Below are 140,458 nucleotides of genomic sequence, written 5' to 3'. Positions count from 1 at the left end.
AGAGAGCAACAAGAAATGCCCAGAGAACCCTGATACCCAAGGACTGAAGGAGGAAACCGCTTAGAGACTGGTAGGAGGGGCAGAGGCGCAAAAGGGCTGGTTGGGCACCCACAGACAGCAACTGAAGTCCCAGAGAGATATCTTAACTATGGGGGGGGGGGGGGGTTGCCACTAAGAACTCTGGGGTCTAATCTCCAAGCAGGGGTCCCCAGCAGAGAGCACCAAACTGAGGAGGGTACCCACATAACATCTAGCTGTGAAAAGCAGTGGGGTGCTGTCTGCCAATAAGTGGTAGCTGAAAGTTCAGGCACCCTCTTAAAGGGCTAATGCACAAAAATTCCCTGTGGAACCACCCACCTAGTGCTCTGGCAGAAGGAGGGTGAAGTGAACTGGAGCTGTGACAGCAGAACCCAGGACTGGGGACTCGGGGGATAGAGCTCAGAAGGAAGACAGCCCAAGTTTCCTGGGCTGAGTCATTCCCTCACACAGCAGAAGACATCTTTCCCACATAGATATCTGCCTTGCCTGGGGGAAAGACAGTTGACACACCCTATTGAAAAACACCTTGCCCTGAGGCCACTTAAGAGATTAAAAGTAACAATTAGCCTCCAGGCAGAAGCAACCGCCCCACCCTGTTGAAAAAACTCTCACCATACCTGAGAACAATTGCCTAAGGGACAATTCAAGTCGGAATCCTATTAGTCTGTAGACAGAGGCAGTCTCTGGAGGCTTTGAGTCTTTGCCTGATCCAATTAGTCAGAAACAGCCTTTAACACTGTCCTAGAGACTGAGAGGTGTAGAGGATCTACCTAATACATAGCACAAACCCAAACAGACAACAAAAATGAGGAAAAAAAGGAACAACCCCCAAATGAAAGAACTAGAGAATTCTCTAGAAGAAGAGATAAATGAAGCAGAGATAAGAAATTTATCTGAAACAGAGTTCAGAGTAATGATGTTAAAAATGCTCAACAGTATGAAAAAAGATATAGTAACTATGAAAAAAGAACAGTATGAGATAAATATAGAGGTGTTCTCTCTTTTCTGTGTCCAGCATGGAAAAGGAACAGGTCCGGTTCCTGAGTGGAGGAGCTGGGGATTAAGAAATAAAAGAAAGAAAGAGACAAGAGGCAGAAATAGAAGCAAAGCTGGGAGCCGGGTGGGACGCTGCTTCCTCTGATGGAGGGGCAGGTCACCCAGAGCTGACACAGCACATTTAAAAGTCAGTACTGATAACACCCCCCACCTTCTTGGGGAGGGCATAACCGAGACACGGCTCTGCCAGTCACCTCGGGCTCAGCTGACAACAATTTAAAGAATGTCCATGTGCCTTCCCAGGGGGCCCTCTACAGATAAAGAATGACATAACACAAATAAAGAACACATTGGAAGAAATACACAACAGATTAGGGGAAGCTGAGGATTGAATCAGTGAATTAGAAGACAGAGTTGGAAATATCACTTAATTAGAGAACCAAAAGAAAAAACAATTAAAAAACAGGAGGACAGCTTAAGGGAGCTGTGGGACAATATGAAACGTAACAATATTAGAATAGTAGGTGTGCCAGAAGAGACAGAAAGAGAGAAAGGAATAGGGAAGGTGTTTGAAGAAATAATGGCAGAACACTTCCCTAACCTGGTAAAGGAAAAAGTCACACAAGTTTGTTGTGGAGCGAACGCAAGTAAAGACCACTGGAGTCCAGACCAAATTAAAATTTAGGGAGCCTTTATTGCCAGCTGGCGACTGCCCTCTCTCCTGGGGGAGGTCAGAGAGCAGCCCCGACCCTTTGTGCAAGACCACTTTTAAGCACATTAACCACATCCTGTTTTTGCAGAGTAAGTAACCCAAGACAAAACAGTTTTTCCCAAATAATGTCAGGGCCATGCTATTGAAGACCGTGTTATTTACAGGGTTATCCTGTTCTTTAGAAAGCTGACAGTGTTCTATCTTGCAAGGCTATTTTGTGAGGTGCAAGGGGAAAGGGGCCATGAGACCATATCTCAAGGCCTGGCCTGGTGTCAGCACTGACAACTCTATCTAGGGCATAGTCCATGGTCTCTCTGGAATGGGCAAAACTTCCCACTCTCCAACAAGTTCAGGAGGCACAGAGAACACCAAACAAGAAGAACTCAAACAGGCCCACACACAGACACATCATAATTAAAATGCCAAAAAATTAAAGACAAAGAAAGAATCTTAAAGGCAGCAAGAGAAAAGAAAATTGTTACCTACAAAGGAGTTCCCATAGGCGTTCCAAAGGAGTTTCTGATTTCTCATCATAAACTCTCCAGGCCAGAAGGGAGTGGTATGAAGTACTCAAGATAATGAAAAGCAAGGATCTGAGACCAAGATTACTATATCCAACAAGGCTATTATTCAAAATAGACGGTCAAATAAAGAGCTTCCCAGATTTAAAAAAAAAAAAAAAAAAGGCTAAAGGATTTCATCACCACCAAGCCAGCATTACAAGAAATGCTAAAGGGACTGCTGTAAGGGATGACTGAGAAGAAGAAACAGAGAGAGAAACCTAGCCATACAGAATTAAAATAGCTATAAATAAGTACCTCTCAGTAATAACCCTAAATGTAAATGGATTAAATGCTCCAATCAAAAGGTGTAGGGTAACTGAATGGATACAAAAACATGATCCAACTATATGCTGTCTACAAGAGACCCACCTCAAAACAAAAGACACACAGGATGAAAGTGAAGGGATGGGAAAATATTTTCCATGTAAATGGAAAAGAAAAAAAATCTGGAGTAGCAATACCCATATCCAACAAAATAGACTTTAAAAGCTTCATGCTAAGCGAAATAAGCCAGTTGGAGAAAGATAAATATCATATGATCTCACTCATTTGTAGAATATCATGAACAACATAAACTGATGAACAAAAATAGAGCCAGAGGAGGAAAATATTCTAGAATATAATATAAGTAATCCTGTTATTTGAAGATTTTTAATATTTTCGACGACTTTTGTGATATTATACTGTGTTAGTACAGTTTTGGTAATATTACTATATTTAAAATCCTTTTATTCTTGAAATATTAATGTTTATTGCATGAATATTATTATATGTAAGATCATTTTTCTTGAATAATTGGTGTTTATTGCATGTAACATTATCATATTTAAAATCGTTTTTCTTGAGATATTAACGTTTATTGCGTGTAACATTATATTTAAGACTAGAGGCCCGGTGCATAAAATTTGTGCATGGGAGAGGGTGTCCCTCAGCCCAGCCTGCACCCTCTCCAATCTGGGACCCCTCGAGGGATGTCCGACTGCCCGTTTAGGCCCTATCCTACCGGGCAATCGAACATCCCTCTCACAATCCAGTATGGCTGGCTCCCAACTGCTCGCCTGCCTGCCTTCCTGATTGCCCCTAACCATTCTGCCTGCCAGCCTGATCACCCCCTAACCACTCCCCTGCCAGCCTGATTTGATGCCTAACTACTCCCCTGCCAGCCTGATTGCCCCTAACTGCCCTCCCCTGCAGGCCTGGTCACCCCCAACTGCCCACCCCTGCAGGCCCTGTCGCCCCCAACTTCCCTCCTCTGCCAGCCTGGTCACCCCTAACTGCCCTCCCCTGCAGGCTTGATCGCCCCCAACTACCCTCCCTTGCAGGCCTGGTCCCTCCCAACTGCCCTCCCCTGCTGGCCATCTTGTGGTGGCCATCTTGTGTCCACATGGGGGCGGCCATCTTTGACCAGATGGGAGCAGCCATCTTGTGTGTTGAAGTGACGGTCAATTTGCATATTACTCTTTTATTAGATAGGATAGAGGCCTGCTGCACAGGTGGGGGCCAGCTGGTTTGCCCTGAAGGGTGTCCTGGATCAGAATGGGGGTTCCCTTGGGGCGTGGGGCGGCTTGGACAAGGGGCCTGTGGTGGTTTGCAGGCCAGCCACGCCCCCCAGTGACCCAAGTGGAGGCCCTGGTATCTGGGATTTATTTATCTTCTATAATTGAAACTTTGTAGCCTAAAGCGGAAGCCTGGGCCAGCCAGGGTGTGCAGGAAGCTTGGCTTCCTCCATTGCCAGGGAAACCCAAGCCTCCTGCTCCATGGCTGCAGCCATCTTGGTTGGGTTAATTTGCATACTCCCTCCTCATTGGCTGGTGGGCGGGGCTTGTGGACGTACGGTCAATTTGCATATTACTCTTTTATTAGATAGGATATTTTTTGAAATATTAAGGTTTATTGCATGTAAAAATAAAATAGCTGAGAATGGATAAATGATTTTTAAAGAAAGAAAAGCCCAGAATGAGCAGAAGGAAAGAGATAATAAAGATCAGAGCAAAAATAAATGACATAGAGATGAAAATAAACAATGCAAAATATCAATGAAACCAAGAGCTGGTTCTTTGAAAGGATGAACAAGATTGATGAACCTCTAGCCAAGTTCACCAAGAAGCAAAGAGAGAGGACCCAAATAAACAAAATCAGAAATGAAAGAGGCGAAATAAAAACAGACCCCACAGAAATACAAAGGATTGTTAAAAAATACTTTGGACAACTCTATTCCAACAAACTGGACAACCTGGAGTAAATGGACATATTCCTAGAATAATACAACATGCCAAAACTCAATCAAGAAGAATCTTAAAATCTCAATAGGCCAATAACTATGGAAGAAATTGAAGCAGTCATCACAAAGCTTCCGGCAAACAAAAGCCCGGGGCCAGACGGCTTCACAGGACAGGGGAGTTTTATCAAACCTTCAAAGAAGAACTAAAACCTCTCCTCCTCAGACTATTGCAAAAAATTCAAGAGGAAGGAACACTTCCAAGCTCATTCTATGAAGCCAGCATTACCCTAATACCAAAACCAGATAAAGACAACACAATGAAAGAAAATTACAGACCAATATCCCTCATGAACATAGATGCCAAAATCCTCAACAAAATTCTAGCAAATTGGATCCAGCAATACATCAGAAAGATCATACACCATGACCAAGTAGGATTTATCCCGGGGTTGCAAAGATGGTACAATATCCACAAATCAATAAATGTGATACTTCATATAAACAAACTGAGAGATAAAAATCACATAGTCATATCAATTGATGCAGAAAAAGCATTTGACCAAATCCAACACCCCTTTCTTGATAAAAACCCTCAGCAAGTGGGCCTAGAAGGATCATACCTCAACATAATAAAAGCCATATATGACAAACCTACAGCCAACATCATACTCAATGGGCAAAAACTAAAACCATTTCACCTAAGAACAGGAACAAGACAGGGATGCCCACTTTCACCACTCCTGTTCGCCATAGTACTGGAAGTGCTAGCCATAGTGATTAGACAAGAAGAAGAAATAAAAGGCATCCAAATTGGAAAAGAAGAAGTAAAACTGTCATTATTCACAGATGACATGATATTGTACATAGAAAATCCTAGACTCCATCAAAAAAAATATTAGACTTAATAAATGAATTTGGCAATGTAGCAGGATAAAAATTAATGCCCAGACATCTATGGCATTTTTATACATCAATAGTGAACTTATGGAAAGAGAGATTTAAAAAACAATCCCATTTACCATTGCACCAAAAAAATTAAGATACCTAGGAATAAACTTAATTAAGGAAGTAAAAGACCTATACTCAAAAAACTACAGGACACTGAAAAAAGAGAGAGAGGAAGATGTAAACAGATGGAAGAACATACCGTGTTCATGGATTGGTAGAATCAACATCATTAAAATGTCCATACTACCTAAAGCAATCTATAGTTTCAATGCAATACCTATTAAAATACCAATGGTATAATTCACAGACTTAGAATGAACTCTCCAAAAGTTCATCTGGAATTAAAAAAAAAAAAAATACCCCGAATAGCTGCAGCAATCCTGAGAAAAAAAGAACCAAGTAGGAGGGATCTCAATACCAGATATCAAACTGTCTTACAAAGCCACAGTTCTCAAAACTGCCTGGTACTGGCACAAGAACAGACATATAGACCAATGGAATAGAATAGAGAACACAGAAATCGACCCAAACCACTGTGCTCAATTAATATTCAACAAAGGAGGCAAGAGCCTACAATGGAGTCAAGACAGTCTCATCAATAAATGGTGTTGGGGAAATTGGACAGATACATGTCAAAAAAAAAAAAAAAAAGAAAGAAACTAGACCACCAACTTATACCATACACAAAAATAAATTCAAAATGGATAAAGGACTTAAACATAAGAAGGGAAACCATAAAAATCTTAGAGGTATCCAAAGGCAACAAAATCTCAGACATATGTCAAAGCAATATCTTCACCGCTACAGCACCTAGGGCAATGGAAATAAACCAATGGGACTACATCAGAATAAAAAGCTTCTGCACAGCAAAAGACACCATCAACAAAACAAAAAGAAAACCCACTGCATGGGAGAATATATTTGCCAATGTTATCTCTGACAAGGGTTTAATCTCCAATGCAACTGAGAACTCATCTTCTTAAATAAGACCCCAGGGAACTCATATAACAAAAGGAAGATAAACAATCCAATCAAAAAATGGGTAATGAACCTAAATAAATACTTTTCAAAAGAGGACATACAGAAGGCCAGAAGACACATAAAAACATGCTCAAAGTCATTAATCATCAGAGAGATGCAAATTAAAATGACAATACAGTACCATCTCACACCTGTCAGAATGGCTATCATCAACAAATCAACAAATGACAAGTGCTGGCGAGGATGCAGAGAAAAAGGAACCCTCCTGCACTGTTGGTGGGAATGTAGACTGGTGCAGCCACTGTGGAGAACAGTATGGAGTTTCCTCAAAAAACTAAAAATGGAACTCCCATTTGACCCAGTAATTCCATTTCCAGGAATATATCCCAAGAAACTAGAAACACCAATCAGAAAGGATATATGCACTCCTATGTTCATAGAAGCACAATTCACCATAGCTAAGATTTGGAAACAGCCTAAGTGCCCATCAGCAGATGAGTGGATTAAAAAACTGTGGTACATCTGCACAATGGAATACTATGCTGCTATAAAAAAGAAGGAACTCCTACCATTTGCAACAGCATGGACAGACCTGGAAAGCATTATGCTAAGTGAAATAAGCCAGTCAGAGAAAGATAAATATCACATGATCTCATTCATTTGTGGAATATAATGTACAACATAAACTGATGAGCAAAAACAGATCCAGAGATAGAGAAGCATCGATCAGACCATCAAACCTCAGAGGGAAGGCAAGGGCGGGTGGGGGGAAGGGGGAGAAATCAACCAAAGGACTTGTATGCATGCATATAAGCATAACCAATGGACACAGACACTAGGGGGGGGGGGGTGATGGCACAAGCATGGAGGGTGGGGGGGGGGGCAATGGGAGGATAAGTACACATATGTAATACCTTAATTAATAAAGAAAAAATTAATTAATTTAATTTAATTAAAACAATTTTTAAAAACACCTAATCAGAACAGCAACATAAAAAAGGATCCAAAAATATGAAGAGAGTGTCAGGGACAATTTCAAGCATACCAATATTCATATCATGGAGGTGTCAGAAGGAGAAGATATAGAACAAGGAATTGAAAACCTATATGAAATAACAGTGACAGAAAATTTCCTAGTTGGTAAAAGAAATAGATATACAAGTCCAGGAAGACCAGAGTCCCAAACAAGGTGAACCCAAAATGGCCCACACTAAGACACATTATAATTAACATGCAAAAGGTTAAAGACAATCAGAGAATCTTAAAAGCAGCAAGAGAATAGCAGTCACTTATCTATAAGGGAGCACCCATACATCAGCTGATTTCTCAACAGAAACTATGCAGGCCAGAAGGGAGTGGCAAGAAATAGTCAAAGTGATGAACAGCAAGGACCTACAACCAAGATTACTCTACCCAGCAAAGCTGTCATTAGAATCCAAGGTCAGACAAAGAGCTTCCCATACAAGAAAAAGCTAAAGGAGTTCATCACCATTAAACCTGTATTATTTGAAATGTTAACAGGTCTTATTTAAGAAGAAGAAGAAAAAGATTTAAAAATGAACAATGAAATGGCAATAAATACATATTTATATTCAATTGAATCTATAAATCAAAATAGACAAGCAGAACAAAAACAGACACAGATTCAAAGATATAGATAACATTTTGACACTTGCCAGATTGAGGTGGGGAGAGGTATTGGAGAGATGGGTGAAAAAAAGTGAAGAGACTTAGAAATACAAATTAGTAGTTACAAAATAGTCATGGGGGTGTAAAGTAAAGCATAGGAAATAAAGTCAATAATATCCTAATAACTATGTATGGTGACAGATGGGTATGACATTCTTTTTAGAATGATCAGTTAGTAAGTTTTATCAAGTCTAATCACTGTGCCCTACACCTGAAACTAATATATTTTATGTAAACTATAACTGAAAAAAAGTGATTTTTTAAAGAGTATCAAAGAAACCAAGAGCTGTTTCTTTGAAAAGATAAACAAGACTTAGCCAGATTGATCAGTAAAAAAAGAGGACAAAAATAAATAAAACCAGAAAAGAAAGAAGCAAAGTAACAACTGACTCCACAGAAATACAAAAGATTGTAACAGAATATTACAAACAACTATATGCCAACAAATTGGACAATCTGGATGAAATGGTAAATCCCTAGAAACATACAACCTTCCAAAACTAAATAAGGACAATTCAGAAAATATTAATACATGGACTGGCTGGTGTGGCTCGGTTGGTTGAATGTTGTCCCATGCACCAGGAGGTTGCTGGTTCGATTCCCAGGGCTTGATCCCCAGTAGGAGGCATGCGGGAGACAGCCAATTGATGTTTCTTTCCATTGATGTTTCTATCTCCCTTTCCCTCTCCCTTACTCTCTGAAAATCAATAAAAACATATCTATCTCTCCACCTACCTATCTATATATGTGTATCGATTATAACTAATGAAATCAGAGCAAACAAGAGTCCTGGGCCAATGGCTTCCCCGGTGGATATTACTAAACAGTCATGAAGAATTAACACCTATACTCCACAAACTATTCCAAAACATCCAAGAGGAAAAAGGACATCCCAGCTCGTTTCACAAGCTCAGCATCATCCCAATTCCAAAACCAGGTAAAGACACTACAAAGAATGTTAATTATAGGCCACTATCCTTGATGAATGTAGATGCTAAAATCCTCAACAAAATATTAGCAAACCAGATCCAGCAATACATTAAAAAGATCATACACCATGATCAAGTCAGCTTTATTCCAGGATGCAAGGTTGTTACATATGTCTCCTCAGGCAAGGGAAACAGAAGAAAAAATAAATAAATGGGACTACATCAAACTAAAAAGTTTTTGCACAGCAAAGGAAACCAACAACAAAATGAAGAGACAACCCACTAAATGAGAGGCCACCTTTACCAATGATACTTCTGATAGGGGTTAATATCCAAAATTTATAAAGAACATATAGAAATAAACAACAGGAAGACAAACAATCCGATTAAAAAACGGACAAAGGACCTGAATAGACACTTCTCCAAAGAGGACATACAGAAGGCCAAGAGGCATGAAAACATGCTCAAAGTCACTGATCATCAGAGAGATGCAAATTAAAACCACAATGAGGTACCATCTCACACCTGTCAGAATGGCTACCATCAACAAATCAACAAACGACAAGTGCTGGGGAGGATGTGGAGAAAGGGAACCCTTGTGCAGACTGGTGCAGCCACTGTGGAGAGCAGTATGGAGTTTCCTCAGAAAAACTAGAAGTGGAGCTGCCATTTGACCCAGTGATTCCATTTCTGAGAAACCTGAAAGAATGATTCAAATGAATACATGCACCCTATGTTCATTGCAGCATTATTTACAATAGCCAAGATCTGGAAGAGCCCAAGTGTCCGCCAGCGATGAGTGGATAAAAAGCTGTGGTCCATCTACACAATGGAATATTACTGGGCTGTAAAAAAGGAACTCATCTTTTGCAACAGCCTGGATGGACCTGGGGAGCATTATGCTAAGTGGACTATACCAGTCAGAGAACGACAAATGCCATATGATCTCACTTATAGTGGAACCTAATGAACAAAATAAACAAAATACAAAGAGACTTGTAGATACCAAAAACAGGCTGACAGCTGTTGGAGTGGGGGTTGGGAGGCTGGGTGGAAAAGGTGAAGGGATCCAGCAGAAAAAACAATCTCATAGGTGCAGACAACAGTGTGGTGATTGACGGAGGCGGGGAGGAGAAGAGGGTAAAGTGGGGGTAAGTGGTGACAGAAGGACACCACTTGGGTGGTGAGCACACAGTACAGTGTACAGATGATGTGTTATAGGATTGTACCCCTGAAACCACGTAATTTTATTAACCAATGTCATCTTAATAAATTCAATAGAAATTTCTTTTATTGATTTCAGAGAGGAAGGGAGGGAGGGAGAGAGAGAGAGAGAGAGAGAGAGAGAGAGGGAGAGAGAGAGAGAGAGAAACATCAACGATGAGAGAGAAGCGTTGATTGGCTGCCTCCTGCACGCCTCCTACTGGGGTGGGGGTGGGGGTGGGGGTGGGGGTGGGGGTGGGGATGGAGCCCGCAACCGGCCATGTACCCCGGGCAGAATCAAACCCGGGACCCTTCAGTCCACAGGCCCACGCTCTATCCACTGAGCCAAACCGGCTAGGGCTCAATAGAAATTTTTTAAAAGGAACTGAAAAAAAAAAAAAGAGAAAATAACATGATAACTAATACATAAGAATACAAGAAATTTTCAAAAGACTTTCATGACCTGGCACAAACTCCTTTCATCTCTCTGGCTTTCAACTTTTTCAGTTAGCAGGGCGGGGGAGGGGGCTGAACAAATGAGCTCTAGGTTAGGTCCAAGCGCCGCCCTCCTCGGCCCGGCCCGTTTCCCCGAGGACTTTCTGCTTGTGGCTGGCTCTCTCACAAAGAGGCGATGATGGTGAGTGTTCTCTCTCCACCGTCGCTGCCAGGTATTCTGAGCTGCATTAATCTCGGCCAAATGCAAGCAGGGTCACTTGGTTGCCATGGCAAGCACCAGTCAAAGTCGGTAGCAAGTTCTAAATTCAGAACTAGGACTTGGATCCAAAAGGAGCCCAGCAGCCAGGCTTGTTTCTCTTCCTACGCAGAGACTCCCGTGTGCGCCCAAGAAGAGAGGGAGAGTCAGGAGAGGCCGCCTCCTTCCGGAGGGATCTGGCGGGGGGCGGGGGGGGGGGTGGAGGCGGGCAGGGTCCGCCTCCCGCAGCCGAGGGACCAGGAACAAGACGCCCCTGCTCCGGGCCCAGGGCGCCCGCCCCGCCTCGCCCCCTGCGACGCGGTCCCCTCTGCGGCTGGCCCGAGCCTCCGCACCAGCATCCAGGCGGCCGGGCTGGCGGGGCGGTCAGCTCCGTCCTGTCCACGCGCCCCGGAGGCTGAGCCTCAGCAGCCCCGCGGCGCCCTGTGAAGGCGGCCCCAGCGGGAGGCGGTGGGACCCGGAGCCGGCACTCAACGGAGCGCAGCCTCCTGACCAAGGGCCTGCGGTGACACTCGGAAGGCGCGCGGGAGCCCTTCCCTTGGGATAGCACCCTTTCCTTCAGTCATTTCTTAAAGGTGCAGCACGTGTGTCATCTGATACAGCTCAAAGGGCAGTTCTAGGAGCAAGTCAGGGCTACCCCAGACCCCCTAAATCAGGAATTCTGTAGGTAAAAACCATCTCAAAGTCTGAAGCTGCCGCCTTAGAGCAAGTATTTGTCCGGATATTTGAGGACCAGGGTGTGCCCTCCGGAGTCCTGGGGAAGATGCAGTTCCCGCTCTCCGCCACACGGGGGCACGACGATCCTGAAACCCTGCCGTCTTCGCGGTGGAGAGCGCTGTTAGCTTTGCTAAAGGGAAAGGCCTCTGCCAGACGGTGCTCTCCAAAAGTCCAGAAGAATTGGAAAGACAAGGAGAACGTGTTTGTAAACAGTAGCTTTAACCCAATTCCCAAAGCCAGCCCAGGAAAGTTAGGGTGGTCCAAATAATCTAGAAAGATAAATGCTAGCTTCCACCAACTTTAAAAATAACTTTTCTTAATCTAATGAACAAAATAAACTGACCAACAAAACAGGTCCAGAGGCATGGAGGCATGCACCAGACTGACGGCTCTCGGAGGGGAGGGGTGGGGGCGACGGGGAGAGATTAACCACAGAACTTACATGCATATATGCATAGCCCAGGGACACTGACAACAGCCTGGGGAAGGCTGGGAGGAGGGGGGAGGGGAGGCAGAGGGGGAGGGGGAAGGGGGACATCTCTGGTACTGTCAACAATAAAAAGTAAAATTAAATTAAAAACCACAAGGAGACACAAAAAAACAAAAACAAAAAACAACAAAAAAAACCCTTCTTCCAGTGAAAAGGCAGATTATTCAGAGGGAAGGGCGGGAGGGGGAGGTAAAAGAGGGTACAGGGGGGATAAATGGTGATGGAAGGAGACTTGACTTGGGGTGGTGACCACACAGCATACAACATACAGATGATGTATTATAGAATCGTACAGCTAAAACCTGTATAATTTTATTAACCAACTAGAGGCCCGGTGCACGAAATTCGTGCATGGGGGGGTGTCCCTCAGCCCAGCCTGCACCCTCTCCAATCTGGGACCTCTCGAGGGATGTCTGACTGCCCGTTTAAGCCTGATCCCAGTGGCAATGGGCCTAAATGGGCAGTCGGACATCCCTCTCACAATCCAGGACTGCTGGCTTCCAACTGCTCGCCTGCCTGCCTTCCTGATTGCCCCTAACCACTTCTGCCTGCCAGCCTGATCACCCCCTAACCACTCCCCTGCCAGCCTGATTGATGCCTAACTGCTCCCCTGCCAGCCTGTTTTCCCCTAACTGCCCTCCCCTGCAGGCCTGGGTCCCCCCCCCAACTGCCCACCGCTGCAGGCCTGGTCGCCCCTAACTGCCCTCCCCTGCAGGCTTGATCTCCCCCAACTGCCCTTCCTTGCAGGCCTGGTCCCTCCCCACTGCCCTCCCCTACTGGCCTGATCGCCCACAACTGCCCTCCCATGCAGGCTTGGTCCCTCCCAACTGCCCTCCCTTGCTGGCCATCTTGTGGTGGCCATCTTGTGATGCCCATCTTGTGTCCACATGGGGGCAGGATCTTTGACCACATGGGGGCAGCCATCTTGTGTGTTGGAGTGATGGTCAATCTGCATATTACTCTTTTATTAGATAGGATAGAGGCCTGGTGCACGGGTGGGGGCCAGCTGGTTTGCCCTGAAGGGTGTCCTGGATCAGGGTGGGGGTTCCCTTGGGGTGTGGGGTGGCCTGGGCGAGGGGCCTGTGGTGGTTTGCAGGCCGGCCACGCCCCCTGGTGACCCAAGCGGAGGCTCTAGTATCTGGGGTTTATTTATCTTCTACAATTGAAACTTTGTAGCCTGGAGCGGAGCCAAGCCTTCTGCTTGCTCCGTGGTGGCAGCCATTTCTGTTGGGATTTATGTATCTTCTATAATTGAAACTTTGTAGCCTTAAGCGGAGGCCTGGGCCGGCCAGGGTGTGCAGAAAGCTTGGCTTCCTCCATCGCCAGGGGCAACCCTAGCCTTCTGCTCTTTCTAGCTCTGTGGCTGCCGCCATTTCTGTTTGGATTTATGTATCTTCTATCATTGAAACTTTGTAGCCATGAGTGGAGGCCTAGGCCGGCAAGGGCAGGCGGAAAGCTTGGCTTCCTCCATTGCCGGGGAAACCCAAGCCTCCCTCCTGCTCTCTGTGGCCGTACCCATCTTGGTTGGGTTTATTTGCATATTCGCTCCTGATTGGCTGGCAGGCGTGGCTTGTGGGTGTAGCGAAGTGATGGTTAATTTGCATATTACTCTTTTATTAGATAGGATGTCAGCCCAACAAATTCAATTAATTTTTTTAAGAAAAAGAAAAACATAAATAAAATGGTGGGAGAAAAATCAAACTATTTCAAAAATGAAGGCAGATTTGGAAATAGCATGAAGGAGAATAAACCATTGTTAAGGAAAAATAAAAAAAATATTTTTAAAAAGTCATGGAATACTTAAGAAAATTAAATCTAAAAAAGGAAAGGAAAAATAAAAAAAAGACAGCTTATTGAAGGGAATAGCTGTGCACAAGCAAACACACAGGCAGCCCTAACCTCCAGCAAGTGAGTCCACTAGAATCCAGTAACAACTTTCACCTTCAAAACTTCTGATTTTCCCACCGACAGCTGTCAGAGGGGAGGGGTTTGCAGGACAGGGTGAAAAAGGTGACAGGATAAGAAAGAAAGAAAGAAAGAAAGAAAGAAAGAAAGAAAGAAAGAAAGAAAGAAAGAAAGAAAGAAAGAAAGAAAGAAAGAAAGAAAGGAAGGAAGGAAGGAAGGAAGGAAGGAAGGAAGGAAGGAAGGAAGGAAGAAAGGAAACACTCAAAAATAGCTCTAAAATCAGTAAACTGGGCAAACCAAAGAATGATTCTTTAGGTATAATAGAAGGGAAAGAGAAAGATGAGTGACATTTGCTCACGTTCATAATCTATTTATATAAAAACCCTGGGTGCAACACCGTCAGGACAGAAGTTCGACCAACCGGAAGGAAGTCAGTCCTGCAGGGGTTGCCTTGGCAATGGCTGCGCACCCCCTGAGCTGTTTCCTGCGAGGCCTGAGAGAAGAACCCACCCTCAGAGCACCAGGAGCGCCCTGTGGCAGTCAGTCCTGGGTTAGAACTCTGGGTCTGGCCCAACAGGGGGCGTGGCTGGCCTTCAAACCAGACCCTGACAGTGGGGAGGAGGGAGCCCCATTCCTCACGGAATCAACAGGTGGCCAGCTTGCTGTCAGGGGCCGGCCAGCTAGGAATCCTATTCACCTGCATATCTGTATAAAGTTTTAATACATTATATTAGAGGTCGTGGTGGTACTGTTTTACCCACAGCGTCTACAGGAATTGCTGCAAATTTACTTCTCGGAGGGAGAACCTTTCATTCCCAATATAAATTACCAATTCCATTAAATGAAACTTCAATTTCTAGACTCAATATAAACAGTGAAGTTGCTAAAACTATTAAAAAGGCCCAACTTCTCATTATTGATGAATGCACCATGGCATCCAGTCATGCTATAAACGCCATAGGCAGATTACTAAGAGAAATTATTAATTTCAATGTTGTATTTGGTGGGAAAGTTCTCCTTCTTGGAGGGGATTTTCAACAATGTCTCAGTATTGTGCCGCATGCTATGCGATCGGCCATAGTACAAACGAGTTTAAAGTACTGTACTGTTTGGGGATGTTTCAGAAAGTTGTATCTTACAACAAATATGAGATCAGAGGATTCTGCTCATAGTGAATGGTTAGTAAAACTTGGAGATGGCAAACTTGATAGCAGTTTTCATTTAGGAATGGATATTATTGAAATCCCCTGTGAAATGATTTGTAATGGATCTATTATTGAAGCTACCTTTGGAAATAGTATATCTATAGATAATATTAAAAATATACCTAAATGTGCGATTCTTTGTCCAAAAAATGAGCATGTTCAAAAATTAAAGGAAGAAATTTTGGAGATTTTCACACATATTTGAGTGATGATTCCATTGATTCAACAGATGATGCTGAAAAGGAAAATTTTCCCATCGAATTTCTTAATAGTATTACTCCTTCGGGAATGCCGTGTCATAAATTAAAATTGAAAGTGGGTGCAATCATCATGCTATTGAGAAATCTTAATAGTAAGTGGGGTCTTTGTAATGGTACCAGATTTATTATCAAAAGATTGCAACCTAGCATCATCGAAGCTGAAGTATTAACAGACCTGCAGAGGGAGAGGCTATTCTGATTCCAAGAATGGATTTGTCCCCGTCTGACACTGGCCTCCCATTTAAATTGATTCGATGACAGTTTCCCGTGATGCCAGCATTTGCGATGACTATTAATAAATCACAAGGACAAACTCTAGACAGAGTAGGAATATTCCTACCTGAACCCGTTTTCAGACGTGGTCAGTTATATGTTGCTTTCTCTCGAGTTCGAAGAGCGTGTGACGTTAAAGTTAAAGTTCTAAATACTTCATCACAAGGGAAATTAGTCAAGCACTCTGAAAGTGTTTTCACTCTTAATGTGGTGTACAGGGAGATATTAGAATAAGTTTAATCACTTTATCAGTCATTGTTTGCATCACTGTTGTTTTTATATCATGTTTTTGTTGTTTTCATATCATGCCTCTGTTGTTGTTATATCCTTTTGTTACTGTTTATTTATTAATAAATTTATATATTATTTTCATATACATTTTACTAATTTCCTTTCATCTCTCACACTTCTATTATAGAGAAAGGGCAAATAGCAATATTAAAATATTTCCTCTAATTAGTTCCCTTTTAATGTGCACAAATTTCGTGCACCGGGCCACTAGTAGCTATCATGAAAGAAATAGGATTATAATAACTTTACTCATTGGTGAAAGAGAGATCATCACTTTTACAATTGGTTGAGTAATAAATGAACTCATATTCAAAATTTTTTCTTTCCAATATTCCGAGTGAGAATTATAATTTATTTGAAGCTTCATCCAATTCAAAATATTTACACACAAATAGTATACCATATTGCCTCCAAATTGGCATTTTCAATATTAGATTCAATTTTTATTTATGTTGCTGTTGGCACTATTTACATTAAATAGAAGTTTTAAGAAACAAAACAGGGCATATTTACTCTCCATCTTATTTAACCTTATTTATATGTATGTGAATATAGTCTAGATCCCATTTTAGCTTTCTCTTTCTGTTTAAGGCCCTGAGTTGTTACCTGTTGTTTCTAAAGTATTTTAAAATTGAGAGCAATGCATAATAATATTTACTTTGGGAAATGTCATTTATTTTTATTAATGTAAAGTTACATTGATAAATTTGTTAATTTTGATGCCAATAACTAGCACATCACCATTTGCTTCATTTTCTTTAAGAATTGTAGAACGTAATATTACTCAAGATAAATGCTCTGTGTTTTCCATATTAAAGTAAGTTCATGTAAGGGGAAAAGATCTTTTTCTGCATACAATATTCTCACTGTCTAAAATAATAAGAGCGAATTGCAACTGTCAAAAACAATTTCTGATTTTCCAGGTGGGGGCCTGCGCAAAGACGGGTGTTTCCATCCCCCTCCCCCCTCTCCCCTTCCCCTTCCCCTGAAACTCGGAGCCCCAGAGGGGACCTGCTCATCAGCACCAGCACCACTGCTTCCTGGGTGTGACCTCCGCCCTGAGTGCTGGGAGGAACAAGAGGTGTTTGCTTTATGATTTTCCGATCACCCAGACTCCCACCGAGTCAGTCCTTCCCCTCTGGAGAGCCTGGGCAGGAGGGTCCCCCGTGAGCAAAGGCAGAGTGCACATCCCATCCCTGGACCACCAAAGGCCAAAATGTCCTGGCCTCCAAACTGAAGGCGGAAGGCTGGGGCGGGACGGGGAGAGCGAGGTGACCGGCTGATGCACAGGAGGGAACCTAGCGGCGCAGCTCATGAGGCCCCTTTGGGCGGAAACGTAACAGAGGACCACCTCGGGAGGGGCCGGCTTCTCTGGCGTCTGTGGCATCGTCCGTGAGGTAGGCCCGATGCTCCACTGAGTCACTAAGGATTTGGAGTAAAAACCCTAGAGAGTAGGTTGGGGTACGTTACAGGACGAAACTCTGAACAGGGATTTTTCTTCCACCCCACCTCACCCGCCATGCTTACGCCCCGTATCCTCTACTCCCAGCGAGTTCCCTGGGGACCCATGCACCAGGGACTAGCCTACTCTGGTGTTCTCTGGGATTTTCCACAGGAACGCGGTGGGCAGGTGTGGGTTGCCAGCTGAAAGCCCTGTCTGCCTCTTCTGCAGCTCAGCCATCTACACCCACCTGCAACCCACACACAACATAGTCACACCGCCCGGCCCTCCACCTACTCACCTGAAACCTCAGGAATAGGGAGTGAAGGGGCCGGCGAGGAGGCCTCGGGGAAGTCAGTCTGTGGACAGGGCAGGTTGGACAGTGAGGAGCGGGGTAGGCAGGAACCTGTGAGCCCAAGGGCCAGGCCTGGGAATGCCCATGGGCGGGTTAGTCAGTTTAGCCTTGAGGCTATTCATTTCTGTGTGAGAATCTGCAAGAGTTCGCCCTCGGGAGTCCAAGGTTAATAGGGAGACCCTTCCCCATTAGGAAGTGCTCATGTGCTTCAGGGGAAACCCCTGCATCCTCTGCAAATAGGGGCTTGGAGGTTGGAAATGGCTCCCGGGCTTCCTCCCCGGCTGAGAAGGAGAGGAAGCATGATTTGGGGAAGACCTTCCGCATGCTCAGCAGGTACTGCGACCTCCCCTATGGTGGTGAGACGAGGCACACGATGCTTAGCTTAGCTCTCTCCCAGTCTGGCGGAAGATGCCAGGAAGACTCCCTGGCGTCTGCCATCAGGAGTCTTCCAGATTGACAAGGAAATCCTAGACTCTGCCTTGCAGCACACCCCATCCAGAAAAAGGAGCCAGGGTCTCTCACACAGGGAATCAGTTCCATCGAATGCCGCCTGGCCAGGTGACTAGTGCCCGCCACAGAGCACCTGTCCCATCAGTTTAATGAGAAACACCCATCAGTATGGTTTGTGCTGGGTGGGGTTAAGTTGGGAAACTCTTCTTCAAGGAGGTGGCTCTGGAGCAAGTTTTAAAGATAAGAAGGGACTAGACTAGTGGATAAGTAGGTGGACATGGCTTAGGTTGTGAGAAAAACATGCATGTGACCAGTAAAGTAACATGAGAGAGGGACAATAAGATAGAGGATTAAATGAAGGGTGTAAGATGGAGAAAGGGGTATGAGAATCCAAGAGAGAACCTGGTGGTGAAGGAAGCAGAAAGGAAAAAGTTCTATTAGCCAGAACCTGGGCAGAGTGTGGGTGTCAATCCGGGGATCAGCCCCTAGACCCCTTACCCAAACTGATACCGCACCGCCAGAGACACGAGCATTCTAGTCCCCAGCGAAAATATGCTTCCATGTCCACCTTCATCCCAGAAATAACAACCATTTTGATCGGGTATGGGACAGAGGGAGCAAGAGGGGCATGGTGCCAAGTTTCCTTTTATACCAAACAGCTTTGAATGAGGAGAGGAGAAGCAGTTTAATTGAATTTCTAAATTCCTTATTAATTAAATTGTGATCACGTCAGAGTAATTAATTCACTTTATAAGAAATCACTTCGTTGTTCCCTACAAGTAGAAATTCAATGTAGTTCAGCAGTCATCTAGTGATATGATAGGTAGAGCACTGGCTTACACGTAGATGGAAACACAGAAATCAGAACATGGACCCCAGCCTAGAGCTGACTGTATTGTTAGGCAGGAAAGGAAATGGGGGGTTGTCTATAAATCAGAGGGAACCAAAAAAGGATCACACTCAAGCTGGCTTTGAATGCTATCTCTCATGAGCCCTCAACATGCTATCTTCTGTTCTCAGTCACACACACAGCCCTGCCCCTTAACTGCGCTAGAATCAAAAGATCAGAGAGTTAAAAGCATTCTGCAGCCTATCCCCCACTCCAAATCCGCTCTTCCTGCTCACCCCCCGATGCAGTGGCGTGTCAAGAAGAGTGAGGTGCCCCTCCTGATGCCATAATGTGCCATGGTCTTCCCATCTTCCAGCCTCTTCCCATTGCAAGTCACAATCTGCTTCTCGGGGGACAGCGCGGTCTTGGTCTCGATCATCGCTTTCACCTGGGCCACTGAGCTGGACCTTCGCACCTGGAGGAGGTGCCTCTGCCCCTGGTCACCCGACTCCACCAGAACTAGGGGCAGCTCCTTGTCACTGGGCTTCACCACCCGCAGGGTGAGGTGGATGGTCGTCTCGTGGTCGATGCCATAAGATGACAGTGTTCTGCGCGGCTTCAGCGGCTTCGAGCCCAGCAGAAGGACCTGGTCCTGCACGGCAACGTGGGTCTTAGACCGGACGTGTTCGCTGATCTTCTTCACTCTGTCCTCCCGGTTGGCAGTGAAGGTCATTGGACCCCACTCCTCAGACTGCACATTCACCTGGACAAGGAAGGCCAAGAGACAGTTGCCAGGAATACCTGCCATGTTCCCCGCTCCTCCTCCCTCCCCAGTGTCTTCTGTCCTTCACTGCTGTCAGGTCCTCTGGCTCCTTCACAGCAAGCTGCGTCCTTCCCCGCCTCCAAACATCTCTTTTGGAATCCCCAGGTTACAACACAAAGACAAACGTCGGTGTTATTCCTTACAATCACACCTCTCCCCCATCCCCAAACTGTCATTGATAATTTCCCACCGTATATACCTGCTTCCTAGCCAGATAAAGTTTGTCAAATTTCAAGAACTAATACAGCCCTGGCCAGTGGCTCAGCTGCTTGGAGCATGGTCCCGTACACCAGCAATCCCCCCTTACCGTCAGGGTGCAGACGGGAGGCAACTGACCAATGTTTGTCTCTCACACTGGTATTTCTCTCTCTCTCTCTCTCTCTCTCTCTCTCTCTCTCTCTCTCTCTCTCTCTCTCTCTCATCAATTTTTAAAAATTATCCTCGGGTGAAGATTAAAGAAAAAACTAAATACAAGTACAAAGCACCCAAAGGTGTACACCAGACTCTAAAAACAACTTCCAAATGGAAATTCCAAGATTTGGCAGCGTCATCGGGGACCCCTGGGGCTGCCCCCCATGAGTGCTGTAGGAGGAGCCCTGGTTAGGACACATTCTCTATACTGTGGGTTTCTTTTGGATGTCTTGTTGCTTTATAGTAATAACACATGTTACAGTGACACTACATTCGATGGTATTTGTTCCTCTGTGTTTCCTGTGTTTCTCTATCTACCTATTGTAGAATATGATCTCGTCCTATAATTAACACGGGGCCTCACTCACAGAGGGCAGGGCTCTACCTGACGTGAGCCCTGTGCTGTGGCTTGAGAGCCTGGTGGCCCTCCCTCGTGCTCTGTCCAAAATGAACATCTTCCTGACTGACTGAGACTTCCAGGACATTCTCCCCTGCCCTGCTGAGCGCTGCCCTCGCTGGGCTCTCCCAGGGCCTCCCCGGAGGGAGGGCGCATTTCCACAAAAGGAAGGCAGCAGGTCGCTAACAGCTTAGAGTATGTGAGTTTGTGGACCTCTCTTTTGGGAAGAGAAGGAAACAGGTTGAGAGCCCTGGACCCCTAAACAGGATAAGGGAAAGGGGTTCCAGGCAATATTCCCATAGTTTTAAATGTTGCCAGTCCTATTGAGCACACAGCCCAATGCCACCTCTTACCATGAATCCCTAACCGTGGCCAGCCCCAGGCCTGACACAGAAGAAACTCAGGAGCCAAGTGATCAGCTTTTCTCCCCAGAACCTTCCTTCACACCCTCCTTTGAGATGCCTCCCAGCCACCCCTCTCTGAGCACTGCCCTCACCCATTCCTGAGACCCCCATCTCTTGGAGGTGCCTTCCCTCCCCCGTCCGCAGGCCCCTTTATCAAGCCCCAACTCACACAGAGGCAGGCAGCATCGGCAGCCATCGCTGCAGCCAAGGGAGCAGCAGAAACAGCCTGAGAGCAGGAGCTGCGCCCAGCGCCCATCGTCCACGCAAAGAGCTGAGCTGGAAACCCCCTGGTTGTCTGCTTTCCGTGCTCTTTGTTCTTGCCTGGTCTCCGGTTCTCTTTCACTTTTGCTGCAGTGAGTCCACACCCAAAGAGCACTTCCTGACCAAGCACTCCCCGCTCAGCCAATCCACTGGCCTCCTTCTTCCAAACCTGGGATGGGCCCTCCCTTCTGAGAATCTATCCTGATTGACAACCCACCCCCCCCAGTCCTGACTTAGGACTGTCCAGTCTGCAGCCCTGGGCCCTCAATGGCTACAGCCCTTGAACACTTCCTGGTCTGTGGGGAAGCACGGGACTTGGTTGGAAAGTCTGTAAGGAGGATACTATGAAAGGTCGGGGAGCCTCTTGGGGGACCTTGACGAAGGCAGCAGCCACTGCCTTGACTTTTCCAAACAAGTCCGAGCCCCCGGGTGTTTTACTGGAATCTGTACTCTTAGCCTTTAGACACGACCTTATAGAAGCATGTGCCTTCTCAAGGATGCTTACCCTGCTGATTGGGTCTAATAGTTAATTTTAGTTCAAGCTGTTGTTACAATAAAAGCCTGAGGAGGCAGGCGAATGGGCCTGTTTGGTGGCTATAGCCAAGCAGTCCCTTAGCCTCTCTTTCACAGAACCGTGTGTCAGAGTAATCCATTCATCCGTCGCTCAGTGTCTGCTGGTCAGTCCCGGCAGTGGTCCTCTCCTGCTGCTTTAGGAGCCCCATCAGCCAGGCCCTTTCTGAAAGCAGAGCCCCAGGAGCAGCCTGTCCCCTCTCCAGGCTGGAGGCGGGAGGCGGAGGCAGGAGGCCTGCCGGGAGAAGACATAGGAGACATGACCCTGGCTCAGTCCTGGGGTGCCGCCTGCTACATTACCGTGGGCAGATCTGTTCACTTCCTTGGATACTGGTTTTCTGGTCCATAAAATGAGGTGACTGGAGGGAATTCCTAGGTGTCTGCCAGGCTCAGAAGACATGTGTATAAAATGTCCTTTCTGCGGCTCTCCAATCCTCCCCAATCCTGTGCCAGAACCTGCAAACCAAATCCTCGACCTGAGAACAAGCCACAGCCAACAATGGAACGCTGACCCCGGCTCCCACAGTCGGAAGCAGGCCCGCACTCACTCTGAGGGCTGGTACCTCCACTCCCCCTACCCTTGCTCCCCAGTGCCCTGACCCCAGAGACACCTAAGCATGTGCTCCCTGGCTCTGCCTCCCTTCCCTTCCGAGAGCTCACCCAACCACTCCGGCCCTCCTACCTTCCCAAGGAATCACTCCCCGCCCCAGACTCTCAGGACAGGGCCACAGAGCCCACCTAGAAAGACAGCAGCATCGGGGCTCCAGATGTCTTCAAAGGAAGACGACTGTCACGTGCCGAGTTGTCCTCCGTGTTGGCTGTGCTTCCATTTACCACGACTCCCTCTCCTGGGAGCTCTCACAGGCCTCCCTGCGCTTCAGGGCTTTCTGTTGGGAGAGCTGGGGTGGGCGGAAGTGCCGCAGGCAGTGACTGGGGGCCTAAGGGCTCCTGCCAACACGCCCCAAAGCGGAACACAAACCACGCTCTTCTAGCGGAAGCTCTTGGTGCTCAGCTAATGAAACGGGGAGAACGGACCCTGATTGACATGCATTGTGTGGGGTGGGGCATATTCCTTTAAACACACAGGACCGGTGGGAGGCGGGAGAGCCGGCGACCCCCGCCTTGGTGGGCAACCCCGCTTCCCGCTCCTCCGCGTGCAGAGGCCTCTCCGGGTCCCATGGCCCCGGGTGGAGGGACCAGTGCAGTGGCCTCTGGCTCCGCGCAGCAGGCGCAGGCGAGGGCTGTTCTGCACCCCGTGTGCACCAGGCCCTGGGCTTGCTGAAGCATCGCTGCCCGCGGGCAGGGGCAGGGGCAGGGGCAGGGACAGGGCAGGGGCAGGGGCAGGGGCAGGGCAGGGGCCTGGGCAGGGGCAGGGACAGGGCAGGGGCAGGGGCAGGGGCAGGGACAGGGCAGGGGCAGGGAACCGCCGTCCTGCTCCCCACTTGGTCCGCACCCACTGCCTTCTTAGACCTTCGCCTCGCTTCTGGGAAAGGAAGACGGAGAGTGAGTGTTTAAGGCTGCTTAACATTAAACCTCCCTCTTCTCCTTCCTTTTCCTTCTTTGCCATTCTCGCCCAAGTAGCCACACCATCTTGGTGCCAATGTCTTCATTCTCAGGGGACATGAGACCCTCAGGCAGAAACGCCAGGAGGGGCCTGGGAATGACGCTCCCAGGAAGGGTGTCTGTCCGCCGAGGCCCGAGGCCCGAGGCCCCGCGCACCTCCCAGCCCAGGCTGAGCTGCAGCCCGTGTGTGAGCTGCTTGCACACGCGGTTCCCTGAACACCTGCACATGCGCGCGCCCTGCCCCAGTTACCCAGCGTGCCTTTCCCCCACACCGCCCCGACACCTGAGAGTGTCAGGGTGTGCATCGCAGGCAGGCAGCATCTCCTCCAGGGAGCCTTCCCCAACGCCCTTGTCCTGCTCCCCGTCTGTGCGCTTACACCCCCACCCCCCACCCCCTTCTCTGTGGGCTCCGTGCACATTTCTGCAGCGGCAGGACCATCCGCTGCTCCTCCTGGGCCCATGGCGCAGAGCAGGCCTTTTGAGGGTCTTGACTATGTCTCATTTAACTTGTATCTTTATTTACTGAGTGAATGAATGAATGAATGAATGAATGAATGACTAAGTTATGAATAAAAATGGAAAATGTCCACTGAGTATTTATTCTATTTCAGGAATTGCACAAGATATTTTTAAATGGTACCTCATTAACCGTTTTTCATATTCTAATGAGGGAAATATTAGTATCCTTATCAATAAACAAGGAGCTAACTCACCCACAGACCTATTATAGTAGTTGGAAGCCAGGGTTCAAATGCAAATGTCTATTTCTACAGTCCTTGTCTTCTTACTGCATTGTGCTCCAGTGGAAAGAAAAGGGGTGCCTGCACATGAACGCCTCGTTTTCACAGGAAAGGTGCACAGGAAGACAGATAGGTAAAGGAAAGCCAGGATGCAAGGGGCCTTGGAAGGAGTGAGAGCAAGGAGAGCTTGGGGGCCTGCATGATGGCAGGAGTGTCGCTGGGTGGCTCACCCTGCGGGGCCACCCTACACTTCCCTGCTCCGCAGAGGTGAGCAAAGAGGCTGTGAGGGCAGGAGGCAGGGCCTGGAGGAAGGTCGCAGCCTCAAAAGCCCTGAGAACCACTCTCCCAGGACTGAGTGTCCCAGGGCCATGTGCCACCTGAGGCAGCTCCACGGGGTGGGCGGGGGGGGGGGGGGGGGCGGGGGCGGGCGGTGCAGGGACTCCCCCTGGAGCTGGGGATTTCCTCCACAGAGTCAAGTCTGGGAACCTGAAAGCAAAAGCAAAACTAATTTGGGGGATGCCCTACCCAGAAAGCATCTGGATTCTGAGAAGCAGTGTCCTTTCAAGTAACAAAAATAACAGCCCTGGACTCTGACCTCTGCCCTTTCCCTCTGCCTGTGCTCTGTGAACTTCCTTCCCAGCCCAGAGCCAAGGTGTGGGCTGACCCAGGCCCTGGTGCCCTCTGCTCCCCACAGGCAGGCTCTCTCCTGTGGGCCTGACCTCCTCCTGGCTTCTTACCACACACTCCCCCTTGCCTGTCTGTGTCACAGTAGATCGTTCACAGGCAGAAACATGTCTTTTGCTTTGCCCCTCTAACAAATTCAGAAAACCAGCCGAGGTCGAACACCGAGCTGTGGATAGCCTGCCAGGCTGTGAGACAAAGTTCAGCTATCTGCCCACCTCTCCACGTGGCCCTGGCTGGTGGGGAGGCTTGGGACTGCTTGCTGCCCACACCCAGCCCTCCCCGGGCCAGCAGCCCTTCCCCATCTCTTTATCAACGTCCAAGAAAGACTTTGTAAAACTACTTTGAGATCTAGACTATGGCTTCAGAAAGGCACACCAATTTCAATCAAAATGCTATTGTGAATTCTCATTTATTGATGATTGCAGAGGGTGGGGGGGGGGGCACCTGTCCACTCTCAGAGGACAATTTCAAAATACCTATCAAAATCAAATTGGATATGCCAAACTAAAACAACCCAAACACCCTTTAATTATAGGGAAATACATTGCAGAATATCATTGGCCCTAAAAGACACTGGGGAGGGAGGAGGAGCGGGGAACATGGCAGGTATTCCTGGCAACTGTCTCTTGGCCTTCCTTGTCCAGGTGAATGTGCAGTCTGAGGAGTGGGGTCCAATGACCTTCACTGCCAACCGGGAGGACAGAGTGAAGAAGATCAGCGAACACGTCCGGTCTAAGACCCACGTTGCCGTGCAGGACCAGGTCCTTCTGCTGGGCTCGAAGCCGCTGAAGCCGCGCAGAACACTGTCATCTTATGGCATCGACCACGAGACGACCATCCACCTCACCCTGCGGGTGGTGAAGCCCAGTGACAAGGAGCTGCCCCTAGTTCTGGTGGAGTCGGGTGACCAGGGGCAGAGGCACCTCCTCCAGGTGCGAAGGTCCAGCTCAGTGGCCCAGGTGAAAGCGATGATCGAGACCAAGACCGCGCTGTCCCCCGAGAAGCAGATTGTGACTTGCAATGGGAAGAGGCTGGAAGATGGGAAGACCATGGCACATTATGGCATCAGGAGGGGCACCTCACTCTTCTTGACACGCCACTGCATCGGGGGGTGAGCAGGAAGAGCGGATTTGGAGTGGGGGATAGGCTGCAGAATGCTTTTAACTCTCTGATCTTTTGATTCTAGCGCAGTTAAGGGGCAGGGCTGTGTGTGTGACTGAGAACAGAAGATAGCATGTTGAGGGCTCATGAGAGATAGCATTCAAAGCCAGCTTGAGTGTGATCCTTTTTTGGTTCCCTCTGATTTATAGACAACCCCCCATTTCCTTTCCTGCCTAACAATACAGTCAGCTCTAGGCTGGGGTCCATGTTCTGATTTCTGTGTTTCCATCTACGTGTAAGCCAGTGCTCTACCTATCATATCACTAGATGACTGCTGAACTACATTGAATTTCTACTTGTAGGGAACAACGAAGTGATTTCTTATAAAGTGAATTAATTACTCTGACGTGATCACAATTTAATTAATAAGGAATTTAGAAATTCAATTAAACTGCTTCTCCTCTCCTCATTCAAAGCTGTTTGGTATAAAAGGAAACTTGGCACCATGCCCCTCTTGCTCCCTCTGTCCCATACCCGATCAAAATGGTTGTTATTTCTGGGATGAAGGTGGACATGGAAGCATATTTTCGCTGGGGACTAGAATGCTCGTGTCTCTGGCGGTGCGGTATCAGTTTGGGTAAGGGGTCTAGGGGCTGATCCCCGGATTGACACCCACACTCTGCCCAGGTTCTGGCTAATAGAACTTTTTCCTTTCTGCTTCCTTCACCACCAGGTTCTCTCTTGGATTCTCATACCCCTTTCTCCATCTTACACCCTTCATTTAATCCTCTATCTTATTGTCCCTCTCTCATGTTACTTTACTGGTCACATGCATGTTTTTCTCACAACCTAAGCCATGTCCACCTACTTATCCACTAGTCTAGTCCCTTCTTATCTTTAAAACTTGCTCCAGAGCCACCTCCTTGAAGAAGAGTTTCCCAACTTAACCCCACCCAGCACAAACCATACTGATGGGTGTTTCTCATTAAACTGATGGGACAGGTGCTCTGTGGCGGGCACTAGTCACCTGGCCAGGCGGCATTCGATGGAACTGATTCCCTGTGTGAGAGACCCTGGCTCCTTTTTCTGGATGGGGTGTGCTGCAAGGCAGAGTCTAGGATTTCCTTGTCAATCTGGAAGACTCCTGATGGCAGACGCCAGGGAGTCTTCCTGGCATCTTCCGCCAGACTGGGAGAGAGCTAAGCTAAGCATCGTGTGCCTCGTCTCACCACCATAGGGGAGGTCGCAGTACCTGCTGAGCATGCGGAAGGTCTTCCCCAAATCATGCTTCCTCTCCTTCTCAGCCGGGGAGGAAGCCCGGGAGCCATTTCCAACCTCCAAGCCCCTATTTGCAGAGGATGCAGGGGTTTCCCCTGAAGCACATGAGCACTTCCTAATGGGGAAGGGTCTCCCTATTAACCTTGGACTCCCGAGGGCGAACTCTTGCAGATTCTCACACAGAAATGAATAGCCTCAAGGCTAAACTGACTAACCCGCCCATGGGCATTCCCAGGCCTGGCCCTTGGGCTCACAGGTTCCTGCCTACCCCGCTCCTCACTGTCCAACCTGCCCTGTCCACAGACTGACTTCCCCGAGGCCTCCTCGCCGGCCCCTTCACTCCCTATTCCTGAGGTTTCAGGTGAGTAGGTGGAGGGCCGGGCGGTGTGACTATGTTGTGTGTGGGTTGCAGGTGGGTGTAGATGGCTGAGCTGCAGAAGAGGCAGACAGGGCTTTCAGCTGGCAACCCACACCTGCCCACCGCGTTCCTGTGGAAAATCCCAGAGAACACCAGAGTAGGCTAGTCCCTGGTGCATGGGTCCCCAGGGAACTCGCTGGGAGTAGAGGATACGGGGCGTAAGCATGGCGGGTGAGGTGGGGTGGAAGAAAAATCCCTGTTCAGAGTTTCGTCCTGTAACGTACCCCAACCTACTCTCTAGGGTTTTTACTCCAAATCCTTAGTGACTCAGTGGAGCATCGGGCCTACCTCACGGACGATGCCACAGACGCCAGAGAAGCCGGCCCCTCCCGAGGTGGTCCTCTGTTACGTTTCCGCCCAAAGGGGCCTCATGAGCTGCGCCGCTAGGTTCCCTCCTGTGCATCAGCCGGTCACCTCGCTCTCCCCGTCCCGCCCCAGCCTTCCGCCTTCAGTTTGGAGGCCAGGACATTTTGGCCTTTGGTGGTCCAGGGATGGGATGTGCACTCTGCCTTTGCTCACGGGGGACCCTCCTGCCCAGGCTCTCCAGAGGGGAAGGACTGACTCGGTGGGAGTCTGGGTGATCGGAAAATCATAAAGCAAACACCTCTTGTTCCTCCCAGCACTCAGGGCGGAGGTCACACCCAGGAAGCAGTGGTGCTGGTGCTGATGAGCAGGTCCCCTCTGGGGCTCCGAGTTTCAGGGGAAGGGGAAGGGGAGAGGGGGGAGGGGGATGGAAACACCCGTCTTTGCGCAGGCCCCCACCTGGAAAATCAGAAATTGTTTTTGACAGTTGCAATTCGCTCTTATTATTTTAGACAGTGAGAATATTGTATGCAGAAAAAGATCTTTTCCCCTTACATGAACTTACTTTAATATGGAAAACACAGAGCATTTATCTTGAGTAATATTACGTTCTACAATTCTTAAAGAAAATGAAGCAAATGGTGATGTGCTAGTTATTGGCATCAAAATTAACAAATTTATCAATGTAACTTTACATTAATAAAAATAAATGACATTTCCCAAAGTAAATATTATTATGCATTGCTCTCAATTTTAAAATACTTTAGAAACAACAGGTAACAACTCAGGGCCTTAAACAGAAAGAGAAAGCTAAAATGGGATCTAGACTATATTCACATACATATAAATAAGGTTAAATAAGATGGAGAGTAAATATGCCCTGTTTTGTTTCTTAAAACTTCTATTTAATGTAAATAGTGCCAACAGCAACATAAATAAAAATTGAATCTAATATTGAAAATGCCAATTTGGAGGCAATATGGTATACTATTTGTGTGTAAATATTTTGAATTGGATGAAGCTTCAAATAAATTATAATTCTCACTCGGAATATTGGAAAGAAAAAATTTTGAATATGAGTTCATTTATTACTCAACCAATTGTAAAAGTGATGATCTCTCTTTCACCAATGAGTAAAGTTATTATAATCCTATTTCTTTCATGATAGCTACTAGTGGCCCGGTGCACGAAATTTGTGCACATTAAAAGGGAACTAATTAGAGGAAATATTTTAATATTGCTATTTGCCCTTTCTCTATAATAGAAGTGTGAGAGATGAAAGGAAATTAGTAAAATGTATATGAAAATAATATATAAATTTATTAATAAATAAACAGTAACAAAAGGATATAACAACAACAGAGGCATGATATGAAAACAACAAAAACATGATATAAAAACAACAGTGATGCAAACAATGACTGATAAAGTGATTAAACTTATTCTAATATCTCCCTGTACACCACATTAAGAGTGAAAACACTTTCAGAGTGCTTGACTAATTTCCCTTGTGATGAAGTATTTAGAACTTTAACTTTAACGTCACACGCTCTTCGAACTCGAGAGAAAGCAACATATAACTGACCACGTCTGAAAACGGGTTCAGGTAGGAATATTCCTACTCTGTCTAGAGTTTGTCCTTGTGATTTATTAATAGTCATCGCAAATGCTGGCATCACGGGAAACTGTCATCGAATCAATTTAAATGGGAGGCCAGTGTCAGACGGGGACAAATCCATTCTTGGAATCAGAATAGCCTCTCCCTCTGCAGGTCTGTTAATACTTCAGCTTCGATGATGCTAGGTTGCAATCTTTTGATAATAAATCTGGTACCATTACAAAGACCCCACTTACTATTAAGATTTCTCAATAGCATGATGATTGCACCCACTTTCAATTTTAATTTATGACACGGCATTCCCGAAGGAGTAATACTATTAAGAAATTCGATGGGAAAATTTTCCTTTTCAGCATCATCTGTTGAATCAATGGAATCATCACTCAAATATGTGTGAAAATCTCCAAAATTTCTTCCTTTAATTTTTGAACATGCTCATTTTTTGGACAAAGAATCGCACATTTAGGTATATTTTTAATATTATCTATAGATATACTATTTCCAAAGGTAGCTTCAATAATAGATCCATTACAAATCATTTCACAGGGGATTTCAATAATATCCATTCCTAAATGAAAACTGCTATCAAGTTTGCCATCTCCAAGTTTTACTAACCATTCACTATGAGCAGAATCCTCTGATCTCATATTTGTTGTAAGATACAACTTTCTGAAACATCCCCAAACAGTACAGTACTTTAAACTCGTTTGTACTATGGCCGATCGCATAGCATGCGGCACAATACTGAGACATTGTTGAAAATCCCCTCCAAGAAGGAGAACTTTCCCACCAAATACAACATTGAAATTAATAATTTCTCTTAGTAATCTGCCTATGGCGTTTATAGCATGACTGGATGCCATGGTGCATTCATCAATAATGAGAAGTTGGGCCTTTTTAATAGTTTTAGCAACTTCACTGTTTATATTGAGTCTAGAAATTGAAGTTTCATTTAATGGAATTGGTAATTTATATTGGGAATGAAAGGTTCTCCCTCCGAGAAGTAAATTTGCAGCAATTCCTGTAGACGCTGTGGGTAAAACAGTACCACCACGACCTCTAATATAATGTATTAAAACTTTATACAGATATGCAGGTGAATAGGATTCCTAGCTGGCCGGCCCCTGACAGCAAGCTGGCCACCTGTTGATTCCGTGAGGAATGGGGCTCCCTCCTCCCCACTGTCAGGGTCTGGTTTGAAGGCCAGCCACGCCCCCTGTTGGGCCAGACCCAGAGTTCTAACCCAGGACTGACTGCCACAGGGCGCTCCTGGTGCTCTGAGGGTGGGTTCTTCTCTCAGGCCTCGCAGGAAACAGCTCAGGGGGTGCGCAGCCATTGCCAAGGCAACCCCTGCAGGACTGACTTCCTTCCGGTTGGTCGAACTTCTGTCCTGACGGTGTTGCACCCAGGGTTTTTATATAAATAGATTATGAACGTGAGCAAATGTCACTCATCTTTCTCTTTCCCTTCTATTATACCTAAAGAATCATTCTTTGGTTTGCCCAGTTTACTGATTTTAGAGCTATTTTTGAGTGTTTCCTTTCTTCCTTCCTTCCTTCCTTCCTTCCTTCCTTCCTTCCTTCCTTTCTTTCTTTCTTTCTTTCTTTCTTTCTTTCTTTCTTTCTTTCTTTCTTTCTTTCTTATCCTGTCACCTTTTTCACCCTGTCCTGCAAACCCCTCCCCTCTGACAGCTGTCGGTGGGAAAATCAGAAGTTTTGAAGGTGAAAGTTGTTACTGGATTCTAGTGGACTCACTTGCTGGAGGTTAGGGCTGCCTGTGTGTTTGCTTGTGCACAGCTATTCCCTTCAATAAGCTGTCTTTTTTTTATTTTTCCTTTCCTTTTTTAGATTTAATTTTCTTAAGTATTCCATGACTTTTTAAAAATATTTTTTTTATTTTTCCTTAACAATGGTTTATTCTCCTTCATGCTATTTCCAAATCTGCCTTCATTTTTGAAATAGTTTGATTTTTCTCCCACCATTTTATTTATGTTTTTCTTTTTCTTAAAAAAATTAATTGAATTTGTTGGGCTGACATCCTATCTAATAAAAGAGTAATATGCAAATTAACCATCACTTCGCTACACCCACAAGCCACGCCTGCCAGCCAATCAGGAGCGAATATGCAAATAAACCCAACCAAGATGGGTACGGCCACAGAGAGCAGGAGGGAGGCTTGGGTTTCCCCGGCAATGGAGGAAGCCAAGCTTTCCGCCTGCCCTTGCCGGCCTAGGCCTCCACTCATGGCTACAAAGTTTCAATGATAGAAGATACATAAATCCAAACAGAAATGGCGGCAGCCACAGAGCTAGAAAGAGCAGAAGGCTAGGGTTGCCCCTGGCGATGGAGGAAGCCAAGCTTTCTGCACACCCTGGCCGGCCCAGGCCTCCGCTTAAGGCTACAAAGTTTCAATTATAGAAGATACATAAATCCCAACAGAAATGGCTGCCACCACGGAGCAAGCAGAAGGCTTGGCTCCGCTCCAGGCTACAAAGTTTCAATTGTAGAAGATAAATAAACCCCAGATACTAGAGCCTCCGCTTGGGTCACCAGGGGGCGTGGCCGGCCTGCAAACCACCACAGGCCCCTCGCCCAGGCCACCCCACACCCCAAGGGAACCCCCACCCTGATCCAGGACACCCTTCAGGGCAAACCAGCTGGCCCCCACCCGTGCACCAGGCCTCTATCCTATCTAATAAAAGAGTAATATGCAGATTGACCATCACTCCAACACACAAGATGGCTGCCCCCATGTGGTCAAAGATCCTGCCCCCATGTGGACACAAGATGGGCATCACAAGATGGCCACCACAAGATGGCCAGCAAGGGAGGGCAGTTGGGAGGGACCAAGCCTGCATGGGAGGGCAGTTGTGGGCGATCAGGCCAGTAGGGGAGGGCAGTGGGGAGGGACCAGGCCTGCAAGGAAGGGCAGTTGGGGGAGATCAAGCCTGCAGGGGAGGGCAGTTAGGGGCGACCAGGCCTGCAGCGGTGGGCAGTTGGGGGGGGGACCCAGGCCTGCAGGGGAGGGCAGTTAGGGGAAAACAGGCTGGCAGGGGAGCAGTTAGGCATCAATCAGGCTGGCAGGGGAGTGGTTAGGGGGTGATCAGGCTGGCAGGCAGAAGTGGTTAGGGGCAATCAGGAAGGCAGGCAGGCGAGCAGTTGGAAGCCAGCAGTCCTGGATTGTGAGAGGGATGTCCGACTGCCCATTTAGGCCCATTGCCACTGGGATCAGGCTTAAACGGGCAGTCAGACATCCCTCGAGAGGTCCCAGATTGGAGAGGGTGCAGGCTGGGCTGAGGGACACCCCCCCATGCACGAATTTCGTGCACCGGGCCTCTAGTTGGTTAATAAAATTATACAGGTTTTAGCTGTACGATTCTATAATACATCATCTGTATGTTGTATGCTGTGTGGTCACCACCCCAAGTCAAGTCTCCTTCCATCACCATTTATCCCCCCTGTACCCTCTTTTACCTCCCCCTCCCGCCCTTCCCTCTGAATAATCTGCCTTTTCACTGGAAGAAGGGTTTTTTTTGTTGTTTTTTGTTTTTGTTTTTTTGTGTCTCCTTGTGGTTTTTAATTTAATTTTACTTTTTATTGTTGACAGTACCAGAGATGTCCCCCTTCCCCCTCCCCCTCTGCCTCCCCTCCCCCCTCCTCCCAGCCTTCCCCAGGCTGTTGTCAGTGTCCCTGGGCTATGCATATATGCATGTAAGTTCTGTGGTTAATCTCTCCCCGTCGCCCCCACCCCTCCCCTCCGAGAGCCGTCAGTCTGGTGCATGCCTCCATGCCTCTGGACCTGTTTTGTTGGTCAGTTTATTTTGTTCATTAGATTAAGAAAAGTTATTTTTAAAGTTGGTGGAAGCTAGCATTTATCTTTCTAGATTATTTGGACCACCCTAACTTTCCTGGGCTGGCTTTGGGAATTGGGTTAAAGCTACTGTTTACAAACACGTTCTCCTTGTCTTTCCAATTCTTCTGGACTTTTGGAGAGCACCGTCTGGCAGAGGCCTTTCCCTTTAGCAAAGCTAACAGCGCTCTCCACCGCGAAGACGGCAGGGTTTCAGGATCGTCGTGCCCCCGTGTGGCGGAGAGCGGGAACTGCATCTTCCCCAGGACTCCGGAGGGCACACCCTGGTCCTCAAATATCCGGACAAATACTTGCTCTAAGGCGGCAGCTTCAGACTTTGAGATGGTTTTTACCTACAGAATTCCTGATTTAGGGGGTCTGGGGTAGCCCTGACTTGCTCCTAGAACTGCCCTTTGAGCTGTATCAGATGACACACGTGCTGCACCTTTAAGAAATGACTGAAGGAAAGGGTGCTATCCCAAGGGAAGGGCTCCCGCGCGCCTTCCGAGTGTCACCGCAGGCCCTTGGTCAGGAGGCTGCGCTCCGTTGAGTGCCGGCTCCGGGTCCCACCGCCTCCCGCTGGGGCCGCCTTCACAGGGCGCCGCGGGGCTGCTGAGGCTCAGCCTCCGGGGCGCGTGGACAGGACGGAGCTGACCGCCCCGCCAGCCCGGCCGCCTGGATGCTGGTGCGGAGGCTCGGGCCAGCCGCAGAGGGGACCGCGTCGCAGGGGGCGAGGCGGGGCGGGCGCCCTGGGCCCGGAGCAGGGGCGTCTTGTTCCTGGTCCCTCGGCTGCGGGAGGCGGACCCTGCCCGCCTCCACCCCCCCCCCCGCCCCCCGCCAGATCCCTCCGGAAGGAGGCGGCCTCTCCTGACTCTCCCTCTCTTCTTGGGCGCACACGGGAGTCTCTGCGTAGGAAGAGAAACAAGCCTGGCTGCTGGGCTCCTTTTGGATCCAAGTCCTAGTTCTGAATTTAGAACTTGCTACCGACTTTGACTGGTGCTTGCCATGGCAACCAAGTGACCCTGCTTGCATTTGGCCGAGATTAATGCAGCTCAGAATACCTGGCAGCGACGGTGGAGAGAGAACACTCACCATCATCGCCTCTTTGTGAGAGAGCCAGCCACAAGCAGAAAGTCCTCGGGGAAACGGGCCGGGCCGAGGAGGGCGGCGCTTGGACCTAACCTAGAGCTCATTTGTTCAGCCCCCTCCCCCGCCCTGCTAACTGAAAAAGTTGAAAGCCAGAGAGATGAAAGGAGTTTGTGCCAGGTCATGAAAGTCTTTTGAAAATTTCTTGTATTCTTATGTATTAGTTATCATGTTATTTTCTCTTTTTTTTTTTTTCAGTTCCTTTTAAAAAATTTCTATTGAGCCCTAGCCGGTTTGGCTCAGTGGATAGAGCGTGGGCCTGTGGACTGAAGGGTCCCGGGTTTGATTCTGCCCGGGGTACATGGCCGGTTGCGGGCTCCATCCCCACCCCCACCCCCACCCCCACCCCCACCCCCACCCCAGTAGGAGGCGTGCAGGAGGCAGCCAATCAACGCTTCTCTCTCATCGTTGATGTTTCTCTCTCTCTCTCTCTCCCTCTCTCTCTCTCTCTCTCTCTCTCTCTCTCCCTCCCTCCCTTCCTCTCTGAAATCAATAAAAGAAATTTCTATTGAATTTATTAAGATGACATTGGTTAATAAAATTACGTGGTTTCAGGGGTACAATCCTATAACACATCATCTGTACACTGTACTGTGTGCTCACCACCCAAGTGGTGTCCTTCTGTCACCACTTACCCCCACTTTACCCTCTTCTCCTCCCCGCCTCCGTCAATCACCACACTGTTGTCTGCACCTATGAGATTGTTTTTTCTGCTGGATCCCTTCACCTTTTCCACCCAGCCTCCCAACCCCCACTCCAACAGCTGTCAGCCTGTTTTTGGTATCTACAAGTCTCTTTGTATTTTGTTTATTTTGTTCATTAGGTTCCACTATAAGTGAGATCATATGGCATTTGTCGTTCTCTGACTGGTATAGTCCACTTAGCATAATGCTCCCCAGGTCCATCCAGGCTGTTGCAAAAGATGAGTTCCTTTTTTACAGCCCAGTAATATTCCATTGTGTAGATGGACCACAGCTTTTTATCCACTCATCGCTGGCGGACACTTGGGCTCTTCCAGATCTTGGCTATTGTAAATAATGCTGCAATGAACATAGGGTGCATGTATTCATTTGAATCATTCTTTCAGGTTTCTCAGAAATGGAATCACTGGGTCAAATGGCAGCTCCACTTCTAGTTTTTCTGAGGAAACTCCATACTGCTCTCCACAGTGGCTGCACCAGTCTGCACAAGGGTTCCCTTTCTCCACATCCTCCCCAGCACTTGTCGTTTGTTGATTTGTTGATGGTAGCCATTCTGACAGGTGTGAGATGGTACCTCATTGTGGTTTTAATTTGCATCTCTCTGATGATCAGTGACTTTGAGCATGTTTTCATGCCTCTTGGCCTTCTGTATGTCCTCTTTGGAGAAGTGTCTATTCAGGTCCTTTGTCCGTTTTTTAATCGGATTGTTTGTCTTCCTGTTGTTTATTTCTATATGTTCTTTATAAATTTTGGATATTAACCCCTATCAGAAGTATCATTGGTAAAGGTGGCCTCTCATTTAGTGGGTTGTCTCTTCATTTTGTTGTTGGTTTCCTTTGCTGTGCAAAAACTTTTTAGTTTGATGTAGTCCCATTTATTTATTTTTTCTTCTGTTTCCCTTGCCTGAGGAGACATATGTAACAACCTTGCATCCTGGAATAAAGCTGACTTGATCATGGTGTATGATCTTTTTAATGTATTGCTGGATCTGGTTTGCTAATATTTTGTTGAGGATTTTAGCATCTACATTCATCAAGGATAGTGGCCTATAATTAACATTCTTTGTAGTGTCTTTACCTGGTTTTGGAATTGGGATGATGCTGAGCTTGTGAAACGAGCTGGGATGTCCTTTTTCCTCTTGGATGTTTTGGAATAGTTTGTGGAGTATAGGTGTTAATTCTTCATGACTGTTTAGTAATATCCACCGGGGAAGCCATTGGCCCAGGACTCTTGTTTGCTCTGATTTCATTAGTTATAATCGATACACATATATAGATAGGTAGGTGGAGAGATAGATATGTTTTTATTGATTTTCAGAGAGTAAGGGAGAGGGAAAGGGAGATAGAAACATCAATGGAAAGAAACATCAATTGGCTGTCTCCCGCATGCCTCCTACTGGGGATCAAGCCCTGGGAATCGAACCAGCAACCTCCTGGTGCATGGGACAACATTCAACCAACCGAGCCACACCAGCCAGTCCATGTATTAATATTTTCTGAATTGTCCTTATTTAGTTTTGGAAGGTTGTATGTTTCTAGGGATTTACCATTTCATCCAGATTGTCCAATTTGTTGGCATATAGTTGTTTGTAATATTCTGTTACAATCTTTTGTATTTCTGTGGAGTCAGTTGTTACTTTGCCTCTTTCTTTTCTGGTTTTATTTATTTTTGTCCTCTTTTTTTACTGATCAGTCTGGCTAAGTCTTGTTTATTTTTTCAAAAAATCAACTGTTAGTCTTATTGATCTTTTGTACTATTTTTTTCTTCTTTATGTCATTTATTTCTGCTCTAATCTTTATTTCCTTCCTCCTACTTACTCTGGGCTTTTCTTGCTGTTCTCTTTCTAATTCCTTAGGTTGTATGGTTAGATAGCTTATTAGAAGTTTTTCTCTTTTTCTGATATGGTCCTATAGTGCTATGAACTTCCCTCTCAGTACTGCTTTCACTGTGTCCCATGGATGTTAGGTTGTTGTTCTGTGTGTGTGTGTGTGTGTTCTCATTTACTTCTGGTAATTTTTTTATTTCTTCCTTGATCTCTTCAGTAACCCATTCATTGTTTAATAACATGCTACTTAGACTCCATGTGTTTGAATGTTTTTGAGTGTTTTTATTGCAGTTGATTTCTAATTTCATGCCATTGTGATCCAAGAAGATGCTTGATATGATTTCAACCTTCTTGAACTTGTACAGACTAAGTTTGTGTCCTGACATGTGGTCTCTTTGAGAATGACCCTGTGCACTTGAGAAGGATGTATATTCTGTAGCCTTGGGGTGAAATGTACTATAAATATCAATTAATTCCATCTGACCTATGTCATTTAGGATCACTATTTCCTTAATTTTTTTTGTCTAGAAGATCTACCCAGGGATGTCAGTGGGCTGTTAAAGTCCCCTACTATGATTGTATTGCTGTCCATCTCTCCCTTAAAATCCTCCAGAAGTATGTGTGTGTGTGTGTGTGTGTGTGTGTGTGTGTGTGTATATCTCCAGGGTTGTATACTCTTGTTGTATCAATCCCTTTAGTATTATGAAGTACCCTTCATTCTCTTGTTATGGCCTTCATTTTTATGAATATTGCTACCTCACCTTTTTTTCCTTTTCCATTTGCATGGAAAATTTTTTCCCATCCCTTCACTCTCATCCTTTGTGAGTCTTTTGTTCTGAGGTGGGTCTCTTATAGACAGCATATATATAAGTCATGTTTTCTTATCCATTCAGTTACCTTGCTTTTACATGGGAGCATATAATCCATTTACATTTAAAGTTATTATTGTCAGGCACTTATTTTTGGCCATTTTCTTTCTTTATGCCTGTGTTACTCTCTCTCTCTTTATTATTCTTACAACAGTCCTTTAGCAATTCTTGCAGTGCTGGTTTGGTGGTAATGTATTCTTAGTCTTTTGCTGTCTGGGAAGCTGTTTATTTCACCTTCCATTTTGAATGACAGCCTTGATGGATAGGGTAGTCTTGGATTCAGTTTCGTGCTTTTCATTATTTTGTATACTTCATGCCACTCCCTTCTGACCCAAAGTCTTTCTATTGAGAAATCAGCTCACAGTCTAAAGGAAGCTCCCAGTTAGGTAACCTTCTTTTTCAACTTTTAAGATTCTTTGTTGCCCTGGCTGGTTTGGCTCAGTGGGTAGAGTGTTGGCCGGTGGACTGAGGGTCCCGGGTTCGATTCTGGTCAAGGGCACGTCCTGGGGTTGTGGGCTCAATCCCCAGTGGGAAGTGTGCAAGAGGCAGCCTATCAATGATTCTCTCTCATCATTGAGGTTTCTTTCTCCCACTTCCTTCCTCTCTGAAATCAATTAAAAAAAAAAAAAAAGATTCTTTCTTTAAGGAGAACCAAGATGGCAGCTTAGGTAAATGCCTGTACTCACCACCTCCCACAACCACATCAAAATTACAGCTATTACAGAACAAGCATCATTCAGAACCACCTGAAACCAGGCTGAATGGAAGTACTACAACAGAGAAGTAAAGAAGAAAGCACATTGAGACTGGTAGGAGAGGTGGAGGTGTGGAACAGGCTGGTCCAACACCCATGTGTGCCATTTTTTTAATCAGGAGGAAGATCGTCCCTGCTGAGGCTGCCTGTGAGGAGCAAGGGGCCCAGCCCCACATGAGTCCCCCAGCCCAGCGAAAGAAATCCCCACAATTATGGTCTGTAAAAACCAGCAGGGATTGTGTCTGAGTGACATGGAGGCTGCCGGAGACCCAGGTGTTCCACTTAAAGGGCCTGCGCATGACCTTACTGGGACTCCCAGCACTGGGTGGCTTTGTGGGACCCTGACACATATGGGAAAGAACTGGGTTTTCTGGCACCAGGGCAGGAACTCAGCAGCAACTTTCTCCCAAATTGGGGTGCTCTCAGGGGTCATTGTTCCTGTGCTTGGACCTCCCCTGCCACAGGACTGACTGGCAGCCATAGCTGAGTCTCCATCTTCTGGAATACAGTTTGCTCCACCCTGGGGATTCCCTGAGACCCCACTCAAGCTGTTTGTAGCACCTTTTCCATATGAATGTCCTGTCCTGGCTCATGCCTCAGATTTTGCTAAAATCTCTCAAACAAGCAGCAGCTGGTGACAGTGTTCCCCCAAACTATCAATAAAAGGCCCAAGACCCAGCACTAGCACCAGCCTGCCTTGCTTCACAGCTGGGCCCCACCAAATAGCAGCCATCTGCAGATCCTTCTGTAGCTCCTGCAGGGTGGCCCCAGGCACTGGCTGACTTTGCACCTCCCTGGAGGCCCTAGAGCCAGTGCACCTGGTGGATAGCTTCAGACCATAGCAGATTACAACTCTACACAGCCACAAATGACGCACTGAAGAGGCAGACTCAATGAGCCCCACTGAAGCAAGTCCTGCTCCATAGGGGTGTTTCCTGCACAGCAGCTCTGACAGACTAACAAATCTCAGAGAGATGGGGGGAAGAGGGGTGGGAAAAGATTACCTGACGATATTACCTATGGACACACAGTAAGGTGGTGAAGACCTAGGGCTGGGTGGGAACTGAGACATCTGTAATACTCTCAACAATGAATTTTAAAAAATATATTTTGTCTTTAATGTTTGCCATTTTAATTATGTGCTTAGGTGTGGGTCTTTTGGGGTTCATCTGATTGGGACTCTGTGTTTTGTGAACCTGAGTGACAGGAAAGTTTTCTGTCATTATTTCTTCAAACAGGTTTTTTATTCCTTGTTCAGATTCTTCTCCTTCTGGATCCCCTATGATGCAAAGCTCCCCACAGGTTGAGAACCGCTAGCAGGGTCGCCTAAGACCATCAGAAAACACAGATATTTACATTACGATTCATAACAGTAGCAAAATTACAGTTATGAAGTAGCAACGAAAATAATGTTATGGTTGGGGGTCACCACAACATGAGGAATTGTATTAAAGGGTCGCGGCATTAGAAAGGTTGAGAACCACTGTTCTAGAGTAACATTACTTAAAGCTTCCAGCACAAGTGCTGTATTAGGTGGGGAGGTGAGTGCTCACCCCATGGACCTAAATCTTACAAGACTTTTAAAAAATTTGTAATCCTGGGAGTTACTTTTAAAATTTTGTCATTTTTAAACATATATCATTGATTTCAGAGAGGAAAGGGGAAGGAGAGCCCGCTGCCTCCTGCACACCCCCTACTGGGGATTGAGCTTGCAACCTGGGCATGTCCCCTGACCAGGAATCCAACCCAGGATCCTTCAGTCTGGCCGAAGCTCTATCGACTGAGCCAAACCAGCTAGGGCCGTGGTCGGCAAACTGTAGCTCTCGAGCCACATGCGGCTCTTTGGCCCCTTGAGTGTGGCCCTTCCACAAAATACCACGGCCTGGGCGAGTCTATTTTGAAGAAGTGGCGTTAGTTTAAAAAATTTGGCTCTCAAAAGAAATTTCAATCGTTGTACTGTTGATATTTGGCTCTGTTGACTAATGAGTTTGCCGACCACTGGACTAGAGCCAAGAGGTTTTCTTACAGACCCTGGGAAACTAGAGGGAGTGTTGCAAGAAAAGAAACAGGCTGTAACAAGAGGAGAGGCCTCAGGGCCCAGATGGTCCATTGCTCAGAAAAGAAAGTGCATTTTGACAACAAAGGACAGGAGATGCCTTGATTTGGTGGCTGTGCCTGGACCCTGACCCCCTCCTGGGGTTTGCCTCAGGTCCGATGACCTTTCTCCGGACTTGAGAACAGCTGTTTGTAACATCATAGAAAATTCACTACCTTGTATCAGACTTCAAGATCCTGTGGGGAGACACTGGGGCCAGGGACCTGCAGCCCTTACCTGCCCCCTCCCCGCTGCACGCAGCCTTCCTCCCTTATCCTGTACAATCAGCTGCCAGGAGGCAGGAGGGACTTCTGTGGCTGTCCTGCTGCTCTCCCGTGCTGCTGGCATTGTTGGAGTAAATGCTCATGTCATTCAACCCTGTCTCTGCTGAATGTGGTTCAAGCAATGACAGCAGCCACATTTTTTGTGCCCCTTGGGCCCCAAAGCAGGCCCCTCGGGCACAGGTGAGTGAAAGGCCATTGAGAACTGCAGGTTGAGGAAAAGCTCTAAAAACAAGGCCCAAGTCCCCCTTAGAAAGGAAAGTTGTTTGTAAAGGCGCCGCTCCCTGCAGCAGGGAGGCCTTGACTTAAATCTGTGCAGCCGTCCTTACGCAGACACTGGCTCACCGCTTCTCCTGGCCACCGGCTCACGCCAACCTGCTCCTTTGGTCAGCCTGGGCAGCCCCACTCTGACCCCTTTGAATTATTCATCAGTGGGTGCTCCCGTGTGTTGGGGGGGCACACATTAGTACACATCTCTGTTTCTCTCTTGCTGACCTGGCCTTTGCCAGACTGGTTTACAGGCTCCAGCTGGAGGACCAGGTGGAAGGGAAAACGCTCCTTTCCTCTCCCCCGCCCCCCCCACCCCATGCAGCTGGGAAGGCGCCTGCGTGCTGCACCCAGGGTGTGGCTTCAGTGTCTCTTTCCCTGGCACCTTGCGGCCCACAACGGCCACAGCGTGTCACCACGTGGGCCAGTGCTGCTGGGCTCATCTTCTAGGAGATGGTCTGTGGATGAAAAGGGGCCACATATTAACCTGACCAGCTCAGGGGAGGCCTGCATGGCAGGGAGCACAAACTCAGAGACCTACAATAACCACACAGGATGGTCTGAAACTGTAACTCCCCAAGTAAAAACAAGTCAGGTGCGCGGTCACATCCTAGGCCTGTAGCTTGCTTGGCAAAGGCCAATCTTTACCTTAACTGAGTCTATTGCCTTTTTACATCCAGCCTGCCTGTCTTCCAGGCATCCCCTGCTGCTCCATCTGTTTCTGACCCACAGAAACGGTGAGCGATGACTACTGTTTTTTCAGGCCACTTTTTGGGGAAAACAGGTTAGGCAGCCACAGGTCACAACACGTGCAGTTGGATGCTGGCTCTGGTCCTCGCTGGCTATGACCTGGACAAGAGGCATCCTCCCCTAGCCAGGCTTCTCGCCAGGTAATCGGTGAGCAGGTGCCTTCCCCACGGCTGGCCTAGCATCTGAGCCATGACCAGTCCTGGGTGCCCAGCTACCTCGTTTACCTATTTCACCTGCTCACTGACCGGCATCGCCCAGGTGAAAACATGCCCTTATGAAGCCATCTTGCTCACTGAGCTGCCCCACTGCCTACAAGAGTGCCTGTCTCAGCAACTGTCCCAACCAAAACATGTCGACTGAAAAAATAACACAGCTCACAAAAGCAAGCGCTCATGGTGTGCAAGAGTGAGGATGGGGGCAGGTGGGCCATGGAGGCCTGGCGGGCGCTGGAGTCCCTGGGCCCTCTAGTCAGAGAGGTCTGAAGCCCGAGGGGGCAGAGGCAGGGCTGGAGATGCTGGGAGACTCCTCCCAGAGCCGCTGAGCGGTGGTCTCCCCACTGGGCAACACGTCCCACCCCTGGCTTGCGTCCTGCACTCCTGTCAGCAAATGTCCGGCTCACCCCTGGCCGCAGGAGAGCTCCTGACCCTTGGTAACACACACCGCACCTCAGTGCAAAGCAAATGAAGGTGGCGATTCTGGGCGTAGGCCCTACCCAGGGCTGGGGTACAGCTCCTGTGGCTGCTTCTGCAGACAGTCCCCTCTCCACGCAGCAGCGCCTCTGCCCAGAGGCCTCTCTGCCTCCGAGAGGGTCATGGTGGGAAGAGGGGAAACGCAAGTCCAAACGGTCCAAGGCAGATAATCCCAGGTGCCTTTCCAGTCCTGGTGGAGGCAGAGCCCACGCTGGCTCTGAAACAGGATAATGAAACCACAGGGCCTATCCAACCCCCGCAGCCCTTTTGCAAAAATCGCTTAAAAAAATCAGTGCCAGAGGCAAAGAGGACGTTGAGCTTCAGAAAAGCACTTCTGTGGGGGCATGTGAGATCTTGCTCCCTGGCATATGTTGTCAGTTTGACTCAAACTTATAAAAAGTCTCAAAACCCCCCACAAAGAATTACGATGAAAGAATTATTATGGAAGTCCTAGGCAAGTTTGCTTTTTCCATTGACCATTCGATACTTCCTTTCATTTGGATAGCAAGTCCCTCTGACGCCCAGAGTCATTAAGACTTCTGTGGGAAGACTTCCGTCCCCAGCGGCCATCGTTCCTGTTGTTGCTCCTAGGGCCTAGGAATGGTCCTTGCAGGTCAGCTCCCAACCCATGTCCCTCACTGAGAGCAGCAGCCTGGCCAGCATTCACCCACATCTCCGTGGCCAGGACCATCCAATGTACAAGGGCCTTGCACCTACCGCTGGAGAAGGGTGTCATGCTGCCAGCCTTGGGCGGCGAGGGAAGGTGCTCATCATTCTCTTCACAGATGAGTGCTTAGCTGGTAGCACGGGCCGCAGTTCTGCGTGAGGTGGGGTCTACACTCAACCACTAATGTCACTGCAGGAATCTCAGCCCTAATCGTGTTGGGCTTTGCCCTGCTGAGCCCTCAGAGGCGGGACACCTCTTCCCGCTCCCCCCCCCCTCAGGCCCTCCCCGCCCAGGAAGCCCCAGGCCGTGGGCGTGCCCTTCTCTGCTCACAGTGGGGACAGGTGCTCACTGGTTTATTGAGGCTCAGGGGGACCGTCCGGAGAGACACATGTGCAGGGATACACCCGCTCCCCACGGCCCATCGAACCATGTCGGCAGCCAGCGGTGCTGCCTTGGTCACAATTCTCACCAACTACCCACTGGAAGCAGCTCCCAAACCTGCCCACGCTGCTTCTCCTTCAATCACCCCAGAACACACAGCCCCCCCGGAGCACTCTCGGGAGGTGGTGGGAAAGGGAGAGGGTGTCGTGAGGCTGAGGGGAGGGGTGAGGTGTTCCATGAGGCGTTGAATGGCGGAGGAGTGACGGCATCATATGGATGATCCAGGAGAGCAAGGCCCGACGCCCAGAGGGGCTCCATTTACAGGAGGGTGGGGAGCCTGGCCTGTCCTCCCCACACCCCTCACTTGTAAAGCAAATGCACTCGACTCCCATCACAGCTCAGCCGGTCAGGAAGCTCAGGGGGGCCCCTGGGCAGGCCCCCAGAGGAGCCCGGCGGTGTGGGAGGGGGGCGCCGTGCGCGGAGCTGCTGCCGAGACTGGAGCTGGCGGCGCAGTTCGGAGACACGCTCCTCTTTCTGGCGGAAGGAAGACAGGTGGGAGCCGGGAGTCAGATTGGGGGGGGGGGGTGCAGAGGAAAATGGGGGTGGGGATAGAGGGTGGGTGGACAAAAGAAATTAAAAACGAGGAACTGAGAACAAGAAAAGCCCAAAGACCAAACTGGGGCACCACTGAGGACAAAAGCAGGGAGGAGACTGGGGTAGGGAGCGCAGCGCACACAGCTTCCAATCAGGTTCCCACGCCGTCAGCGCCTGTCACTGCGCGGCCAGGGGGCCCGTGCCCCGCCTCTCCCGCCCCCACTTTACCTTTAGAGGAGGCTGTGCTGAGGCTCCCGCCCCTCCCCCCTCCCCCGCAGAGCCCTCCCTCCCTCCCAGCAGAGACTTCCCTCCCTTGGGTCTCAGGGCAGGGAGCCCTCTCGCTGGACCCTCCCTAGGTCCCTCCTGGCCCCGCCCGGCCTCACACACCTCCGCGATGATCTTCTCCAGCTCCCGGTTCTCCTTCTCCAGCAGCCGGGACTTCTCCTCCTCGTGGTTGTTGGTCGAAGACCCCGTCTTCATGGTGTCCTGGGCCTCCGACTGCCATTCCCCGCGGGTGATCAGCCTGCGCATCTGGGGCGGGTGTTTGGGGCGGGGCGGTGGGGGTGGCAAGCAAAGAGGGTGAGCGACTGGCTGAGGGTGGGGTGGAACCGAAGGAACGAAAGCGAGAGGAGCAAGCCTGACCCCGAACACGGGAGGGCGGCAGGGAGCGGCCTGGGAGGAGATGGGAGAACAGCCAGGCTCACCTTGGGCACAAAAAGCACAACCAGCGTGATGTAGGAGGAGAAGACGATGGCGAGTGAGGCGAAGGCGAAGGCCGCGTCCTGTTGGCTGGACAGGATCATGGTGACGGGTGCGGTGATGAGGCACAGGACCTAGTGGTGCGGGAGTCTCAGGGGGCGCTCCGAGAGCCAGGTTGCCCTTCCCCCAAGAGAGCCTGTGCTGTCAGGCTCCCGGTGGGCTTTCCATTCGAAAAGGACTCACACTCGTCATCCTCAACTCTAGCCTGGGAAGAATCGCCCACAAACTGCCCCAAAGCAGCCCCTCCAGGCCCGTCCCACAACGGAGCAGAGCGCCATCCCCCGGCCAGTGAGCTCGGGCACCCCCCGGGCCCCCAGAGCCAGCCTGGCACACCTGGCGGGAACCTCGACTCTGGGTCACCTGTGAGCCACAGACAGCGACTGTGCCTGTCTTCCCGCCCCTCCCCACCTGGCGGGGCAGCAACACCCACCCCTCCGACGGCTGTGTGGACACGGGCACGCAGAGCTGTGTGCATGTTAGAAACCGAAAAGTACCTTTCAAACCCGAGGACCTGAGCGCTCGTGACGACTCCCACCCACGGACCGAGGCCCAGGGCCCCCTCCTTCCCAGGCCGCCCCTGCACCCACGCCAGGTGCCCGGGAGCTCACCGCCACATTGTAGATGGCCATGCCCACCGCCCGGTGGTCATTGATCTTCTCGGTGGACACACTCTTGGTCTCATAAGCAAGAAAGATACCCAGCAGCAGCAGCAGCCCCTTGTAGCCATAGAAAATGCCTGCGACACAGCAAAGGGTCACTGGGCAGGAAGATGGGCCTCAGCCGCCAGCGCTCCACGTGCACAGGGAGCCCCTCCCAGTCCCCCTCACCCGCCCTGTCCACTGCCCGTCTCCCTCTCCCCCCCCCCCCCCACCTTCCCAGCCTGGGCGCCAGGTCACACGGGAAGGTGATGGTCATGACCCTTACCCTCCGGCTGGGAACCCAGCTTTGCAGACTGAGGGGTTTGCCGTTTGTGGCCACAGATGAGAGGGAGTTGAAGGCAGAGGGACTAAGGCCCGCCTAGCAGCCGTCTCTCTCCAGGGAGCTGCCCATCCCCAGCCGCCCTCCCTCCGGGGGCACAGCTCTGCCGTGTCCCTTCCTCAGACCCTAAGCTCCTCACAGCGACACCGCTGTCCTCTCAGGGCAGTCCGTGGCAGAAGGTCACTCCAACTGGACTGCCGGCCTCTGCCTCTTCCCAAAGACCGCCCTCCCCGAGCCCCGCCCACCCTGCACCCCCTCCACACTCCCACACCCCCCACCACTCTCCCACACACCACCACACCCCCCATACACCCCCAGACCCCCACACACCCCACACACTCCCCACAACCCCCACACCCTACCACAGACCCACACACCCCCAGAACACACACCCACACCCACCCCCCCCACACACACACCCACACACCGACACACCCTCACACCCCCCCCCCCCACACACACCCACACACACACCCACACCCCCCCCACACACACACCCAAACACCCCCCCACACACACCCACACACCGACACACCCTCACACCCCACCCCCCCACACACACACCCACACACACACCCACACCCCCCACACACACACACCCAAACACCCCCCCACACACACCCACACACCGACACACCCTCACACCCCACCCCCCCACACACACACCCACACACACCCACACCCCCACACACACACACCCAAACACCCCCCCCACACACACACCCCCACACCCCACCCCCCCACACACACACCCACACACACCCACACCCCCACACACACACCCCCACACACCCCCACCCAAACACAACCCCACACACACACCCACACCCCCCACACACCCACACCCCCCACACACACCCACCCCCCATACACACACCCACACACACATACCCCCCCACACACCCACCCCCCATACACACACCCACACACACCCACCCCCCCCCACACACACACCTCCCCACACCCCCCACACCCACCGAGCCACGTGTTCATCTTGCGGGAGCTGCAGTGCTCCAGCTGCGGCAGGATGGACACGTCGATGTCTTCCTTCGGCTCCTCCTTGGCGAAAGTCTAACGGAGATGAGGCCACAGGAATGGGTGTCATCCTATGTCCCCCAGCTCTGCCCCGTTTCTTAGGAGACCCCAGTGCTGAGGCCAAATCCCACTCTAGGCCTGGACAGGTTCCCGACACCTGAGGGATGGCTACCCTCCCATGACCCGGGGAGCACAGCCCTCCCAGCGCCGCTGCCCGCTCCAGATGGGCCCTGGGCCTCGCAGCTCAGCCCGCAGCCCTGGCCGCTCGGCGCCTGGCCCCACGGTACCTCAATGGTCCGGTGCAGGGGGTCCACGATCTGCCAGATCGCAAGAGTGAGCAGGTCGGTGCCCACCAGCAGGCCCACGGTGGCATACAGCTTCCAGGGCTCCAGGGTCTGGCGGGAGCACAGCACCGTCACCCCTGGGCCGGCCACCAGGCACAGGGGAGGACGGCCAGCACTCACCTTCCTCCACTCCTTCTTCTCCTCCTTCTTGGTGAAGACCGTGTGGACCCACCAGATCTTGGTGAACATGGAGCCGTAGCCCAGACTGAAGCCCAGGCCGAGGAGCCAGAGGCGGGCCTAGAAGGAGAGGGTGCTGACGGCTGCGGTGGAGGCAGCCAGTGGGGACAGGGGGCAGGGAGAGCGGAGGAAGGGGCTCCCTACCTTCAGCAACCCCCCCCCACCACCACCAACCATCGTCTACTCTGCCACCAGGGGATCTTGCTAAAACCTCCTGGTCTAATGCCCAGTCACTGCTGACCGCTACCTAGGCCCAGCCCCAGGCCTCCGTTGCTGGCCTGTGGCACTGCCCTGCCACCCTTTACTTCCCCAGCTAACAAACCCAGAGTCCTTCAATATTCAAACGCCGCTCTCCTGTGAGGGCCGCCCTCTTCCCCGGGTCCCACAGCAGCCTGCACAGCTCCCTGCTCTGACCCTCGCCCTGTACCACAGCAGCGCTGCCCGCCGCCTCCTCCCCCTGGAAGCAGCCTGCCCATGGCCTGGGGTGCAGGTGAGCAGACCCCTGTGCAGAGCATGGGGCAGAGACAGGCACCAGGCAGAGGAGAGGGGAAGAGTAAGGTGGGCAGGGGACACGGAGTGTTTCCTACCAGCACAACACAGAACCAGAGATGCTGTGGACAGCAGCCCTTCCCCACAGCGCCAGGCTCCTCCCTGTACCGCATCCCGAGGACCAACCCGTGTACAAGGGTTGCCTCCCCACTGTCCCAGCTGTGGGTCTGGATTTTTGCCGCTGTCCTTCCCAACCCCCGCAAGGCTCCACAGGAAATCCAGTTCTTGTTCTCAGCCCCCAAGACAAGACAAGCCACCACTATCCCTTCGTGGGGACCCTGCTTTTGTCTTCAGGGCCCTGGCAACTTCGGAGCCCACAAGTGAACTGACAAGCAAGCTACAAAATAAACGCACCTGGAGGCACAGAGACAGGTGGGAAGGCAGGGACGGCCCAGGAGCTGCACCTCACCTGGCAGACGAAGGGGAACTGATTTCTCCCAATGTGGTACCCGTCCAGCCCGAGGGGGAAGACAGCAGCCAAGGCCAGCGAGCAGCCCACAGCCGTCAGGTTGTTCAGGGTGGGCTGTGAGTTCTGGATGTAGCTGGGGCCCAGGCGGGAGCAAGGGAGAGGAAAGCAGAATCAGCCCCTTCTGAAGGGAGGTCAGTCTCCAAAGGCCGCAGGACAGGAAGACAGGCCTGGGCGGGCAGCAGAGCTGGGAGAAAGCCCACTGGCCTGGGCGACTGCGGGGGCTGAGAGGGCCTCCCGCCCAGACCAGCTCACCCCACCCTGAGCCCTGCCCGCCTGCCTGGCCCCTAAGCTGCAGGGACAGGAGCTCTCTTCTGGCTTCGCCTTCCATACGCAGTGACCATAGGGAAGCAGTAGGTCAGTGAAAACCCAGCCACATGGCCTCGGAGTGGCACAGGTTTGACTCTCACTCCCTTCAATAATCACCATCTTAGAGAGGCAGACAGGACAACAAAAACGTCAGAAGATACACTTACCGAACGTGGGAGTTGTAGATGTTAAAAGACAGACAGACAACAGCTAGGACAATGCCCAAGCTGGAGAGAACCGAGACGGAGATAAAGAGTTTCTGCGACAGGAAGCGGAATGTCTTGATGACCAGGGTCTGGTCAGCAGGGGGAGACCCTCCTACAGGGGGAGGAGGGAGAGAGGGAAAGAAGGAAGGAGGACCAAGGGAGGCAGGTGGGGTTGGGGAGGCAGCGGCAGCTGCGGGTGGACAGCGCTGCGGGCAGGCTCTCAGGCACCAGCAGACATGCACTCAGAGAGGGCGGCTGCGCTGTCCACAGGCTGGCAGAGTCGGGCCTCATAGTCTTTTCTGTGATTGTTTGTTCTTTCTGCTTTTGTCTTTCTTGTAGGAAAGGGAAATGGGAAGGGAAAGGAGGGGATTGCTGAGAAAATTATGAGGTTTCTTATAACTCAAATCAAAAGCTTTATGATTGTAGAATCATAAAGCTAAGAGCCTCCAAGGATCTGGTCTGGCCTCTCAGCTCCAGGAAAGAGGACACAAAAGCTGACCCGTGGCTTTTAGCCCTGGCTGAGGCATCCCCGAAGGTGTTTCCAGTATCAAGAGGAAGCTTAAGTGTGTCAGAGTTCACAGGGGAAAAAAGCTAATTTCAATGTGTGTGGCCTGGGAAAGGTGTATTCAGGCCATGCAGCATTTATAGCCCGGGACCTGCCCTACATTCCAGGAACCAGCCATGGCGGGGCTCCCGGGGGGGCAGGCGGGCCCCTCACCATGCCTCCGCCGTCCTCACGATGCCCACCTGTTTTACCAGGACCTGCCTTTGCCCACCTTTGGTATCTCCCCCACTTCCTATTATTTCAGCCACCAAGCCCTCAGAGAACACCCTTACTGCCCTCTTTAACATATACATTCCAGCAGACAACACTCATCTCTCCTGTAGTTTAAGCAACTGCTTTCTTGACAGATAAAGAGGCTATTCCAGGCCTGATATATCAAGGCACCAGACACTGGGGAGACCCCAGTGGAGTGTCCGTCTCCCAGCCCTGCCTGCCCCTGCCTCCAATCCCCGGTGACTGTTTCTAATAGTGCATGCTACCAACTGCCTATTCCCTCTTGTGATACACTGTCTCCTCTACCCAGACCTTGGACATTCTATTCCCTCTCTCTTCACCCAACCCTGGTCCACCCCGCTGGAGCATTTCAGCCTCATGGCACCTGCCACCCACCTTCTTTCAAGTGCATGACCTGCTCGTGACTGTTCAGAGGAGTTGAAGGAAAAGATTCATAGGACCCACTTACCAATCCACTTATCTGTTTTCGACCAGGAGAGGTCATCCTTGGTGCTGTCATAGTAGCCGATCTTCTTGTAGCTGCCACCTGGGCAGACCAGAGGAGTGACATGGGGCGGGGAGAGCTCGTTCCGGCACTCCCAGCCTTCCACTTCCCTAAGCAGCTTTCTGTGGTTGCAACCTATTCCCTTCACCCCACACCCTGAAGAGCCTTGGAAGGGCCTGAGAGGTCACGTGAATGAGCAATCTGACGTAAAAGCAGTGTTAAGGGTCCCACAAACCAATGTCTTGTATGTGGGAAGCCGCCACTCATTGCACAGTCCACCTCCCATAGCAAGATCTCTCCCGCTGTGGTTCCAGCTTTAGAGCGTTAGACATGTTTATCCTCCCTCGTGACAATCATAGAATCTGTTTTCCCAGTGGCTTTCACTTTCGTTCCTCCCTTGTTGGTTGGCTTGGGTTCTAATTCCACAAATAAGTGGCACCTGCCCCTCAAAATGCCGCCAAGTGCAATTCGGTCACTCCTAAAGTTCTATTCCAGAACTGTCCAGATTACCCTGCTTTCCCATCCAACACCGACTCCATCCCCTTCCCCATGGCCAACGGCCATTCCTGCTCCTCCTGGTACAAAGAAGCTCTGAGAGAATGTGGGAGGTGGGAGCTGGAAGAAAGAAACTTTTCACAGGAAGCCAAGGAATGGCTCTCGGCCATGCTGAGAGGCTGAGCGGGGAGGGGTTGGAAAATTAACTCATGGAAGTTCTGCAAATACAAGTGTGCCGAGCTATAAGAAAACACAACCTAGAAAAACCAAACCACACATACTACAAAAAAATTAGAATGTTTCCTTATGCCCTAGCCAGTTTGGCTCAGTGAATAGAGCATCGGCCTGCGGACCTAAAAGGCCCAGGTTCGATTCCGGTCAAGGGCACATACCTTGGTGGCAGGCTCCTCTCCAGCCCAGCCCCTGGTCAGGGCTCATGCAGGAGGCAACCAATCGATGAGTTTCTCTCACATCAGTGTTTCTCTCTGTCTTTCCCTCTTTCTTCCACTCTCCATAAAAAATCAATGGAAAAATATCCTCAGGTGAGGATTAACAACAACAAAGAATGTTTACTTACGTATGTAGCAAGAAAATTCTATAAGTTCCCTTTAAAAATAACAGGTTTCTGCCCTGGCCAGTTGTTCAGTGGTTAAAACATCAGCCCTTGGACCAAAAGTTCATGGGTTCGATTCCTGGCTCAATGGAGGTGTGCAGGAGGCAACCGATCAATGTTTGACCCTCACATCGCTGTGTGTCTCTCTCTCTTGCTCTCCCTTTCTCTCTCTAAAAACCAGTTTTACAAAAAATATGCTCATGAAATTAACTCTGAAAAAAAATAGCAGGTTTCCTAGAGTCTATGGGTATGCAAGTGACAGGTCATTAACTCCTCAAGCCAAGCCACCAAAGGGAATTCCTGAAGTCAGATGGAGCCAATGCAGAAACAGTACGCCCCCTTTAAGGACACGACCACTGCAGCTCAAAGAAACCCACCCACACACGAGCTGCTCTCACTATCACTGTTACTAGGATTAGCTAAAGGCTTCATGAACAGTTAAAAGAGAAGTAGCGAGGCAACAAGGCCGTCTTGTGGTGTCTCCTGGTTTCCTAGCCCAGCCCACCTGCCCCTTGCCTCCCCCACCCCCGGGCTCACCCTGGAGCTGCTCAATGAGCGTCCATGCCATCCGAGAGCCGCTGGCATCAAACACCACGTGGCCCTGAGGGAGAGGAACAGGCAGAGGCACAAGGGGGATAAAAGCAAGCGTGAGAGATCTCAGGACTCACACTTTGAATGCTGATGTTTTTTGAAGCTAATTGAGGTTCTGAATGAATTCTATTTATGGCATTTGCCTGCATATAGGACATACCCCAGATACCCATACCCTGGATTTCAGAAACATTATTCTTTTGAGAAGCTTCACCATGAGATTTGGATGGAAGAATCCCCACAGAGCACCAGGAGCCTGGCTTCTGGGTGTGTGGCCTGAGCGGGTCACCGAGTCCCTGGGTGGTTTCCCCACTTTAAAGGAATAAGCAAATGATTTCTTTCCTCTTTCAAAGCCCTATAATTCTTATCTGACATAAACACCTGGGCTAAAAAGGAATGAGGAGAGGGCTGAAAGCAATGGGACAGGCCTTTCCCCCTCTAGTCCCCGGTGGGTTTGGGGTCCCTACTCCTTGGTCTGAGCCCAATTGCTGCAGGGAGGCAGCTGAGAGAGAAAAGGCATGCTTCCAAAAGGCTCTCTCTCAAGAGGACGATGAGTGTGAAGGAGGCCCTGCACTCACGGAGACGCCCTCGAAGGACGAGGAGTTCATCGCCCGGTAGATCTGGTCGGTGATGGTCTGGTTGTTGTAGTTGAAGTCTTCCAGGCGCACGCCCGCGCGGCCACCCCCTCCCGACGTCTTGTTCAGGGCCAGTGCCAAGGCCCAGATGGCGTCGTAGGCCAGCGGGGCCTCCTGGAAGCCCCCCGTCTCCTCGGGGTGTCTTTTCAGTCTCTTGGTCAGTTTTTCCACAAATTCCTGGGATGTCTAGGGAGGAAAGGGTTGGAGTGTGGGAGGGCTGGGTAACACGGCTTCTGGTTCCAACATCTTGACTTGAAGAGACGGTTTACGTTCCTGTTGTCAGGTTGAGCGAATGTACACATAAAACCTTTAGCTACACCCTTGTCTGTTTTACACCCGAAGCTACTAGACTAGGGCAGGGAGCAGCTGGGACCAATACCTTCGTGTGCACAGCTGCTCAGAACTACACACAGAGCTGACACTTTGTGTGATAAATGGTGGAGGTTAGAATGTGGAGAGAAAAGCAAGAGAATGGTTGTGCCCTCAGCTTCAACCTTCCCAATAGAGCTCACCCGGCCAAACAGCCCGTCCGATTCCAAAAGACCCAGAGGCGGTGGCACCACACCTTCCTCACTAGGCCTGTCTGCCAGGAGGCCTGCTCTCAGTGCTCGGACCTCTCACCCCTCAGGGCTTTCCGTTCATGGGCTCCCAGACATTTCCCAAGTCTGGGGACTGCAGACATCACCCTCACAGCTTCAAGGTCTATTACTCAATCCCTACCCACACCCCTTCCAGCCCTCTTTTTCTTGGAAATCTTCTTTTTCCAAGAAAGCTAAATAACAGAATGACCCTTCCTTTACCTCTGTCGTGAAATGGGACAGAGACCTGAGTTTCTATACCTGGCAGTCACTTAGCTAGATGACCAGAGGTGAATTCCTGTGTTTTGAGATGTCTCCCATATAATGGAGAAAATCACACCTGCCCTTCCCTACTTCCCAAAACCACACTCAGTGGCCACTTCTTGGCAAGGCACAGGTAAGACAGGAGTACCAGATTAGATTTGAATATGTTAACATACACTCACTCTAACGAGGAAATGAATGAAAAGTCTTCATTCCCCAGGCCCCGTCCACTTTTCTTTCTATTCAACTTTCTGGACACAAAGGAGTAGGAAATGCAAAGGCCAGGCAGTGCGGTGCAGTGGGAACAGCCTGGCTTTGCGGACAGACAGCTGGCTCTCCTGCCCTGGAGGACAGGACCAGGCTCCGTCCCTTTCCTTCCTCAGAACCCAGCACTGTGCCCTCCCAGATGGATGTGCATTGGATTAGGGCACTGAAGATGCTCTGTATGGTTCCGTAAGGGGTGTGTGTGTGTGTGTGTGTGTGTGTGTGTGTGTGTGTGTGAGATAGTGATACAGAATGCACAACTCCAAGAGTGAGCCCTCAGGACACTGTGGACTTCGGATGAAAATGATGTGTCAGTGTAGGTGCATCAATGGCCACTCGGGCATGCTGACAGTGAGGGCTGTGTGTGTGTGTGTGTGTGTGTGTGTGTGTGTGTGTGTGTAGGCAGGGACACGTGGAAAATCTCTGCGCTTGCCACTTATCTTGCTGTGAACTTGAGCTGCTTTAAGAAATAAAGCAAGGCCCTATCTGGTTTGGCTTGGTGGATAGAGCATCAGCCTGCGGACTGAAGGGTCCTGGGTTCAATTCCGGTCAAGGGCACATGCCCAGGTTTCGGGCTTGATCCCCAATAGAGGACATGCAGGAGGCAGCCAATCAGTGATTCTCTCACCATTGATGTTTCTATCTCTCTCTCCCTCTCCCTTGCTCTTTAAAATCAATAAAAATATATTTTTAAAAAAGATATTGCTCAGTGAATAGCTTAAAAAAAAAAAAAGAATGTATTTGTTGTCCAGCTGGTGTGGCTCAGTGGTTGAGCATCAACCTATGAATCAGGTCAGGGTTGATTCCTGGTCAGGGCACATGCCCTGGTTGTGGGCTCAATCCCCACGAAGGGACGTGCAAAAGGCAGCCAATCAATGATTCTCTCTCATCATTGATGTTTCTCTCTCTCATTCTCTCTCTCCCTGCCTTTCTTTAAAAAAACAAAAAAACAGCCCTAACCAGTTTGGCTCAGTGGATAGAGCGTCGGCCTGCGGACTGAAGGGTCCCAGGTTCGATTCTGGTCAAGGGCATATACCTGGGTTGTGGGCACATCCCCAGTAGCGGGTGTGCAGGAGGCAGCTGATCGATGTCTCTCTCTCATCGATGTTTCTAACTTTCTATCCCTCTCTCTTCCTCTCTGTAAAAAATCAATAAAATATATTAAAAAAATAAAAATTAAAAAAAATTTAAAAAACAAAAAAACTAGCCTAATAAAAGTGTAATATGCAAATTGACTGTACATCCGCTACGCCCACCAGCCAATCAGGAGCGAGTATGAAAATTAACCCAATCAAGATGGCTGCAACCACAGAGAGAGCAGGAGGCTTGGGTTTCCCCAGCAATGGAGGAAGCCAAGCTTTCCGCACACCCTGGCTGGCCCAGGCCTCCGCTCAAGGCTACAAAGTTTCAATTATAGAAGATAAATAAATACCAACAAAAATGGCTGCAGCCACGGAGCTGGAGAGAGCAGGAGGCTTGAGTTGCCCCTGGCGATGGAGGAAGCCAAGTTTCCGCAGCCCTGGTCCACCTTGGCCTCCGCTTAAGGCTACAAAGTTTCAATTATAGAAGATAAGTAAGTCCCAACAAAAATGGCTGCAGCCACAGAGCAAGCAGGAGGCTTGGCTCCGCTCAAGGCTACAAAGTTTCAATTATAGAAGATAAATAAATCCCAGATACCAGGGCCGCCGCTTGGGTCACGGGGGGGGCATGGCCAGCCTGCAAACCACCACAGGACCCTCGCCCAGGCTGCCCCACGCCCCAAGGGAACGCCCACCCTGATCTAGGATACCCTTCAGGGCAAACCAGCTGGCCCCCACCCGTGCACCAGGCCTCTATCCTATCTAATAAAAGAATAATATGCAAATTGACTGTCACTCCAACACACAAGATGACTGCCCCCATGTGGACACAAGATGGCTGCCACAAGATGGCCAGCAGGGGAGGGCAGTTGGGAGGGACCAGGCCTGCAAGGGAGGGCAGTTGTGGGCGATCAGACCAGTAGGGGAGGGCAGTAGGGAGGGTCCAGGCCTGCGAGGGAGGGCAGTTGGGGGTGATCAAGCCTGCAGGGGAGGGCAGTTAGGGGTGACCTGGCCTGCAGGGGAGGGCAGTTAGGGGTGACCTGGCCTGCAGGGGAGGGCAGTTAGGGGTGACCTGGCCTGCAGGGGAGGGGAGTTAGGGGTGACCAGGCCTGCAGGGGAGGGCAGTTAGGAGAAAACAGGCTGGCAGGGGAGCAGTTAGGTATCAATCAGGCTGGCAGGGGAGTGGTTAGGGGGTGATCAGGCTGGCAGGCAGAAGCAGTTAGGGGCAATCAGGAAGGCAGGCAGGTGAGCAGTTGGGAGCCAGCAGTCCTGAATTATGAGAGGGATGTCCAACTGCCTGTTTAGGCCTGATCCTACCTGGATCGGGCCTTAACGGGCAGTCGGACATCCCTCAAGGGGTCCCAGATTGGAGAGTGTGCAGACTGGGCTGAGGGAGACACACCCCTGTGCATGAATTTCATGCACCGGGCCTCTAGTAAAAAAATAATATCTAAGACTAAAAGTTCAATTTTCCTCACTCCCTAACACTTTCCAGCACATAAGACTGAATCCTTAAAATCACCTTAGACTCCTTCAAATCACCAAATTTCTTATTTTGTTGAAATGTTTCATTAATACCATGCCTCCCTACACAGAATACTGTTAATAGTAATAACAACAGCTGACGTTTACAATGTCTGTAAGCACCAGGCACTTTTCCAAGGTACATGCATCACTTACTTAGCCTTTAAATGAGTTGCATGGCCCTTTTAGAAATAAGGAAACAGGCACAGAAAAGTTCAGCTGCGCAGCAGGACCCACAACTGGCGCCTGGCGCCGAGTCCCTGAGTCTGTGCTGCCCCTGCGCCCAGGCCTCACAGAGCGCCACTGAGAGGACAGCAGCTGGCTGAGGCTTTTTAAAAATAATTTTTGATTGATTTTTTAGAGAGAGAGAGAGAGAGAGAGAGAGAGAGAGAGAGAGAGAGAAACATCAATTTGCTGTTCCACTTATATATACATCCTTGGGATGCTTCTTTACATGCCCTGACCGGAGATCAAACCCACAACCTTACATATCAGGACAATGCTCTAACCAACTGGGCTACCAGGCAGGGCCGCTGGCTTCCCAAGTGCCCTTCCACCTCCAGGTCTATCCAATCTGCAGTTCAAATTAAACACTATGTCAGAAAGTCACCCAACAGGCAGGGATTCACCCGCTCTGCATGCTGTGCCCCTCCCCCACATGGGCTCGGCCGCTGTTGGCACCACTGAGCCCCCGTAACTAGTTACCAGAAACAGCTCCTCTTGGGCCAGCAAAGGTATGGCTGCCACTTTTCAAATAAAAATGTTACTAGGCAGCTCAAGGAAAACAGAACAAAAATTCCATAACCCATAGAAATTAGTGAAGTAACCAAGTTCAAATTCATGAAACTAATTTTTTAACAGCCCTGTCTGGCAGTTCCTACATGTAAGAGTGGATGCTCAACAGTGACCTAAAATGTATATAATGAGGTAAGTTTTATTTTGTATTTTCTCCAGATCTGATGGGCCCTCTATCACTGTCAGAATTTACTCATTTAGCCCCAGCCTCGTTGGCTCAGTGGATAGAGCCTCCACCCACAGATTGAAGGGTCCCAGGTTCAATTTCTGTCAAGGGCGTGTACCTCAGTTGCAGGCTGGATCCCCAGCCCTGGTCAGGGTGGGTGAGGGAGACAACCAATCAATGTGTCTCTCTCACATTGACGTTTCTCTCTCTCTGTCTCTCCACCTCCCTTCCACTCTTTCTAAAAATCAATGGAAAAATACCCTCAGGTGAGAGTTAACAAAAAAAAAAAAAAGAATTTACTCATTTTACTCATAATCTTGCTCCCACCACCCACTTGCCCCTCTAGCCCAGAGCCATCACCGTTCTCCAGAGCCACTCTCACCCCCTGCGCACGGCTGGCTCCTAAGCCAGGGCTTCTTGGTGCCGGCACGACTGGCCTTTGTAGCAGGACAGCTCTTCGTTGCAGGGGACTGTCTGGTACAGGGTAGGATGTTTTGGAAGCATCCCTGGCTTGTCCACTAGACAGCAGTTGTGACAACCAAAATCACCCCTAGATATTGCAACCTCTGGTTGAAAAACCACTGCTCTAAACAATGGTCCTCAAAATATGGTCCCCAAGCCAGAAGCATCAACATCCCCAGGAACTTGTCAGAAATGTAAATCGGGCGGCCTACCCAGACCTTCCAGGTAGTTCTGGACGCTCAAGCTTCAGAACTATTCACCTAGACCCGTGGTCGGCAAACTCATTAGTTTGGCCAGGGCTGGGGATCGAGCCTGCAACTGAGGTACACACCCTTGACAGAAATTGAACCCAGGACCCTTCAATCTGTGGGTGGAAGCTCTATCCACTGAGCTACAGCGGTTGGCAAACTCATTAGTCAACAGAGCCAAATATCAACAATACAACGATTGAAATTTCTTTTGAGAGCCAAATTTTTTAAAGTTAAACTTCTTCTAACACCACTTCTTCAAAATAGACTCGCCCAGGCCATGGTATTTTGTGGAAGAGCCACACTCAAGGGGCCAAAGAGCCGCATGTGGCTCACAAGCCGCAGTTTGCCGACCACGGACCTAGACTCAAGGCCACCAACTCGGCTCCTTTTCTAAGTCGCCATGACTCTGGGCCCCTAAGACCAACCCTTCTTGCTTCTGATCCACCTCTTTCGGTCCGTTTAACTCGCCTATAGTCTCTTCCCTAGTGAGGTGTTACGGCTGCTTCTCCTCTGGACAATCGGGGCTTCTCCCCTGGTGTTTCAGGCTATGGAGCAGGCCTGGTGTCCCTAGAGCCCTGGGAGCTCAGAGGCAGACAGCAGCTTTCTCTAGAGACCAAGAGAAAGAAGACCTCCATCCAAAATTCACTCTGCTCCAAAGCCCAGAAGTCCCTGCACCCCCTACCCACACCCCTGCTTCCGGTCAGGGGCTCCCCAGCTCCCTGTTAGGAGGCAGAAGCCACAGCTGGAAGGTTCTGGGCTCAGGGCACCAACAAGGCTTTCACTTCAGTTACAGCTCCCCCACTCCCCAGGCTCTCGAGGACGACTCCCGGGTCAAGTGACTTTCAGAATTTTTCCAGGGAACTTTTCAACCAAGATGCCTTACACACAGAACCCCTCAGAATGTCCCAGGACCGTGTCCATAGGCAGAGTCCACACGGCAACTGGCCCTTCAAGCACAATCCACTGCCAGAATGAACTTCTTAAATCGTCCTTCTCTCTCGCTCAAAAAGTGTTAGCCAATAAAAGTAGGAATTTTTTTAGACTTCCTGGTTTCCCTGGAAGGTGATGGGGGCACAGGTTTAGAGTGAGTCTGCCACCAACAGTTACATGGCCTGGGACAGTATGTCACTACCCTCTCTGAGTCTCAGTTTCCTGGCCTATAAAATGGAAATGAAAAACTGACATCAGAGTACTGTTGTGAGGATCACTAAAATTATGTATCAAGCTCTTGGTTTACTACACAAAAGCAATTACTACCACAACTTTGTTTTAATGAGATATTTGGGGGCTTTATAACCATTAACTCACCCTCAGCTTGCTGCCCAAAGCAGGCATTTCAGACCTGGGACCGCCCTGGGCACAATAAACAGACACTTAGGTAGTCCTATCCAGCTCACCCAAAACTCTGTATTCCTTACGCTGTAGTGCCTTGCCCTGGCTGGTTTGGCTCAGTGGATAGAGCGTTTGCCTGCGGATTGAAGGATCCCGGGTTCGATTCTGGTCAAGGGCACATGCCTGGAATCCCCAGTAAGAGGTGTGCAAGAGGCAGCTGATCAATGATTTCCTCTCATCATTAATGTTTCCATCTCTCTCTCCCTCTCCCTTCCTCTCTGAAATAAGTAAAATTAAAAAAAAAAAAAAAAAAAGATGTAGTGCCTCTTCCCCTCACCCCCTCACCTGTGGCCCTCACCTGCAGGGCTGGGGCTAAATGACTTCAAAAATCCCTTTACATCTGAAATTCTAGAAGGATTTTCCAAAAGAGGAGAACTGCTGATTGAGCACCAGCAAGAAAAAATCTTTGAAGTCAACAAGAAAATAAACTATATTCCTGCCCAGAATGGTGCTCCTTAAAGGTGTGCTTGCGTGTGCAGCATCTGTTATTATTAACACCTCTCCCTCAGCTCACTTCTTGCCAACAACTTGTTTCCATAGTAAGAGCCCTTCCACTCATCAGACCACCCTCATCGCACCACCTCAACTGCCTCTCTTTCTTGCCCAAGGAAGTCAGAGCAGAAGTGGAATCCAGAGGAAACACAATATAAACAAGTTCAAGGTGGGCATAGGCCCCCTGCTCCTCTCCCCTTCAAGGCTCCCTCAGTGCTCCCCAGCTGCCCAGGTCCAGCCGCTAAGTCCCCACACTCTCACCATGTTGGAAATGCTGCGGGTGTTGGCAGGGTTCAGCATGACAATCTCGGTGGTGATGTGGCCCTCCACCGCCTCGGTCATCTCGTCCACTGTGCAGTTGATGGACGGGTCATAGGTCTTGAACCAATTGTCCGCGTACCACCCAATGAGGAACCACACGTACTTCTTCCCGAAGAGCCGCTCCTTGTACACCTGGATGCAGAGGAGGAGGACTGGGTCTGCCATTGTTTTTTGGTCCTATCTCGTATGTCACTATCCAGCCTCGGGGGAATCAGAGAAGGGCAGAGCAATGATGAGAGAAATCTACAGGTCTCGGGCGGGGAGTAGGAGAGGCTCGCCTCCTCCTCCTAAGCTCCTCCCAGTCTCTATTTTCAAGTGGCCTCTTCTAGCCGTAAGGAAAGATTGGGGCTACAGACCCTCCGGAAACATAAAGTGATAGAAAAATGAGATCTGGAGAAAGTGTCATGTGTGTGAGAAGCCAAGAGATGGAGTCAGAGCCAACCGACGGGGACATCATATTAATCATCACCTCAGATCATCTGCTATCAACTTTAGCAGAGCCTCGGAGGAGGTCCCCGAGACGCCCAGGGCCAGAGCCCACCTAATCCCTCCCTCTCCAGATTCCAACTCCACCTCACAGAATACTTTGCGGGCTTCCGTCTCATAGAAAAGTCCCACGATGATGCGGGCATCCTGGCGCTGGAGGAAGGAGGGAGAAACAGCTCCTGAGTGCCACGGCGATGCGGGGGACTCGCACGCTGTAGCCTCCTGCCCAGGGGCAGTGTGCACGGTCTGTTCAGCAGGAGTGGGTGAATGTCGCCTGGAATGTGGAGATAAGCTTCCCAGGAGAGGCTACTGTCTCACAGAACCAAGATGAGGTGAATGATGCGGGCGTCAGCCAACGCCAGGAGGGCCCCCTACTGCAATCTCTACATGTATCAAACCCACATGCTGGGCATCGTAAGCTTACACAATGTTATATGTCAACTACATCTCAATGTAAAAACAGAAAACCCAACATCCCCCCACCTGGCTCTTCTCACCAACCCATCGCTGTGCCCCTGGGCCATTCCCAGCCATCCCACCTTCAGGTTCTTGACAGGCACCGCTGGGTCTGAGAAGAAACTCTGGCGGAAAGTAATCTCAATTCCAGCCTCCTTCACTCGCTCCTCCAGATCATCCAAAGTCTTCAGTGGGAATGGGACAGAAACACGGGTGCACAGCAAGTGAAGACCAGAGATCTGGCCTGGGATCGCACACCCACAAAGGAACAGCAGTGTGAACCTTCCTCCGCCAACATCCTCTGCCCCAGGTGGGAGTGGGTCGGAAGATGGCCCCAGAGTCTCAGGTGGTAGCTTCCAAGCAAGGAGGTGCACGGGGAGCCCTCCTGTACCTCTGTGTCCAACAAGTCACCCACTCAGCCCTCTCACCACTGACAGCAAACATGGAGAAGGAAACAGGAACCATAAAAGACAGGCAGGGCCTGGATAGACAGGATGATGTCAACCTCAAGAGGCACGTGAACAGACAGTCAAAGGACAGAAAAGAGTGTCCTGAATCACTAAGAGGTAGTGTGTGTGTCGGGGGGGAGGGGGGGAGTAAAGGGCCATGAAAGTGAGAGTAAAGAGAGGATTCAAAGAACAGAATAAAGAAGAAACCCATTGCCGAAACCGGTTTGGCTCGGTGGATAGAGCGTCGACCTGTGGACTGAAGGTCCCAGGTTCGATTCCGGTCAAGGGCATGTACCTTGGTTGCGGGCACATCCCCAGTGTGGGGTGTGCAGGAGGCAGCTGATCGATGTTTCTCTCTCATCGATGTTTCTAACTCTCTATCCCTCTCTCTTCCTCTCTGTAAAAAAATCAATAAAATATATTTAAAAAAAAAAAAAGAAAGAAACCCATTGTCTTCTCTCTCACAGAGCTCCCCTCCCCCTCCCCCTGGCCTTGTCAGCATCCCTGAGTCAGCTACCTGACCCATGTTCATACTTATCTCCCTGTCCCTGTCTCCTCTCTCTCTATCCCTCTCTGTCTCTGTCTCCATCTTTCTCTCCCTCCCTCTCCCTTGCTGTGCCGGTGCCATCTTCATAGCTCCACCCTCTGCTCCCATCCACACACACACACACCAGCCCTTGGAGTGCCTCAGAATCTGCTACCTCCCTGGGTTCCTATCACAGATTTTCTCCCTTACTGTGTCCCAACTTTGGAGTGAACCTACTTTAGTAGAACTGGGTCATTTGGGGACTACCTGTCTGGGGAACAAAGCATCAAAGGGGGGAGCCCTAAAACCAAAAAGTTTAAGGATCCTTAAAACTCAACGTGCTCATTCCTCTGGCATAGAAAGAACATGCACTCAACCCCTGGGGAATGTGTTCTCTTGTGACAAAGAATCCAGGTCTCTCCCAGAATGAGTCCCAGGTCGCCCCTTTCTGCCTGGAGCTGGAGTGGGCGCCCGCTGCCCAGTGCCCCCTCACCGATGTGAAGACTTCGGTGGTCTGCTGGATGGTGGCGATCTTCTTCCAGCCCCACTTCTCAAAAAGTTTCACGCGGGTAGGATTGTGCAGGGTGGCTGATGGGTGAGTTCGAAAGAATGTGGGGAAGCGCTGCCGGTTCGACAGGGCTGGTGAGCTGGAGCCATAGGAAAGCTACGAGGGACAGGAATAGGGCAACAGGGACGTCACTGGACAGGGACACCATCCATGGGCTCTGCCAACAGCTGCCAAGAGTGTCTCCAACCCTGCCCGCTCTCTCCAAGCACCTCTGCCTCCGCCCTAGGAACGCCATGGTCAAAGGCCTGCACACCCTCACAGTCTGACGCCAGCGCCTTGTAGTGGCTGCGAAGGGTGGGGCCTGGTGCTAGGAGGTGGATTAGTTCAGGTCTGCGAAGGGCTCTGAATCTTGGAAGCCATCCTCTTAAATACACCAAAAAAAATGGCTTGCCTTCTGACCCGACCCCACTTACCACAATGAGATTCCACATCCTGGCGGCCTCTGCCACCAGCGTGGAGACCGAGCTGCAACCGGGCATGAGGATGATCTTGATGGGGTCGTTGTAGAGCAGCTCGTACAGGTACTTGGTGGCCTGGCCTGGGTCACACTAAATGGGGGGGACAGTGAGGGTCGGCTCTCCTAGCTCCTCCCATCCCTGCTACTCCTACTCCATTTTCCCCAAAAATCGAGTTACTTCCCCCAACTACCCACCCCTCTGCTGAAACCCTTTTGTCATTATTGCCATGTTCTGCCTCTGAGCGTAGTTTCCTGTCTTCTCGGTTCCCCTCACCCGTTAAATAACTGCCTTCCAGCTGCTGCTTACCCACACCCTCTCCTCCACCCGCAGTAACATGTCCATACCCCTTCCCCCTCCAGCTCACCCAGACCCCGGCCACCTTCCCTCCAGCACGCCTGCTTCCTACCACGTTCCTACGCTCTCAACATCAATGGGTAGAAGAGTCCAAAGGAAATGAATAAAGTCTCCCCACGTCCCAGGCAGCCTCCTCAAAGCCATTTTATGAAAACCCCTCCCTCACATCTGCAAACTCCCTCTCTCCACCTTCCTTTTTTCTCCCTCTTCTCTGTACTGGGCCAGTGACACAGAGAGCAGGAGCAGGTGCACTGGGGGGCCAGCTTAGCATCCAGCCCCTCCTGCTGGGCCTGACCTTTGATGTGTCCATAGAAAAAGAGACACTCAGGGGCAGCCGTGGGGGAAGAAACAAGGATGAGGGAAGAACTGGGGAGAGTAAACAGAATGACTCTCAAGAAATGAGATGACTTTTAGGGGTGCCTGAGGAGAGGCATGGGGATGAGAAAGTAACCACGCAGAAAGCCTGAAAAGAAAAGGATGGCGGGGCAAGGGGGGGCGGGGGGGGACAGGGAAGCCGAGGCCCCTCACTGCCCGCTGCCTCCTGCTGAAAGATGACCTTTCAAAAGCTGCTTCTGCCCCAAGGAAGCCAGTGGGGAGCCAGGCCAGAGGGACACAGACAGGAGGCTCAGTGGGGAGCAAGTTGCAAGGAAATAAATAAGGCCCCCTAAAGCCTGCTCACTCCCCACTGAGGCCTGACCTCGGGGACACTGTGGGAGCTGCAGGGCAGTGGGGGGCTGGCAGAGTCTGAAGCACCCACCTGCCCCCACGCCAAGGGCAGTGCTCAGTGTCCACTCAGTGGCTGATTTTTGAAGCTGCTTCTTCCCTCCCACTCAGGCATCTTTGTGTATCTTTCCCAGGATGTTACCCCTGCCCCTGCCCCAGCTTACCCAAAGCTCCCCCGCGCCCCTCCCCTTCCTGTCTGAAGGAAGGTGGTTAGGAACGAGGATTTATAACATGGAAGATACATACAAAGAGGGCGACATGTGCTCCTCGATGTCTCGTCCTTTGTGCCCACATCTCCCCCTGCTGCTCTCACACCTCTCTCCCTCCCACACCCAAAGCAGCCTGCAGGCTTCCTCCAACCAGACTCCCACCTCCCAGCAACTCCTGGCTCCTCACCTCTCTCTGCTCTTGCAAGGTCCCAATTTGCAGGCAGGAAATGATACACCCCAGTGTGTTTGCCTTTCTATCTCTCCCTGCTGCCTGGCTACTTTCTCCTCCATCTCCCTTCTCTCAGGTCCCCCAACTGCGTCCCCACCTCCAGGGCCTCACCTGGTATGGTGGATGCATCTGCACCTCCTCACCACCACCCCACCACCACCCCCATGAGCCCTACCATAAAGTCCACCCCGCCCTGGACTCCAACCTCCCATAGCCAAGTGCTTCTCTTGCTCTCCGAAGCTGGACCTTCCCATCAGCTGACCCCCCCTCCCCCCTGCGGCTCCCAGTCTAACACTAACTCTCTTCCTGTGCCCTGTTGCTCTTCCCACTCACATCCGGGTTTAGCTGCACAGGCACCGCAAGGGCAGGATTTCTTGGTAAAAATGCAGGTCTTTGGGATTCATCCCCAACCAAGGAGTTAGACTCTGTACATTTAGCAACGCGCTGTGGTGATTCTTATGAATACTGAAGTTGGAGAAGCACTGTCAGAGGGACCTGAAGTTCCGGCTACAAGCTCTGGACAGCCCTGCTCTCCCCTCCTTGCTCACTTACCTGTGTCTAGGTGTAGATTAAAGCAGGAAGGTAAATCCTCAGCACACCTCAGGTGAGGTCGCCAATCCTCCCCTGGGCCCTATTTCACTCCCGGCCTCCCTTAAATCACCGCACAGGTCAGAGATGAGTGTGAGCGCCAAGCTTCCCTCCTCCCGGGCCACAGCCTTCCGAGTCTTGGAGGGCCGCCCCTACCACACCTGGACCCAGACTTCCTTCCCTTCTCAGCTTCCACTTAGAGGCCACATGCTGTGAAGCTGTGAAGACCAGCTCAAGACCCAAGCTCCCAGGGCGTGCCAGCTCTCACTGCCCCGCCTCCTCCCTGCCCCCCAGGAACCCCCTCCAGCCCCTGTCTGCTACGGTACCCTGCTCCCTGCCCCCCTCCCCCGCCACTGCGGGGGCTCCCTTGTGGGCCTCTAATCCAGTTCATTCTCCCAGCGTCTCTGACCACGAATGAGCCTTCCCAGCCACACATTGCACAGCCCACAGCCCAGGCGTCCTGCACCGGAGGGGCTGGAGGGAGGAAGTCAGGTGGGACTCACAGCGACCCTTCTGGTTTTTGTGATAAACGAACTCCAGAGCCCAAGTCCCTCAAAATGTTCTTCATTTGGTCCCTTTTCCTTCCAGCTCCAACCTGATGCCTTGCTTCTGTGGTGAATGTGAGCCCCATCCATTTCCTACCTCTGACGCCCTCCACCCCACACACACACACCCATCCCAGAGTTAGCTTACTCCCCAGAGGAACAGGATCAGCTGGTACCCTAAATCCATCCAGCTTCCCCAAACCCAAGCACGTCCGTGGGTCTCTGAGAGCAGAAGGGTCTGCCTTGCAGCAGGATTAACCACCGTGGACCCCTAAACCCTCATCCTGAACCCCAAGCCCCCGTGACTCCCACGCTCCTGCACTCCCAGCCCTTCTCCTGCTGGTCACACGTGGGAGGGGTCAGCCCGGAACCAAATGGCTGGGACTGAAGCCCCCAGCCACCCTGCCCCGGGGCTACCTGGCTGTCGTGGTGGATGAGCTTGAGCTCATAGTCCGGCAGGATGTCCCTGCGGCTGTTCACGTCCTCCAGCGCCATCTCCACGGCCGGCTGGCAAGCCTGGCCCCCGGGCCAGCCCCCGCTCATGGGAAACAGCGCCCCGATGTACACTGCGCGCCGTTCTGCAGAGGGGCGCGGGGGGACTCGCGGATGAGGCCGCGGGAGGTGGGGCGAGTGGGAGGCCCACACCGCCGGAGCCACCCCCACCGCCATCGCCACTAGAAGCGGCAGCGGCCACCGCACCAGAGGAGAGGCGCCCCCCGGACCCATGGCGGGGAGGGGGCGGGAGGCAGCGGCTTGGGGAGCGCACTCAGGGGGGACACTGGTCCTGGAGAGGGCTGCGAAGGGGGTGTCGCGGAGGCGCCTCCATCCCTGGTTGCGTGGGGCGGAGGGGACTAGGGCCTCGGGGAGGCAGGGAAGATGGGCTCCCCACGCCCCCGGCTCCAGCTCCGGCTCCACTGCCGCCGCGGACTCTCCTCGCGGACTGACAGACCGACCCAGGTTGGGGGGATGCGGCTGGGAGGGGCTCTGACGTCACGGAGGCTCGCGGCGGGGGCGGGGGTTGAGGTGGGAAGAAGGGGGCGGGGAAGGAGGCGGGCTCTGCGGATGAAAGGACCCCGGAGCGGAGAGGAGGGGCCGGAGGGAGAAGACGACCCCCTGGGAGGAGGAAAAGGACGTGGAGGGGCGTGGGGGGGGGGGGCAGGAAAGAGGGGAGCAGCGTGTCCCGTGCAGGTCGGTGGAGGGAGCAGGGAGGCCGAAGCGCGGAGGGGAGGGGGGAAGAGAGCAGAGGGGGAGGGGGAGGAAGGGGAAGGGGAGGAAGGGGTGGGAAGGGGCCGGGCCACAGAGTGGGGGGTTGCTGGGAGCGCGGTGGGGGAGGGGAGGGAGCGCGCCGGGAAGGGTTCTGGAATGAGACAGTTGCGGGGGGAGGGAGTGCAGAGGGGAGCAGTGGGTAGGGTAGTGAAGGGTGCTGGAGAGGCGCAGAGGCGAGACGGAGCGGGTTGGGAAAGCCGAGGAGGAGCGGGCTGGCCCAGCGGAGCGGGCCGGAGGGGCGGGCGTCCTCAGGTGAATGCTGGGGAAGGGCGGGCAGGAAGGTGCTCGGGGATCAGGAGGAACCCGCGGCGAGGACAGGGAGCCGGGGTCTCTGCGCCCCCTGCCGGGGCCCTGCCGTGGGGCCGGGGAGTCTGGGAGAAGGCGGCGCTGGGAAGTGCAGCCAAGCGGGGAGGCGGCCGCGCAGAAAACCGGGACTGGAGGCGGGAACCGGTAGGAAAAGGGGCTGCTGCGAACAGGGTGGGGGGCGGGGAGGACACGGATCCCATCGCCTCGGCAGAAGCCGGTTTCGGGGTGGAGAGGGGCGGGGGTGGGCGCGTGGGGTTTTCCTCTCACCTGAGTGCGGTGTTCGGGTCACTGGCAGCGGGAGAGACGGGATCAGAGAAGAGTTACCACGGGCGCCCGGCTTCCCCGGCCTCACCCCCAGCCCCCCACACCTGTCCGGGCCGGAGGCGGGGGAGAGCGGGAGCCTGCCTCTCTGAGGGGAGGGTGCCTGGGGATGAGATCGAGGCGGACTGTGGGTCAGGACTTGGGTTTGGTTTTGTTTGTTTGGTTGTTTGTTTTTTCGTAGGACGACAGAATTTGAGACAGAAATGCCTACAGCTAAGACATGGGCAGATCCTGATTGGTGGAACCTAAATATTATAAATTGGGGGGGGGGGTCTCTCTTTAAGAGAAAACAATTACAAATACAATTGCTTTTAAGCTATTGCTGTTAAAATATCCTATGCATTTTACAAAAAACCTATGCCCATGCGGACACATTGTTAGAGCACAAGGATCCCGAAGCTTGCCTCATTCACTTCGTGGTTAATCCAGCCTCGAGGGACTCCTACTTGCCACAATGGAATGATAAACTGCAAGCAGAATAATTGAGAAGCTGAGGATCCGAAAAGAGTGGACAAGGGTAGAGAAAGCGAAGGTGTGCCTGCATCCCAGGGGAGGAGCTGCCAGGGGAGGTGGGATGCCCAGGGGCAGTGTGCAGGCCTGGACCCAGAAGGGCTAGCAGTGAGGGGTGGGGCCTCGGAGGGAGGGCGGGGGGCTGTCTGCGCGGGGGCAGAGGCTCCTCCTTGTGCTCTGACAGTTCTGCCCCCAGTTTTAAGCCTTTTTAATTTTATCCTGATAACTTTCCACTCATATATTCTTCCCAATCTTAACTTCTCTAAGTATGATGTGATTTATTTCTGAGTCTGTACAATAATCCAGTTATACAATAAATGGGGAGGGGTCGGTTTATGCATAGAAAGTTCAAAGTTTAGAAAAAGGGACTGGAGCTAGGGAAAACTGGGGAATTTAAACCTTAAGGAGGGTGATGGAGGGTGAGGTTCATAATGGAGAAAAGGTGAGGCCAAGCACTGGGAGCAGAAGACAGGGAAGAGGAAGGTACATAAAGGAAGCCCCACCCAACACCGGCTCCTCCGAGCGGCTGCGGGAGGGGCGGGGGGGCCAGGGCGGTGGGTGAGGAAGAAGCTGGGCCTTGGCCTTCGCCTCCCCAGAGCCCTCCTTCCCCCCCCCCCGCCCACTCCCAGCTCAGGCTGCAGGCAGGCAGCAGCTCCCTCACCCTGGCAGTGGGGCTTGGGGCTGCTCCACTGGCCCTGACTGCAGGCGCTGCGGGAGACCCCCACCAGATGGAAGTCAGGGTCACATCGAAAATCCACCCGGGCTCCGTCCAGGGCTGGGAGGTCCCCGCCCGTCAGGAACACCTTCCCATTTTCCAGCATCAAATATGACTTGGAGCAGATTCGGACTGTGGAGAGACATGAACATAGAGCAGTGGTCGGCAAACCGTGGCTCGCGAGCCACATGTGACTCTTTGGCCCCTTGAGTGTGGCTCTTCCACAAAATACCACGGCCTGGGCGAGTCTATTTTGAAGAAGTTTAAGTTTAAAAAATTTGGCTCTCAAGAGAAATTTCAATTGTTGTACTGTTGATATTTGGCTCTGTTGACTAATGAGTTTGCCGACCACTGACATAAAGAGAGGCAGGGTGAAGAAGGCTCCTGCCTCTTAGAGAGCAGGAGGCTCAGCTGTGGATTGGGGCCCACAAGCCTCCCACAGTGCAGGAAATCAGCGCAAAAAGGATCAGCCTCGGCTTCCAGGCCCCCTTAGCCCTGAAGCACCCACACATTCCCACGGGAGAAGAGGAAAAGCACTGCCAAGCAGGAACCCAAGATGGAGCTATAAGCACACAAAAGGCGCGCTCTTCAGTGGGCGGTTCTGGCCGGCGATGGGAGGAGGGAGGTGACTTTAGATGCAATCACATTTGCCTTTTGTATTTTACGTGGCTTGTATTCATGCTAGACTGGACTCTGTCTCTTGGGTGTGCAAGTCTCTGCATTAGAGACAGGTATTCGGAAATGTGATGTCATTTTAGAATGTTTTTGCATCATCTGCCACTAATAACCTTTGAAGAGAATAAACTCACAAGATGGATAACCAGGCTATGGCATCCATGTGCAGTGGCCTAGTGGAGGAAAGGGGAGCGGAACTGCAGGCTGTAACCGCTGCCTCACTGCGCACAGCAAGTCCCTCCGCACAGCAAGTCCCTCCGACATGCATTTGTTTGTGCACTAGTTGCACTGGAGTCCAGGTGCTGGCTGACGAACATAATGCTGGAGTGGGAGGCAGTGAGAGGAATGGTCTTGACAGTGAGGGGCACTGGGAGGTACTCACCACAGCGGCTAGGGGTGTCCATCTCCGTCCAGGAGCCGTTGGCCAGGCACTTGCGGACCTTGGGCCCCACCACCTCGCGCTCTCCGCGGCACACGTACTCAATCTCGTAGTCCACGGGCAGGAAGCTGATAGCCTTCACCTGGTCCCGAGTCAGGCCCCGGTACCTGATGCCCCCTTCCCAGGGCGGGTGTATGATCTGGCAACCTGAGGGGAGTCGGGAAGGAGCGGGATGGGCGGGAGGCGAGTCAGCCGCGGGGCGGAGAGGCTAGGGCGGGGTCCCAGGGCCGGGAGGACGGGGGTGGGGGGTGGGAGGCAGAGGGTACCGAGCAGAACTCTGCTCATAAGAGTCCGGAGCCCACAAGTGGGGAGGAAAGGAGCCGGTCGGGTACGGAGAAAAGTAATTGAGAGATGGTGGGGGTGTGATGTGCGAGTGAGCCGGAAGGACATTGGAGTTGAGTTGGGATGTGAGAGGCTCTCACAAGGCTACCTGGGAGGGCTGGGAGGACCAGGAAAGGGCAGGGCTGGGTGGCGACGAGGGCCCAAGCGGACGGAGCTGAGGCACCGCGCGGGTCGCAAGGAGGGGCCCAGCGGGCGGCGGGGTGGCCGAAGGGCAGCGGGGATACAGGGGTGGCCAGGCTGGCGGGGCCGGAACGAGGACCCAGAGGGGTGGGGGTGGGGTGCACCTTCTGCGCTGGCGTTGGGGGTCTGCGCCCCGCCCGCGCCCTGCGGGCCGAGGAAAAGCAGCAGCAGCAGCAGCGGCGGCGGCATCTGAGCGAAAGGCGGCGGTGTGAGCCCCGCGGGGCCGGCACTGCGCTCCCGGGCCGGGCCGGCCTCCCCGTAGCCTCCGGGCTCCGACCCGCTGCGCCGGGAACGGGAGACTCCCGGTGAGGAGGCGGGGGCGGAGCTGGGCGGCCAGGGGCGAGGGGATCACGCCGTCCCACCGCCCGCAGCCTCCCCGGGCCTCCGCCCTCGCGGGGCTCCACTTCCTCGCCCCCGCCCCGCCCAGCGCGCCCGGGCCCGGCGGCCGCCCGGGCCCGGCTCTTACCTCGGCACCGGCCCAGCTCCCCCGCGGTTCCCGCCTCAAGGCCCAAGCCCGGCCGCTCCTCCCAGCTCCCCTCGTCTCTCCCCCGCCTTCCTCTTCTCCACCTTCCCCTCCTCCGGCCCTGGAACCCGGGAGCCGCCCGGCCAGGCTCTCGACCTCCTCTCGTTTCCCGACCCCACCCCCGTCTCTCCTTCCCCGCGGCGGCGGCCGTGGGAGCGGGGAGCCCGGAGCGAAGGAGGCGGCGCCGGGGACCGGGAAAGCTCGGGCGGAGGGAAGAGGGAGGGTTGGGAGGGAGGCCGGGCGGGGGAAGAGAGGGGAGAGCGGCGAGGGCCCTCCCACTGCCCAGCCGGGACCGGCGCCCCGCCCCGCCTCGCCCCGCCCACCGCGGGGAGGCGCGCGCTTGGCGGGGCCCTGCGGCACGGGAGCGGGACTGGCACGGAGCCGGGCTCCGGCGGAGAAGGGCGGTGCACAACAAAGGGAGGCAGCTGGGATCTGGGTGAGTAGAGAGGCGACGGGCCTGGAGCGCAGGAGGCGGAGGGGAGGGAAGGAGACGTTTGGGCCTAGCGGCGGGAGCGGGCGCGAGGGGTCCGCGCCTCCGGAGCGCGCCAGGAGGGGGCGGGGACTGAGAGCCCGGGGCCGGGGCCCATTCGCCCCGCTTTGCTGCTCAGACTGGAAGCCGAAGACGGGAGGGGGCTACCAAGGGGAGAAAGGGGACAGGAGGAGGCTTTTAAAACGGCAAAGACAAGAGTCTCCCAGAGAGGGTGGGAGCCCGCATCATCTTCTGGGTCCCGCGGGGCCATCGGTGCTTCCGGGCGGAGGAACGGCCGGCCGCTCGGGAGCCGGAGAGCTCGGGCCTCGGGGGCCCTGGGCCGAGGAGGCGCCCGGTGGCCCTGCGCGGGGCTTTGGGAGAGGAACCGGCGTCAGCTGGGCCCGCGAGGGGCGGGGGAACCAAGCACTGTGCGGCCCATCAGCACCGAGGGGCTCAGTCTTGAACTTTTTCATAACAAACGTTTTGTGATGACTACTTCCCTGTGCTGATTTGAAGTCCATCGATAATATAACCTACCTACATACGTGCAACTTTAAGAAAACCACATGCGTCCCTGTCTGTAACATGAAGGGAGATGAAAAAACGTAATTTGTAGTAAAATAACATGCACACTCTTATGACGTGTGAGTGCTGAGGCCTGACTGGCAGCGGTGGTGAGCTCCGGGGAGCGGGGTGGCGCTGCTGCCCGCCTACGGGAGCTGCCGCCCGTCGCCCTTGGCGCCCAGATGGAAGAGGCGTTGCGCACTCCTAGCGGCCACCCTCCCTAAAGTCACACAGCTGTAACTGCATTCCTAGAAAGTTCACTGGGTATGAAAACCGGCTTTGGGACCGTGTTAAATTTTAGACTCAGATAATTAAACATAGATTTCACCTACATGAGTGGACGTCCCCGGCGACATTTGAGAACCGGGGCGAGGCAGTTCTTCTTTGTGCGGGCTGTGCTCTGGAACACCTTACCCCATAGCCAGGGGCTGTTGCACCCCATCCGGGGCTGCAATTACAAAAAGAAAGCCCACACATTTATAAAACGCTCCCTAGGGACTAGTTGAGAACCACTCAGCAAGAAAATGGGCAGAAGAGAAGAAGTGGAGTCCGTGTGTGGCTCAGTGGTTGAGGGTACACCTATGAACCAGGAGGTCACGGTTCAGTTTTCATTCAGGGCACATGCCCAGGATGCTGCTCGATCCCCAGTGGGGGACATGCAGGAGGCAGCCAATCCATGATTCTCTCATCATTGATGTTTCTCTCCCTCTCCCTTCCTCTCTGAAATCAGTAAAAAATATTTTTTTAAAAAGAGAGTAGAGAGTGGGGCAGGGTTCTAACCACTCAAAAGGACAGCCACCTCGCCAGTGAGTGGCCGCCTCCTGGCAGGGCAGAGCCAAATTGACACCAGGAGAGTGTCCTGTGGATGGGAGGCTTCCTAGACTGCGGCCTCTGTGCTCCTTCAGGCCCTGGCATGGCTGAGTGCCAGAGGACACCCTTCCGGACAAGAGGGCCTCCCTGCAGGGGAGCAGCTGAGTGGGGCTCTTCAGGGAACCCACAAAGAAGTTCCCAAGGTGCTTCATTCTGGTAGCTTGTCCGGCTTTCCTGGAGTCCTGCCTGAAATGAGGGGGTGGAATGATGGAAGCCCTTGGAAAAGAGGAATCTGTATTGTAGGAATTGAAAGTATCTTGGTGATGTTCATTACCAGCAGAAAAGGAAACAACCGGAATGTCCGAATCACAGATCTGGGTTCAGTGCGTTGGAATGCATCTATTCAAAGGAATAGTTGTGAAAACATGTTTAAAAGAGTATCTTCCTGCCCTGGCTGGTGTGCTCAGTGGTTAGAGCGTCCACCAGCGCACCAAAGGGCACAGGTTTGATTCCCGGTCAAGGTCAAGGGCACGTTACTTGGGTTGCAGGTTCCTTCCCCAGCCTGAGGAGGAGGGGGGAGTGGGAAGTGGCAGCAACAAATCAATATGTCTCATATCGATGTATCTTTCTCCCCCTCTCTCTCTCCCCCCCTATTCCCTCCCTTCCTTCCACTCTGTCGAAAAGCAATGGGAAAATATCCTCAGGTGAGGAGTAACAAAAATAATTTTTTAAAAAAGTATCTTCCAATGATATTAACATTGAAAAAAAGAGAATTTGAGAATAAAAAGGATACAAAATTCATACAGCCGTGGCATATATAAGTTAAAAAGCTGGAAGAAAATACATCAAAATGTTAGTAGTATTGCCTCAGTGGCCTGAATTATTGCATAACTTCTTTTGTCATATTGGTTCAATTTTTGTTCAAATGTTTTATGGGTGTTACCTTTACCTTTACAACCATTTTGTTGTTGTTGTTAGTTTTTAGTTTTGGGTTCTGTTAAACCTGAAGTGCGTTGAAATAGTGTGCCCGCACCTGTCACTTGGGCAGAAGCATGTGGGGATGTGGATGTGGGCAGAAGCTCTAATCATATTTACCTCTCAAATGCTCAGCTTCCACCAGTAGCTACAACTCCCTCCTTTCACCTTTTCATCCTCCAATGTCACTTTCCAGATTCCTGGCCCATATATTCCTCGGGGACATTTATTGAGGTCCTTCCCCCACCACTGTTTGAGTATCGTAACCCCACCTTCCCCACGTCAGTCCGCTTCCTTCTTCCCCTTACACACAAGGTCCTCTCCCCGAAGGACTCTCCCCCTTACACACAAGGTCCTCTCCCGAAGGATCTGAGAAGACGCTGGCCTGGATGCCATGCCTCGCCCACCCCTCTACCCTTGGTGCCTTTGGTGACACACCTCCTTTTGCAGGTTTTGGCTGTTTTCATAAAGATGTGGAGTTCCTACTCAGATTACTTAAGAATTACCAATCTGCCCTGGCCGGTGTGGCTCAGTGGATAGAGCGTCGGCCTGCAGACTGAAGGGTCCCAGGTTCGATTCTAGTCCAGAGCACATGCTCAGGTTGCGGACTCAGTCCCCAGTGGGGGGCATGCAAGAGGCAGCCGATCAATGATTCTCTCATTATTGATGTTTCTCTCTCTCTTTCCCTTTCACTTCCTCTCTGAAATCAATAGAAATATATTTTACCAGTAATTAAAAAAAGAATTACAAAACTTCATGTTCATTTTATTTCCCATACTTCCACTTTCTTTCCTCTCTTCATCTTCTACCAACCCTGAGAGCCTATAGCCCAGAACTGCAAATTGACCGTCACTCCAACACACAAGATGGCCACCCCCATGTGGTCAAAGATGGCCAACAGGGGAGGGCAGTTGTGGGCAATCAGGCCAGCAGGGGAGGGCAGTTGGGGCGGACCAGGCCTACAAGGGAGGGCAGTTGGGGGCGACTGGGCTGGCAGGGGAGGGCAGTTAGGGGCAATCGGGCCGGCAGGGGAGGGTGGTTAGGGGCAACCAGGCCGGCATGGGAGGGCAGCTGGGAAGGACAAGGCCTGCATGGGAAGGCAGTTAGGGGTGACCGGGTCAGCAGGGGAGGGCAGTTGGGGGTGACCAGGCCGGCAGGGGAGGGCAGTTAGGGGCAATTGGGCTGGCAGGGGAGCATTTAGGGGGTGATCAGGCTGGCAGGCAAAAGCGGTTAGGGGCAATCAGGCAGGCAGGCAGGCGAGCAGTTGGGAGCCAGCAGTCCTGGATGGTGAGAGGGATGTCCCTCGAGGGGTCCCAGATTGGAGAGGGTGCAGGCTGGGATGAGGGACACACAGACCCCGTGCACGAATTTTGTGCACTGGGCCTCTAATATAATTATATTTAAATGGATTTGAATATCTATACACAATTATTCATACCAGTGTGAAAAGCATATGCATCATAACATGTGTATGCTATTGGTTGGTAGGATTTAGTCTGTTCATTTAGCTGCAATAAAATTGTCTCTGCCACTATGTCAAATTCAGCTACCTGTAATGATTGTACATTTATTCAAAGCACATAGCACACTGCCCAAATAATACAGTAAAAATGACACATCTCCCCGAGTTTTGTATTAGAAAGTACAGGAAGCTTGAAGACTCTAATACTTCATATGTATGTGCAGGTCTAATGCCCATAGTAAGCACAGTTGTGTTTCTCCAGAAAAATGCATGATTATTAACATTGGTGGAGTAAACAAAGACTATATATAACTTCACATCTGATTTTGCCACAAAATGAATGCAAATCAGGGCAGGTTTTCCACCAAATGAGTTGGAAACAAAATTTTTGATTTCCAGAGCATTGTGGATTTTGGAGTTACAGAAAAGGGTGTGTGGAACTGAAAGTATAAACATGAGAAAATATTTACAAGTAGATGTTCTGGAAGTCAAATGAACAAATCTGAGGCAACATAATAAAAATTCTACTCAGAAATAGCATAGAAACCCCAGCGAGAACCCCCATAAAGGCCTCTTTGGAAACCATGCCCCTATTACAGTGGGTCAGCCAGGTCCAGGGGCCCAAACATCCCATTTCGATGCTGCAGAAGGGAAAGTCGAGCTGATGGGAAGCAAGCTCTTTAGCGTCAAGAGTCCACAAGTGTCTCCTAACCTTCCTGCCCTGTCTTCCCCAGCTGCCACTCTGAAATGCTAGGAGCCAGCATGACAAGTAGAGCCCTTCAGATGCTTTCAGTATTAGTGCACTTCAGTCAGCACAGAAACATAAGAACTTATTGGTGCATAACTACAAAAAAACCTAACACCGCTCCTAATGCTTTCAGTTATTTCTGTATGGTAATAACTCCATAATGAGGGAACTGCAGCTCAGGAAGTTTAAATCAACTGCCCGAGGTCACACAACCAACAAAGAGAACAGGGGCTAATCTCACTCAAAATACCCAGCTGTGCTGGCTGGATCGCATTTCTTTAACTTGCTCACATACTTTCAAGTCCCATTCCAATAACACCAGGTTCTTTTTGCCTGCAAGTGTCCCCCTCAGCCTCCTCACCCCATGCCATCTTTACCTCATTAACAGCTTAAGTGTCACCTCCCTGAATTCTTCAGACTAGACCCCACACTTCACCCTGCTGGTGACTCTCATAGCACATTGTATTCATCATTCAGTGGCAGTTGAAATAATTATGGAATTATTTATTTAATATCTGCCTTCCTGACCAGAACTTAAGCCCTGCAAAGACAGGGCCCCTGATTGTGGTGCTCATTGCATTCCCACTACAAGGGCTGAACAGTGCCTGCTATCTGGTTAGAAGCTTAATAAAAGATCACTAAAGAGTGGGAGGGGCCCTTTAAAATTTTGTTAAAGGGGAGGAAAACCAAGATGGCGGCATAGGTAAACACCTAAACTGCTGCCTCGCACAACAATTTCAAAACTACAACTAAAAGACAGAACGGACACCATCCAGAACCGCAGGAAAGCTGACTGAGTGAAAATTCTACAACTAGAAGGATAGAGAAAAGCTCACAGAGAATTGGAGGTACGGCAAAGGGGCTTTGTGCGCGCAGAGAGGAAGGGCGGCTGAGAGCCTGGCTGACTTTCTCTGGCGGAACGGGGAAGGAAGCCCCCGACCGCACTGAACCCCAGTTCTGACTGCACTGAACCCCAGTTCCAGGCGAGCCCCTGGGGACCCACACTCTTGTGGGGGGAGTCTGGACTCTCGGGCGGAGACTCAGGAGCCGGGGAAGGCGGAGGACTGAAAGTCCGCTCGCGCCAGTGCGCACAAAGGCTGCGGAGGCTGCCACAGGCATTCACTAGCGGAAGGGAGTGAGAGGCTCCTGACGGCACTGAACCTCAGTTCTGACTGAAGTGAGCCCCAGTTCTGACTGCAGTGAACCCCAGTTCCAGGCGAGCTCCTGGGGACCCACGCTCTTGTGGGGGGAGTCTGGACTCTCGGGCGGAGAATCGGGAGCCGGGAAGGCAGAGGACTGAAGGCACACACGTGCGCGCAAGGGCAAGGCTGACGGGAAGCCAAGACTGAGACTCCACCCCATCCAAGCTGAGCACAGAGGCTATTGCAATTTGGCAAGTCTAATCCTATAAGGCTGTCTCCAGCACCGGGCTTCTCCCAGCATAGACACAGCTGATCCTTACAGCCAACTGGCCTGGAGGTCAATTCTTCCCAGTTACACCAACAACAATCAAGACTTAATTACAACAAGGCTGTACACACAGTCCACAAAGGGGTGCACCAAGAGTGTCCACCTCAGGTTAACTGGGGAGGCAGACCCACTAGGCCAAATTGGAAACCTAGCACACAAATCTACCAACCCAGGGAAGCAGTGAAAATGCGGCGTCTAAGAATCAGATCACAAACAAAAGAAATGGAGGAAAACAAACGACTGGACATAGAATTCAAAACCACAGTTATAAGGCTTTTTAAGAATATCCTAGAAAAGGCCGATAAATATAACGAGACCCTCGAAGAGATGAAAAAGGACCAACTAGAAATTAAACATACACTGACTGAAATAAAAAATATTATACAGAGACCCAAAAACAGACAAGAGGAACACAAAAATCAAGTCAAAGAATTGAAATACAAAGAAGCAAAAAACACTCAACCGAAAAAGCAAAAAGCAAAAAAAAAAATCCAAAAAGTTGAAGATAATCTAAGAAGACTCTGGGACAACTTCAAGCGTACCAACATCAGAATTATGGGGGTGCCAGAAGAAAAGAGAGAGCAAGATACTGAAAACCTATTTGAAGAAATAATGACCGAAAACTTCCCCCACCTGGTGAAAGAAATAGACTTACAAGTCCAGGAAGCCCACAGAACCCCAAACAAAAGGAATCCAAAGAGGACTACACCAAGACACATCATAATTAAAATGCCAAGAGCAAAAGACAAAGAGAGAATATTAAAAGCAGCAAGAGAAAAACAGTTAATTACCTACAAGGGAGCACCCATACGACTGTCAGCTGACTTTTCAACAGAAACTATGCAGGCCAGACGGGAGTGGCAAGAAATTTTCAATGTGATGAGTAGCAAGAACCTACAACCAAGATTACTCTACCCAGCAAAGCTATCATTCAGAATTGAAGGGCAGATAAAGAGTTTCACAGACAAGAAAAAGCTAAAGGAGTTCATCACCACCAAACCAGTATTATATGAAATGCTGAAAGGTATTCTTAAAGAAGAGGAAGAAGAAAAAAGTAAAGATAAAAATTATGAACAACAAATACATATCTATCAACAAGTGAACCTAAAAATCAAGTAAATTAAAAACCTGAGGAACAGAATAATCTGGTGAATATAATAGAATCAGGGGCATAGAAAGGGAGTGGACTGATAATTCTCAGGGGGAAAGGGGTATGGGGGGGTTCATAAAGAGACTGGACAAAAATCATACACCTATGGATGAGGACAGTGGGGGGTAGGTAAGGGCAGAAGGTGGGGTGGGAAATGGGTGGAGGGGAGCTATGGGGGAAAAAAGGAGAAATAATTGTAATAATCTGAATAAAGATTTATTTAATAAAAAAATAATAAATAAATAAATAAATAAATAAATAAATAAATAGTGGGAGGGGCCACGGTGGTGGCGTAGGTAAATTGATACTCCCATCCTCCCACAACCACATCAAAATTACAACTAAACCCCAGAACAGCCATCATTCAGAATCGCCTGAAATCCAGCTGAATGGAAACCCTACAACTAGAGAAGTAAAAAGGAAGCACATTGAGATGTAGGATGGGGCAAAGGCAAGGAACAGGCTGGTCCGACACCCACGTGTGGCATGTTTTTAATTGGGAGGGGCAGAGGTCCCCTGTGAGGAGCAAGGGGTCCCAGCCCCACACTGAACCCCTCAGCCCAGGGTCCCAGTGCTGGGAAGAGAAGTCCCCATAACTTTGGGATGTAAAACCCAGTGGGGATTGTGGCTGAATGACAGAGGCTGCTGGAGACCCAGGCAGTGCCTCTTAAAGGACCAGTACACAGATTTACTCAGACTCACTCCCTCTGAGCTCCAGCACTGGGGCAGCAGCTTGGAAGGATCCAGGGACATATGGGGATGAACTAAATAGTCTGGAATCAGGGCAAGAACTGGGGGCAGCTTTCTCCCAGACAAAAGTGTTGACAGAGGCCATTGTTCCTTGCTGAGACCTCCCTGCCACGATGGCAACAGGGAGTCGCCATATCTCGGTCTCCATCAACCTGGCCCACACTGTTCACCCAGCCCTGGTGATTCTCTGAGACCCCGCCCCACCCAATTTGCAGTGGCTTTTCCATATGAATAGCCTGTCCTGGCTCAGGCTTCAGACTTTTCTAAAATTTCTTAAACAAGCAGCAGCTGGCCTCAGTGTGTCCCATACCTCTTGCCAAGTGGTCCCAGGCCCTGCACTAGCAGCAGCCTGCCTTGGTTCATAGCTTGGCCTCTCCTGGGCACCTCCAAACCCAACACAAGTAGCAGCAATCTGCAGATTGCTCTGTAACTTTTGCCGGCCCTTACCCTAACCCCACCACATACATGAATGATGTTCTCAAGGAGCAGACTCAGTAAGCACCAAAGCTCCATAGAAGCAAGTCCTGCTCCAGAGGAAGGCAGGGGGGTCTCCTGCACAACAGCTCTTCCACTGTAGTCACAGCTGGTCTGCACAGCCAGTTGGCCTGGGGGTCAATCCCTCCCAATTATGCCAACAGCAATCAAGGCTCAACTACAGCAGGACAGTGCACACAGCATACACAGGAGCACACCTAGAGTGCCCAGCTCAGGTGACTGGGGAGGCTCAGCCACTGAGCCCTACTGGACACCTACTACACAAGGCCACTTACCAAGACTGGAAGACAAAGCAGCTCTACCTAATACATGGAAACAAACACAGTGAAGCAACCAATATGTGAAGACAAACATGTCACAAATGAAAGAACAGAAGAACTGAATGAAATGGAAGCAAACAAGCTATCAGATACACAATTCAAAACAATGGTTATAAGGATGCTTAAGGAACTTAAAGAGAACTTCAAGGGCCCTGACCGGTTTGGCTCAGTGGATAGAGCGTCGGCCTGCAGACTGAAGGGTCCCAGGTTCGATTCTGGTCAAGGGCATGTACCTTGGTTGCGGGCACATCCCCATTAGGGGGGTGTGCAGGAGGCAGCTGATCAATGTTTCTCTCATCGGAGTTTCTAACTTCTATCCCTCTCCCTTCCTCTCTGTAAAAAATCAATAAAAAATATATTTAAAAAAAAAAAAAAGAACTTCAAGGAATTTAGTGAGGACTTCAAGAACCTTAGTGAGAATGTCAACGACATAAAAAAGGAGCAGTTAGAAATGATGGATACACTGACTGAAATGAAGAATAATTTACAGGGAATCGACATTAGAGTAGAGGATGCCAAGAATCAAATCAGTGATTTGGAATTTAAAGAAGCAAAAAGCACCCAATCAGAACTGCAAAAAGAAAAAAAAAAGAATCCAAAAATATGAAGATAGTATAAGGAGTCTCTGGGGCAACCTCAAGTGTACCAGCATTCGCATAGTGGTGGTGCTGGAAGGAGAAGATAAATTAAAACCTATTTGAAAAAATAATGACAGAAAACTTCCCTTATCTGGTGAAAGAAATAGACATGCAAGTCCGAGGAAGCACATAGAGTCCCAAATAAGAGGAACCCAAAGAGGCCCACACCAAGACACATCATAATTAAATGCCAAAAGGTTAAAGACAAACAGAGAATCTTAAAAGCAGCAAGAGAAAAGCCCCCTGTTACCTACAAGGGAGCACCCATACGATTGTCAGCTGATTTTTCAACAGAAACTTTGAAGACCAAAAGGGATTGGCAAGAAATAGTCAAAGTGATGAAAAGCAATGATCTACAACCAATATTACTCTACCCAGCAAAGCTATCATTTAGAATTGAAGGTCAGATAAAGAGCTTCCCAGACAAGAAAAAGCTAAAGGAGTTCATCACCACCAAACTAGTAGTACATGAAATGTTGAAGGGTATTCTTTAAGAAGAGGAGAAGGAGAAGAAGAAGTAGAAGAAAAAGAGGAGGAGGAGAAGGGGGAGGAGGAGAAGGAAGGAGAAGAGGAGGAAGAAGAAAGATCAAAATACAAACACTAAAATGGCAATAAATACATATCTATCAACAATTGAATCTAAACATCAATGTAAATGAACAAGGAATCTAATAAACAAATGGAACCGGAGGCATGGAAACATGAAACAGACTGACAAATCTCAGAGGGAAGGGGGTAGAGGGAAAGGGAATAGATTAAGCAATGAACTTATATGCATACTAGAGGCCTGGTGCATGAAATTCATGCATGGGTAGGGTCCCTAGGCCTGGCTGGTGATCAGGGCTGATCTGTGGGGTGACCAGCGGGGCGATCAGGGGGCTGCTTCTGGCACCCACCCTGGCTGGCCTGGCACTGCCCGCTCACTGGCCTGGCCCCCACCGCCACCACCAGTCACCTCCCTCTGCGGGGTGACTGGTGGGGCGATTGGGGGCCCCCACTGGCACCTGCCTGGGAGGCAACCAGTGGGGAGATGGGGGGGGCGCCACTCACTCGCTGGCTGGCCCCGCCCCCCGATCGCCCTGCCACCACTGCCGGTCACCTCCCTCTGCAGATGATCGGGGGAGAGGCCCCACCAGCCTGGTGCCTGTGGGCTGGAGGCAGCTCCTGCATTGAATGTCTGCCCTCTGGTGGTCAGTGTGCATCATAGCAACCGGTCGTTCTGTCATTCGGTTGATTTGCATATTAGGCTTTTATTATATAGGATATGCATTACCCAGGGACCCAGACAATAAATAGGGTGGTGAAGGCCTGGGGTGGTGCAGGATTCTGTTGGAGGAGGGCAATGGGGGGGGGGGGGGGGAGGAGGACATCTCTAATACTCACAACAATAAAGTTAAAAATAAATAAATAAAGGGAATTTTTGTAACTTGAGGGAAAAAAAGATAAACAAAAATATCTCTGACAGGAAGGTGAGTTGTCACTGCGCTGTACAGAATTATCACTTTGCTTCCCGAGCCCATTCACTCTGGGTGGTCTCTGTTGTTTGTTGAAGACCTTCTGGGTGTTGGTGAAATGGGATGCTTTCTTCCACGGGCCCTAATCAGGACACACTCTCCACACACACAAACCCTCTGCCCTGTGAAGCACAGGGTCATGATAATAGTGTTTGCTTTACTGTCACCAGTTTGCTTTGCTTAGTTATCTCATCCACTCCTTATTACATTCTCTGACGTAGATACTTCTATTTCTATTCTGTAAATGGAGAAGCTGAAACTCCAGTGAATTGAATAATTTGCCAGTGTCTCACACATAATAAGCCAAGATGAGAACATTTGTTTATCTGATGCCAAGCCCCTGCTCAGCCTGATGGCCAGCTGTGGGGAGCACCCCTTAGGCACCCATGGAGAGTACTCTGTGGGTCAGCATTGCTGTTGCGGATGAAACCACAGGGGGGCAACCACTACATGAGTAAGATTCCTGTTAGGGTCGACTCACCTGGCATGGAGCAGCCCCAGGGACACGTTCCCGTTGGGCAGCATCTGCGCTCACTGAGGTGCTGATACTTCGCCATCCACAGTGCCAGGTGCCCATTGCCCTTTCCTCCCGGCAAACGTTCCATGACTGTTTCTGGTATTGCATTTCCGTCATTATGAGAGACCCTGGTGGTGAGAAAATCATCGCTACTCAACTAGAAAAATTACCGAGTGTATAAATAACCAGGATCAAGTGTGGCTGTAGCAATGGAGGGACCAACAGATGCCACCTCAGGATGATCTTTCAGTAAACTGGACATCTTTGAGCCTTTGGGCCTTTCTATTAAAGTCCCTTGAACGTTTTTAAATAGAAATATAAATTCTGGCTTTTTTTTTAAGTAGCCTTTAGGGTTGCAAGTTGAAGCTTTAGCTTCCTCTCCAGCATTAGGCCTGGCAGGCCCTCTGCACATCCCTTGCCGCTGCCAGGCCTCTGCCCACACTCCAGGTGCCATCTCCATTGCCTGCACAAGTGCTCACCACAGGACAGCGCTAATGCCAAGCCCCACAGCAGATGTTACCAGGAAGACAGTCGCTATTCTCCTGCTTCTCTTAAGAAAGTGCCCCTCCAAGCACCAGCCTCCGTGGTCTTGTCCCACAACCCTGTTATGAAACTGAGACAAGAGTGGAGAATTTCCAACTGTGTCTGGAACAGACTTTCATTTTGTCTGGATAATTATAAGTAGGATGGACGAGTGGGTGGGAAAAAAAGGAGACCCAGACCAGATGGATAGGCATTAAGAAAGGACTGGGGACTCCATGGTCCCTGGTTGCTGCGAACAGGCAGCGGGCAGAGCAGGGCGTCTTCCTTCATCTTCCTCCTGTGCTTTCTCTCCTGAAGCCAGTGCCCCATGGGCGTCCCCCTCCCTACACCAACCCAAGTGAAGCCTGGGGTGGGGGGGGGGATAAAATCGCGGGAGGGGAAAGAAGGAAGAAAGGAAATAGCAGGGGGATTTACCAAGCAAGTGCCCTTGAATCTTTTAGCTCCTCACTCATTTTCCTAAGGTGGTTTGAGGTCATGTGGCTTCTTACTCCAGGAGCCCAGGAGGGATGCGTACAAAGTAAATGGTGGCTTACGTGGAGGGAGTGAGGGTGGGGGACCTGCTCAGGGAAGAAGAGAAAGGCTCTGGGTAGAGGCCCAGCTAGAACAGGCTGCATGCCACGCCATCCTCTGGACTGTACTCCTGAGTAATTCCCGCTCTGGGTCACGCACACTCCAAATTCTGTCTTGTAGTTACTTCAACCTTAACGAATAAGAAGGCTGAGATTTTTTTCAGGATGTTGGCTTCTCTTTATTTTGGGGGCAGAGGGGATGGATATATCTTTCTTAGAATGAACTCAATAAATATAAATTAGACATAGAATCACCTTATTTCAAAAGGATTTAGAATAGAATCAATTTAGACCAAATTTAATTCATAAAAACATAATTTATAAGAATGTCTTAATTTTATATTGTGAGGTACACCTACAGTCTGTTGTGTTTATTTAGAAGCAGTCTTCTTCACGTGTGTATTTTGGTGGAGAAGAGCAAAAAGACAGTGGAACATTATGTTTTCTTGCTTGGAGGTGACACAGAGACACGTGAGGACACATGAACAATAGGGTGTCGAGATGGCTGTTGTTTCTCAGCAATAAGCCCCCTTTGATAGAGCTTAAGATGTTTATAATCTTTTGCAGTTACAAACCATGCTCCATTGAATAACTTTACACATATGTCATTTCCCACATATAGGGATTTATCTAAAGAAGGATTTCCTGGAAGTAGAATTGGGTAAATCCTGTGTGAATTTGTTATTTTGCCAGAAATTACCAAACTACAGGCAAATGGGGACCAGTACCTGAAAAAGAGAACATCATCAAGAAGTCTGCTCAGAAAGAGAAAATAAGGATACAGTGTGTTTCCTGCCTTGCATTGACACTGTTATTAAGGGCTCGTAAAGATGTTAGTATTTGTCTATTGCGACTTCTATAGCTGCCACTGGAAGTGTCACCAGTGTATAAAGAAAACTCAGTTGGCCACAGGTTTTCTTTTTCCATTTGGTCAGTGAGTATGTGTGTAGTAAGGCACAAGCCAGGCACTTGGGGGTCACACTCATGACCGAGACATGGTGTCGGTCTTTACAGTCCTTAGGCCTGGTCAGGTGATTTAAGAACTGGAATCCAGAAAGACAGCAAAATAAGCCCATGCTCTAGCTTTATTATCCTACATAATAAAAGCCTAATATGCTAAGTGTCTGACCGTTCGACCAGTCGCTATGACGCACACTGACCACCAGGGGCAGACACTCTGACCAGTAAGTTAGCTTGCTGCTGGGGTCCAGCCAATGGGGACTGGGTGAGACGGGCCGGACACGCCCTGGAGCCCTCCCACAGTCCCTCCCTGGCCCTGATTGTGCACTGGTGGGGGGTCCCTCAGCCTGGCCTGCACCCTCTCAAAATCTGGGACCCCTCAGGGGATGTCAAAGAGCCGGTGTTGGCCCATCCCCACAGGCCAGGCTGAGGGACTCCACCAGTGCACAATCCATGCACCGGGCCTCTAGTTTAAAAATAAAAAGATACATATATTTGTTATGAGCACTCATTTAAAAATATCAAGTTTCCTTACTCTAGGGTAGAATTATTCAACATGTACACATGGTGGTGACTAGAAGACTGAAGGAAGTTAAAATATGTTTGATTAATAAGAAAAAAAGTAATGATACATAAATTTAGCTCTATTGCTAAAAATTAGCTCTCCAAACAGAGTTATGGTAGGGCAAATAATAAAAAGCGATAGAAAACAAAGCACAGGCTACAGAAATGGTAAAGCAACCTTAGAGAATCCTAGGTCACGGTTCCTAATAAAATATCTAAATATGAAATCAAGCTTGCATGTCTGCACACTCAGCTGCAGCAGGAACAGAATGCCAGTCTGGTCACTCAAGTCCAGGGTTCCGGGTCTTGCCCAGACAATGCTCATCTGGCTGACCGTGGGCTGTTCACACCCCTCCAGCCTTGCCTTCGTCATCTGAAAAAGAAGCTAAAGCCATTTGATCTTCTTATGCCTCATACTATTGTGATGAACAAATACAATGGTAGAAAGCACTTTGAAGAGGTTAAAAACTCCACATGAATGCAAATTCGTATTTCCTCCATTGATTGGCATTCAGTGTTGGTATGCCGCATACCGCCTAGGCCTGCATAAATTCAGCGATGAATTAATAGTGCAGCAAGTGTGAACTCTGTGCCGCTTTGGCAAGTGACTGTGACACGCCCCACCAAGCGCTCTGCCATCCCCGCTGACTCCAGCCTGGGTCCCCCGCCTCCCCCGGCCCTGGCTTTGAGTTCAGCGGCAGAACAGTGACTTAGTTTGACCACTGGGTGGCACTAGTGACAAGGCGAGCTTAGGTCCCTTCAGAGATTGAGCACTTTTCCCGACTAAGGAGCTTTTCCAGGTTTGTTTGTTTTGTAGCTTTTTAAAACATCGTTATTATAAAGGCCATATGCTCCCTGTGAGAATACAGCAGACGGTATATACCATTAAGAGGGAATCCCGTGCTTGGGAAGCCTGTGGGGTTTCCTAGCCCTGATTGGAACGCAATAGCGTGTAGCCTGAACGTGCAGGCGCACAGCTGCTGGGCGGGTTGAAATCACCACAACGTGGAGGCCACCTGGCGGGGCGGCCGCAAAGCCGCAGTGCCCACGCTGCCCTCCCCTGAGTGCGCACAGCCCCGCTGTCAGCCCGCCCGCACCGCTCTGAGGCCCCGGTGCAGTTTACCGGCTCCTCCCCAAATCCTGGTTTTCTCTGAGGAAGTCGCGTTAACCCACTGCTTGAGCTGATATTGGTGAGTCAGTAACCGAATAAAACATTTCAGGAAGCATATTAAAAAGCTTACAGTCAGATGTATTAATATGTTTTTCTTCCTCACCGTTTTCCTGGGATGGAATTGATACTGATGTCATTTAGTGTAGTTATGAATAACGGAGAGGGGGACGGGGGGAGGCCCCGGCAGCTGCCCAGGAGGCCGCAGGGTGACCCCCAGGAGGGTGACCCCCAGGCGCTGTGGAAGGGACCGGTGGAGCAGAGGCGCAGCCCCAGGCCCTGGTCTGGGCGGCAGGGAAGGTGCTTGTGAGGCAGTCGCCCCGGGAAAGGCCATGGCGGGGTAGGCGCCACGGTGAGGGGGGATCCACGCTGGTCAGTCTCCACGAAGGAGTGGGCTGTGGGCGAGCTCAGCTCTCGCACCCTTGGGATTCTTGTTGCAGGGGCGCTCTCCTGCCACGCCATGGCCTGCTGGGCTAATGTTGTAGTGTACCCCCATCTTACAAAGGATGCCTCAAGAAGTCGAATTATGGAGTCATTTATTAAAAGCCGGCAGCATAGGAGGGAGCAAAAGCGCTCCAGACCTCGCAGCCCCGAACAGCTTGCCACTTCTGGTTTATATGCAGAATATCACAAAGGTATCGATTACATCTTTGGGTCTGGAATGAGGAACCTGGTTCAGTTACAGAAGCGAAATTGAGCAAGTTAGTTATCTAAAGTATCCATAAATCACTGAATCAAAAGAAACACATTATCTGGGACCACCGGGGCAATTTAGAATAATTGTGCTGTCCAGTTTCCGGGACCACTGAGTCAACCGGAATGCATTATCTGTAGCTACTGAGACAATTTGGGATAATTGAGCTGTCCTGGTTCCCAGAAGAATGTGCTTCAGTAACCAGTGAGATCACAATCAATGGGATATTCAAACCATCATCAATGGAGTATTGGAATAGCATACATAAGTGCAGAAAATCAAAATAGCTTTCTATTGTTTTAGCAAACAAATAAGTACAGAACCCGAACAGCAGTTTCTACCTGAGATGATTGCTACCATGCTTCACTGCAACTAGCGAAGACCATGCCAGCCCAGCGCCTGGGGGACGGAAGCTCTGGGCGCTGGCGGGCTCCGAGCTCTGCTGCAGCCCCAGCTGCTCAGCTGCCGGGTGGGACTAAGGGAAACGGGACCTTGGAAACTGAGCATGTAATTCCGTGAAAAGAAAGCTGCTACCATATCTCATCCTCTCGCGGAAGTGCTCATTCCAGCAGCACCCCTAGAGCCCCACTCCCACAAGCAACAGAGAAAGACCATCCACACATCTCTGATCACAAAACTATACCTAGGTATAGTTATACTAGAGGCCCGGTGCACAAAATTCCTGCACTGGGGGGGGGGGGATCCCTCAACCCAGCCTGTGCCCTCTCGCAGTCCAGGACCCCTCGGGGGATGTCTGACTGATGGCTTAGGCCCGCGGTGAGCCCGGCTCAGGGCTTCTGGCTGAGGGTGCTCCCCCTGTAGAAGCGCACTGACCTGCGTTGAGCATCTGCCCCCTGGTGGTCAGTGCTCCTCATAGTGACTGGTAGTTCCACTGTTCAGTCAATTTGCATATTAGCCTTTATTCTATAGGATACTAGTGGCCCAGTGCACAAAATTTGTGCACGGGGGCTTGAGGGTGGGGGGTGGGGGTCCTCAGCCTGGCCTGCATCCTCTCGCAAGCTGGGTCCCCTCGGGGGATGTCAGGCCTAAACCGGCAGTCGGACATGCCTCTCGCAATCCGGGACACTGCATGCACCAGTGACCATACTTTTCATACAGGTGAAAGGCATCTTGTTGTTGTATGGGCAGCTACATTTTTTGCCCTGATTATAAAAAGTAGTACATAACATGATCCTTCTGAGGCAGTAGTACCATTTTCCCAATCTTATGGGTGGAAAAACTGAAGCAGAGAGAAGTTAAGCAATTGGCTTTGTCACAGTTATAAGTGTCAGAATCAGGGCTGACCACAAAATGTGCAAGCTGAGTCCATGCAAGTCATCGCTGCATGATCCTATTTTTTCACAGTTAGAGTAGTCTTGCCAGGTCTTAATTTTTAAATCTAAGAGACTGTTCCCAATATATAGGGTAGGGTCTCTAGGCCTGGCTGGTTATCAGGGCCATCTGCGGGGCGACAGATAGGCGGGGCAACAGATAAGCGGGGCGATCAGGGGGGCCCTGCTGGCACCTACCTTGGCTGGCGGCCTGGCACTGCCTGTTGGCCGGCCCCACCCCCCAATTGCTGATGCCAGTCGCCTCCCTCTCGGGGGCAGATGCTCAATGCAGGAGCTGCCCCCTAGTGGTCAGTGCACATCATAGCAACCAGTCATTCCACCGTTCGGTCAATTTGTATATCAGGGTTTTATTATATAGGATGGTGACGTGGCCACACCAACCATTCATAATGCTGCTGAAAACTAAGGGCAAATGGGACCCAAACATTCTGTTTGGTCAAAGAACATATTCAACAAGAAAAACGGAGTTTGATTCAACTTGACTGGGCTCATTATTTTATTTTATTTATTTATTCATTTACTTTATGTTTACTTTTAAAAAATACTTTTTAAAAAAATATATATTTTATTGATTTTTTACAGAGAGGAAGGGAGAGGGAGAGAGAGTTAGAAACATCGATCAGCTGCCTCCTGCACACCTCCCACTGGGGATGTGCCCACAACCAAGGTACATGCCCTTGACCGGAATCGAACCTGGGACCCTTCAGTCCACAGGCCAACGCTCTATCCACTGAGCCAAACCGGTCAGGGCTAAAAAATACTTTTCAATTATTTCAGAGATGAAGGAAGAGGGAGGGAGAGAGAGAAATACCAATCGTGAGAGAGAATCATTGCATCCTCGTCTAAGGGGCTGCCTCCTGCACACCACCTACTAGGGATCATGACCGCAACCGCCCTGTGACCTCCTGGTTCATAGTTGATGCTCCGTGACTGAGCCACAGCGGTGAGGCTGAGCTCATCATTCTAAAATCTGGACCTCAGTTTCCTCATCTGGCACCCCGAGGGTCCTTGAGCAGCCCAGGTGGGGTGCTGTGGGTCAGGAGCACCAGTGTTCCCTGGCATGTCCACGAAGGCGAGCTGCCACTGGGCGAAACGTCACTGGATAAGAGGGAAGCGGGCACGACAGAGAAGGGCACGGGCCTGTGCTGAGCGTCAGGTGGCCGTGGGAATAACATTAAGAGAAGTGAAAGGTGAGGGGACGGGAGAGAATTTTCGCTGCAGGTAACCCACCAGTGGCCCTGAAACACAACCAGAGCAGCGATCAGCACTCTCTCATAGGTCGTCCCCACTCCTCAAGCAGCCCCTACAGGCCAGCAGGCACCCGAAGTTCCCCATCAGGACAAATGTCCTTAACACAGAATTTCAACCCAAAAGTCCAAACCTCTCACCCCTGAGTGAACTTGGTTGAGCCAGGCTGGTTGGAGCGTCCTCCTGTGCACCAAGGGGTGGCAGGTTGGATCCCAGGTTGGGACCCATACAGGAGGCACTGGATGCACATATCTCTCTCACATAGAGGTCTCTCTCTAAAATCAATACAAATAAATAAATACATTTGGTTGATCAAGTGAAAGTGTAAATAATGACCTAGGGGGACTAGAATGCAAGAAAGTGCTTGATAGGGGACACAAGAGCCTGAAAAAGAGGAGTATATAAAAGCTGGGGTCTAAAGATGGGGTACCACTTTGTCCCTCATTCTTTTAACCAAGTGATACTATCATGTATCCCTTGCTTTTGCACACCGAGGAGGATGCTGGGAGAGCAACAGGAAGTCCTGTCCTCACAGCCTGACCTCCTACGCACAGGCCCCGCACAGTAGGTATTATTACGGATTTTGAGAGAAAGCCAGAAACAGGCCTAAACATTTTATGTACCTTGTTTCGTGTTACTCTGTCAACCCCATGACATGGGTGGTGTAACTCCCAGTTTATAGTTGGAGAAGCTGAAGCTGTCTGCCCAAGGTCACAGGTCTCCCAGGACAGTAAGCCGGAGGCTGCGGGCGAGAATTTGCATCTGAGCTTCTTTTATGTGTGAAGATGCAGGGTCCTCCATATTTTGGAATGGGGATATTAGAAGTCCTGAAAGAGCCCCAGGAATTCCAGGCTCATAATTATCCCTCCATGTTTAATTGCCAGGTTCCCAAATTATGGGCAAAAAGACAGCTGCTGGTTCCAAAATGGCCACCACAGCGTTTTCCTGTGGTCTGAGCAGTTACTTAGTAACCGGCCCCCAGCAGTGCCGCCCAGGACTGCACTGGGGCAGAATGGCACCTGGGCCTCCTTCTCCCTGTGATAGTTCAGGCAAACAGTGGAGGAAAGAGGTAATCAGGGCATGAGCATGTGGTGAGCGCGGCAGTGAGTGTGCAGTGAACATGGCACAAAGTGTGCAGCTAGTGCAACAGTGAGTGTGCAACGAGTATGGTAGTGAGTGTGCACTGAGTGTGCAGTGAGTGAGCAGTGAGTATGGCAGTGAGCAGTGAGCGTGCAGTGAGTGTGGCAGTGAGCAGAGTGTGCAGTGAGCACGGCAGTGAGCAGTGAGTGTGCAATTAGTATGGCAGTAAGCAGTGAGTGTGCACTGAGTGTGCAGTGAGCAGTGAGCATGCAGTGAGTGTGCAGAGTGTGCAGTGAGCATGGCAGTGATCAGTGAGTGAGAAGTGAGTGTGCAGAGTGTGCAGTGAGCATGGCAGTGATCAGTGAGTGAGAAGTGAGTGTGCAGAGTGTGCAGTGAGCATGGCAGTGAGCAGTGAGTGAGAAGTGAGTGTGCAGAGTGTACAGTGAGCATGGCAGTGAGTGTGCAGAGTGTGCAGTGAGCATGGCAGTGAGCAGTGAGTGAGAAGTGAGTGTGCAGAGTGTACAGTGAGCATGGCAGTGAGTGTGCAGAGTGTGCAGTGAGCATGGCAGTGAGCAGTGAGTGAGAAGTGAGTGTGCAGAGTGTACAGTGAGCGTGGCAGTGAGTGTGCAGAGTATGCAGTGAGCATGGCAGTGAGCAGTGAGTGAGAAGTGAGTGTGCAGAGTGTACAGTGAGCGTGGCAAGAAAGGATTTGTCTGCGGAACCAGCAATGAGGGGTGCCTGCTTTTGTACTTGTTGCCTCGGCCTTTTCCTCCCCCTGGAAAGGCTCTTGGTAACCAGTTCTCACTGGGGAAGCAGAGGGCAGTCAGCTGCAGGAGACCAGGAGTGTCTCCTGGCCCTGGTGGGAGGGGGCTGGGGTGCCCTCAGTGGTTATAGTGTTGGACCCACCGAAGGGTCTCGGGTTTGATTCCTGGTCAAGGGCAGGTACCTGGTTGAATGTTTTCTCCCCGCCCCTGCCCCCTGCCACCTCTCTCCCTCCCTCCCTCCGACAAGCAATGGAAAAAATATCCTCATGTGAGGATTAACAACAAAAAGATCCTGTGGGGATGTTGGCGGAAAGGGAAGGTGCCAGGGACATGGAGAGGGGCGGGGGAGAGTGGGAACGATGGTAAGGAGGCTGTATTCTTGCACCAACCTACAGTGAGGGGACCACGTCCAGCACCCGCGCTGCTTCCAGAGCCAGGTGGGCGGCCCTGACGGAGGAAGGCTTCTTTGTGTTGAGCTGGCCATGGCCTCTGAGGCTGGCACCTACCTGTTCCACCCCACCATCAGCATTTCGGTCAAAATCGGAGCAATTCATTCGCATTTCGAGAAGAAATAAAGAAAAAGCCTAAGTGCCCAATTCACAACAAGCTGAGTGCTTTTCTTCTTCTTTTTTTTTAAATATAAAAACCAGATTTACTACTACAATAGGCGGCAGCTGGAAACCCTACATGCTAACACAGACAATATGATGCACATCCCCAGGGGAGGAGGAGCATGGCAGAGGCCACCGGTTTAGACCAGGAGCCTTTCAATGGACTACTGGATGGACTGGATCTGCTGCTCAGCTGGGAGCCTTCATTGATGATGACAGAGCAGGTGAGGACAGGCCTGAGGACCCCACAGGCCACCCAGTGCCTGCTTGGAGCGCACAAACACGTAGGGCGCATTCTTGTCTTCACACGGCAGTGGGAGGGGCAGGATCCCAGGCTCTGTGTCTGCAGCCATCACAAGGAACTCAGAGGTGCCTCTGGGAGGGTTTTGGTGGCCTCATTGGGTCCTTTCCGAAGCCGCTTGTAGTTACGCGCCTGCTGAACGAGGCCTGATCTTTTTTGGTGAGGGGGCATTGCGAGAGGGAGGCCTGTGGGTTTACATCAGCCTCAGTCCAGGCTGTGGTTTGGGGTCTTGCCTCTCCTCAAGACCCTGAGTGTTTTTCTTCATGAAAGATGAAAATATCGGTAAATTTTAGGATAGTAACTTCACCCTCTGGCAGGCGTCATTGGCTGATGCCATCCCTGTTCCTCCTCTGCACTGTCACTGGCATGAGGACAGCAGCCTGAAGAGCCCCCTGGCTCTCCTGGCTCGGCCCACATTGTGCGCAGCCCCAGCCCATCGATGCCACACTGGCTAAGTGGATATAAATTAGAACGTCTTTCAGTCTGTCAGTCACTGAGTCTTCATGGAATATCCAGACACATTAAACACACACCTGCTGTGAAAACAGGGCCACACAGGTGGAAAGATAGCATCCAATTCCTCGTGCATGTGTGTCACTAGAGGGAGTCCCAGGAGATGCCCTGGGCAGAGGCAATGACAGCATCTCTGAGGGCTGCTGCAAAGGGTGCCCCGCACGCTCACCCGGGTGATCCTCAGCCGGCTGATGCACTGCCCGCGCCTGTCCCCTCCCTGATGCGCTGCCCGCACCTGTCCCCTCCCTGATGCGCTGCCCGCGCCTGTCCCTCCCTTCAGAGAGGACGCAGAGGCCCAGCGCAGGGTGAGTGGGCCTCCTTACAAGTGCCCACTCTGAGGCTAGAAAGCCTGGCTCCCTAGAGCCTGTCTTTGTATAAAGTGCCCAACTGCGTGCAGGGGGATATATCAGCATTTATTAAAATCACAGGTGTGCATGCTCTTTGTGACCCTTCCTTCTGTATAGAGGCATGGTGCACTTCAGGGGTGCACCAGGGCAGGCGCACGGCCCATGCTTAGAAGGAGACACTGTATTGGGGTTTTCAATCACCTTTGTCACAGTCTTGAAATTCTTAGGAATTTTCTTTCCCCGTTTGTGCTTTGTAAGTGAAGTCCAATGGCATAACAGCACAGGTGCGGGGGGCCTAGAGCCAAGGCCCGACTGGTCTTGCCTCCCACACCTTTGAGGCCCCCTGGACCGGCTCTAAGCTGCCCACTGCCCACTGTCTGCCCTTCCCACAGGAAGCAGTGCCACCTTCTCTGCTGGCGCCTCTCAGCAGGGACGTGGGCACCGTGGGGACCGGAGCAGTCAGGCACACACACTTGTCTTGCCCTGTGGGGGAGTCTGTGCACCCCTCAGTATGTCTGTGCCTAAAGAAGTGCCACATTGACTAGCAAAAGCAAACCAAGTCCTATGACACGCAGCGAGTGGCACTGCCGCGGGGAGGAAGGGCTGTTCCTGCACTCGGCGCAGGTTTCCTTTTGTACCGGGTCCTCGGATTAGGCAGTCACCAGGAGCCCGATGCTCACAGCCAAGTTCCATGTGAAGCAAAAAGGTGGAAAAGGGTGTCCTGACACCCCTGCCTTGTGCCCTCGGTGCATGGATGGGTGAGCCTGGAATTAACTTCATAAAGGCAGGGCTTTGTCTGTCTGGCTGCAAGTTTTATAATCAATGCCTAATGTAGAGCTTGATACATGGCATCTGCTGTTAAGTATCCCATATAATAAAGAGGTAATATGCAAACTGACTGTCACACCCTCGCACAAAGATGGCCACCCCCATGTGGTCACAAGATGGCTGCCACAAGATGGCCAGCAGGAGAGGGCAGTTGTCGGCAATCAGGCCAGCAGGGGAGGGCAGTTGGGGGCAATCGGGCCTGCAAGGGAGGGCAGTTGGGGGCAATCGGGCTGGCAGTTAAGCGTTGATCAGGCTTGCAGAGGAGTGGTTAGGGGGTGATCAGGCTGACAGGCAGAGGCGGTTAGGAGCAATCAGGCAGGCAGGTGAGCGGTTGGGAGTCAGTAGTCCCAGATTATTAGAGTGATGTCTGAGGGGTCCCAGATTGGAGAGGGTGCAGGCTGGGCTGAGGACCCCTCCCCCCCAGTGCATGAATTTCGTGCACTGGGCCTCTAGTTTATTAATATAAATTAATTGAATACATTTTTATTTCAACCTAGTAAATTGAAACTTAAAAATTTAAACAACCTAAATATCCTTAGTTAAATAAGTATGATACATTCGTGCAATAAAAGATTGTGTAGCCGAAACTGGTTTGGCTCATTGGATAGAGCGTCATCCTGCGGACTGAGGGGTCCCAGGTTCGATTCCAGTCAAGGGCACGTATCTTGGTTGCGGGCACATCCCCAGTGGGGGGTGTGCAGGAGGCAGCTGATCGATGTTTCTCTCTCATCGATGTTTCTAACTCTCTATCTCTCTCCCTCCCTCTCTGTAAAAAATCAATAAAATATATTTAAAAAAAAAAAAAGATTGTGTAGCTGTATAAAATAAGTTCTCGAGACACTGATATGTGAAGATATCCAACATGCATGTTGTCACCATGTTTTTAAAGAAAAGGAGGGTGGGGATGCAGTCCCAGTCCTCACCCCAGGACGGCCCCCTGTTGCTACCTCCAGTGCACACCCGTGCAGGGTTCAGAGGAAACCGAAATTGGTGCCACATGGCTGGGAGGGAAATTTTTCAAAGTATATTATTTTATACCTTCAGATTTTGAAACAGAAGCAAATGTGCAAAGAAATAAAAGAGGACCAATTTTTTTTTAATATATTTTATTGATTTTTCACAGAGAGGAAGAGAGAGGGATAGAGAGTTAGAAACATCGATGAGAGAGAGACATCGATCAGCTGCCTCCTGCACACCCCCCACTGGGGATGTGCCCGCAACCAAGGTACACGCCCTTGACCAGAATTGAACCTGGGACCCCTCAGTCCCCAGGCCGACGCTCTAGCCACTGAGCCAAACCGGTTAGGGCAAGAGGATCAATTTTTAAGAGTACAACAGAGCTAGCTCTCTCATTTGTGTGCGATGTATTTCACACAGGTTAGGGGACTTATGCACCACTGTCCTGGGCAGCCATCTGGGCAAGCTGCCATTTATTGGGTGCTCACAGCTTCACCCGGGCAGCACGTTCACTCGCGTGCACATCCCTGTGGTCGCAGGATGCCACCGATATGCTGATGCTCATCTCGGCTGACCTCAGGAGGTGAGGGAAACACCCCATCCCACAGCTCTTTCCCTGTGACCTGAGGACTCAGAGATGGAGCCAGGCAGGGGGACACGTGAGGGAGCCAGGCTGCGGGACACGTGAGGGAGCCAGGCAGGGGGACACGTGAGGGAGCCAGGCAGGGGGACACGTGAGGGAGCCAGGCAGGGGGACACGTGAGGGAGCCAGGCAGCAGGGCGTGTCTGTTCTGGCTTTGGCTATGCTGACATCTACTAACCTTGCTAACCTCCCATGCTTGCCTCTCTGAGCATAGGTGGCCAGACGTCAACTTGTGGGGATCAGAGTCACCCCAAGTATGCCTCTGTGGTGTGTGGATTGTTTTGACCTAAAGGCAACCAAGACCCTGTGGTCTCGCGAAACTTCTGTCCTCGTTAGCTGCCTAGAAGGTGTTTAATTAGGGGCCATGTCTATAATGACAGATTATCAGCGATAACCCTTCCACCTGCCTATAGAACAGGCCAGCTTCTTGTTACTGACCCCCTGCTGCACCCCTTGATGCCCCACGGCCTCCCGGAGGCCTAGCCCTCGCCCTAGCTCGGAATGTCAGCAGCATCTCATTTTACCTTTCTGCCCTGAGCCCCTCTGGCCTGGGGGCCTCTGGCTCTCATGTGTCGGGGTTCCCATGCACACATATGTAATTAAGTTGGTCATGTTCTCTCGCTGTCTTTTCATGTCTATGTGACCATCAGGCCAGTGGAAAGGACCCTCCCTACAAGGCCACGCTGTCCCGACCTTCCTGACTGTTCTTCGGGAGCAGGAAACTAGCTCAGCCAAGGGGCCTGCTCTCCGCTGGGCACAGGCCTGGACCTGGACTTGCAGCAGGAGGGAAGGAAGTCAGCTGGGAGGAAGCCACGGGCAGTTTCAGTCATGAGGCATTAGAACGAGGAAACGAAGGCTCAAGGTTCCTTCCCCTTTAAAAGGCCAACAGTGATCCCGCTCCCTTGGCTAATACTGGGGCAGGGGTGGTGGGGGAGAGATACACGGCAAGCTGCTCCCTGAGGTCCAAGGAGTGAGCGGTCCGATCCCAGCTGGTCAGATCCCAGGAGCCCCTTCAAAGGCTGGGTCACTGGGAGGGAGCAGGGAGGGAGGCTGGTGCCAGGCAGCCTTCCCTCTGTAGCTCAGGGGGTGGGCAGGCCAACCCTGTCATCTCCTGGGTCTGTGGCCCTTTGTGTGAGTGCCTGGCAAGGATGACGTGGGGCCCAGCTGCAGGAGGAGGGGCAGCGGAGCGCTGCCCTGGTCTGTCCCAGGCGCCTTCAGTGGTGGGACAGGCCGCGTGCCGCCTGCCTGCAGGCCAGGGCCTCTGCTGGGCTGTCCCTGCTGGGGCTCTGCATCCCGGAGAGTGAAGATGGCGAGTTTCTGGAGCTCCTCTCTGCCCAGCCGCCTCCCCTGCCTCCTGCTGCTTCTCCAGTTGCCTTCTAGCCACGCAGGTAAGGCTGATCCTGATTCCTGCCCCGAGAGCAAGGCTGGTTTTCCTGGCTCGCCTCCTCTCACTCCTCCTCCAGTTACTGTGCAGATTCTCCTTCTGAGACACAGATGTCCGACATGGGTGCCCTCCTCAGAAAACACCTGTGGTTTCCTGCAGCTTTCGGGACAGGGCCCTGCCTCCTTGCCAGGACCCTCCCGCCAGGCTCTCCTGGAGGCGCGCCTCCTGGCTGCTTGGCTTTGGTCTCTCCCCCAGCAAACAGGGACGTGACAGTAACAGCCTCTTGGAGTGGCCATCGGGGTCAGGGAGACAAGGTCCATGCCAGCTTAGTGGTCCCGATCCTAAAAAAGCCGCGGTCAGTCAGTGTCGCGTGGGGGTAGCATCGTATCAGGTTGAGTGCTCCGTTCCCACGGCCAGGAGCTGGTGAGTTTCTGTAGAGGTGCCCTGTGCACGTCCTGGGGAGAAAGGAAAGAAACTGGAGACACCACTCAGGGAGCCCCTAACAGAAGAGGCCCGCCCTTGCCCTCCCGGGAACCTTGCAGTGAACGGGGGTCCCATCTCCCAGGGGCTCCGACTCTAATGGGGGAGACACGTTCCCTGTGGGAACAGGCCAGGCGCGTGCAGGGCGCCCAGCTGGCCGGTTGGGGTCCGAGGAGACAGGAAGCGGCACCTGCGGTGCAAGGTCTCAGGAGCGGAGCGCTGGGCCGAGGGGGAGGCTGCGGGGGGGCGGGGAGCGGCAGTGGGGAGGGGCAGGGCCTCCCGCGGGGAGTCGGCCGGCTTTGGCCAAGTCCGAACCGGAGGCCCACGCCGAGCTGGAGTGCGGTGCTGAGGACGGGGACACAGCTGCGGGGGCGTCCCTTCCGCCGGGCCCTCGCCGCCCCTGACGCCCCATGGTGTCCCACACAGGACAATTCCGAGTGGTGGGCCCGGGACGCCCCGTGCGCGCCCTGGTGGGGCACCCCGTGGAGCTGCCGTGCCGCCTGGCCCCCGCCAGGAACGCCAGCGGCATGGAGGTGGGCTGGTACCGGCCGCCCTTCTCCCGGGTGGTCCACCTGTACCGCGGCGGTCAGGACCAGGCGGAGGAGCAGGCGCCCGAGTACCGCGGCCGCACGGAGCTGCTGCGGGGCGCCATCGCCGAGGGCCGGGTGGCGCTGCGCATCCGCAGCGTGAGGTTCTCCGACGAGGGCGGCTTCACCTGCTTCTTCCGGGACCACGCGCAGCAGGAGGAGGCGGCGCTGGAGCTGAAGGTGGAAGGTGGGTGCTCCCGCGCAGGCCCTCCGGCTTTTTTTTTTTTTTTTTTTTTGTAATATATTTTTATTTTTGCCAGAGAGGAAGGGAGAGGGATAGAGAGAGAAACATCAATGGTGAGAGAATCATGGATAGGCTGCCTCCTGCACCCCCACACTGGCCGAAACCCGGGCCTGTGCGCTGACGGGGAATGGAACCCTGACCTCCTGGTTCATAGGTCCACGCTCCACTAGGAGCGCCGCGGGCCTGTGGCTTTAATCGTCCTCTGGCTTGAGATGAGCTCCTTCAACCCAACACCTCTTGGGAGTCGCTCCATAGAAGCATCTAGTCCTCAGGGTCTGCTGCCTCGTTGCTCAGAATGGGAGCCACCAGAGCAGTCACCCCACAGCACGGAAGTGACTGAGTACGCGGTTATTCATCCGGGAACACCATGCAGCCATTAAAAGGATTGTTTTGGGGCAATGGCAGATGGCTTGGAGGCATTCCACAAGCATTGTTGAGTGATGAAAGCAAGCTACACTTGCCTGGCCGGGTGCTCAGTGGTTAGAGCGATGGCCTGCAGACCGAAGGCTCTCAGGTTTCATTCCAGGTCAACAGCATGTACCTCGGCTGCAGGTTCTTAGCCTGGGTAGGGGCACATGTGGGCGGCGACCAGTCCATCAGTCTCTCTCATACCAATGTTTCTCTCTCTCCCCCTCCTGCCTCCCTCCCACTCTCTCTAGAAATCAATGGAAAAAATATCCTCAGGCCAGGATTTAAAAAAAAAAAAAAGCAAGCTACACAATGACACAATGTAAAGAAAAACTAAACCTTATGTTTGTGAATATATTATGTATATCTCAGAAAAATATGTAAAGAGATCCATAAGAAAGTTAGTGTGGTTCACTTTGGGGGAGCAGAGAGGAGAATGGGGTGTGACACACCACAGAGCATGAAAGAAAAGATACTAATTATCCATGTGACCTTCCTGTAAAAGCACATGTACATGTACATTTGTGTACATATAAAGAAAAGATTTGTAAGAAACAAAAAACAAAATAGAAAAAAAAGAGATCAATGGAGGCAACAAAATCTGAAAGAATCCATTTCTGATTAGTTTGTGCTACTAGAAGACAATATGAATAATCTGAAAGTTAATCAAAGTGTGCAAGGGGGCTTTTTTCCTTCTTGTTGCTTTGGAATATCTCCTGTTTATTTGTTATAAACAAGGGGATTAGTCCTAAAAGAGTCAAATTGACCAAATCCTATTACAATGAATTCCAAAGTTGATGTGTCTGTGGTGTTTTATTAGATGAGAAACGTTATTGAAAAATATATTCCAACATAGTTGAAGGGAGTAAACCGATAAAACACATGTCTGAATGTGTCACCTAGAGAGTGTACTTCCTCTACTCCCTTCTCCAGAATTGCATTGTCAGTGTTTTATGTGATGGGTGACCTGCAATTCATTTCATTTTATTATTATTTTTTTTAATCCCAGGATGGTTAGATGTGGGCAAGGTGCAGTGCATGAAAGGGAAGCTTTGAAAATTAATTATTTTTTAAAAATTGATTGATCTTTAGAGAGAAACAGGAAGGGAGAGAGAAATATTGATTTTGTTGTTCTACTTATTTCTGCATTTATTGGTTGCTTCTTGTATGTTCCCTAAGGATCAAACCTGCAACCTTGGGTAGCTGGACAATGCTCTAACCACTGAGCTGCGGCCAGGGAGAAAGTTAATTGCTATTTAATCGAAAGACAAAAGTGTTGTGAGGGTGGGAGCCTCCTTTCTCCCCTTTCCTCCTCCCCACCTGCGGTGAAACACCAGCCAACCCATCAGACAATAGGCCACTGCAGGCTGGGACCAGAGACGGCATTGTGTGCAGGAGAACAAAGCGCTATTCTAGAGATGGTGGCAGGGATGTGAAGATAGCGTGTGTCACAGAATGCTCTTCAGACAGCATTTGTTGTACAAGAAAAAGTAACCTCAAAACCAAAACTGCCTCAGGGAGGGAAGATTTCCTCTGGATTGGTATCCACATTCCAACCTCTTTCTCCTGTTTCGAGTCTGCATGCCTAAGAGTCCATGAGAGGAGTTTTACAGCTAAACCAGTGCCCGCCTAGCCAGGAGCAGGGCCGAGGCGAGATTGGGCTCCGGTGCAGTGCTGTGCCAGTGCAGGTCCCAGATGCTCGCACCTGCTCCTCTGCAGAGTTTTGTTGTCTCTCTGACCTTATTCTTTCCTTGTCATTTTTGTGACTTTATTAATAGTTGTCTCTAATCCTTTCTTTAAACTCATTATTATGAAACCTTAAAATATATACCAAGGTAGAGAGAATAATGATAATGAGCCTCCAAGGACTCATCACTGCCCGCAATAGCTATGACCAAAGGCAAACTGCTTCACCTGACCCCTCATTACCTGCTTCCTACTGAGTTACTGAAGCAAGTCCTAGGCTGCAGTATCACTTCATTGCTAAATCCTTAAGGTGGCGGAGGTAGAAGAGGGTAAAGGGAGGACAAATGGTTCTGGAAGGATCCCTGACCCGGTAGCTCAGCTGGTTGGAGCATCGTCCAGATGTGCCAAGGCTGAGGGCTTGGTCCCGCATCAGGGCACATACAAGAAGCAACCAATGATGCATAGACAAGTGCCACAGCAAACCAGTGCTTCTCTCCTCCCTTTCTCTCTAAAATCAACCAATACATTTTTTTTTTTAAATATATTTTATTGATTTTATACAGAGAGGAAGGGAGAGGGATAGAGAGCTAGAAACATCGATGAGAGAGAAACATCGATCAGCTGCCTCCTGCACACCCCCCACTGGGGATGTGCTCGCAACCAAGGCACGTGCCCTTGACCGGAATCGAACCTGGGACCCTTCAGTCCGCAGGCCGACGCTCTATCCACTGAGCCAAACCGGTTTCGGCTCAACCAATACATTTTTAAATGGTGATGGAAGAAGACTTGACTTTGGATGGTGAAGCCACGATGCAATATACAGGTGATGTATTATAGAGCTGTACACTTGAAACCTACACTGAGTGGCCAGATTATGATGATCTCTGAATGCATAATAATCTGGCCACTCAGTGTATATTATATTGACCAATGTCATCCTCCAGGCTGGCCGGACCCCACCCATGCACAAATTCATGCACCGGGCCTCCAATATATACACACACACACACACACACACACACTGAGTGGCCAGATTATTATGTGTTCAGAGATCATAATAATCTGGCCACTCAGTGTATATTATATTGACCAATGTCATCCCAATAAATTCAATGAAAAAGAGTAAAATGCTTTAAGAAACTATAACCGCAAGACTATGATCACATTTTTTAAAATTAACAAAAATTCCTTAAAGTCATCAATACCCAGTCTGTGTTCAAATTTTCCTGATTGTTTCATAAGTATATTTTTACAACTGGTTTGTTTGAATTGAACCCAAACAAGATCTACACGTTGGTGTTTGCACTGTAGTGTCTCCCATGACCTAGATCTTACCGATTCCATCCCCTTGCTGTGTAACAGGGTGCTCTGCCCCTTGCACTTTCTGTCAGCGGACGGGTTAGATGCGCAGTCACCTTGTCAAGCACACTCAGAGGCGGTGTCCCTGCTGCTTTCCGTCAGAAGGTCCATAGGCCTCTGTTCTCTCGCTTGGTTACAAAGAAAGAGCTAAAATGTGAGCTTGACAACCATGCTGCTACCGGTACCCAGATAAGAACTTCAAAGTAGACTTGGCTGCATTTTCTTCTACGATTGTATTTATACCTAAGAATCCCTCCTGACCCATTTATTTATTTTTTTAGATGGACTGCTTTATTATTGATTTGAGAGAGAGAGAGAGAGGAAGAGAAAGAGAAACATCAATTTGTTGTTCCACTGCTTCATGCATTCATTGATTGTTTCTTGTATATGCCCTGACCGGATATTGAACCCACAACCTTGGTGTATGGGGACGAGCTAGTGGGCCAGCACCCTCCTGACCGGTTTAATGTTGTTTGTTGTGACTTAATTCCTGACGCTGATGGCAGTGTCTTTATCCGGCCCTCTAAAGCAGAGGACAGGTAAGGGCTGGCGGAAGCATGGCACATTGAGACTAGACAGGCAGAGCTCCCGCCCGCCCAGCAGACTCTAGAATGGGAAAGAGGTGGGAACCAGAGAGCTGAGTCCCTCCCTCACTCCCTGCTCCACTCCACACGCTCAGGTACCAAGTTCTGTGGGTCTTCCTGTTTCAAAGCTCCAGAAAAGGGATTCCTAACCCTTGTGTGCATGGAGCCCCTTTGGCAGACTGGGAAGGTGATGGGCCCCTTCTCGGAAGGGTGATTTAAATGCATAAAATAAAACACATTAGCACTGAAATAGTTAACAAAATAACAAGATATGGGATGCCTGATAATAGTGTAATTCCAAACTAATGAGACTCTTAAATGATATTTTGAGATTTCTGCAACATGTGACATGAAGATAGTTGTGGTTTTTATTGAAGACAAAGTCACAGGTTCTGCTTATATTGTAGTGTGTTGCTTACAAACATAATCGAAAGAAACACTGCTTTAGTTTCAGCGTTACTGACAATAAATACGCATCCTTTTCCCCATTTGAATTCACAGCCCTTTGAACTCCTCCACCTCCACCATGGCCCAGTGCCAGCTCCTGTCCTTTCCATTGCCCCTTCTACCATGACCTCTGAACTGCCCACCCCGTTCTCCTCTGCTCTGTGGTCGCCAGCTCAGGCCTGTCCCTGCAGGGGAGGGCCCTCTGCGCACCCATGGGGCCTCAGCATCCCTGGTTCTCAAAACTCCCCAAGATTAGCCCAACCTGCAACCTTGAGTGCTGCTGTTCCAAGCTCTAGCCTCTCCTTCAAGACTAAGCTCAGGTGTCAATTCTGTGCTGCCTCCTCTGAGCCTCGGTTATGTTCATTCCCTCACTCACCTGACTGTAGAGTGGGCGGCCTGGTGTGGGGTGCCAGCTGGCTGGCCTGTGCTCCCTCCAGATCCTCCCACTGGGTGGCCTATGCTCCCTTCAGATCCTCCCACTGGCTGGCCTGTGCTCCCTCCAGATCCTCCCACTGGCTGGCCTGTGCTCTCTTCCAGATCCCTTCCACTGGGTGGGGCCCGGCGCGCTGGCCGGCCTGGCGGTGCTACCCCTGCTCCTGCTGCAGCTGGTGGCCGGCCTGCTCTTCCTGGGCCTGCAGCGCAGGCTGAGAGGTATGCCCCGTGGCACGGTGCCCCCCTAGCATGAGGCATGAGCCATGCGCTGGCTCCCAGCACTTCCCTTCAATGACTCCTGGGTCCAGAATCCCAGGCCAGGCTCACGCAGCAGAGCGCTTTGTCAGGCCGCAGACCCTTGCACCCTGAGGTGGGTTTGCAGATGAGGCAGCCCAGGCAGGAGCGGGTCCATGTGCCCGGAGCCCGAGCCCTGCTGGCCCCTGGCCCCAGGGAGCACTTCACATGCAAGGCATGAGCTGGGGTCAGGCAGGGCTGGGCTCTTAGGGGGAATAGAAACACACGCAGCAGGTACTCAGAAACCCTCCTTCCATCTCCATTCAACACCAAGGACTGGGTTCCGCCGGAAATGGAGCTCCTCTTTTGCATCCAGAGCGTCCATCCCTGCCCCCTGCCCCTCCCCCCCATGTTCTCAGAGGCAAAGAAAGCTGCAGGACCTGCTTCCCCTCCCACTCCCAAGAGGATAGCAGCAAGAAGGGCTTTGGAGGGAGGGGGATGTTGGTGGCATAGAAAATGGGGGCTTTTTTCTCCCCTTGAATTCGTCCTGCATAAACAAGGCCTTCAGTCCACAGGCTGAGCAGGAAGAACCTGATGGCTCGGTGGGGCCTGAGTCCTGCTCCACTGACCCTCCAGGCCTCAGGGCCCCACCCGTCAGGCAGAGCCAACGCCCTCCCCCTAAGTTGTGAGCAAGGCCGGAAGGTGTAATGTCATGTAAAGTGCCGGTGCAAAGCAGCTGCTCCACTAAGTGTTCAGTTCCTCCCTTCCTGTCAGATGGGAAGTGGCTTTACATTTACAAAGTGACCCCGGCAGGGTGGAGTGCCCTGTGACCTGAGAGAGCAGCCGAAGGGTGAAGAGCAGGGGGAAGGTAATAAAATCTTGTTGGTTTGGGGCTTTGCTGTGCCCCACATTCTTTATCCCAATATTTAATCCAGACAATAGCCAAGTAAAGAGCTGGGCTCTCGGCTCCAAGTTCAGTGGCTCTTTCCAACCACAGCAAGCTCCCCGCTGGGCAGGAGGCACAGAGGCGGGTGGGTGTGGCAGGCCCAGGTGGTGCCCGCGCAGGGACTAACTGTGTTGCCTTTTTCCATTTTAGGAAAACTTCGAGCAGAGATAGGTGAGTTTCAGTTACCTTCCCTCCTCAACCCCTCCCTTCTGATTTTGGCCTCACCAAAATGGTCGTTCTCTCAGGACATCTTTGCCAATCCCTGAGTTCCCTTTAAAACTCCCAAAGCAGCCAAAAATGACAGAACATTTCATTCTTCTTGCCTTCTGTGAGCCAGCGTAGGCACCAAATCCGCAGTCCGTCTGTCTGTTTGGTGTCACTGTCAGGTAGAAAGAACTTTAGGGGATTAAAAAACAAAGGCCCAGAGGAGACAGTGTGGCCTCCAGGGCCCTCTAAGTCCCTCTCCATCTGTTCTTTTCAGAGAGCCTTCACAGGACCTTTGGTAAGTGCTGGGGTACAGGCGCTGGGTCTGCTGTGTCCCTCGGGCCTGGGCACCTGGGGGATCAGGACCCCTGGCTCCTGTTGGTCTCCTCTTGCTTTTTCTTTGAATAAGCACCTGCATCCAGGACGGGTAAGGTCGCTGCGAGTGCCGGGCACCACAGTCACTGCTGTTCGCTCCGTGGGGATCACACCACGTGCACATCATCCTCTTCTCAGGAAACAGTGGGCGGGGCAAACAGGACCTTTGCACAAATTCTCGCTGTCTAGTGGGGAGGTGCCACACATACATGAAATAACTGGAGAACCAAGTACACGTGTCACTGGCTGAACCCACACTGTGGCATGTTCCTGAGTGCAGGAGTACAACTACATGACTAACCCCAGGGGGCTTCTTGCAAGAGTGAAGATACCATGCCCCACTAAAACGTTGTTCAGGTCTAATGATGTCATTTCAAAATATTGATAAACATAAGCAATATTTTGAGACTTCTGCAACATGTTAAGAAACCCCATACAATATGGAGGGGTGCATAGGCATGGGGAGCCCCATTAATCCTGCTTGTTCTTGGTGGACAATTCAGATCCTCACTTCCTGAGGGTGCCCTGCTGGAAGGTGACCCTGTTTGTGATCGTACCGGTGCTCGGACCCCTGGCCGCCTTGGTCATCTGCTACAACTGGCTGCACCGAAGACTAGCAGGTGCAGGGGTGGGGCGCAAACAGGGCCACGGAGCAGGGGGCAGAAAGATGAACCAGGGCTCCAGATGCTGGGCTCTCCCTCTCTGTCACCAGGGCCAGCCAGGCTCCTCAGGGAATCCGTGGGTCCCATAGTGGAAAGGGGGTGCGTCCCTGCAGAGCTGCACAGGGAGGTGCGGGCGGGAGCTGGTCACCTCCCACCAGTCACCTACTTCTCTTTGTTTTCAGGGCAATTTCTTGAAGAACTAAGTAAGTTCATTCCTCCTTCTTATAAGCTGAAAAACAAAACAAAACAAAAAACAGGAAAGCAGCAAAAGAGAGGGGCTATGAGGCATGGAAAGCCCAGAGGACGGGGGCTGGGCTGCACGGGTGAGGGGACTCTGTGAGGTAGCAGCCATCTTACCAGCTGGACGGACAGCAGGGAAGGAAGTGAGGGCACCACCTTCTGTGCCCCTGGGCACAGACCCTACTCCTTCCCCTTCTGAGGGCAGCTGCCTGCAGTGCCTCAGCCCAAGGCCCTCACTGAGACAGGCCCAGGCGGGGCGGCCCAGAGGGCCTTTCCTCTCCCGGGTTTAATGGTTTCATGGAATTAACTACTGGCAGTTCTCAAGTTATTTTCTTCTCCTAGGAAACCCCTTCTGAGGGCAGCTGCACGGTGGCAGGAGCGGAGAGCCTGGCTGGGCCAAGGATCGGTCCTCGGGATGTTGCATCCATCAGGCCTCTTGGCTGTGGGCACCTTCCAACTTGCACTTCCAGGAACGCTCCGAATTCCAAATAGGACTCATTTCTTCGTTGTTGTTAATTTTTTTTAAGGAAGGGAGAAAAGTCGTTTGTTGTTCCACCTTCTCTACACACCCATTTGTTTCTCTTCTGTCATCTACTTTTTCCCAGCTGTCTTTTCTGTTTTTGTACCTACATCTTTCTTTTTTTAAATATATATATATATATATTTATTGATCTCAGAGAGGAAGGGAGAGGGAAAGAGAGATGGAAACATCAATGATGAGAGAGAATCATGGATTGGCTCCGTCCTGCACCTCTACTGGGGATCGAGCCCACAACCTGAGCATGTACCCTTGACCAGAATCGAACCCGGGACCCTTCAGTCCGCAGGCTGACACTCTGTCCCCTGAGCCAAACCAGCCAGGGCTGTACCTACATCTTTCCACCTCCTGCCTTCCACCCGGAAGTCCGGCAGGCGCTCGTCCTCAGACAAGCAGTGGCTCAGCGGAGCACGGAGGGCAGGGGCCAATGCCTCCCACAGCATGCCAATCGGCAATGACCTCAGTCCCAACGGGCTGAGTGGAGGGTAGAAGGGAAGGAACATGATGAGTCCAAAACATCAAAGAGCAGAATGAGCTGCAGAGTGGGCGCAGGGAGAGCCAGCTCCTGGCTGAGCTCTGCCAGCCCGGGGCCTCCTGAGGAGCAGGGGACAAAGGCGCGGGTGGCCGTCCTGCTCTGAGGCCCCCCTGTACTTCCACGGCCAGCAGAGGGGTCCCTCGACTTCCCCTCCCATCCCTTTCCTCCCATGTCCATGCCTATCGGAATACCACCGTTTTGTTCAACAATTCCTGCTTTCCGGTGTGAGACACAGAAACAGCTGGTGCTAATTACGTTTCCGGTGCCACTTCCTGTGCCTCTTCCTCCTGCTTCTCTCCACCCCGGCCTGCGCTCTGAGCCCGCCCTCAGGAAAACCACACAGACATCCTCCATCAGCAGGGCCATTTACTCGTGTCCAAGGCTCTCCCCGCCTCGGTGGCTTCTTTTCCTCCGCATCCCTTCTCCCGTACTCCCCTGCCGCCTCCTGGGGGTCCGGCTCCTCGGAGACCCACTGCCTTCCCGGCCACGGGGGGGGCGCTGCGAGAGGCCCAGCCACTGGCCCAGGACCGCCCGGCACAGCCCCTCTCCTCGGTGGCTTCCCCAGTGCCCCACGAGGGCCTCCCTTTCCCCAAAGCTGAGGTCGCAGACGGGGCAGCGGTAGCCCTGCGCCCTGTGGGCCTGCTGGTGGCGGAGCAGCCCGGAGGGCGAGCGGAAGGACTGGCCGCAGCAGCAGCAATGGCAGCGGCGGGCCTCCTGGTGCCGGGGGCGAGAGGCCTGCGCGCCGAGGGCTAGGGGGCCGGGAGGGCAGGGGGAGGCCCTGCGTCCAGGAGGCTCTGGCAGGGTAGCCCAGGGCCTGGTGCTCGGGCCGTGGGGCCCTGGCGCTGGGGCTGTGGCCGCGGGGGCCTGAGCTCTCACCACGAGCACCGGGCTCCTGCCTGCGGGCGGTCGCGGCCCAGCTGCAGGGCCCTCGGCTCTACGCGCGGCTTCCTGGGCCCTGGCCGCTGGCCCGTGGCTCCCCGCTGGCCCCGGGGCCGCGTGTGTCCGCTGGTGGCGCTTGAGCTCGGACTGGTCGCGGAAGCCCTTGCCACAGCGCAGGCAGCAGTGGGGCCGGTAGCCCAGGTGCACGCGGCGGTGGCGGCTCAGGCCCGAGGCGTCGCAGTAGGTCTTGTCGCAGAGGCCGCAGCGGAAGGGCCTCTCCCCGAGGTGCGTGCGCCGGTGGTAGCCCAGGGCCTTGGGGCTCCGGAAGGACTTCCCGCACTGGCCGCAGTTGTTCGGCCCCTTCAGATTGTGGACGAGCTGGTGGTAATGGAGGTTGGAGCGCTTGCTGAAGCACCTGCCGCAGACGTGGCAGGGGAAGGGGGGCCCAGCCCCGGACGCCGGGAGCACGGGGGTCCCGCCCAGGGGCCCAGCTGGGAAAGAGGACGGGCCTGAGCCTCTGCCTCCGGGCTGCTCCTCGCCTCCTGACAGGACAGAGAACAACACAGCAAGACTCACCCCGAGAGCCCGGCGCCCAGGCCTCCCGCCTCATTCTGCACCCTCAGCCGCACCAGGATTTTTCTGATTAACAGCAAGTAAAACCTGAACTGGAATCTTTCAACAATATCAGATTAAAATATTAACTTATAACATTTTTTGAAATCCATTTCCTCTCATTTTCCTAACATGCAGACTGGGACAGGAGAGAGAGGAGGTGCTGCTGAAAAGGAAGCTCAGAGGGGAGTGCCAGCCAGGCAATGGGCACGGGCGCCAGGCGGTCAGCCTGGTGCAGCCTCTCTCACGTCCTCTCACCTCCCAGGAACCAGTCTCCCCGACCCTCTGGGCGTCAAGTCCACCCCTTCCTTCCTTTTCTCTTGCAAGGACTTCAGCAAAGGGGTGCCCCTGACATGCAGCCACGTGCAGGCCCTCAGCCCCTGGAAGCTGGAGGCGCTCTGGCCCTGGCGGCTCAGTCAGCTTCCTGAAGCCCAGGCCTGGGGCGGGCGGCGCACCTGCAGGGCGGCCTCCTCCATGCGGGGGAAGGAGGGCTGCTCTCCACCGCTTCTCTTCTTGTTCCAGCTCTGCGACCAGATCTGGATTAGACAGGGCGGTTCTAGCTGCAGGGTGGGAAGGGAGAAGGAGCTGAGGTCCCCGGTGTGGCCCTTGCACCGAAAGGGAACAACAGGCTGCTTTTGTGTCCTTGGTGTAAGAACTAGAATCTGGGAAACACAGATGCAGGGGGAGACACTCAAAAGACCAGCCCCTGAGCAGCGGGTCTCGCCGAGCGGCCTGGGAAGCTGGCGGGATGAGGGGATGCTGCCTGCCCTGGGCGCAGCCATCACAGCACTATGCTGCCGCTGCCTTCGCGCAGGCTCTCAGCCCTTTCCTCTCTCCCTGGGCTCTGACCCAGATCTCACCCCGGGAGAACCAAGGACCAGTGAGGCTGCTTGAGGTGATTGACCTGCCAGGGAAGCCCAGCGCCCAGGGCCCTGGGACAGGCTGTGGGGCCCCGCCTCTTACCCACAGACACCAGGGTTTTGAAGGTCTCGGACATGACATCCTGGTAGAGGGCCCTCTGACAGGCGTCCAGACACGCCCACTCCTCCGGGGTGAAGCGCACAGCCACATCCTCCAAGGTGACTGGCTTCTGGAAGAGAGGGGCTCAGGGAGTCTGGACCCAGAGCAGACACTGGCCTCGTCCAGAAAGTGAAGGGAAAACCACAACCACGGAAGCAGGGGAAGTAGAAAACTCAGGCACAGAGCCAGCAGCAGTGATGTGGAGGAAAGAAAGTAAGGTTGGAGAGGAGGGAAGGAAACGATAGGAGCAAAGGCAGGGTTTACATGGAAAATAACCAGATTCTGGGAGCAAGCAGAAAGGCTGCGGCTCTGCTGGCCCAGGAAGCACTCGTAAGGGCGCGGTGCTGCTGGGGAAGGCCCTCGGCCCCTCCTGGTGCTGCTCAGCTTGAAGCAGCCTGAGGTCCCATCTGACCTGCAGACGGGGATGGGTGAAAGCTGCCGGGCCCAGGACACCCGCCCCAGCTGGTCTCCTCACCTCCACCCAGGCCTGCCACCGGCACTCCCTCTTCATCGCTGGCCGCGGGGCCTCCTGGTTGGGGTCGGGCTCCGGGCTAGGGCCGGTGCCGGTGCCAGGGAACAGCTTCAGCACTTCCATGGTACCTCTTCCTAGCTTTAGCCACTCCCAGACTTGCCCCCGGGGCTACCTATGGCCCTGAGGTGGCAGAGCCCGAGGGAGCGGCCTGCAAGGCCCTAGTTGGCTTGGCTTCCTGTGACAGACCAACTGCTCAGGGCTGCCTTCCTTCGGATCCCACAGCCTCAGCTCCAGAGCTCAGGGACCTGGCCACCCGGGCGCAGCTGCCACTTTCCAGGAATGCCAGGCTGGGCTGGGAAGGCACCTGCCCGTTTCTCCCTGCATCTAACCGCCGGCTCGTGCCCACCACTGGGAGCCTGAGGTCAGAGAGAAACAAACACATCAGCAAGAGGGGAGTGAGAAGCAACAGAGAGAAACAAAACATATGAGCACAGGGGGCGGGCAGTGAGGAGCAACAGCTTATTAGACAAAGGTGCCCTCTCCTGCTCCGTGCCAGGGACCTGCAGCACGGCCCTGCAGGTGACAGCTAACTCACCATTTTAACCCAAAGTGCAGAGGTGCTAGTCGCTCAAGGACACTCTGGGTCCAAGCCGAGACTGTGGCTCCGAGGGTGGACTGCCCGGTCCCAAAGCTCTCTAGAGCAGCACGGCCCGCCCGAGGGAGCCAGAATGGCCACACCAGCCCTGGCTGCACCAACACCTGTACCGTTTTCCTGATTCTGATCTGGTTTCATTGGAAAATGGGATTAAAGGAGACATGCTAAGATCCCATTGAGGAGAAAAAGATGGTTCTTTGGGTTTATATATACAGATCTTTGTAAAGAATACAGTGAGCTGGCCAGGTGGCTGAGCATCATCCTGTGCACTGAAGGGTCGCTGGTTCCATTCCGGCTCAGGGACATACTGGGTTTCAGGTTGGATACATGGAAGGCAACCGGTTGATGTTCCTCTCTTACATCAATGTTTCTCCCTCTCTCCTTATCCCTCTCTCTCGGCATGTCTTCTGGTGAGGATTTTAAAAAAACGAAGCCCTGCTGGTTTGGCTCAGTAGATAGAGCGTCGGCCTGTGGACTGAAGGGTCCCAGGTTCAATTCCTGTCAAGGGAACATGCCTGGGTTGCAGGCTTGATCCCCAGGAGGGGGCGTGCAGGAGGCGGCTGATTAATGATTCTCATCATTGATGTTTCTATCTCCCTCTCCCTCTCCCTCATCACTATGAAGAATAGTGATGGCAACCCAACATCAAGCACCTATTCAGGGCTCCCGCTGAGGCAGAACTGGCTGTACTCCCAGGCCTGCTGACAGCAGCATGCCACGTCTCCTCTTGAGATGTGATGAAAAGAATAAAGGCATAAAAACCTGTTACTTCTTTCACTTTTTTGAACAAGTGATGGAAGTGAACATGCCAGCAAGAAAAGGGGCATTTGACAATGTAGTTAGGGATGGGAGGAAGTTGACAGGAAAGGTGCAGTGCTGGGATGGGATGGGAACTGGAGTCCCTCCCCCTGTGGCTTCCTTGACGCCAAGCCCTCGGTGTTTCTGCCAGGCGTGCAGACCTGCTCATTCTCCCCTCCCGGCAGCTGTGCCCCAAGGCTTGCCAAACAGGCAATACCGACGCTTTAGTCAGGGGCACTGACCTCTTTTCCTTCAGGTCGTCAAATTTAAAAAACCGACAACAGCCCTGACCAGTTTGGCTCAGTGGATAGAGCATCAGCCTGCGGACTCAGGTTTGATTCTGGTCAAGGGCATGTAACTTGATTGCGGGCACATCCCCCGTAGGGGGTGTGCAGGAGGTGGCTGATGGCTATTTCTCTCATCGATGTTTCTAGCTCTCCCTGTCCCTTCCTCTTTGTAAAAAATCAATAAAATATATTTTTTAAAAAACACACACAAAAAAAACCTGACAACAGCCAACACAATAGCTGTCCGGTGTGAATGAATTAAAATTATATTTATTGTCAGATCAGCAAAAAAAAAAATAGTTTTGGTGTGCCACAGAATGTTAGGACTTAGTTTATGTGCCACAGAATGAAAAACCGCTATCCCGCGCTCCTGCAGAGCCTGCACAGGCCGCATCTCGAAGCAGCATCAGTGACAGCGGTCCGTCCGCAAGGCCCTGCCTTCCTGCCCAAGGAGACACCCACTCCCACCGCGGGTCCTCCACCGCCTTTGCCGGGGTCGGGGTCAGCGCCTTGCGCGGGCTGCGGGGCTCGGCGCGGCCTGTGGAGCGGACTGCGGGGCTCGGGCGGGAGCGAGGCTGCGGAGCCGCGCGCACCGTCTGCACCATGCTCCCGGCGCGGAGAACGGAGGGGCAGGCAGAACGGCCACCTGGCTCCTGTCCTGCCCTCCAGAACTCCATCCCCGAGCGGAGGAGTCGCCATTTTCCAGTCCTGAGGCACCCCCCGCCCCGTATTCTCCCTCTAACCCCAAACCGGCCAACAGCTTCCCACGGCACGTGGACCTGGCCCCCACCCTGTCCCTGGGCCGAACCAGCCCTCGGGGCTGCTCAATCCCTCAAGGGCCCTTCCCAGCCCCTGCCCAGCCCGGCCTTGGCCCTGGCCCCTGCGGGTGCGGGCCCACCCCCAGCACCCCGCGCGCCCAGCGCCCCACTCCCGCCACCCCACCCCTGCGCTCCCCGCGCGCCTGGGGCCGCACGCCCGCCCGGGGGTCTCCGGAGGGCAGGTGCCTAGAACCCAGTGGCTGGCCTTCTGTACCCTAAAGGCCGGCCAGCCCCCGAGACGCCCTTCCCGGGACCCCACTTTCCCAACACGTGCCAGGCGGGTGCCGGCGCCGGTTCCGCACTGCGGCCGGAGAGGCAGCGCGCGGCCACACCCCCGACGCCCAGCTGACCCGGGTCGGAAGCTCCCCCCGCCGGCCGCGCTCTGGGGCGGAGGCGTGCGAGACAGACGCCCTCCGTCGGCTCAGATCCCGGCGAGCCTACCGCCCCTCGGCCTACTCACCGCCGGGAAGAACGCCCCGGGACTGCGCGAGCCGCTCCAGCAGCGCTTGTTCCGGGAGGCGGCCACAGGCTCCGCTCCCTCACCCGCCCGCCCACCGCGCTGCTGCCCCGACCCGGAGGCTGTGGGCCCGCAGGCGGCGCGGGTAAGTCTAAGAGCCTAAGGAAGACCCGCCCCACTAGCCCATCCCTCCCTCCAGGTTACCTGGGGTGCCACCTAGCGCTAGGATCTTCCCTTATTCCCAACCTTAATTTACTCTTGGAAAAGGGGTTAAATTTTAAATTAAAATCTCTGATTAAAACAACCACCATCACCTAGAGCCTAAAGAACAGAAACGAGACCCTCACAGGCCCCCAGGAGAGACGTGGAGGCACATGCCTTCTTAGAAGGGCAAAGGCAAGGGCAGCGTACGCAAGCTTGTTACTGGGGACAGTCAGGTGCAGCCATGCGGAGCTGCACAGAGGCCGCAGGCGAGTGGGGATCCAAGGGTCCCCGGGGAACTCCACCCGGCTCCCCCTACGCAGTGTGCAGCCTGGGGACGGGGCTGAGGGCTGCAGCATCTCCACCCTTCCTGACAGGGGTCCTCGCCCATGGGGAGGTTCTTACACTGAGGCGCCAAGGCTAGAAAGCTGAACGCATAGGGCCTGAGCCACCAAAAGCTAAGAGGATAATTAGAGAGGGAAAATAGTCCTCCCCTCCTCTCCCCTCCCTATAAGAACCCTGGGTGTGAGCAGGAAGATAGATTGGTCTTTGAGAGGGGAGTCCACCATCCTCCCAAGTGTCAGCACCTGAGTAAACAACTTTCTGGCTTCTGTTTCGGCAGGCAGCTGAACCTGCCCTTCAATTACACGATGAGAGATGGCAGGCAGAGGTAGAGAGGACCATGACCAGGTAAAATTCTCCTTAGCTGGTACCTTACCACTGAGCTGAACCCAAGTCAACCTTTCTCAGTGACATCTTATTTAAATCCTCACCCCAGGACATGTTTTTATGGATTTTATACAGAGAGGAAGGGCGGGGGGGGGGGGGGGGGGGAAGAGAGATCAATGTGAAATAGAAACATCTATTGGTTGTCTCCCGTTCTCACCGGGACTGGGATCCAACTGCAACCTAGGTGTGTGCCCAGACCGAGAATTGAACCTGCAACTTTTTTTAGTAAACGGGAGGATGCTCCAACCAACTGAGCCACCTGGCCAGGGCATCTTTTTATCTTTTTAATCAGCCCAATGAAAATATTTCACACTGGCATTGGATTTTACAGTTTATAAAATACTTTTGTAAATAGAGCCTCCACTAAATCCTCAGAAACACCATGGGAGGTAGGAATTGTTATTCCATCTCTATGTTACTGACAAGTTTAGGTTCTCGTCTCCTGATATAAAATAATTTAGACCAGGGACACTGGTAAAAGCAAAGGCAGATTGATTGAGGCTCTGCAGAGGGCCAGAACCCTGAGATGGGGCCTTGGGTTGTCACCGGAAGGGGGTCCTGGCGTTGGTGGGTCTGCCTGGGGTCGGCTGGTAGTGTGTAGGTTCTTGAATTTGTGCAGGAAAAATTTCACAGCATGAGTCCAGATGACTACGAGGCAACATTTATTAAAGCAGGGACAGTGGAACAAGGAAGGGCTTAGCATAAAAGCAGCAGCAGGAGAGCCCAGGCTGGGCCGCCCTAGCTCTCGGGGAGTCAGAGAAAAGGGGACCTTGGGGGCAGGTTCAGGGGTTAGCCTGGGAGGAGCTGCCGCTGCCCATTGCTCCCTGGTTGCAAGTCTAATGGGGTCCCTTAGAGTTTAGGGGATGCACGCCTGGGGGGAAAGGTGGGGGAAGAGGAGGGGAAGGGACTGGTGGGAGCTGCTCCCCAGAGGGCGGGCAGCTCTGGGTCCTCTGTCTTGAGGGTTTCTCTCTCTCAGGTGGGAACCTTAGGGGAGGGTTCCAGCAGAACATGCACCCGTTTCCAGGTGGGCTTCTCCAGGGCGTGGTCTCCACCAACGGGTCAGGGCCAGGGCAGGGGGTCGTCAGTCCTGGTGTTGTCCACCTGGTTGTGCCGCCTTTCTGGGCTGGAGCTGGACTACAACTGAGGCCAAGATGCTCTTAGGGAGGGGCCTGCTGTAAATTGCTTTGCAGTTTGTTCAGCTCTCTGCCTCAGTTTCCCTGTTCCACCTCTCCTGGCTCACGGCCTGTCTCAAGGTTCTGTGCCCCAGTTGTGGGGCTCAGGTTTTTATGGTTTGAGGACATGGGAGTTGCTGGAGTTAAACAATCAGAGAGTAGGTTAGAAGGCTTCTTCTGTTTGGGAACACTGATGTCGGGTACACATCAGCAAAGCAGTGTTCTTGGGTTGTGCAGCACTTATGAGTGTGCAGGAAGGGACTTGCCCCACTAGATGCTTGTGAGGTCTGATCACATAATTGAATCAATGCCCCTCCCTTGGGAACTGATCTTTAGGCCACTTCACGATGGACATTCCCTTTTGCTTAGACCACATTCCATTTTGCTAAGACCATTATCTTTCCCTTCAGGACCTTCCTAGGATCCAGACCTGGCCAGAGAATTCTCCGCCCAGAAAAAAACCCGCCTGGAGTCCTTTAAAACCTCTGACTCCCGGTCCCTGGGGGCTGGCGCCATTTTGAGGCTCAGCCCATCTGGTCTCCAGATGACCTATTAAATTTATAACCCCTCACCACTTTGTCCCTGTACATTCCTCCTTCAGCGACCCTAGCATTTCGTGCTGAAACCCAGGATGGTTCCACGGGGAAAGGGAGCCATCACCCCAGCTTCGGTCACCCTGAGTTTGCTACTCAGAGAGCAGCAAGCAGCAACAGCTTGTCTTGAGTTTACCTTCGAATCCTACTCAGGTGACTCAATTGCCAACCTCAATTAGGCTTCCCTCCCTTACAGCCCTCCTGAGCACCTGACCGGGGACGCTGCTTCTCCACTGCTGACCCTCCATCCCACACCGGCCAGTCTTCTCCAGGCGAGTGACATCCCACAATTCCCTCATCTCGGGTCTTCTGCCCACTCTCTCTCACTGACTTCTTGAAAGTCTCTCGTCTCAAAAGTCCTAGTACTAGGCCATTTGACTTTGGATCCTTCTGGATTGGAGACGCCCTGCCCAGAGGGTCACCTCTCATTTCTCATGGTGATTTGTTTAGCAGTGGGGACGCCTGCCCTAAACAGTTATCTTTGGATTTGTGATCCATCACTCACCCTTCCTCTCTCGTGGGCCATGCCACACTCCCTCGGCACACTCGCCGGGGAGATCATGCCCAACCACCTCATTTCCTTTTGTAACACTGTTTGGCCACAACATAAACTAGATGGTAAGTCTCAATGGCCTGAAAACAGCACTTCCAATTTTATTTATTTATTTTATTTATTTTTTATTAAATCTTTATTGTTCAGATTATTACAGTTGTTCCTCTTCCCCCCCCCCCCCCCCACATAGCTCCCCTCCACCCGGTTCCCATCCCACCCCTTGCCCTTACCCCCCCCCCATTGTCCTCATCCATAGGTGTATGATTTTTGTCCAGTCTCTTCCCGCAACCCCACACCCCTTTCCCCCCAAGGATTGTCAGTCCACTCCCTTTCTATGCCCCTGATTCTATTATATTCACCAGTTTATTCTGTTCATCAGATTTTTTATTCACTTGATTTTTAGATTCACTTGTTGATAGATATGTTATTTGTTGTTCATAATTTTTATCTTTACCTTTTTCTTCCTCTTCTTAAAGAATACCTTTCAGCATTTCATATATTACTGGTTTGGCAGTGATGAACTCCTTTAGCTTTTTCTTATCTGTGAAACTCTTTATCTGCCCTTCAATTCTGAATGATAGTTCTGCTGGGTAGAGTAATCTTGGTTGTAGGTTCTTGCTATTCATCACTTTGAATATTTCTTGCCACTCCCATCTGGCCTGCATAGTTTCTGTTGAGAAATCAGCTGACAATCGTATGGGTGCTCCCTTGTAGGTAACTAACTGTTTTTCTCTTGCTGCTTTTAATATTCTCTCTTTGTCTTTTGCTCTTAGCATTTTAATTATGATGTGTCTTGGTGTGGTCCTCTTTGGATTCCTTTTGTTTGGGGTTCTGTGTGCTTCCTGGACTTGTAAGTCTATTTCTTTCACCAGGTGGGGGAAGTTTTCTGTCATTATTTCTTCAAATAGGTTTTCAGTATCTTGCTCTCTCTCTTCTTCTGGCACCCCCATAATTTGGATGTTGGTACGCTTGAAGTTGTCCCAGAGGCTCCTTACACTATCTTCATATTTTTGGATTCTTTTTTCTTTTTGCTTTTCCGGTTGGGTGTTTTTTGCTTCTTTGTGTTTCAAATCTTTTACTTGATTCTTGCGATCCTCTAGTCTGCTGTTGGATCTCTGTATATTATTTTTTATTTCAGTCAGTGTATGCTTAATTTCTAGTTGGTCCTTTTTCATATCCTCAAGGGTCTCACTAAAGTTATCGGCCTTTTCTAGAAAATTCTTGAAAAACCTTATAACCGTGGTTTTGAACTCTATATCCAGTAGTTTGCTTTCCTCCATTTCTTTCATTTGTGACCTGTTTCTTTGTCTCCGCATTTTGGCTGCTTCCCTGAGTTGATAGAGTAGCTTTGTGTGCTAGGTGTCCTATAGGGCCTAGTGGCTCAGCCTCCCCAGTTACCTGAGGTGGACACTCTTGGTGCACCCCTTTGTGGGCTGTGTGCACAGTCTTGTTGTAGTTAAGCCTTGATTGTTGTTGGTATCACTAGGAGGAATTGACCTCCAGGCCAATTGGCTGTGAGGATCAGCTGTGTCTATGATGGGAGAACTTCTGTGCTGGAGACACCCTTATGAGGCAAGACTTACTTCAGTGGGGCTTTGGTGCTCACTGCATCTGCCCCCTGAGTGTGTCCCTTATGGATCTGAGGAGTTGTAATCTGGATGGTCCTACTCTGACCCCTGGGTACACTGGCTCTTAGATCTCCAAGGAGGTGCTAATTTAGCCTCTGCCTGAGGCCACCCAGCAGGAGCTACGGAGAGATCTGTAGATTCCTCTTCTTTGTTTGGGTTTTGAAGGTGCCCAGATGAGGCCCAGCTGTGAAGCAATGCAAGCTGCTGTGGGGCCTTGGGCCTTCTTTTGGATGTTCTGGGTCTCTCTGACTTAGCTGCAGTTTGTTAGGTAAGTTTAGATATCAAAGGACCAGACCATTCATATGCAAAATCCTCTGTGCACAGCTTGGATGGGGCGGAGTCTCAGGGCGGAGCAAACAGCAATGGCTTCGTGGGGCGGGATCTCAGGGTGGAGCAAACAGCAATGGCTTCCCGTCAGCCCTGCCTTAAGAGGCCCCCAGGTCTCAGTGTCCCTCGGAAATTGCTGCAAGCACCTCTGAGAGAAAGCCGTCCTCGCATTCCGCCCACTGCCAGACAGTCCAGTTTCTCCCCGTATGAGTCTGGGTCCCCAGAGTCTCAGCCGGAACTGGAGTTCAGAGCAGTCGGGAGCTTGTGTCTCCCTCCCGATTGAAAAAGCCAGTCGCGTACTCAGTTTCCAGCTCTCTCCGTGCGCGCACACCTCCGTACCTCTGCACTTTACTTCCGCACCTCCTCTGAGTCTCAGTGTGCTTTTCTCTTCCCTTCTAGTTATAGAATTTCCACTCAGCCAGCCTTCCTATGGTTCTGGATGATGTCCGTTTTGTCTTTTAGTTGTAGTTTTGAAATTGTTGTGCGAGGCAGCAAGTTCAGGTATTTACCTATGCTGCCATCTTGGTTTCTCTTCAGCACTTCCAATTTTAACACACTGAGCAATTTAGATAATTGCTGTCACTGCAATGGAAAATGGTCAGAGATTCCCTACATCCAGGCCTTTTCACCCTTCCATCCCAATCATCTCGCTCAGTCCTGCTCTACCCATCAGATCCTTCTCCTTCACAGGAAACATTCTCTCCAACACTTCTGGTTCTGAATCTACTTTGGACCCAGCAGACCACCAACCTCCACCCCCATACACGCCCCCTTCCTCACCTGCAGCAGATTACCAAAACCTAGACCCTCCTAACCAGCAGCCACCTTCTCCCCTAACCCCTGAGAGCCCAAATCCTGAGAACTCGAGCTCCAATACAGACTTTCCCACCTAACACTCACTCTCAGGCCACCCAAAGGCTGCCCTCCTCAACAGCCACTTCTATTCCCATGCCCACTCTACCTCTGAGGGAGGCAGCAGGAACTGAGAGGACTGTCTGGGTACACATCCCATTTTCCATGTCCAACCTCGCACAGATAGAGAGGTGTCTCAGGACTTTTTCCATTGACCCCCCTACCTTTACCAAGGAATCTGAGTGCCTGACCCAGTCCTATGACCTGACCTGGTGCAACATCCATGTCATCCTGACCTCCTCTCTCACCCAGTGGAGAAGGAACGTGTTGGGCTAGCAGCTCAGGACCATGCTGTGCCCTCCACAGATAGGACTCGGTGGCCGACCCAGTTGGCACTGACATAATCCTCCAAACTGACCTGAAACGGGACTATCGGGTTACTTCTCCAGGGCGCTGGCTCCGTAGCCATGTAATCCTGTCTCATTGCCGGATTCAGAAAGGCTGCCCATAAGGTGGTCACCTATCATGAACTTAATGAGATCACTCAAGGCCCTGACGGAAACCCAGCTCTCCTCTTCTCCCGCCTCACGGAGGCCTTACGGGAATTTCCCACCTTAGACCCCACCCCCCAGAGGGAGCCCTCCTTCTGAACACCCATTTTATAGCCCAATCAGCCCCTGACATACCCAATCAGCCACAAACTCCGAAAACAGACACAGGTCCACAAACCCCTCAAAAAGACCTTGTTAACCTGGCCTTTAAGGTCTTTAATAATAGAGACGAGGAGACCCAAATCCAAAAACAAAGGCGAGATCAGGCCAAGGCTGAGGCCCAGATGGAGGCCTTCCAGCTCCTAGCCAGCACTCTCACGAACCCCAAATGAAGAGCTGGTCTTCCAACCAGGAGTAAGCCAGGGCTAAGCCTCTCTGGGCCCTCCTTCAAATGCAGCAAGGAAAGACACTGGGCCAAGTCCTGTTCAAACCCGAGAACCCCACCTGGGCCCTGCCCAAGGTGCGGAAGGGAAAGCCACTGGAAATCAGGCTATAGCCTGGCTCCTCCGGGTTGGACCTCAGCCAGCCCAGTAAGGCCGCCCTCTGAATCCGGTTTGGAGCTCCCAGACCTCCTGGGATGGCCACCGAAAAAGCTGCCCAGGCCCTGACAGGGCCCCACAGACTTCCATCACCAGGGCCTCGGGGAACGACTGTGGTGGCAGGTGAGCCCATCTCCTTTTTTTCTCTTTTCTTAAATATATTTTTATTGATTTCAGAGAGGAAGGGAGAGGGAGAGAGACAGAAACATCAGTGATGAGAGAGAATCATGGACTGGCTGCCTCCTGCACGTCCCACACAGGATCAAGCCTACAACCTGGGCATATGCCCTGACCAGGAATCAAAACCATGACCTCCTCTTGCCCTGACCGGTTTGGCTCAGTGGATAGAGCGTCGGCCTGCAGATTGAAGGGTCCCAGGTTCGATTCCGGTCAAGGGCATGTACCTTGGTTGCGGGCACATCCCCAAACATCGAGGCAGCTGATCGATGTTTCTCTCTCATCGATGTTTCTAACTCTCTATCCCTCTCTCTTCCTCTCTGTAAAAAAATCAATAAAATATATTAAAAAAAAAAAAAAAAAAAAAACCATGACCTCCTGGTTCATAAGTCGACGCTCAACTACTGAGCCAGGCTGGCTGGGCTGATCTCCTTTTTAACTGACACTGGGGCCACTTATTCTGCCCTCCCTGAATTCACTGGGACCCTTGTCCCCTCCTCAGTCTCTATTATTGGGATTTACACACTAGTGTCACAGCCATTAGCCACCTCACCTCTACACTGTATCTAACTAGACACCCCCTTTATCCACTCTTTTCTTGTTCTACCTAGGTGCCCCACCGGGGCTACCACACCTCCCCTCATAAAGCCCAGTTGTCCCGAACCACAGTCACCTACCTCGGTGTCACTCTCACCCCACAGAGCCAAGCCATTATCTTGGACAGGAAACGTGTTATCTCCTCCATGACTGTCCCCTCCTCTATCACATGACCGGAGTCCCCTAGGTATCACAGCCACCAGACTCCACCTTACCTGCATCCCAGAAAAGGCGAATGAGTGAGCACCCTGCACGTGCCCCCCCATGTACTGACCCTAACACCCCTGCCTTCCCGGAAAGCCCACCTCCTCTCCCAACACACCCTCCAGGTCCTACGACTGCCCCTTCCCCTTTGCATCAGGACTCTCACCTTCCTATGGGACTCCCTTCTCCAAGGGACTTCGCTTACCCATGGGAAGAGATTTCCTTCCTTCTAGGTCCCCAACATACCCTTCCCCCTTGGGACCATCCTGACCCTGGAAGTGGGGCTTAGCTCTCCTTCTTATCCACAGCCTTCCTCTCCTACACCCATAGGAACTTTCTCACCTCCACTCATCTCCAGCCAACACGTAACCTTACCTATTCCATCCTAAGCCAGGGACTGCTGGCTCTGCTTTTCCCTCTCCTCTTCAGCGTATACCACCATCCCTATCCCAATCAAGATAAGGAATCGGGCAAAAAGCACTCTAGCTTATAAAAAGAGAAACTATGTTTCTTAAAAAGGCAGACACCCATGCCCTAACCCGGGGGTGGGCAAACTTTTTGACTCGAGGGCCACAATGGGTTCTTAAACTGGACCGGAGGGCCAGAACAAAAGCATGGATGGAGTGTTTGTGTGAACTAATATAAATTCAAAGTAAACATCATTACATAAAAGGGTACGGTCTTTTTTTTTATTTCAATAGTTTTATTCATTTCAAACATTTTAACAAGAAGAATGTAAACACTAATTATTATAATTTGAAACTTCAAAAAATGGAGGAATCATAGCACAATAACATACCTTATATTGAAGATGGCAAAGGCAAAATAAAATTGCCTAACAAAGGAAAGGTACAAAAGCCTTTCAAATTAAACTTAAATATAATAAAATAATTTAAAACTAAAACAAATAGAAAAGAACGAAATGTGTAAACAGTAAATTAAACATTTTCTTTAGTGCAACTTCCAAATTATGCCCGGGACGTAGATGTAGATGGCAATGTAGACTGGGTTGAAAGGTTTTTGGTCTTTAAAACATCAACTTCAGTGGGAACAGTGTTGGTCTCCTTTTTTAGCTAATGCATCAAAGTCTGGAGTTAGTTTTGTTGTGGCTATTCTCAGGATAGATCTGAGGTGTTTGTCAGTTAAGCTGGATCTGTGAGGGGCTTTGTTGATGTTCATGACGCTAAATGTCTGCTCACAAACATAGGTTGACCCAAACAGCACCAGTATCTTCTGTGCCATCCTCCGGATGTTTGGAAAAGTGGCTTCATTAAGTGAAGCATAAAAGTCTCTTAGTTCAAGAGAGCTGAATTTCTCCTTTAGGACAAAGTCAGACTGAAGATCGATGAGTTCCAGTTGCACCTCTTCTGGTGCTGTTTCGGGGTTTTGTGACAAAGGTCAGGCCACTAGTTGAAGTGACTAAAAGCTGAAAGTCTTTGTTGTTTTATTAACAAGTCATTGTGATGTACAGAATGTGGGAACAGGAAAAAATTGTGTTTGAGTAGAGCTCTTAATCTTACCTCAGAAAGGCTCTGATACTGTGCTCTCCAGGGGCGTGTCTCCCTACATCACCACGATAACGTGTCTACGCATTCCCAGGATGATGTCGGGAGACGAGTCCATGGGCATTACAAGGAGCCTCTGGAAGATTGAGAGGTTGTTCCTTCTGCTGAATGGGCGGATATAAATCCGCCCACTCAGAAAAAGGAGCTGCGGCCATGTTTCCCGACATTGCCATGTTAACACTGCTGCTGGTGAAGGAGTGGAGGGGAGAGCAAGAGAACCCTCCGCTCTTTCGGCTCCGCAGGCCAGATAGAACAGCTGAACGGGCCGGATCCGGCCCGCGGGCCGTAGTTTGCCCACGGCTGCCCTAACCGGTTTGGCTCAGTGGATAGAGCGTTGGCCTGTGGACTGAAAGGTCCCAGGTTCGATTCTGGACAAGGGCACATACCTTGGTTGCGGGCACATCCCCAGAAGGGGGTGTGCAGGAGGCAGCTGATCGATGTTTCTAACTCTCTGTCCCTCTCCCTTCCTCTCTGTAAAAAAATCAATAAAATATATTTTTAAAAAAAGGCAGACACCCTTCTAGGTAATTATCCTACAGCCCAGGCATCAAGCCTCCCTTCTTTTCCGTACTTATATTCTATCTCTTACTAAGGTAGCTTTTTCCTCCCTCCCCTTCACAGGTCCCATCAGTCTACACATCCCACTATCACCCAAGCCCTTTTGTGCTTTACAAGGTCACAGGGCAGTATAACAATCGGCCATCTCCCATCATCAGCTGGCCACACCACAGTTAACTAGAACTGCCCAACGGCCACTGGGAACAGGAGAAGCCAATGGTTACTTCCTACAGCTGGTCCGTTTTACTTCTTATCCAACCATCCAGGCTTCAAATACTCCTTTCCTTCTCTTTTGCTTTTCCCATCCTAGCATTCCTGCCCACTTTACAGCAATAGAATCTCAAGCACTCATCTGTCACCCCTTATGGAGCACCATGGTGACTCCCCTCTGGATTTGGAGCATGGAACCAGGCAAAGGAACCTCATATCCTTTAGCCCACCTCTTCTCCCTACACCTTTCAGCTCGTCTCCATGATCAGGGATTTTCCTTCCTCTGTGGGGAGAACACATACATCTGCCTCCCGACCAGCTGGACAGGCACCTCTTCTCTTTCTCGCTCACCCCATGTAGGTGAAGCCCCCAATAATCAGTCTTTACCTGTCTCCATAACCCACCATATTCGACAAAAGAGCAGTCCAGATAACCCCTCTCCTCATAACCCGCAGCATTGCAGCAGGGGTTGGAGCTGGCATGGGGACCTAACCACTGCTCTATCCTATTTTGAAACCCTGTTTCAGGACCTACAAGAAAGCTGTGGGTGCCCAGCAAGGGACAAAACTGGGAAAACAAGAACCTTGCCCCCAGGGCAACCTCTCCTCCCCTTTCGTATCACTGGTCAAGCAACTTAGACCCCTGATCTTTACCTCCCTAAATATAACATTGAGGCCTCAGTTGTATTTCAGCTCCAGGCCCAGAAAAGCAGCAAAACCAGACAAGTGATGCTGTGGCAGCCTCAGGACCAGCTTTTACCTCCCAAGTTACTCTGGAGCCTTCACCAACCAGTCTCTCAGGGAAATCATGCTGCTGCACCGCTCACCCCCACCAGGAGGAATCTATACAGTGTTCCAGCGACTATCAAAGTCCATCCCATTGTGATCTCAACGTCACTCTCAGCAGGAAGTAACTATGGAAGCTATGACCTTCATCCCTATTCCATATAACAAAAAAGGCTGGATAGGCCACTTCACAAGGGCATTCCCTTTCGCTTAGACCACATTCCACTTGCTAAGACCATTATCCTTCCCCTCTGGACCTTCCCAGGATCCAGACCCATCCAGAGAATTGTCTGCCCAGAGTCCTTTAAAACCTCTGACTCCATCCCTGGGTGGTGGTGCCATTTGGGGGCTCAGCCCATCTGGTCTCCAGATGACCTAATAAATTCGTAATTCTTCATCCCTTTTGGCCTCGTGCCTTCCTCCTTTGGCAACCCTCACAGTATTGAGTTTGTCTCTGGGTTTGTGACTTGGTTTTCAATCTGAAAACCAAACTTAAAAGAAGTCAGAGTCGTTCCTGGACTGCGGCTCACAGCCATCTGGTGACCGCCACAGCTGTGACAGGGCTCGCCTCGAGGGAGCATGTTTTGGGAACATGTGATTCTACCTGTTTTATTCACAGGCGAGGAAACAGGCCTGAGAGGTTGCCTTACCGAAGCCTACATCGTGCTGCTCCAGGACTTGAGCCAGACCCTCTGCTTTCACGTCACCACACTGGTATGTGGGCTGCATGCGTGGTGTTGGAGGCTGGCCGGTGCGGGTTTCACATCTCACAGTGTTCCCGAGGCATGCGGCCTGCTCTGATTTACAGACAAACATGCATGTTGTGGACTGAGGGGTCTACGGGTAGGCGGCTGGTGGGGAAGGTGGCAGGAAAAGCATGAGGTGAAGCATTATCACAATCTTCAAAGAGGCTGGGGGAGGGGTGCCAACTATGCTTCCCATTAACCATGAAGAAACTAAAATGTACCCTTTAAAAAAGACAGGATCTGCCCTGGCCGGTGTGGCTCAGCGGATAGAACATCAACCTGCAGACAAAAGGGTCTTGGTTGTGGGCTCCTCCCTAGCCCAGGCCTTGGTCAGGAAGCATGCAGGAGGCAACCAATCAATGTGTTTCTTGCACACTGATATTTCTCTCTGTCTTTTCCTCCCTCTTCCACTCTCCCTAAAAGATCAATGGAGCCCTAGCCGGTGTGGCTCAGTGGATAGAGTGTTGGCCTATGAACCAAAGGGTCCCAGGTTTGATTTTGGTCAAGGGCACATGCCTTAGTTGCAGGCTCCTCCCTGGCCCAGACCCTGGTGGGGGCACGTGCAGGAGGCAACCAATCAATGTGCTTCTCTCACATCAATGTTCCTCTGTGTCTTTCCCTCTCTCTTCCACTCTCCCTAAAAGATCAATGGAGCCCTAACCGGTTTGGCTCAGTGGATAGAGCGTCGGCCTGCGGACTCAAGGGTCCCAGGTTCGATTCCGGTCAAGGGCATGTACCTTGGTTGCGGGCACATACCCGGTAGGGAGTGTGCAGGAGGCAGCTGATCGATGTTTCTCTCTCATCGATGTTTCTAACTTTCTGTCCCTCTCCCTTCCTCTCTGTAAAAAATCAATAAAATATATTTAAAAAAAAAAAAAAAAAAAAAAAAAAAAAAAAAAAAAAGATCAATGGAGCCCTAGCTGGTTTGGCTCAGTGGATAGAGCGCTGGCCTGTGGACTGAAGGATCCCTGGTTCGATTCCAGTCAAGGGCACATGCCCATGTGGGCTTAATCCCCAGTAAGGGGCGTACAGGAGGCAGCCAATCAATGATTCTCTTTCATCATTGGTGTTTCTATCTCTCTTTCCCTCTGCCTTCTTCTCTGAAATCAATAAAAATATATTTTAAAAAAAAGGTAAGTGGAAAAATATCCTCGGGTGAGGATTAACCAACAAAACAACAACATAAAAATCAATGGGAAAATATCCTTGGGTGAGGATTAAAAAATAATAATAACAAATAAATAAATAAATAAATAATAAAGTGACTTCCTAAGAAAAAAAAGACGGGACCTGACCTGCACTGGCGTCAACCGGCCTCATTGTTTCCTGTCAGTGTAAGAAACATTTACACCTGAAGAGGATTTTTATGAGTTTATTTGAGCCAAACTGACAACAACTGCGAGGAAGCAAAATCTCAACAGATTGAGAAAATGCTCCTGAGAAGGGCAGTTTTGTACAGTACAGTCAAAGGAAGAGGTGTAAGAGAGACAGGAGAAAGCAAAGCGGGGAAATCTCTGGGATTGGATAAAGAGTAAAAGGAATAGACACATACTTCTTAACAATTAACATGATAACAATAACAACGAGGGGTTTTGTGGTCTCTACTCTGGTGCAGCGAGGAGTCCGGAAAAAAGGAAATTACCCTGAGCCCTGATTTGTTATTGTAGATGCAAAAAGACAACAGACAAGCTCAGTTAAGGCAAAGATTGACCTCTGTGGGAGAAGATACTGCCCTGGGACATGACTGCCTGCCATGACTTGCTTTAGTCAGAAAGTTTTAATTTCAGACCATCCTCTGTGGCTACTTTAGGTCTCTGAGTTTGTAAGGCCACCCTGCAGGCCTTCCCCTCAGCTTGCCAGGTTTAGTATGCGGCCCCTTTTCTGTCCACAACCCTAATCCCAGTCCTGGTTCCAAATCACTTTTTTTAAATATATATTTTCATTGATTTCAGAGAGGAATCATTGATAGGCTGCATCCTGCAAGGCCCCCACCAGGGATCAAGCCTGCAACCCATGAATGTGCCCTGACCAGGAATCGCACCATGACCTCCTGGTTCCTACCGTGTTTCCCCGAAAATAAAACATCCTCCGAAAATAAGACCTACTTACATGTTTCCTTCTGAGTGAAATATAAGGCATCCCCCGAAAATAAGGCCCCCAGGCTCTGTCTCAGAATGAAAATTAATTTACCGTAAACTGGTCGCTAGGGCCGCCCTGACTGGCATCTAGCAACCAGTGACGTTACGCGGAGTCCTGACGTCACTGCTGTGTGGAGGCGGAGTGGAGGTCGGAGTGAGCGGTGAGCGCGGGGGCAGGAGAGAGGAGGAGACTTTCGCAGATGCGTGTAGAAGAACAGGAGGATTAGAGCGGACGGGACGCGGCGAAGGTGGTGAGTGCTGGTCTGTCTCTGGTGACACTACCTGATGCTCATGGCCGCCTTCATGATGACTGAAGGTTCTCAGTCAGTGGCAGACCCTGCTCCAGCCCAGATCCAGGCCCCAGCAAGCCCAGTGACAGTCCCCAGGCAGGCCCCAGGGGGTAAATGTCTGATAAAGGGGTAGGGGGGATGTCTGGTGAAGGTGTTCAGTGGCACAGGGGTGGGGGGAGGGGGATCACTTAAAATGACACAGGAGGATTAGAGGGGGCAATCAAAATGACACAGGAGGATCAAAAGGGGTTACTAAAATGGTAATCCCCCCTCTGATTCTCCTGTGCCATTTTGATTCCCCCCTCTGATCCCCCCTGTGTCATTTTGAGTGATCCCCCTCCCCCCACCTTGATACCCCAATTCCTTTTTTTTTTTACCCCTAGAAATGAGCGCAAAAAGAAAAAGCTACTCCGTGGAGTACAAGAAAGGAATCGTGGAAGACTCTTGGGGCCAAAATCTTACTGCTTTCTGCAAAGAGAAGATGTTGAGTATCCGATTGGTCCGAAAATGGCGAGCAGAGTATGGTAACCTCACTGAACAAGTGGACAAGGGAAATGCTAAAAAGCACAAGTGTGGATCAGGTCAGCAACCATTATTTTCCGAGCTGGAAGACCTGATCTGTGAATGGGTTGTTGACAGGAGAGCAAAGGCTTTGTTTGTGAATAGGGCTCAGATTCAAGAATTTGCCCTTGCAATGGCACCACAGTTTGACATAGCCCCCAAAGACTTCAAAGCATCACAACACTGGCTGGATAATTTCCTTCAGCGAAGTGAACTGTCTTTAAGAAGATCTACAACATTGTTTAGGTTGGAAGATACTCAAGTTATTAAGCGAGCACTTGCATTCAAGTCCTTTATTGATGATGCTGATTTCTCTAAATACAATCTTTCCAACATGATTGCTATGGATGAAACTGCAGTGTTTATGGGACAATCATCTCAAACAACAATTGAACAGCAGGGTGCCTCCTTAGCGTACATTCCCTTCACTGCTTACGAAAGTGCACGCACGTGTTTCCTGTATTTTGGCAATTCATCTGGATGGCACTAAAATCCCACCTTTAATCATTTCTAAGGGCAAGAAGGAAAAGATTGAACGTGTTTTGGGTGTTTTTATTCTTGAAACTGAAAAAGCCTGGGCCACACAAGCAGTTATAAGGAAGTGGGTCGATTTAATGCTGCCGCTTGTTATGTGAGGGAGCCGAAGAGGTCTGCTAGTCTGGGATGCAGCCAGCACTCACCACGCTAAAGACATGAAGACATTTCTTCACGAAAGAAAAATAGATCAGATAATGATTCCCGCAGGAATGACGGCCTATCTCCAGACTCTTGATATTGCAATAAACAAGCCATTCAAAGACAATTTGCGCATGGAAATTAATGACTACATTGAAAATAGAATGGAGAGAAATCAGCGTGGAAACTTTGTGAAACCTCAACTGCAAGAAGTTGTGACTTGGGTGAAGAATTCATGGGAGAAAATCACTGACAGTTGCATTGCATATGCACTGCGAGCAGGCTACCTTGACAAGAAGTACTCATTTAAAGACAGTGCTATTGCTAAACATGAGAGATTTGGTCCACTGATTCTGAAAGAAATGGAGTCACAAGAAATTCACCAGGAAATTCAGGAATTGGATTGTTATGATGATGTTCCAGAAGATGATGACATGATAGTCATTGAATAAATGAGTAAATTCTTGATACTGCAGGATTCACAGTTTGTCTGGTTTGTGTTGACAACTATCGTACTACCGTACCGTATACAGGTAATTTCCTTTATTTTCATTTAACAATAAATGTGTACCGTATTCTTCTTCATGGAAAAATAAGACATCCCCTGAAAATAAGACCTAGCGTGTCTTTGGGGGCAAAAATTAATATAAGATACTGTCTTATTTTTGGGAAAACACGGTAGATTAATGCTCAACCACCGAGCCACGCCAGCTGGGCCAAATCACCTTATTTACAAAACTAGGCAGTTGGCCCCTGGACCATTTGATTTGATTTGATCCTCAAATCTTGAGTGTCAGCAAAGAGATATGGGATGAACAGGGCATTTATTTGCTCACTCAATAAGCATTACAGCATAAGTTTGGAGAGAGATGGATTGGGACGGGCCCGTTTATTTGTCTCTGCAGCACCGGCTCATCAGCGCTCAGCACAAGGCTTGCCTGGCTGTAGATTCTCAGCTGCTTACATTTCCTTACAAGACGGGAGAGCAGCAGACATAGGCTGGGCCGAGGCAGTGGGAAGGGCCTGACAGCTCTGAGGACAGGCTGAGGAGCACTCTGCAGTGTGAGTGGGGATGGTGGCGCAGGGACTCTGAGGAGTGGAACAGGATATGAGATAGGTATTGGGTTTGAGCAGCCGTGGGCAAACTACGGCCCGCGGGCCGGATCCGGCTGTTCTATCCGGTTCTCTTGGTCTCCCCTCCGCTCCTTTACTTTGAATTTATATTAGTTCACACAAACACTCCATCCATGCTTTTGTTCCGGCCCTCTGGTCCAGTTTAAGAACCCATTGTGGCCCTCGAGTCAAAAAGTTTGCCCACCCCTGGGTTTGAGTGTGAAGACAATGAGAGGGAGGAAGGATGCCGGAGGAGAGCTGGGTATTGTGGGAAACTCTATATATGGATCCTGAGGTTGATGGAACTGAAGGCTGATGAGAAGGGAGAAAGGGAGAAGCCCTCCTGTTTCTGACGTACATGGTTCCAAATACTGAGAAAGCCCTTGAGCTAACCACCAGATCAGTGACCAAGACCCTGGTCTGAAGTTTAGCAACAGCCAGGCACCATTTGGGCAACTGTCTTTGAATCAACTTCCTGGTTCTTGGTCTTTAACCATTGCCCCAATTCTTTCTCATTAATAGGCAATAAAATGGAAGACCCCATTGTCACAATCTAGCAAGCTGTGGCAAGTTTTCTACGCCTGAAGCTCCACAAACCTATGAGCTACTGTTGGAGGAGGTCACCGAGAGACCATGACAGCAGCTGCCCCACCGTTGCCGGGCAGTCAGAGGCTCCGCATGCCCTCCCGTCCTTGGAATGCATGCTGTGTTGGAATGCATGCTGAGCCCACCATTCCCGCACCAGGAGCTGCTGTAAGGCCGTCGCCTTGAGAATAAGATGTTGCTGAGACCATCTGGACTGAATATGTGACTGAACCCAGTGAAGACCTCGACATGCTTTTAAGATTCTGATGGGCAGGTGTGGAGATCTACTAGCTTTGCAGCCACTCTAGACAAACTTTATAGATGTGGTCCTTTGCTTATTGAACTCTCCACCTCCAATCTGGATTGGCCTGCCTCTCCACCTCAGTGCCAGTATGCAGAACCAAAAAGGTGCTCTCACCCTACTTGGTGGGCAGAACTCAAGGCCCTTTTCACAGCTCTCATCAATACTCCCCCCTCAATCAATATTCCCATATTTTATTGACTCTTGGGCTGTTGGCCAATGGCCTAGCTATCTGGTCTGACACTTGAAAAACTAGACTCATTAGACATCTCTCTTTGGAGCTTCAAGCTGTGAAAATAAACCACAGCTGCTGACCTGCTCATCAAGGCGCTAGGGGGCTGGGGGTGCCCTGGAAGCACCTGCTCCCTGCTGTGACTGGCTGATGGGAGCCTGTTTGTGCAATTGCCCCATGTGCCTGGACCCATCCTATACCAGACACGGCAAGAGCTTCCCTCTCACAGACTGGGCAGCGTGGAGGACTCAGCTTGACCTGGACTTTGACAATTGCCAATGTTTGTTCATTTTTACAAGGAAGGCTACGTAGGAAGGGGCATATCCACACCTGCTCTGGGCAGATGAACCTCAGGGGATCTTTGACCCCCTCAGGGCTCTCCACGGTGCCTCACCACCGCTGACATTCTTTAGGGCACAGTGTTGTGATTTTAGTCCAATCAGCCTACTCCAGCCTACCAGTGTGACCCTGAAACTGTCCCGTTCTCAGCTAGTCAGGCTGTTTTCAAGCTGAGAGTGGTGTGCCTTTTATTGCAAAGCCTCTTGACAATGAGCTGACAGGGTATCAACGACCTTTCATGCTTCCTTTCATCATTGAGAGGTTGAAACAGCCTTCTTAAGCGTTGACTACAAAGGATTTTTTACTTTCTTTCTCACCTCCTCGGGGCCCAGCTCAGTCATCGAATTCTGCAGTCCGGAGAAAGGAACATGTCCCCATGGCCACTTCTTGAGTAATACCCAGGATGGAAAGGACGGGAGGTTAGATAAACCTATTTTGGAAATTCCTAGACATGATGCTCCTTTCTTTCCCTAAAAGCCTAACAACCCCAAGCTGGCCTGGCTGGTACATCCTCTGGGTGGGATAGCCCAACCACAGGGGGCAGGGGAGCTGAGAGATTCACACTTAATTCCAGGCCAGCTGTTTGGATTCTCTTGTTGGATTTACATGATCCCAGAGTATAAAGATAATGGACACTTAAATGAGTACATTGCTCACTAAGTCTTAAATCCCACACAGACCTGGTGGGGTCTTTGTACTTTTTATTATTAATTTTATTTATTTATTTATTTATTTATTTATTTATTTATTTATTTAAATATATTTTTATCGATTTCAGAGAGGAAGGAAGAGGGAGAGAGAGATAGAAACATCAATGATGAGAGAGAATCATTGATTGGCTGCCTCCTGCATGCCCCCCACTGGGGATCAAGCCCGCAACCCAGGCATGTGCCCTTGACCAGAATTGAACCTGGGACCCTTCAGTCTGCAGGCTGATGCTCTATCCATTGAGCCAAACTGGCTAGGGCAGCCGTGGGCAAACTACGGCCCGCGGGCCGGATCCTGCCCGTTCGGTTGTTCTATCTGGCCCGCGGAGCCGAAAGAGCGGAGGGTTCTCTTGCTCTCCCCTCCACTCCTTTACTTTGAATTTATATTCGTTCACACAAACACTCCATCCATGCTTTTGTTCTGGCCCTCCGGTCCAGTTTAAGAACCCATTGTGGCCCTCGAGTCAAAAAGTTTGCCCACCCCTGGGCTAGGGCTATTATTAATTTTAGAGAGGAAGGAAGAGGGAGAGATTTTAGAAAAACATCCATGTGAGGGGGAAAAGAAGATGGCTGCTGATGGGAAGGCAGACTGCAAGATAGTGTGTGAGTGAGAAAACAAAGCGAGAGTTTGTGGTCGCACGGGGAGTGTTTGTTGGTGAGTTGAGGGACAGCTATACTCCAGGAGACTGTGGGGGACTGATGGACGGGGCTCCCTGACCAGGCAGCCCCCACTGCTACTGGGTTCCCTCCCAGAGCAACTGGCTCAGATGCAGAGACCACGCCATCTTGAAGGGGAAAGTGGATGTTATCGGAAGCCTGAAAAGCCCGGGGAATCTACAACTACAGCACCCACCAAACAGCTGCGAACCCGAGAACACCGGTCCCCAAGTGGTGCAAGCACACGGATTCAGAGGAGCTCTACACTCCCTCACAGAAAGGTCAGGTTTCGCCTGGGATAGTGAGGTCTGTGGTCCCGGCAGGAAAGAGAAATGCACACGGCGGGAGCTGGAGAACCTGGGGAAGTCTGCGCCTAGAAAAATCCGTGGCTGTTGGGGCTGGCGTGATCCGTGAATGTGGAAAAGGATCCTCAGAGCTGCTAACAGAAGGGAAGTCTAAAAAGCAACCCATTTTGATCTGGGCGCAAAAGGACAGCCTAAAAATTTTAAAAGTGTGCTGGCTGCTTAGACCCAAGGGGAAAAAAGATTGCACAGACTTTGCACACTTACTCTGGCTCTTTTTTTTTTCCCCTCTTTAAGTCCTTGCTTCTGATTACTAAGCCCAATACATAGGATCACCCAATTGGGGACACTCTAAGAGCCTGCAGGGGAAAGTTGTTTTTCTGGAACCTGGGTATCAGAGCGGGAAATAACCATCAGAGAACCAGCTCTGGGGCAACCCACTCCCTCAAACTGGTATTAAGTGCCACAGGGAAAACAAAATCTAAACACTAGCTAGAGAGGACCTATAGACCCGGAGGTCAATCCAGAAACACTGCCACCAGTCAATCACAAATTGACTCTTGTGTAAACACAAATAAAGGAATATAAGAAATAGAGACACACTGCCTGCTTAAAAATCAGGACTGGCTTACAACACTGAGGAGCAGTGGAACGCAGGGAACTTCAATACTGTCCTGACTAGGAAACAGGCATGTCAAACAGAACAGTAGAGGAAGTGAATGACCTTCACTACTGCACATTTTTATTTTTTTCATCTTTTACTTAAGAAACTAAATTTTTTTTCTTTTTTCCTCACTTGATTTTACCTTTTTAATTATTACATTTTTATTTTCAATCAGTATTATTACTACTACTATTTTACCTTTTTTTTAAAAAAAGTGTAATTTTATTTTACTTTGAGATTAGTGTTCTACAGTCTATTTTCATCTTTCCTTTAGCATCATTTTACTCTATCTCAACTTTACCTTTATGCCATCACTCTCTTCCCCACTTTTCCCCTTTTGTTGTCCTGTTTCTCTTACCCTTCTCCTGCTTTAGATTTTTCCTATGCCTTCTTTTTACCCCGTTAAAATTTCACCCTACTTATATATCTAATTTCCAATCCTCTGCTCCAAGTCCATACACACCTCTCTCTTCTCTTTCTTCACTATACAAAAAATTTTTTTTCTCTCTGTCCTTTTGTTGTTGTTTGCTTGATTGTTGATTATATCGATTTTTTATGCTTGTTTGTGAGATTGCTTTGCTTTTTCTTTTTTTGTTTTTGTTCGTTTTTTGCTTCTGTTTACCTCACCTCGCTTGATATTAGTTGTTGTTTGTAGTTTGCATTCATCTTCAGGTACCTGTTGCTGGCATTTGTTGGAATTAGTGGCTGTTCTATTGGAGTTTTCTCACCATATATATAGTTTGTTCCCCTCTTCTTTCGTATTCTCTTTCTTTTCTCTCTTACTTTTTTTTCCTTTTCAAAATTTCATTTTTGCACTCCTTTTTTTTTCCTTTCTGTTCTTTCTCTCCTATCCTCTAATTCGCCTTTCTCTAGTGGTCACATTTATTTGGGGTTATTAATATTGTGAATACATTTGTGTTCAGTGCCTTGTGAGTTGTACCTTGTTGTGTTGTATTTTGTGCCTTTAAATCAAGGCAGGAGAGAGAGAACTACATAACCAGAAACCCGGAGAAGAGAGATCATGGGAGAAAAAGAAACAGACCTCATATGAAAGAAAAGCAGGCATCACCAGAAAAGGAAGTAAATGAAATGGAGGCAAGCAACCTGTCAGAGAAAGAATTCAGAGAAATGGTCATAAGGTGGATGAAAAGAATGGAAGACAAATTCAACAATATGTGTAAGAACCAAGAGGAAATAAAGAAGAACCAAGAAGAAATGAAAAATGACATCGCTGCTGTAAAGAACTCAATAGAAAGCATCAACAGTAGACTAGAAGAAGCAGAGGACCACATCAGTGAGCTAGAAGACAAGGTAGGAAAAAATACCCAAGTAGAGCAGCTTCTAGAAAAAAAAATAAAAAGCAGGAGGAGAGCCTAAGGGAACTTTGGGACAACATGAAACAAAACAACATCCGCATAATAGGGGTTCCAGAAGGAGAGGAAACTGAGCAAGGAATAGAAAACCTGTTTGAAGAAATAATGACTGAAAACTTCCCTGATATAGGGGGAAAAAAAACCCCACACAAATCCAAGAAGCTCACAGAGTCCCAAGCAAAATGAACCCCAAAAGACCAACACCAAGGCACATTATAATTAAATTGGCAAACACCAACGACAAAGTAAGAATCTTAAAAGCGGCCAGAGAGAGACAGAAAGTTATCTACAAAAGATCCCACATCAGACTAGTGACTGATTTCTCAACAGAAACACATCAGGCCAGAAGGGAATAAAATATACAAAGTCATGCAAAGGAAGGGTCTGAATCCAAGAATACTGTACCCAGCAAGGCTATCAATCAAAATTGAAGGTGAAATCAGGAGCTTCACAGACAAAAAAGGACTAAGGGAGCTTATTACCACCAAACCAGCGATGCAAGAAATGCATTTCAGGCGAATAAAAATGGAAAAAAAAAAAAGCTGGGGTAGCAATACTTATATCTGACAAATTATATCTGAAAGTGAAGAACATAAAAAGAAATAAGGAAGGCCACTTCATAATACTAAAGGGAGCAATCCAACAAGAAGAAATAACTCTGGTAAACATACATGCACCCAATACAGGAGCACCCAAATACATAAAAAAACTCCTGGAGAATATCAAGGGAGAGACTGACAGTAATACAATTACAGTAGGAGATTTTAATACCTTACTATCACCATTGAACAGATCCTCTAAACAAAAAATCAGCAAAGAAACATCAATCCTAAATGACGCACTAGACCAGATGGAATTAATTGACATCTTCAGAACATTTCACCCCAAAGCCACAGAATATACATTCTTCTCAAGTGCACATGGGTCATTTTCAAAGATAGACCATATATTGGGTCACAGGCAAAGTCTCTTCAAATTCAAGAAGATAGAAATCATATCAAGCATCTTCTCAGATCACAGTGGCATAAAACTGGAAATCAACTACAATAAAAACAATCCCAAAAAATATCAAACACATGGAGACTAAATAGCATGCTATTAAACAATGACTGGGTTACCAGAGAGATCAAAGAAGAAATAAAAAACATCATGGCAACAAATGACAATGAAAACACAACAATCCAAAATCTATGGGACACAGCGAAAGCAGTCTTGAGAGGGAAGTTCATAGCTCTATAAGCCTCCTGCAAAAAACAAGAAACAATTGTAATAAATTACCTAACCCTACAACTCAAAGAGTTAGAAAAAGAGCAACAAGAAAATCCCAGTGTAAGCAGAAGGAAGGAAATAATAAAGATCAGAGCGGAGATAAACGACATAGAGACCAAAGAAACAATACAAAAGATCAACAAAACCAAGAGCTGGTTCTTTGAAAGGATAAACAAGATTGATGAACCTCTAGCCAGGCTCACCAAGAAGCAAAGAGAGAGGACCCAAATAAACAAAATCAGAAATGAAAGAGGAGAAATAACAACAGACCCCACAGAAATACAAAGGATTGTTAAAAAATACTATGAACAACTCTATTCCAACAAACTAGACAACCTGGAGGAAATGGACATATTCCTAGAAAAATACAACCTTCCAAAACTCAATTAGGGAGAATCTAAACCTCTCAATAGGCCAATAACTATGGAAGAAATGGAAGCAGTCATCAAAAAGCTTCCAGCAAACAAAAGCCCGGGGCCAGATGGCTTCACAGGGGAGTTTTACCAAACATTCAAGGAAGAACTAAAACCTATCGTCCTCAGACTATTCCAAAAAATTCAAGAGGAAGGAACACTTCCAAGCTCCTTCTATGAAGCCAGCATCACCCTAATACCAAAACCAGATAAAGACAACACAATGAAAGAGAATTACAGGCCAATATCCCTCATGAACATAGATGCCTAAATCCTCAACAAAATTCTAGCAAATCGAATCCAGCAGTACATCAGAAAGATCATACACCATGACCAAGTAGGATTTATCCCAGGGATGCAAGGATGGTACAATAACCGCAAATCAATAAACGTGATACATCACATAAACAAATTGAGAGATAAAAATCACATAGTCATAACAATTGATGCAGAAAAAGCATTTGATAAAATCCAACACCTCTTCTTGATAAAAACTCTCAGCAATGTGGGAATACCAGGATCATACCTCAACATCGTAAAAGCCATATATGATAAACCCATAGCTAACATCATACTCAATGGGCAAAAACTAAAACCATTTCCCCTAAGAACAGGAGCAAGACAGGGATGCCCTCTCTCACCACTCCTGTTCGACATAGTACTGGAAGTATTAGCCATTGCAAGTAGACAAGAAGAAGAAATAAAAGGCATCCAAATTAGAAGAGAAGAAGTAAAGCTGTCCTTATTTGCAGATGACATGATATTGTACATAAAAAACCCGAAAGACTCCATCAAAAAACTAACAGACTTAATAAATGAATTCGGCAATGTAGCAGGATACAAAATTAACGTCAAGAAATCTATGGCAGCCGAAACCGGTTTGGCTCCATGGATAGAGCGTCGGCCTGCGGACTGAGGGGTCCCGGGTTCGATTCCGGTCAAGGGCATGTGCCTTGGTTGTGGGCACATCCCCAGTGGGAGGTGTGCAGGAGGCAGCTGATTGATGTTTCTCTCTCATCGATGTTTCTGGCTCTCTGTCCCTCTCCCTTCCTCTCTGTAAAATATCAATAAAATATATTTAAAAAAAAAAAAAGAAATCTATGGCATTTCTATACACCAATAGTGAACTTACAGAGAGACTAAAAAAGCAATTCCATTTACCATCGCACCAAAAAAATTAAGATACCTAGGAATAAACTTAATTAAGGAGGTAAAAGACCTATACGTGGAATACTACAGGACACTGAAAAAAGAGATAGAGGAAGGTGTAAACAGATGGAAGAACATACCATGTTCATGGATTGGTAGAATCAAAATCATTAAAATGTCCATACTACCCAAAGCAATCTATAGATTCAATGTACTCCCCATTAAAATACCAATGGCATATTTCACAGACCTAGAAAGAACTCTCCAAAAATTCATCTAGAATAAAAAAAGACCCCGAATAGCCATAGCAATCCTGAGAAAGAAGGACAAAGTAGGTGGGATCTCAATACCAGATTTCAAGCTGTATTACAAAGCCACTGTTCTCAAAACAGCCTGGTACTGGCACAAGAACAGACATATAGACCAATGGAATAGAATAGAGAACCCAGATATTGACCCAAACCACTATGCTCAATTAATATTTGACAAAGAAGGCATGAACATACAATGGAGTCAAGACAGTCTCTTCAAAAAATGATGTTGGGAAAATTGGACAGATACATGCAAAAATAAATGAAACTAGATCACCAACTTACACCATACACAAAAATAAACTCAAAATGGATAAAGGACTTAAACATAAGACGGGAAACTATAAAAATACTAGAGGAATCCACAGGCAGAGAAATCTCAGACATATGCCAAAGCAATTTCTTCACCGATACCGCTCCTAGGGCAATGGAAACTAAAGGGAAAATAAACAAATGGGACTACATCAAAATAAAAAGCTTTTGTACAGCAAAAGAAACCATCAACAAAACAAGAAAGCCCACTGTATGGGAGAACATATTTGCAAATGTTATCACTGATAAAGGTTTAATCCCCAACATCTACAGGGAACTTAAACAACTAAATAAAAGGAAGATAAATGATCCAATCAAAAAATGGGCAATGGACCTAAATAGAATCTTTTTGAAAGAAGACAGAAGGACGGCCAAGAGACTTGAAAACATGCTCAAAGTCACTAATTATCTGAGAGATGCAAATCAAAATGATAATGCAGTACCATCTCACACCTGTCAGAATGGCAATCATCAACACATCAACAAACGACAAATGCTGGTGAGGATGCGGAGAAAAAGAAACCCTCGTGCACTGCTGGTGGAAATGCAGACTGGTGCAGCCACTGTGGAAAACAGTATGGAGTTTCCTCAAAAAACTAAAAATGGAACTCCCATTTGACCCAGTAATCCAACTTCTGGGAATATATCCCAAGAAACTAGAAACACCAGTCAGAAAGGATATATGCACCCCTATGTTCATAGCAGCACAATTCACCATAGCTAAGATTTGGAAACAGCCTAAATGCCCATCAGCAAATGAGTGGATTAGAAAACTATGGTACATCTACACAATAGAATACTTCGCCGCTATAAAAAAGAAGGAATTCTTACCATTTGCAGCAGCATGGATGGACCTGGAGAGCATTATGTTAAGTGAAATAAGCCAGGCAATGAAAGAAAAATGCCACATGATCTCACTCATTGATGGAAAATAAAGAACATTATAACCTGATGAACAAAAAGATAGATACAGAGGCAGTAAAGCACGGAACAGACTGTCAAATTACAGCGGGAAGGCTGGGGAGTGTTGGGGAGGAAGGGAAATAGATCAACCAAAGGACTTATATGCATGCATATAAGCACAACCAATGGACATAAGACACTGGGGGGTGGGATGAGGGCATGTGACAGTGGGTAGAGGAGGCTGGGGGGAGGTCAATGGGGGCAAAAAA

General features: G+C 50.5%; 5 protein-coding genes and 1 long non-coding RNA gene across 14 annotated transcripts; 3 read left to right on the top strand and 3 right to left on the bottom strand.

Annotated features, from left to right (window-relative positions):
• Positions 1–16,788: 16,788 nt before the first annotated feature.
• Positions 16,789–21,590, bottom strand: LOC308245881 (ubiquitin D-like). The gene is made up of 2 exons (XM_080663810.1): positions 21,411–21,590; positions 16,789–19,969 (listed from the first exon to the last, which is right to left on the bottom strand). Exons 1-2 carry the CDS (start codon positions 21,495–21,497, stop codon positions 19,499–19,501), a joined length of 558 nt encoding a protein of 185 aa, XP_080519936.1. The 5' UTR covers positions 21,498–21,590; the 3' UTR covers positions 16,789–19,498.
• A 4,118-nt stretch (positions 21,591–25,708) lies between these two features.
• UBD (ubiquitin D) lies at positions 25,709–26,250 on the top strand. Its single transcript, XM_080665022.1, has one exon. It carries the CDS (start codon positions 25,734–25,736, stop codon positions 26,172–26,174), a length of 441 nt encoding a protein of 146 aa, XP_080521148.1. The 5' UTR covers positions 25,709–25,733; the 3' UTR covers positions 26,175–26,250.
• Positions 26,251–35,552: 9,302 nt separating this feature from the next.
• GABBR1 (gamma-aminobutyric acid type B receptor subunit 1) lies at positions 35,553–71,841 on the bottom strand. Of its 4 annotated transcripts, none has more exons than XM_080665237.1 (23): positions 71,485–71,728; positions 71,123–71,298; positions 70,440–70,643; positions 69,329–69,514; positions 68,104–68,124; positions 66,682–66,842; positions 63,572–63,706; positions 63,084–63,254; positions 61,699–61,800; positions 61,247–61,312; positions 60,614–60,805; positions 53,029–53,271; positions 52,397–52,460; positions 50,716–50,793; positions 49,430–49,580; positions 48,897–49,029; positions 47,882–47,998; positions 47,705–47,812; positions 47,360–47,453; positions 46,013–46,140; positions 45,350–45,478; positions 45,033–45,176; positions 35,553–44,585 (listed from the first exon to the last, which is right to left on the bottom strand). In XM_080665237.1, the coding sequence occupies exons 2-23, from the start codon at positions 71,205–71,207 to the stop codon at positions 44,412–44,414; spliced, it is 2,886 nt and encodes a 961-aa protein (XP_080521363.1). In that variant the 5' UTR covers positions 71,208–71,298; positions 71,485–71,728; the 3' UTR covers positions 35,553–44,411. The 4 variants fall into 4 exon arrangements, with proteins under 4 accessions (XP_080521363.1, XP_080521362.1, XP_080521364.1 ...); XM_080665236.1 differs by having other exon boundaries at positions 71,123–71,207; XM_080665238.1 differs by lacking the exon at positions 68,104–68,124 and having other exon boundaries at positions 66,682–66,863; positions 71,123–71,207; positions 71,485–71,841.
• A 10-nt stretch (positions 71,842–71,851) lies between these two features.
• MOG (myelin oligodendrocyte glycoprotein) lies at positions 71,852–107,500 on the top strand. 5 transcript variants are annotated; one of them, XM_080665243.1, is made up of 12 exons: positions 71,859–71,977; positions 92,761–92,802; positions 93,016–93,200; positions 96,343–96,505; positions 97,216–97,953; positions 98,856–99,203; positions 104,282–104,395; positions 105,507–105,527; positions 105,838–105,858; positions 106,439–106,555; positions 106,780–106,800; positions 107,180–107,500. In XM_080665243.1, the coding sequence occupies exons 5-12, from the start codon at positions 97,872–97,874 to the stop codon at positions 107,191–107,193; spliced, it is 738 nt and encodes a 245-aa protein (XP_080521369.1). In that variant the 5' UTR covers positions 71,859–71,977; positions 92,761–92,802; positions 93,016–93,200; positions 96,343–96,505; positions 97,216–97,871; the 3' UTR covers positions 107,194–107,500. The 5 variants fall into 5 exon arrangements, with proteins under 5 accessions (XP_080521371.1, XP_080521368.1, XP_080521370.1 ...); XM_080665242.1 differs by lacking the exon at positions 92,761–92,802 and having other exon boundaries at positions 71,856–71,977; XM_080665245.1 differs by lacking the exons at positions 92,761–92,802; positions 105,838–105,858 and having other exon boundaries at positions 71,852–71,977.
• A 141-nt stretch (positions 107,501–107,641) lies between these two features.
• Positions 107,642–113,396, bottom strand: ZFP57 (ZFP57 zinc finger protein). Of its 2 annotated transcripts, none has more exons than XM_080665240.1 (4): positions 110,897–113,396; positions 110,365–110,491; positions 109,857–109,961; positions 107,642–109,331 (listed from the first exon to the last, which is right to left on the bottom strand). In XM_080665240.1, the coding sequence occupies exons 1-4, from the start codon at positions 111,014–111,016 to the stop codon at positions 108,277–108,279; spliced, it is 1,407 nt and encodes a 468-aa protein (XP_080521366.1). In that variant the 5' UTR covers positions 111,017–113,396; the 3' UTR covers positions 107,642–108,276. The 2 variants fall into 2 exon arrangements, with proteins under 2 accessions (XP_080521366.1, XP_080521367.1); XM_080665241.1 differs by having other exon boundaries at positions 111,489–113,394.
• Positions 113,397–128,110: 14,714 nt separating this feature from the next.
• On the top strand, positions 128,111–132,576 carry LOC308246365. The gene is made up of 3 exons (XR_013960405.1): positions 128,111–128,284; positions 128,707–130,092; positions 131,195–132,576. It is a non-coding gene; the product is annotated as an uncharacterized lncRNA (long non-coding RNA).
• The last annotated feature ends 7,882 nt before the right edge of the window (positions 132,577–140,458 follow it).

Source organism: Plecotus auritus, assembly GCF_963455305.1.
Source record: "Plecotus auritus genome assembly, chromosome: 4".
NCBI lineage: Eukaryota > Metazoa > Chordata > Mammalia > Chiroptera > Vespertilionidae > Plecotus > Plecotus auritus.
This window is presented reverse-complemented; position numbering and strand designations above follow the sequence as displayed.

Excerpts from the sequence above, each read along its gene's own strand:
- LOC308245881 (XM_080663810.1), bottom strand. The coding sequence starts at position 21,497 with ATGGGCGCTGGGCGCAGCTCCTGCTCTCAGGCTGTTTCTGCTGCTCCC. Across the intron at positions 19,970-21,410 it reads CCGATGCTGCCTGCCTCTGT|GTGAATGTGCAGTCTGAGGA; the intron begins GTGAGTTGGGGC and ends TTCCTTGTCCAG.
- UBD (XM_080665022.1), top strand. The coding sequence starts at position 25,734 with ATGACCTTCACTGCCAACCGGGAGGACAGAGTGAAGAAGATCAGCGAA.
- GABBR1 (XM_080665238.1), bottom strand. The coding sequence starts at position 71,207 with ATGCCGCCGCCGCTGCTGCTGCTGCTGCTTTTCCTCGGCCCGCAGGGC. Across the intron at positions 70,644-71,122 it reads CCCCAACGCCAGCGCAGAAG|GTTGCCAGATCATACACCCG; the intron begins GTGCACCCCACC and ends GACTCCCCTCAG. Across the intron at positions 52,461-53,028 it reads CGTCCTTCGAGGGCGTCTCC|GGCCACGTGGTGTTTGATGC; the intron begins GTGAGTGCAGGG and ends CCTCTCCCTCAG.
- MOG (XM_080665244.1), top strand. The coding sequence starts at position 97,872 with ATGGCGAGTTTCTGGAGCTCCTCTCTGCCCAGCCGCCTCCCCTGCCTC. Across the intron at positions 97,954-98,855 it reads GTTGCCTTCTAGCCACGCAG|GACAATTCCGAGTGGTGGGC; the intron begins GTAAGGCTGATC and ends TGTCCCACACAG. Across the intron at positions 105,528-105,837 it reads AAAACTTCGAGCAGAGATAG|AGAGCCTTCACAGGACCTTT; the intron begins GTGAGTTTCAGT and ends TGTTCTTTTCAG.
- ZFP57 (XM_080665240.1), bottom strand. The coding sequence starts at position 111,016 with ATGGAAGTGCTGAAGCTGTTCCCTGGCACCGGCACCGGCCCTAGCCCG. Across the intron at positions 109,962-110,364 it reads CAAAACCCTGGTGTCTGTGG|CTAGAACCGCCCTGTCTAAT; the intron begins GTAAGAGGCGGG and ends CCCACCCTGCAG. Across the intron at positions 109,332-109,856 it reads TGGAGGAGGCCGCCCTGCAG|GAGGCGAGGAGCAGCCCGGA; the intron begins GTGCGCCGCCCG and ends CTGTCCTGTCAG.